The sequence below is a fragment of the Daphnia pulex genome, chromosome 10, assembly GCF_021134715.1.
Source record: "Daphnia pulex isolate KAP4 chromosome 10, ASM2113471v1".
Lineage (NCBI taxonomy): Eukaryota > Metazoa > Arthropoda > Branchiopoda > Diplostraca > Daphniidae > Daphnia > Daphnia pulex.
In genome coordinates, this window is record NC_060026.1 from 4,354,333 (window position 1) to 4,496,676 (window position 142,344).

Below are 142,344 nucleotides of genomic sequence, written 5' to 3' on the forward strand. Positions count from 1 at the left end.
TGAGGCTATTCCAGCAAATTCAAATCATTAGTCATTAGTAAGTAGACAATAAAAAGAATTTCGTCAGATCAGACATGTAAAAACCACGTAAAAACGATGAATATACGACAAGCTTGCTGCGATGCAATTGCAACCTTGCTCCTTCGTTAGCGCCGAGAAACTTCCTTCTTAAGCGGGCAAGCGCTTAAGGTACTCTAGGTCCCCCTGTATTCTTTTCTGAGGGCTCCTGCTTCATTCCCGACGGGCCCCTCTATCGTACACGTCTCACTGGGGTGTCATGTGAATTCACAACACTAGATCGACCATACGCAAATCAAGGGAAAGCGATTTGACTTTATCACTGAAACCATTCATCCATGTATCGTTAATAACCGGACGCGCTAACCACTAGACCATACGCGTTCACATATGCTTCTATGTTTTCAAATAATCTTTTTCGGTTATTAATTTGTATCTAATGGGTTTAATTTGACTAAGTTAATTTAAAAAAAATGATAAACACTTTTTATTCAATGAAATATTGACAAATTAAAATTCTGAAAATATCGATAGCAACGTCAAATGAAAAACAAACAAAAATTGCCGCCATCTAACAATCAGATTTAGAACTTGGGATTCCTAACTACAGCACTACAGCAGCAAATACATTGGATTCAAATAAAGTAAAATAATAAAAAATATTATTTGAGCGACATTTTTATTTCGGGATCAAGAATCACGCTCTACACAGAACGGATCACTAAAATAATAAAGAAACCGTGGAATATGGCGAATTAACTTCACCCCTTTCAAGGGCGGAGTTGAGTGTTACCACGATTTCCGGGTACACGATACGCGTTCCCACTTCCAAAAATGAATTTACAAGTGTAGAATAATAATTTACATTCTCTTCGTGAGATGAATGAGTTTAAACAAGGAGATTGGCTTTGTCTTTTACACGAGACACGGATTCCAAAGTCTAGACAGAATCACCTTCAGACGCCGATAGGTAATCAGGATCTCTCTCTCGAACATGGCATTTTCTGGCAGTTACCCGACGAGGTTTTGATTGACCATCGCCTGGTTTCATTTGCAAAGATATCCCAACATTTTCAACATCAAAAGCTGCGCTAGCATCACCCAGCGAGTTTCCTTTGGCAACCGCTTTTTTGGGTTTACTATTTTGCTTTGCAGAATTAACGGCAGTAGGTCGCAAAGTTTTTTCTTTCAAAGTCTTTTTCGATTTTTTAGAAGTTGATGGTTTCTCCTCGGACATCAGGGTCTCTTTTAACACACGATCCAGCAATGCCAATTGCCAATCGCTCGATTCGGAGACTCCGGGTTCACTCTTCTTCTTTCTTCTGGATGAACGGCTGTCCGACGCTGATGGGTGGTTGGTTTCGTTTCGAGTGGCGTTTCGTAAAGGCACTTTTTTCGATTTGACATCAATTTTTTTCTCTTCTTTCTTCTTGCGTACGGTTTTGGAAGCGATGGGATCGGGATCGGATGTCGAAACAGAAGCAGACGGCAAGTTGATGTCTTTTTTGGTTTTATTTTGACCTTTTTTCTTTGTAGATGTAACGGCGATAGGTGGAACAGTTTCATTTGTCGTAGGCTGTTTCGAATTAGAAGTTGATGGTTGATCTTCGGATAACAGGGACTCAGACTCTTTTAGCACACGATCCAACAATGCCAATTGCCAATCGCTAGACTCGGAAACTCCTGATTTACTCTTTTTCTTTCTTACGGATGAACGGCTGTCCGAGGCAGGTTGTTGGTTGGTTTCGTTCTTGGTGGCGTTTTCCAACCGCGCTTTTTTCGATTTGACATCAACTTTCTTTTCCTCTTTCCTCTTGCGTACGATTTTAGGAGAAGAAACGGCTAAGGGAGCGGTGACATGATCAGATGCCCATACAGAACTGGACGGCAAGTATATCGAACTAATCCTTTTGGCTTTGGGCGGACTTGATTTCACTGTAGAAGGTCCTGCAATCGGGAGCAAAGTTTCTTCTACTATTCCATGATTGTAGGTACCAGGCTGGTTACATGCTTCTTCTTCCGTGGCTGTTTCAGTCTCCACTGTTGGCAGCTGGGCGAAATTGGAAGTTGACGATGATTTATCTTGAGATAGCAGAGACTCTTTCAGCGATTCTTTCAACACTCGATCCACCAACGAAATATCCCATCGATACGATTTCGAAACTCGGCGTTTGCTCTTTTTCTTCCTTCCTGGTGTAGAACGTTTACTCGAATGGGACTGTTCATTTGTTTTATTCTGGGAGGCGTTTCGTAGCCGCTTGGTTTTCGACTTAAGGATTTTCATTTTGTTTTTATTTGTGCCTACTGTTATAGGAGTAGAAACGGCTAAAGGCGTGGAGACGACATATGGCGTAGATGCGACAGGAGAAGATGTTTCCTGGTGAATCGTTGAATTCATTTTCTCCCTGTGGTTGTCATCGTTATTTCGATTGCCTTCTTGATCTTCACCGAAGATATCTTTGTCTAAAATTTAAACAAACAAGCTATAAAAATAATCTGAAATTCTAATCTACATGTGATTAGTGTACCTTCGTCTTCGCTAAAAAATGCGAACATGTCTGGACTTGAAACCTCAAAATCCCGGGAAAAACCTTGAAACAGACACACAAGAAATTAAATTTTAATCCTAGAAAGCAGATGGATGTAGTTGAATTACTTCTATTGTTAAAGTTCGATGCACTTCGGTTAGGTGATTGGACCAACGCTTCTTGGGGTATCACAATCTCTGCTTCAACCACATATTCATCTCCATGATCAATCTCGGCTGGCTCTGCTAGATAAGTGGACGCGTGGATGTCCATATCAAGTTTTCTTATAGCTTGAGCGACACTAGTATCAATTTCTCCTTTCATACCGTTGCTACAAACGCTAAAACCTGCAAAAACAAAAAAATTAAAAAGGAAACGGCACATGTTATATAATAAAATGTTATGTTTACTGTCAAATTCCACAAAACGACAGTGATCTCCATTGGGGATAACGTCTCGTGGTGGATTCGGAAAATCGGAAAACTGCAGGACGGGTGTGAAACAGCCGGAAACAGACGAAGCTGGTGATACCGATGGATAAGAAGCTATAGATAATAAATACACACAGATTGTTATTATTCAATGAAAAAGTTGTTTTTGCCACACTATAGAAAAGCATTAACTTACAAGGTATTGATGCAGGATAATTGTTAGAAATTACTTCTGGCGTATCTCCTTGGCCATCGCTATCTTCATCACTATCTTGGAACTCGTCATCAAATTCATCGGAATACGAATCCTCATCATCTGATGATGGAGGAGTGTACTCATCACTTTCATCATCATCTACGGTGAATGATCCCCATCTTCCGTGTTCGACAAACGTTGTCCAGCGTTTTTTCGCCAACATACTTACAGTCGGCTGACAAGGATTTGGTTCACACCATTTTGAAGTGCTGTCATTTCCACCGTCCTGCGAAAGTGACTCATCGGTCATTACGTTGTTGTCGCCATGCTCCCATTCATCCAGGGAAGAATCCAGTGATCCAAAAGATTTCACAGAGCCAGTTGATATTGTAGCCGATCTCCACGCACGGGTCATGCGGAGCGCTTTGTTTTGGACGCGGATTGTCCTCCTCTTCTTATATCGCTTGGCTATCATATTGCTAATATCAAGTTTTAACAGCTTTCTCGTATTTAGATGAATTTTGCCAGTTCGGATGTAATCGGTTTTCCCCATTTTTGAAGTTGCCATCATTTTCGGATACTCTACCGCTATTGCATCGGCGTCTATGGCGTTAAACTTGGAAAGAGAAGGAGTCATCTGAGTTTGAGGACTGTTTACGGTCATCTGCGGGACAATTGGCTTTGATACCAATGGTACTGGAATAACTGGTTCCATAGCTGTTTGCAGGGCTTCAATGTGAGAGTCAAATTTGATCTTGGCATGATGTAGTTGTTCCATCAGAGACTTCAACAAATGACATCCCTGATGTTCCATGAGACTCACGACAAATGGGTGGTACTGGGACTCCAAGACGTAGCAGACAAAACCCTTGTTGGAATAAAACTCTGCATCATCAGGTGGTAGAGTAGAAGGTAAACCATAGCGAGGAAGGCGAAAGCAGGGCCACCACTTTTTTCTTTCATTATGCCAGAGATTTATGATTGACTGAAAACAGTCTTCCGCCTCTGTAAATAGTATCAACAGTTCGTATAACATGGACATTAAAAAAAAAAAAGTTATTTTAGCTGACCTTGCAAGCAAATCCTTTCCAGGATTTCGGCCATAATACTCCATCCTTCTTTGATGACAGCCGAAGGTACGTGTTTTACGTAAACGTCTAGAAAGCACATAATCAATTCTAGACATTTGTTCAGACCGTTGGGTTCAGGGGCAAATGAAATGAGGCCTGCATCCGAACCGCAATCGGATTCATTGTCAGAGATACTGCAAGTCGCAGAATTAAGAGTATGCAAGTAGTGTTTACATAGGTCTAATATCTAAAAAAGGAAGAAAAAAAATGGGAGGTTTCCTTTAAGAAATTTAAAAATATTTATGTGACATTAAATAAAAACACCTTTGAATTTCCAATATCTCTGTTTGCAATCATTTCAAGGAAGGAGATGGTAAGCTTTGGACTGGCTTTTGGAATATGTAACTTGATTATATTCAAAGCATGAAGGGCACCAGAGACTCCGAAATTTCCTTTGGACTCTTTTTCAACATACCTATGACAAAATCACCATTTTTCAATTAGCAATGTATGTTGTATTTAAAAGTATATCATAATATACTTCTCAAGAAATGCTTCGGCTTCTTCTTGTAATTTCAACTTCATCAAAATGTAAGTGTAGGGTTCAACAAACAAAGGCTCAAAGGTTTTCTTTGTAAACAGCAGTTGGAATGACTCCTTAATAACATGGAGCATCTCATCATCACCAGTATCCATAGTCCGGTAGTCCAAAATGGTCTTGTATCCCATGAGTAAAGCTGATGAAGCAGCTTTAGCAGTTTCACAATAACTGGTTTCAATTGATAATTCCCTGGCTACAAAAAAAAGTAAAAATTCAGAAATTATTAAGAAAAATAAATGCAGAAGAAAAAGCAAGTAAATAAATATATACCAGTAAAATTGCAAGCTTCTTGGTAAGCTTTATCATACATTTCCTTGTTTAAAAGGAGAACTGTGTGGAATAGAAGCAACTCGTCATGATGGACTTTTTGCGACTTGAAGAATACTTTTTTAAACTCTGATACCAAGGGCAAAAAAAAAGCACAATCTTTCTGTAGAAAATTTACAAACATTTTCCACAAAAATTGTTTTCCAACTTGCTGATTTTCAATCTGTCGATGAACACACATTAGTTAAGCAAACATATGCAAACTTATTACCGCTTACCAAGTATCTCAAGATTTTAAAGCTCATGTCATAAATGCAATGTTGTTGGCAATGTTTTAGCGCAGAAAACAATTGTGATGGTATGTGCATTGGTTCCTGTAATTCTATTACATAAAAGAAAACATGGTTTTGTTTAAGATACAAATTTAAAAGTGTAAAAGCTATTACCTGCTTCAGGATTGAAGTCGGTAAGTTTAAAATCATCATTTTCAAATCTTGCGAGAAGGTCGTACTACAAAAGTTTGTGAAGGTATCAAATTTACCGTAAAATAACCTATGTGCGACATTTTAACAGTTAAGAATACGTACCACTCTTCGCTTTGCCACGATTCTTTCTTCATCTTCCATTATGAACAACACAAATAATGTTCCTCTTCCTCATATGATTCAATTTTCAGAAAATCTCGAACGAGAACCATGAAGCACATGTGATTTTTGCTTTTCAGCTGTTGCACGAAGAGCAGACTATTTTAAATGGCGGGTAAATTCGAATTCGAACGTGTTATGCGACATAAATGCCATCTAGAGATGAATTTATAATTATATAAGATAGAAAAGCAAGCTTATCAGCTCGCCGCGAAGGGATAGTCGTAAGCCAGTTGAAAACTGTCTTAAATGACAAATTCAGGGCCTATGATTAAGTCGGACTTATTCACAATTCACACTTTCCTTCACAGACTTTTTGGTCTTAAAAGGGGATTTTTCCGTCACAGTTCAATATCCTCTTGCAAGTCATTTATGTTTAGTTTGCTCAACTCATATTTTCCAATTTTAACAAATAAAGTTCAATAATTGAATTTAAAAATAACCATCTTTTAGTTTAAAAACTGCAAAACTTAAATACAAATCTGCTTATTGCGTCATGGTTGGGTCATCAAAGATTGCGCCATCACGGCGATGCTATGGACATCTGGTGGGGATTTATTTGGTCGGAATATATTCGTAATATTATTTTACTCATGTTTAACCATACATTACGAATATATTTCAATAAAAAATATTCGACGAAAAGGATTCATTATAAACTTAACACGTTTAGTAAATTACCCGAAGGGTTACTGGTCAAAGTTTCGTTTGCAGTATGGTACTATGGTTTACATGGGCACCCTCAGTTCTGGTAACACTACACAGATGGCTTTTTGCAGTTATCGTAACACTACATAGATGGATGCACTAGTTTTTGGCAATTATTGATTGTAATCAACAATTTTATTGCATTTCAATGGCAGTAATCGGTAGCTTACAATTTTTTACATCTATTCTGAAAATTTGGATGCAATCGATTCAGGCATTTGATCAAACGGAGTTCTGGTTACTTTTTGACAGAATTTCAATAGCTGTTACAGCAGACGATAATACAGAGACATGTGACAGGGATATAAACGTAACGTGACAATCGACTACTATTGTATGATAGAATAGAAGTCACTGTATGTTATCACTGAACGCTATCAATCTCCAGTAAAAGAAGTGCTGATAGGTAGTTACTTACATTTAATTTTAACAAGATCCGGTGTGACGTGGGGTGGCGGGGCGAAGCCTCCGCCGCACCAAAGTCACGCCTTACCCTTACGCCGCGCCATATCATATTAGGTTTTTTGGAATTGAATTTTTATTTAATGTTTGGATAGAAACATGCGGAAATATTCTTTTAATATCTTTCTCGATTTCTGCTTATTACAATCTTCCGGAAACTAAGGGCATAAATTTTTTTTAAATGTTATTAATTAATCTTAATAATAGGCCTACCTTTCTAACGGAATATTATTATTATTCTATAACTATTCTATAGCTCTGCCTTTATAAAACTATACCAATACTACTATACCAACTAGAATACCCTTAACATTCCCTTCGGGTACCTTGCGGCGTACGTACGCTGCCTACAGTGACAAGCTTACACATGTAGTGGAAACTGGAATTTAAACCTAAGGTGAAAAAGTTGTAGTCGCCACCGCCAGATGTCACTAGCTGTAAAACAATTATTTTAGCAGTTTTTCATTAATTATGGAAAAACTGATTAAGTAAATGAAATTATTTTTTCCTGGTCGCACCGCATATTTTTTGTCTAATTTTTAAGACCAAAAAGTCCGAAATCTGTCTTGAAACACCCGAGCTATGGTGCGGGACATACATACATACAGACAAAGTGACATGGTTTTTATTTTTCTGCGTATGCAATTATTAGCTTCGCCCTTCGGGCTCGCAATTATGGAACGAAAATTCAATCTATTACAACATGATTGGGCATGAATTGGGTTGTGTAAACAGCTAAAACGACCGTATGAATTAAATATGAAACCACAGTGCATCAGGAGTGGTGTTAATGTGTCATTTCTACAAAATTTGACGTGTGGAAATTTGTATCCCTTAAGGCCTTAACTTGATCTTAAACGAATATATATCTATGAAAAGCTATAAGAACTTAAAAGCCTATAGATAAGGAAAATTCGTTGGTCACGCGCTAGGACTTGATAAATGGACACCGACGTGATGGGGTGTTACGTAATTAGTACGTGATACCATGGGTATGGAGAGATGGTTGCCAATTGCCATGTTAAATTTCCCATATGGGGATTAGACGGGAAGCTACTTTTTTACTTGCGACATTTTACTTCTGGCGGGTCAATTAACCGAATCGGCAGGTCATGCCCTCATATCGTTTTGTGAGGCATGTTTTATCAACAAGCGTACCACTGCTTGCGCCTTTTTAGACGTTAAAGCGCTTTTGAAGCTGCCTGGCACCCCGCAATTCTTGCGGCTCTTGCCCGGCGCGACTGTCCGACTTACTTGGTCAAACTTGTGTCTTTCTTCCTATCGAACCGACTGGCGCTCCTCACCCATAATGATTCCTCAACCAGCTTTACTATTAATTTAGGCTGCCGGCTCCTATGGTGAGTCCCATGAGTCAAACGAGCACTTCCTCTTTTATTGCAACTTATTCAGCCAGCCTGGACTCAGCTTCTCCGCAGCGTGTAATGAATGTGCGGTACCCAGGCCTCCCTCACTTGACATCATCCCTACGCACCGGATCGTTTGGACAGCAATGGTGCGATACATCTCTGCTACTAAGAGACTCAGGAGGACTTAGCTCGGCCACATTTATCTTGTATTTCTGTTGCATGGATCTCACCTTGATACTGTGGCCCTATGTATGGTACGCCGTGTCGGCAGGAGATCGACCGCACCATGTGATGACGGATGAAACTTTTCCCAGCTTCGGCTGTCGTGAGGCCAGTGACCTTATTGCTGTATGGACTTTTCCTACTCTGCATCCGTTTCCCTGTCGTCAGACCTGGTTTGTTTCGACCTCGCCTTTTGCGACGGATGAGATTCCACCGGTTTCTGATCCTGCTCAAGGTTTGTTATCTTATGATATCATGACTTCATGAGAAATCATATGAGGGTAAGAGAATTTTGAAACTTCCTTATCTCATGGGGGTGCTTGTGAGTTCTCATTACATGAGAAATCATATGAGGATATGCGAATTTATTCATTCATCCTCCTTAAATGAGTTATGGTTTATGATAAATCATATGAGGGTAACAGATTCTGGCAACTTACTTATCTCAAGTGAACGTTTGCGAGTCCTCATTACATGCATACTAGGATATGCGAATTTTTTTCATTCAGCCTCCTCACATGAGTTTTGGTTGATGAGAAATCATTTGAGGATAAGAGATTTTTATATCCTCGCTCTACATGAGAAAGCATAACATTTTCTTAACGTGTATGAAAAATTAGTTAGTCATCAGTATTTCAGTACATATTATGAAAAATTATGACCACAGCTTTTTTGGATCTGCTAAGATTCGATCCTCTTTTACTCAAACCTTTTTTTTTAATAATGAAAAAAATATGCAAAAAAACTTGTAAACATTGCACATCAATCAATTCGCCTCACAATTCTGCGTCGATTGATGTACAAACATATGAAATCAAAGAAAATAAAAATTTATTCACAATTTTCTGTTCGGAATTTGCGTAAGCTGTCTGAAATTCTCATTTTGGCCTGTTTTTCTATTTTCATTGATATTTAAGAAAATTTTTAAAAATAACAAGAAACCCTTGTATAATATTGTAGATCTTTCAATTCTCTATCGATTGATATAATTAGTTAAGGGATCTTTCTAGTTTAAACTTTAAAAATTCCTTACCCTGTAAAATTTTTTACTAACTGAGTAACTGACATCAAAGAGTCAAAATTTTCAGCCGTAAGCAAAATTGAGAAATTTCAAAAAAAAAATTTCAAAAGAAAAATTGACAAATTCAGTAATCAGTAATTTCCCCATTTTCAATGGGATTCACTTTCATTTCATATTAGGGCGTTTAAATGAACTTGACTTGTTATATTTACAAGGAAAAGCAAAGGATTTGCATTATAGCTTTACTTTTCTGTCACCCTGGAGAGTATGATTACCAATTCTTTACACTGTGTTCTATAAAATAAACAGTAGATTACACAATGGTATTGTCTTCATGAAAAGCACAAATTGCCCTTGAAATGAGCTGCTGTACAAAACAATGATCAAATTTTCATATTACCGTAAGAAAATGGCTGATACGCACGAAGAATTAGGATCCTGGCCCTGTGATAGGTAAAGTTTTTACTCATGCAGGTGCACGTTTGTTAACAAACCTGAAGACTCGGAATGCGCCCTGTGTGAACCCACTATACGTAAGGTTTTTTTATTTTAAGTTAATCTTACTAAATATATATGGAATTTTACTGTTTTTTTCTTAGTTGTAATCCAGGATAATTTAACGCACCCCGAGAGTCCCGACTGGGACAACATTGATTATGAAGGGGTTGGTGAGGATGGGCAAAGCGAGGATGATCAAGACGAAGTTGGAGACCAAACCGAAAAGGATGAGCCTAAAATAGAGAAAGCAACAGCGGCAACGGAAATTCCAGACAAACAGTGTGAGACAAGCGTTGCAGGTCCTAGCAATTGGAAAAAGAGGCAAACTAGAAAGAGAGATAGGAAGAATGCGAAGAAGCCCAGAGCTGAACCATCTTCTTCATCTGATGAAGTCAATACCACCTTGTATGTATGTATGTATGTATATTAAAATTTCTATACCGCATTTTCTCATATACTAAAATACGTTCAAATGACGGTTATACAAGGGGAGCTATGAATCAGTGACGTGCAGTTAAAGCAGGATATGACAAAGTAAAAAGGTGTGTCTTGAGGAGTTTCTTGAATTCAAGTCTGATGTTTGTGGAGCGAATCACCGGTGGCAGTTTGTTCCAGTGGTGCGGGGCGAAAGTTGTGAAAGACCTCTTCTGGTAGGTCGGTTTAGGTGTGGTGCTCTTCTTCTTCCTCCTTCTCGTGGTTGAAGACATAACTCCAAGGCTTCTGGCCCCGTTGCGAATGCCGGAATGGTCAGGGACGTGGAGTTGAATGCACTTCCGTAGGTAGACTGGTGCAGTTCCTTGCAGGCAGTCGAAGACGAGGAGTAGGATCTTGAAGAGGACCCTGAATTTAATGGGGAGCCAATGCAGGAGGAATCTTGATACCTCTGTGGATATTGCGCCACGGTAGATAAGACGGGCAGCAGAGTCCTGTACTGATTGGAGTGGTCTCAGTTTCATCTGTGGAAGGCCGGCTAACAAGGAATTGGCATAGTCCAGGTGTGTGATGACAAGGGAGTGAACGAGGAACTTAGTGGCTTCGGTTGTCAGGTGACCTCTTATCTTGCCCAACCGATAGAGATTGAAGTTGGCGGCCCTCACAATGGCGGAAATCTGTCGATCCATTGTCAGGTCAGAGCTAAGCTGAACGCCTAGGACTCTGGCTGATGTTAAAGGTTCGAGGAGGTTAACACCGACACGTAGGGGAAGCGAGATTAGCCTGTTGGCGAGTTCAGAGGGAGCGAAGTAGAGAAATTCGCTCTTTTGTGGGTTAAGTTTGACCCAGTTGTATTAAAACCAGTCGATTAAGTCGCCAGCACACATTGACAAGATCCTGAGTGCGTCGAATTGGTCGAGACAGTCTCGTGAGAATCCAAATTCGAGGTAAATAGCAGTGTCGTCCGAGTACTGCTCGATGCTAACGCCGTACAGTACCTTTGGCAGATAAATTTAAGGAGAAATGCGACTCGAGCAGTGGTAAGAATTTGATTTTACTTTTATCATTTGAAGAGAAAGAAGAAGATAAGATAAGAATTTAGCATTTGTTCAGTTTTACCTAATTGGATTTTTGATTACCGTAAGGAAATGGCTGATAAGAACGAAGAATTAGGATCCTGGCCCTGTGATAGGTAAAGTCAAATAGTAATATTTATTTCCTTTAGTTATTAACTTATTTTTTACTCATGCAGGTGCACGTTTCTTGACAAACCCGAAAACTCGGAATGTGCTGTTTGTGATCCAATCACTCGTAAGGTTTTTTATTGTAAGTTAATCCTACTAAATATATATTTCTTTTTTCTTTCTTTTTCTTAGTTCCTATGGAGGACAATTTGACGCACCCAGAAAGTCCAGACTATGACAAGATCATTAATGACTATCTAGCGGATGGTGAGGATGGGTCAAGTGAGGATGATGAAGTTGGAGCAAAAAAGGATGAGCAAAAAATTCAGAAAAATTCTCAAATTGGAAACCAAAAACGATCAGAATAATGAAAACAGAAGATGGATCGTGGGCCTGTGAAAGGTATGGTTTGGTTTTGTTTACTTTTTAATTTGTTTTCTCTAAAATATTAATTCTAATAACAAATTTTTTTGTTCGTGCAGGTGCTCTTTTGTAAATAAGTCAACCGACTCTAAATGCACCATGTGTGAGGAATCCGTAGGTAAGACTCCAACCAATTTAATCTTTTTTAAATTTTACTTTAATTATTGAAGTAATATTTGCAGAGCTCTTGGATGACAAGTCTATTGATGTTTATGCCTACCATTACTGTGACGAGGCTTATGACGAATGTAACGACCACTATGATGTAGGAGAGGGCGACGATGAAGGAGATGAAAATGTGAAGCAAGATCAAGGAGGAGTAGGAGGAAAAGAGGAAAAGGAGGATAATAAGACCAAGGAGAAAGCAGATGAGCAAGACGAAGAAATTGCAGGGCCAAGTCAAGCACAAGAAGAACTGAAATTACCAGACATGGCAGAACCCAGCAAAGAAAGAAAGAAATTTCTTCGTAAAAAGGAACTGAAGAAATCGGCTAAGGGAGCCAAAACAGCTACAACCCTGGACGAAGAAATAAATGGGAAACAAACCCGAAAACTCGGAATGTGCTGTTTGTGATCCAATCACTCGTAAGGTTTTTTATTGTAAGTTAATCTTACTAAATATATATATATTTCTTCTTTATTTTTCTTAGTTCTTATGGAGGACTTCTTCTGCTAGTCATTCATTCTAAGAATTCTGAAATCTGAATTTAGAATTTGTTCAATTTGTTCTTATTTGATTTTTGATTACCGTAAGGAAATGGCTGAAATGGGTGAAAAGCGAGAAGAATAGGAAGCCTGGCCCTGTGAAAGGTAAAGTAAAATAGTTAAATTAATTTCTTTTAGTTATTAACTTATTTTTTACTCATGCAGGTGCACTTTTCTTAACAAGACCGAAAACAAGGAATGTGCTGTTTGTCATCCAATGCATCGTAAGGTTTTTTATTGTAAGTTAATCTTATTAAACATATATTTATTTTTCTTTATTTTTCTTAGTTGTTCTGGAGGATAATTTGACTCACTCAGAAAGTCCAGATTATGAAAAGATTATCAATGACTATCTAGCGGATGGTGAGGAGGATGGGTCAAGTGAGGGTGATGAAGAGGTAGCTGGAGCCAAAAAGGATGAGCCTCAAGAGAAAACAACATCGGCAAATGAAAAGCAAGAAAAGGATGAGACCAATACTGCCGGCACAAGCAATTGGAAAAAGAGGAAGATTAGAAAGAGAGAGAGGGAACAAGCAAAGAAGGCCAGAGCCGAGTCATCTTCCTCCTCTTCTGATGACTTTGTTAACACTACTTTGGCGGACCAGTTCAATGAGAAATGTGACTCCAGCAGTGGTAAGAATTTGTTTCTACTTTTATCTCAACAATTCCTAATTATCCCTAATTTTTAATTATAGATGACAGCGAGTAAAATCATCTGCTACTGCTACTGCTACTGAGCTGAGGACTTCTAACTTTTTCATTTTTTCTATTTGTGTCTGTAGTCTTGTCTTTCTTTTTCCAATAAAATTTCTTTCTTTTTCCAATAAAATTGTCAAACTCAATTATTATATCTCTATGCTTAAAAAGATGTGCAAGTGGGCTAAGTCATGTTGATAAGAAAAATAGGCTTTCCTTAACGACCTTAACGAATAAGACCAAGGAGAAAGCAGATGAGCAAGACGAAGAAATTGCAGGGCCAAGTCAAGCACAAGAAGAATTGAAATTACCAGACATGGCAGAACCCAGCAAAGGAAGAAAGAAATTTCTTCGTAAAAAGGAACTGAAGAAATCGGCTAAGGGAGCCAAAACAGTTACAACCCTGGACGAAGAAATAAATGGGAAACAAACCCGAAAACTCGGAATGTGCTGTTTGTGATCCAATCACTCGTAAGGTTTTTTATTGTAAGTTAATCTTACTAAATATATATTTCTTTTTTCTTTCTTTTTCTTAGTTCTTATGGAGGACAATTTGACGCACCCAGAAAGTCCAGACTATGACAAGATCATTAATGACTATCTAGCGGATGGTGAGGATGGGTCAAGTGAGGATGATGAAGTTGGAGCAAAAAAGGATGAGCCAAAAATAGAGAACACAACAGCGGCAAAAGAAAAACCAGACCAACAAAATGACAAGACCAGTGTTGCAGGCCCAAGCAATTAGAAAGGAAGTAAAAAGGAACTGAAGAAATCGGCTAAGGGAGCCAAAACAGCTACAACCCTGGACGAAGAAATAAATGGGAAACAAACCCGAAAACTCGGAATGTGTTTGTGATCCAATCACTCGTAAGGTTTTTTAATGTAAGTTAATCTTACTAAATATATATATTTATTTTTTCTTTCTTTTTCTTAGTTCTTATGGAGGATAATTTGAAGCACCCAGAAAGTCCAGACTATGATAAAATCATTAATGAGTATCTAGCGGATGGTGAGGATGGGTCAAGTGAGGGAGATGAAGAGGAAGCTGGAGCAAAAAAGGATGAGCCTCAAGAGAAAACAACAGCGGCAAAAGAAATGCAACAAAAGGATGAGACCAATACTGCAGGCCCAAGCAATTGGAAAAAGAGGAAGACTAGAAAGAGAGAGAGGGAACAAGCGAAGAAGGCCAGAGCTGAGTTATCTTCCTCTTCTGATGAATTTGTCAATACTACTTTGGCTGACGAGTTCAAGGAGAAATGCGACTCGAGCAGTGGTAAGAATTTAATTTTATATTTATCTCAACAATTCCTAATTAGCCCTAATTTTAAATTATAGATGACAGCGAGTAAAATCATTTGGGCATGAGCTCAGGACTACCCACTTATTCCTTTTTTTAACTTTTCGAAGCGAGTGTCTGTAGTCCCTTTTGTCTTTTTTTTTCAAATAAAATTCTCAAACTAAATTATTTTGTCTGAGAAAGAGAAAAGTGCGACCTTCCATGGCGCAGGCATAGTCAGTTGTAAGTTCTAACCTTTTGTGGATTAAAGAGAGGGGTGTTGGAAATAGGGGGGTGAGAGAGGGTTGCGAAACTTTGCGAGTACGGCATTGCAACATAAATAATTTTGCCGCGAAACAGAGTTTTGCCCCACAGCGCCATTAGCGACACAGCGGGTGTATTGGGAAACGGAGGGGGGGCTGCTGAAGGTTTGCCTTGGTGGAACCGCAAAAGGCGCTGACAAAAGACGATTCGAACATAATCGATTCCTAAAGTTAGTTTTCAATATCATGTCGCAGAACCACTGTCGTTTTATTCGCTGCATTTTTTTGCGAAATTTTTGAGAGGAGGAGCTAAACGACGTAACATACATTCACTGTTTTTAACATCACATATAATCTTGTCCATCATATGATATTTTTCTTCAGTGTTTCCGCAAATAGAATCAATCATTAATTTAACATTTTCATGTTTTTCACAAACACATACGTTGTGGGATCCTGAAGCTCCAACTTCTATGACGTTCACAGGTCGAAGAGCGAAACATTTTGATATCCCGCATGACTTCATACATAGTTTTTTCACACAGTATTCTTTATACTTGTAATATAATTCGTCAATGTTTATGAGGAGCAGTTGTTTTTTCACTTTCACCTTTTTTTCACCGGGATTTTCCCGAATGGAGACAAAATCATTCATCCCTGGCTGAACACGGGAATTTTCATCCGACAAATAAAAATCCTTCCCAATTTCTTCTTCTTCTGGAGATAATTTTCTCCCTTTTTTATTATCAGGAATCGCCAAAATACCCTTTTCTTTTTTTAGAATACGGGATCTTTTCACTTGGGAGATTGAAACGTAGAAAAAGTGTGAGGTTTGCTGTTGAGTCCATGATACAGGAGCTAATGTAAGTAGTGATAAAATTCCCTTGAAGTCTCAAATTTTCTTTAATTTATCACATCGTTGTTGTTATTCATACATTAGCACTTCACAGTCGTTAGGCAAAACAGAATTTGTTTTGTCATTAATCTTATTATCAAAAACTTCATCAACAATATTTGCGATAGGTTCGTGCAACTTGAGAAATGCTTCTTGTAGGGGAGACCGGGGCTATGTGGGACATTTTTTTTCTTTACGCTGCCATTTATATAAAAATTCAAATTCCGAAAAAAATTAAAGTATAGGGGTGATTCCCTGGCATTTATTTACATAATTTTTGGTAATTTTTTAAATTTTTTTCGTTGATTCGTTTAAGAGTTATGTGATGAAATGCCAACATGAAAAAATGCCGAAAAACAAAAAAATTTGGGTTAAATGGAACAGAGCCAGGGGTAAAATTGAACATCGTTTTTCTCTGCAACGGCTTAATTATATTTATTAAATAATGCACTGGTGAAAAGGAAATTCATTTCCCTTTCAGAAAAGCTGAATTTTTATTTATTTTATAAAGTAGAAGTGGAGATACTACCAAAAAAGTTTTCCGATCATTTTTCCTTTGTTTTTGTTGACAGGGGGCGTTTTTCTGGAAATAACGTTGATCTGGCAATACCTGTTTTACCCCGTTTTCCATGTCCCGTTTAACCCGAACCCAAACAACATTAAATAAACTAAATTATTAAATACTTAGGAACCCATTACAAAAACAAAATACACCAACTTAAACTAGAATAAAATTGCTATCAGATAGCTATTTGGGTTTTACAAAAATATTGATTTAAGTATCAATAAAATAAAAAACTAAACGTCTTAAATATTTTTTCAGATTAGAAACATGTATAGTTTACTTGTAATTTTTAACATTTATTCACTGAAACACTTGGTAATGGATTTTTCCTTATTATTTAGATTGCCATGTGTGACGAGGTATTGGTGGAAAATGCTATAATCCAATTATTCGACCTCTCCAACTATTCTGATAGTTTGCAAACCGAGGCAAAAGAGAACGCTATCTTTCGAAGTTGGTAATTTAAAACATAATTTATACTTTCTGTAAAATTTTCCCGTATACTTGCTTATGTGATGTATTTTTATGTTTTACAGACAAGCATCTAATGCCAGAATGATCGGTCAAATTTCCCAATGTGAATTTGCTGCCACAAAATCCTTGAGGTGCTGTGAAATGAACACTGCAGAGCATTAGCACTATATGATGACCTTTACAACCAGATCGAAGAAGGAATTGTGTCAGCTCAAAAAGACATTGAAGCAACCAAGAAGTAGTTGCAAGAAGCAAGACAGATTCGTAGGAATAAAATCGAATATGATGCTTTGGCTGCCATTATTCAAACACAGCCTGATCGAAAGAGCACCCAAGAGAAATTATCTCTATTGCGACAGGTACTGGAAGCCTCAGAATGTGAATGTCAGAAATTGGAAGCTAGATTAAAACAAAGACGCAAACAATTTCACTTACTCATTTCAACTATCCAAGGATTACAGCATCTTCTCAACGATGATGAAGCATCCTAATTGTTTTTTTGTATGCATCCATATTCTCTATTTTTAATAATGCTAACAAATACAAATCATTTGAAACACAAAAAAATCTATGTATGAATAAACTATCCAAACGATACATATCCAACAAGGAATCCAATACAATATACAATACAATAATACAATACAATAATACAACACCAGCAGTTCTTCTTGAGAGGTCGAATAGATGGATTACAGCACTTTCCACCAATACCTCGTCAAACATGACAATCTTAATAATAAGGAAAAATCAATTACCAAGTGTTTCAGTGGGAAAATTTTAGTATTTTATATTCCATCAACGAAATTGGCCAAGCTTGAACAATCGACGACAACTCACTAACAACTATTTCTTGGATGTCAATAGATGTTAAGGGGTAAACAAACAGGTTTTGTTGCTTGCAATATTTTTTTCCAATCAGATATACATCTCCAATATGATCCCGAATAATATTGTGGATTAGAATTACAGTATGATCGCATAGAATTGCGCAATTATTAGGAACTTTTGTAGTCGCGCTCCATTTCCCCCATGAAAACCTTTCCTATTGGGATTCGACAATGATAATGAACTTTTATGGGACTGGTCAGGGCTGAAATGAACATTCATTTCTATTTCGTGTAAGTGTCGAACTAATTGTTTCAATGGCTTTTCGCTGTGTCTCAGTAGATGCTTCATGGTTTGGAGTTTGTTTTCAAAAGGAAAGGCGCTAAACCTGTCAATATTTCCATAAAGAAGGATAAGGTAGGTGGATAAGGTAGGTGGATAAGGTTGTGAACATTGTAAGTGATAAAAGCTTTCTTAAAAATCATATTATACTTTCGGACATATGCGCGTAAAAGTCCTCTTGCATACTCCGAAAAAAGAATGCATTTAACTGGGTGTACTAAAAGTTTGATTGCTACGTGTAATAAGAGAAAATGTTGCAATCCAATACCCATTCAGAAAGACTCCGTCTCACAGCTTCTTCATGAGAAACATCAATGTTCTCATCATTAAAATTGACAAGCCAATCATTTAAGTCTGGGATGGATGGATGATTCACTAACAGATTTGTGATAGGAATCATCGTTCTCCAAAAGTTCCTCCCAGTCATGATTTTCATCGTTCATGAAATGTTGGTAATCGGTGGTATAACCTGAAGCACCTGAAGCCTTACTGTCATCATCAAGAAAATTGGGATGGCCTGGGAAAAAACATAAATGAATAAGGATTGTGATTCATAATGTCTACTGTGTTACCATTAAACTCATTGCTCATTGATGTTGTACCAACACTTGCTAGAGGAAGATGTAAGTGTTCATCAGTGTTGATATTCTTGCTTGATGTAGTTTCACTATTGACAACTTCAGCTGCGAGTACATTTTCATCACCTAACATTAAACAGAAATTTATTAGGATGTCAATATACACCACATTATTATTCTATAGAAGTAGTATTACCAATCAACTCTATCCTCAATGCTGGTGTAACACTTGTTGGTGATGGAGGCAAGTCATTGCTGATGTTCACAGTCCCGTCAGTTGCCTCACAATGAGTTCCAACATCATCTGTTAGTAAATTCTGACTTCCTATAATGAAAGTCATAAAGTTAATGAAGATTACAACACACCTCAGCCGTGGAGTAACATTCAACATTGCATTTACTAAACATGGTTTACTAGAACGGAGTTTTCAATCAAATTTACTTACAAAGCAATCCATCAATGTATTTGTTTGTGTATTCTTTTTTACGTCTTAGTGTTTAACGGTTTCCCACTTCTATTTTCTTGGTCCTAACAGCATTAGGGTCATCCTGTTTTCCATCAGCCATCAGAACTAAAAAGCACACCTTTCCCCCTTTTTAGATTTCTTTTACTTTTTTCCATTCTCTTCTTCCCTCCCTTTCCCTCTTTCAACTTTCTCACCAGAATGAACAAAATTAGAGGAACATTGAGCTTCCTCAGCTATACCTTCCGTCAATTTAAAATAAAAATATAAAGAGCAATTTGCCTGCTCAAGAAATTAACAAGCGTGACTGTATACCAGCAAACTAATACTTAATGATGGGAATTTCGATTATTAAAGATTAACTGTAGACACATAAAGTGGCTTTAAAAGATCCAAAACATGTTTGTGTTGCTCCAGCTCAAAATCAGAAAGTCTAAATTTTTCCATCGAGTTATCACCCGACTGGCCGACGCGATTTAAAAACATTGTCACGGCAAACTGCAAATCGGGAAATCTCTGAAGCATCGAATAAGATGAATTCCATCTAGTTTTAACGTCAAGTAGCCCCACGGCTTTAACTCTTTGAAGCGACTGCGTGCTGCTTGTTTGGAATACACTATTGATACCTAAACCTCCGTCGGATAAAGACGAGTTTTCATTTTGTCCACTAGGTCGACCTTTCTCGCCTGGAGGATTAGTTTTCCTGGTCGTCGCTGGCGGAGTGGCCGTTGACAACAAGAATATTTTAGTTTAAGACAAGAGTCATTATACCTTACGCTCTTGCGAACTGGTTGTGCTAAAGCAGAGGCCGTTAACGGCTAGCCCGGTCTTTTTCCATTCGCTGATGTTGTAACCGTTACTGGCGAAACAATTTGTACAGGAGTCACAGGTGGAGAAGGATCCGACTCACGAAATGAAGCCGAATAACATACTTTTACGCATTCTTTGAATTGCTTTCTTTGCTGGGGAGAAGCACGAACGAACTTGCATACTTCCCTAACGCGATCGACGATAGAGGAAGGGTCAAAGTTGTCATCGCTGTCATCCTCCTGTTCCTTGCCACAGTTAAAGTAAAAAACATCCGTCTCTCGTTCCTCATCTTCCTCAATTGAAACAAGGTCATCTCTTGCATCATATCCAAGAATTTTTAATCCTGCCACGGCTAAGTTAAAAACGTGACCGGTGCATCCAAGTAAATTGTCGCCTGATTTGAATGTAGATACATGCTTTTCTATTTCTCGTGCCATTGTTTTGTTGTTTGAGGCGTTATCGCCCATGATACAAAACAGCTTGTCTTTAATAGCAAATTCTTCTAAGCTTTTTAACAAATAACTAGCAATATTTAACCCAGAATGAGCTCCGTTGACCTCTACAACATCAAGAAGAATTTAATTGAGATCAAAGTCATTGTAAATCCAGTGAGCTGTGATAGCAAGAATGGTCTTTGCGTTAGGGGACGTCCACAAGTCGCAAGTTAAGTTAATAGAAGAGACAGACTCAAGCAGCGCTTTAATCTTACCCCTTGAAAGCCAGAATTGTTGTAGCACAAAATCACTAAAGGAATCTGCTTTTACTAGCAAAGTAGCAAAGACTCTGCATGAGGTTGGCATAAATGCAACAAATCAAAAAATGAATCAGACTCAACGATTTTAAAACTTAAATTTTTAGTCAAAATAAGTTTAGCGATCGCCTCTTTCAAGAATTTCCTGTTAAGACCCTAAAAGCCCCAAAAGAATAAATTTATTACGAAGATGCAGAACTGGATTTTACAGAAACTACCTAGAATAGCGAAAGGCCGTGTATTATAATCTCGTCTCTAACGGCTTGCACGGAGTCATGCTTAGAAATAACATGGCGTTGAAGAGATTTTGTCCCATTTCTCAAATGATGCTTACAAACTTTTCCACACTGTATACCCGTGTCCAAGATAACGCAGCACACATCACACGGAATTTTTTTTCTGTATCAGTCGATTTATCTACTAATGAACGATTTTAAACTCCAAAAAATGCCCGAACCCAACTGGGTTTTTTACATGCTGCAATAAGTTGCCCTGCCATCGTACTGAGTAACTGAGCTTTAAATGAAATTAAAATTGTCCCTAACCCGCACTTTAGTTTATCTTTTTCGCATTTTGCCTTGAAATACAAAAATAAAACACCTCGGGTTCTTTCATTAAAATACGCCCTGTAGTATTCGAACTCAAAGGTAATGAAAAATAAAATTTTGCGCTTTTTTACGGATTGTCAAAAATCTTTATATTTACACCCAACCCGTCTTTAAACCCGCCAAAAACTACAACGGGTCGGACATCTATAAAAAAGTAGGCTGTAAATGACTCGCCTTTTTTAAATTTTATCTCGTTTGCGCAAACACACATAACCTGAATCAACGAACATAATTTTCAGTTGACGATTTAACGAAAAACAACATGAATCTCAAAAGGGCTTCGTTTCCACAATGAAGGACAAAACCAAAACAAGTAAATGATAAACAAAATACAATGTGTTCTGAAAAAGTTATAAAGAGCAATAAATGAGACCTAGGATCTTTCGCCAAAATCAATAAGGATGTTTTAATGGTATCATTAAAAATAATCAGACGATACAGAACAGAGCTTTCGAGACAAAAATTTTGAAAAAAGTACTTAACTGTACTTAATTACAGTTTGCGTTTTCTGACGGCCCTTAATAAACTACACGACTTATAACTTTTAATTTGCTTGAAAATTAAGCTAGTATTTTTACGACCGGAATTTTTTATTCTGGTAATTTCCAAGTTCCGCAGTCGATCGCCAAGGGCGATTCCCTCCCGTTTACAAAATTGAAGCATCCTTCGGTTCCCCCTCGACGTTCTTTCTCTTTCGGCCATTTCGTTTAGTCATTTTCGATCTCGTGACGCCATCAATGAAGTGCAACAAAGTTAAAATGTTTCCGTTCGTCGATTTTTACTAGATTAGTGAGTGTCATGAGCTGGATTCTAATGGCTTCATTTGGTCAAAGTGTTCACCAGCAGAAGCTATCAGTAATGCTTACCCTGTGAGAGGGGTTTGTACTTTTACTCGTGTTCTTGTTCATTCCCTCCGTTCGACGAAAGATGATTTTGGTCTCCAACATGTACGATAAAGTTTATCCAGTGTTCAGTTTCGGTAATGTGCTCAAATTTTACTTGAGAACGAAACTATCAATACGTTTTCGACATTTTGCCATCTTTGAACATTTACGCTGTGCACCTGTTTGTCGTCATTTCAATATGTTCAAATTTCGTTCCGGCAGATCGATTTCCACCCAAGATTCTCGACGACGATCGTGTGTGCAGTTTGTATGTTGCCCCACGTCAATCCATCGCGTCCCACTTGGGCCATACCTTTTCTTATGATTATCGATAATGAATGCAAGATTGTGAACTGAGTCGGAAGGAAAATTTTTTGCATCACCCATGGGGAGTGGTAGTGCGGCAGGCTTACGACTGGACTTGGATTAAACTATTACCGCGTCGGATATGGACTCATTGAACTTAATAATTCTCGGTCATCCATGACTTCATCTCGCCAACGCAGGAGGAGAGGGCAGAGAAGCTGCGCCTTTGGTCAGCATGATCCACGTCGAGTGAGAAAGTGACGTATTTTTTATCATCATCGGCGTGGTAGTGGTCAGTTGCCTTTTCGAGATTGAGTGAATGGGGCTGCTGAAAAGTTTAAATAAAATAGGTCCTAGTACAGAGCAAGCTGTTGAACACAAAGTTGAAGATGGACTTCAGCGGAGGAGATGCCGTTATTGCATACAGACTGTCGACGGCCAGATAAGTACGAAATGAACCAAGATAAAATGGTTCCGGAGAGGCAAAAAAGTGAGCTTATGCGGTTGATGAGGATAGAATGGTCAACCGTGTCAAAATCAGCACTTTGATCGAGGAGGGCCAGCATCGCGGCATTGCCGTTGTCAACTACCAGCAGAATATCAGCAACTTTAAGAAGTGCCGTTTTGGTGGAGTGGTTTGGTCGGTAAGCCGATTGAACTATGACATAAAGATTGTGTGTGGCAAAATGTGCTGTGAGCTGCTTACACAACACTCTCTCGACGAGCTTTGAAAAGAAAGTACAGGAAAATCGCGGGAAGATAGTTATTTAGGTCATCAGGGCAGAGTGAAGACTTTTTCAGGAGAGGAGTAATTAGAGAGTGATACACCACAATATGACTGGGACAACCTTAATTATGATGGAGAATTTGAGGACGATCAAGACGAGGACGATCAAGACGAGGATCAAGACGAACCAGAGAGAAAAGAAAAAGATGCAAAATCCAAAAAAGAAAATGTTGAAGAAGAAGCAAGAGCAGAAGAAAAATTAGTCGAAGAAAAAAGCAGAGCATGAAAAAAAGAAAGATTAAATATTGGATGAAAGGTTATGAAACCAGAGTCTTAACTGTAATGGGAATATGTGTTTGCTGTTTCAGCCTCTTCATGTCAGGCTTCCCACTCGCCAAGAAAAGATTCCATTCTGTTTCTTCATCAAACCGTTCTTCAGGCATATTGCAGGTTATGTTTCAACTTCTGCTATGGATTTTATCGTTGATTACTGGAGGCGTTTTCGTCTGGCTATGGGTGAACAACGGTCCCACTGAAACTCTGGCTCCAAACTTTCTAGCCGCCTGCAAACCTAACGGACTTGATCTGCTTTGCAGTCCCGACAGTCATCTCGATGGGAATCCGGTTGTTTGGGTCACATGTTCAACAATTCCTGAAATGTGGATCCCCGCCCTATCCAATGCCCTGCCCACACTAGCGGCAATTCAAGCTTACCTTATGTTTGCAACGTTACTGCAAATAATTTACTACTGTAAGTGGGAGGAGGAACTGAAAGTATTTATAGAAACCCAAATGGAATTCGGTATAGCGGGTACAGTCTTCACCTTGCTAATTGGATACTTTGACGTCATCTCAATTAATGTTGCGAATTTCGACCAAGAACTGGTTTCCGGCTACCATGATTTTTTATTAGTCGAAGAAAAAGCAGAGCATGAAAAAAAAGAAAGATGAAGAAAAGGATTCAGGAAATGTTCTGGGCTAAGCCATTGGAAAAAAAGCAGAACAGAAAAAGAGCATAAGAATGCAAAAAAGGAAAAAACTGAAACTACCAACGAGGTCAACACAACTCTGGCTACTACGATTCTAACTAATCATGTAGAAGAATTAGAAGATTCATAGAAGAATTTCTAAGAATCATTGTAGAAGTAGAAAAAAAAGTCAAATCGCAAAAAGGAGCGTGGAAGATCAAAAAGACCAAAAACTCAAACTTTGCTGAGGAATTAACGACTTTGACTTGTAATTTTAATTCAATTAATGTATTGAATACAAGTTTAGTTTGAAACACTACGTTGTGAGAGTAAGCGAAGGGAAAGATGTCGAGAGAGAGAGAGACATGTGTGGTTATGTATGAGAGAGAGAGAAAAGTGCGACCTTCCATGGCACAGGCATAGTCAGTTGTAAGTTCTATTCTTTTGTGAATTAAAGAGAGGGGTGTTGGAAATAGGGGGGTGAGAGAGGGTTGCGAAACTTTGCGAGTACGGCATTGCAACATAAATAATTTTGCCGCGAAACAGAGTTTTGCCCCACAGCGCCATTAGCGACACAGCGGGTGTATTGGGAAACGGAGGGGGGGGGGCTGCTGAAGGTTTGCCTTGGTGGAACCGCAAAAGGCGCTGACAAAAGACGATTCGAACATAATCGATTCCTAAAGTTAGTTTTCACTATCATGTCGCAGAACCACTGTCGTTTTATTCGCTGCATTTTTTTGCGAAATTTTTGAGAGGAGGAGCTAAACGACGTAACATACATTCACTGTTTTTAACATCACATATAATCTTGTCCATCATATGATATTTTTCTTCAGTGTTTCCGCAAATAGAATCAATCATTAATTTAACATTTTCATGTTTTTCACAAACACATACGTTGTGGGATCCTGAAGCTCCAACTTCTATGACGTTCACAGGTCGAAGAGCGAAACATTTTGATATCCCGCATGACTTCATACATAGTTTTTTCACACAGTATTCTTTATACTTGTAATATAATTCGTCAATGTTTATGAGGAGCAGTTGTTTTTTCACTTTCACCTTTTTTTCACCGGGATTTTCCCGAATGGAGACAAAATCATTCATCCCTGGCTGAACACGGGAATTTTCATCCGACAAATAAAAATCCTTCATAATTTCTTCTTCTTCTGGAGATAATTTTCTCCCTTTTTTATTATCAGGAATCGCCAAAATACCCTTTTCTTTTTTTAGAATACGGGATCTTTTCACTTGGGAGATTGAAACGTAGAAAAAGTGTGAGGTTTGCTGTTGAGTCCATGATACAGGAGCTAATGTAAGTAGTGATAAAATTCCCTTGAAGTCTCAAATTTTCTTTAATTTATCACATCGTTGTTGTTATTCATACATTAGCACTTCACAGTCGTTAGGCAAAACAGAATTTGTTTTGTCATTAATCGTATTATCAAAAACTTCATCAACAATATTTGCGATAGGTTCGTGCAACTTGAGAAATGCTTCTTGTAGGGGAGACCGGGGCTATGTGGGACATCTTTTTCTTTACGCTGCCATTTATATAAAAATTCAAATTCCGAAAAAATTAAAGTATAGGGGTGATTCCCTGGCATTTATTTACATAATTTTTGGTAATTTTTTAAATTTTTTTCGTTGATTCGTTTAAGAGTTATGTGATGAAATGCCAACATGAAAAAATGCCGAAAAACAAAAAAATTTGGGTTAAATGGAACAGAGCCAGGGGTAAAATTGAACATCGTTTTTCTCTGCAACGGCTTAATTATATTTATTAAATAATGCACTGGTGAAAAGGAAATTCATTTCCCTTTCAGAAAAGCTGAATTTTTATTTATTTTATAAAGTAGAAGTGGAGATACTACCAAAAAAGTTTTCCGATCATTTTTCCTTTGTTTTTGTTGACAGGGGGCGTTTTTCTGGAAATAACGTTGATCTGGCAATACCTGTTTTACCCCGTTTTCCATGTCCCGTTTAACCCGAACCCAAACAACATTAAATAAACTAAATTATTAAATACTTAGGAACCCATTACAAAAACAAAATACACCAACTTAAACTAGAATAAAATTGCTATCAGATAGCTATTTGGGTTTTACAAAAATATTGATTTAAGTATCAATAAAATAAAAAACTAAACGTCTTAAATATTTTTTCAGATTAGAAACATGTATAGTTTACTTGTAATTTTTAACATTTATTCACTGAAACACTTGGTAATGGATTTTTCCTTATTATTTAGATTGCCATGTGTGACGAGGTATTGGTGGAAAATGCTATAATCCAATTATTCGACCTCTCCAACTATTCTGATAGTTTGCAAACCGAGGCAAAAGAGAACGCTATCTTTCGAAGTTGGTAATTTAAAACATAATTTATACTTTCTGTAAAATTTTCCCGTATACTTGCTTATGTGATGTATTTTTATGTTTTACAGACAAGCATCTAATGCCAGAATGATCGGTCAAATTTCCCAATGTGAATTTGCTGCCACAAAATCCTTGAGGTGCTGTGAAATGAACACTGCAGAGCATTAGCACTATATGATGACCTTTACAACCAGATCGAAGAAGGAATTGTGTCAGCTCAAAAAGACATTGAAGCAACCAAGAAGTAGTTGCAAGAAGCAAGACAGATTCGTAGGAATAAAATCGAATATGATGCTTTGGCTGCCATTATTCAAACACAGCCTGATCGAAAGAGCACCCAAGAGAAATTATCTCTATTGCGACAGGTACTGGAAGCCTCAGAATGTGAATGTCAGAAATTGGAAGCTAGATTAAAACAAAGACGCAAACAATTTCACTTACTCATTTCAACTATCCAAGGATTACAGCAACTTCTCAACGATGATGAAGCATCCTAATTGTTTTTTTTGTATGCATCCATATTCTCTATTTTTAATAATGCTAACAAATACAAATCATTTGAAACACAAAAAAATCTATGTATGAATAAACTATCCAAACGATACATATCCAACAAGGAATGCCACAGAATCTTGCTTTAAATAACACCACCAGTTCTTCTTGAGAGGTCGAATAGATGGATTACAGCACTTTCCACCAATACCTCGTCAAACATGACAATCTAAATAATAAGGAAAAATCAATTACCAAGTGTTTCAGTGGAAAAATTTTAAGTAAACTATACATGTTTGGATCCTACATAATAATGTAATAATAATAATGTACGTATTTATATGGCGCCTTTCCATTATATGCTCAAAGCGCCTTCAGTTTCCAATTTAGATGTGATTGAACACACCACAGTATATTTAACGTCATATCCTTGAAAGCAATCAAGAATCCATATGTAAACAATGCCCATATGCCCTGTACAAAACATTTAATTAATATGACTTCCACTACTTCAATAGTGGAAAACTTACATGCTACGGATTACCTGAATGATGTAGTATTTTTCAATATTTTTCTTTGGTCGAAGTTGTTATCCAGTTAAGAGAAAAAACACTTTGAAAAAATACTTCCATAAGAGACAGTGTTAAAAAAGAGTGAGGTTTTCCCAATATGGCGGATTGCAGCGTTGTCGGACTACAAGAATCCTGCTATCCGCACGGTGCAAGAGGTCTATTGAATGTTTCTGTTGGATCAGGCACGCAGAAGAAAATATACAAAAAACGACCTCCGAGTAGATCAGCCACGATGGCCAATTATTTTTGGTCGATAATTCTTATTTTTCAAATTAATTTTTTCAAATTTTTATTTTATTATCTATTCGTTTGATTGCGAGCCCGAAGGACGAAGCTAATAACCGCATACGCAGAAAAAAAAAGCCATGTCACTTTGTATGTATGTATGTATGTGTGTATGTAACGCTCCATAACTCGTGTGTTTTACGACAGATTTCGGACAATTTGGTCTTAAAAATTACACAAAAAATATGCGGTGCGACCAGAACAAAAATAATTTCATTTACTTAATTAGTTTTCCCGTAATTAATGAACAACTGTTAAAATAATTGCTTAATGACTGGTGACATCTTGCGGTGGCGACTACAACTTTTTCACTTAATGACTGGTGACATCTTGCGGTGGCGACTACAACTTTTTCACCTTAGGTTTAAATTCCACTTTCCATTCTTAACGTGCTTGTCATTTACTTAACGTTTTAAGTTTAAAATAACGTGTTAAGTTTAAAATTAATTCTTTCTTGTCGAATATTTTTTATTGAAATATACCAAAAAGTATGTGAAGAAAAGTGTGAATTGTGAATAAGTCCGACTTAATCATAGGCCCTGAATTTGTCATTTAAGACAGTTTTCAACTGGCTTACGACTATCCCTTCGCGGCGAGCTGATAAGCTTGCTTTTCTATCTTATACCAATAATTCTAGGCTTGAATGAAGGATATAATAATGACAATAATAACTTAGGTAAGCACCTAATTAGAAAATTTAAAAAATATAAATTTAAAAAAATTTCGTGGCAATAGACAAACGCTTATAAAACGTAACGAAAGATGGAAGAAAAGCAAACTTAAAAGAAAGAAAGATATAATTGCGAGCCCGAAGGGCGAAGCTAATAATTGCATACGCAGAAAAATAAAAACCATGTCACTTTGTCTGTATGTATGTATGTCCCGCACCATAGCTCGGGTGTTTCAAGACAGATTTCGGACTTTTTGGTCTTAAAAATTAGACAAAAAATATGTGGTGCGACCAGGAAAAAATAATTTCATTTACTTAATGAGTTTTTCCATAATTAATGAAAAACTGCTAAAATAATTGTTTTACAGCTAGTGACATCTGGCGGTGGCGACTACAACTTTTTCACCTTAGGTTTAAAATCCAGTTTCCACTACATGTGTAAGCTTGTCATTTACTAAACGTGTTAAGTTTATAATGAATCCTTTTCGTCGAATATTTTTTATTGAAATATATTCGTAATGTATGGTTAAACATGAGTAAAATAATATTACGAATATATTCCGACCAAATAAATCCCCACCAGATGTCCATAGCATCGCCGTGATGGCGCAATCTTTGATGACCCAACCATGACGCAATAAGCAGATTTGTATTTAAGTTTTGCAGTTTTTAAACTAAAAGATGGTTATTTTTAAATTCAATTATTGAACTTTATTTGTTAAAATTGGAAAATATGAGTTGAGCAAACTAAACATAAATGACTTGCAAGGATATTGAACTGTGACGGAAAAATCCCCTTTTAAGACCAAAAAGTCTGTGAAGGAAAGTGTGAATTGTAAATAAGTCCGACTTAATCATAGGCCCTGAATTTGTCATTTAAGACAGTTTTCAACTGGCTTACGACTATCCCTTCGCGGCGAGCTGATAAGCTTGCTTTTCTATCTTATACCAATAATGCTAGGCTTGAATGAAGGATATAATAATGACAATAATAACTTAGGTAAGCACCTAATTAGAAAATTTAAAAAATATAAATTTAAAAAAATTTCGTGGCAATAGACAAACGCTTATAAAACGTAACGAAAGATGTCGGAGCATGTCGTATTGTCGTAGCAAAAGACAAAACTAAAACAATTACCAAGAAAAGAGAGGGACGCTAGGTTTTCGTGGCAATAGACAATCTGTTAATCTGTTGTTTATTGACAAGAAAACTATTTCGTGGTAATAGACAAGTTCGGGATGCTGAGTTGCACAACCGCAAAATTAGGATCGTGCGCCAACGAGTTTTTGTAACGTTGTGGGGATAGTAGAAAGCGGGTTTTTTATTATTTAAGCATAGAATTACTTATCTAATCTTAGAAATGTTCAGGATTATCGTTGTTTAGAACATTCTGCTTTTTATAGAGTAATTTGAAATGTATAATTCAGCTTAGTTTACCCATTAAAATTAAAGAAAGTCCAAGCCTGGGATGCTGTTTAGTCTTTTCTTGTGTGTTTAAGCTTGTCACTTGTCAGCAGATCTGTCAAAAAACACAAGAAAAGACTAAACAGCATCCCAGGCTTGGACTTTCTTTAATTTTAATGGGTAAACTAAGCTGAATTATACATTTCAAATTACTCTATAAAAAGCAGAATGTTCTAAACAACGATAATCCTGAACATTTCTAAGATTAGATAAGTAATTCTATGCTTAAATAATAAAAAACCCGCTTTCTACTATCCCCACAACGTTACAAAAACTCGTTGGCGCACGATCCTAATTTTGCGGTTGTGCAACTCAGCATCCCGAACTTGTCTATAGACTGTGAGGTCCCGTGAAATCTATTGCCATGCCGGTCCGACAGGGCAATAGCCATAGAGGGCTATTGCCCTGTCAGTGCTGAAACCCCCATCTAGTGACGGCTTTTGGTAGCCTGTTTGAATCCAAACGAATGCTAACTAGAATTCAGCTCACCCGCGTTAGCAAGGGGAAGGGATGTTTGCGATTTTTTTTCATAAAAGAAAAATAAAAATACCATGATATGAAGAACAAAAGTCTAAAAAAATGGTAGCCTTTCTGAATCCATCCATATGAATGCTATGTAGAATTAAGTTAACGACCTTGTAAGTTATAATATGGGACGTTATATTGTAAACTGCAAAGCTATCACAGAATTTATTTTAAAATTTGTTTTCGTAATAACATAAACCTCAATTTGAAATTTGTGTTTAATTAAAGTAAGCTAGGGAATATTATTAATTCAGGAGGATATTTTATAAAATTTTGTATCATTATGGGTGAATAGCAGAGCAATCTATTGCTCTGATGAATAGTTTTAAAAACTTGTTTATATAGTAAAACATATTCTTGAAAAAGGAAACGCATTTATTGTGTTTTGTTTTTTGTAAACAAAACAAATGCGTTATCATTTAAAGCATGTAAATTACATGGTTTCATTTACAACAACAGACTGAGTCACCCTCAATCTCCCCCCTTGACCTTGTTTGGCTGAAGGTTGAGCCGGAGTTCTCAGAAGTCAGAATGGGGTGCGGGGGGTTGTTTACGACCTTGAATAAACATCGACCAGCAACGTGAGTCACCATTTCCCCCTTTTCTGCTGATTGATTCCCACGTTACGCGTGAATCGAACAAGAAAGATGGGACCAACGGGACTCCCGTTTCATGCAGAACTGGCTGCGCATGGTTCACCGTTCACCCTCTTACGTCTGAGAGAATTAACGGAAATTCATTAGGATAACAAAACAAAAAATCATGAACATAGGAAATATTGCCATCATGATAGGCTGATACTTAAAAAAATAAAACTGGTTCACGCCCGTTGCACTCAATCGTTTCACTTTTTGAATGCTTCTCTTCCACCGGGTCGATAATTTTTTAAACAGCCTAATGTAATGATAAACAAATAAAGTTTTTAAGTTAAACTTTTTTACCAAAACGGAAAGCCCACTGAATTTTTAAGGATCGGTCTTATACCGTGACATCACGTGACATTGAAATCTACCTTTGTATCATGCGTCATTAAAAATTTTTAGTTTATAAAGTTTAATTTATAGAATTTTAATTATAAAGTTCTATCGTCCTATACATTGCTTCTAATTTAACCAAAGAGTGTGTTTACCGTCACTCGTGGCTGTGTACTATCTCTCTCTATTCGATTTTTATAAGTTAAGAGCCACCGAAAATGTTTTTATCTTACGAACAAGAAGAGCAAAAACAAGATTACTTATATGCACTGAACGAGATGAAAAAAACGCTTACAATTACTATGGTTATCTAACCTGAGAATTCAATAACAGTCATAGATATAAGAATCATCATATCCATAATAGTTTGTAACAAAGAATTTTGCACATAATTTTACTCATACATGATAACACTAACACGATTCGTTAGTCGTGACGGAGTTAATTTTAAAAAAGAACTCCGCGGGGTGCAATAGGCCTAGAGCCTAGACCAAGGTAAAATTGTACATACGTAATGTGAAATGCAATAGCCGTCGCTAGATGGGGTTATTAACACTGACAGGGCAATAGCCCCCTATGGCTATTGCCCTGTCGGACCGGCATGGCAATAGGTCCGACCGTGAGGTCCGTCGCGTAACGAAAAAGCAGACGGAAAGTCGTGGCAATAGACTCAACCATTAAAAAAACTTGGGATTAAAAAATTGATATTCGTATAAAAATGTAACAGATTGTAAGAATTATTATACATACATTTGTAAAATTTATTGTGTGCTTACATTGTGTTCTTGATTTCTTTTTGTTCTAGACTGAGTCAAATAGACTTATGAGAAAAATATTTGTATTTTCTGAAGAATATGTCAATATATCAAGTTCTTTAACTCTGAAAAATCAATGCTGTTGAAAAATGGAGGCTCATTGCCATAAATGAACTTGGCTCCACGTAAAGCTACTGTACACACACGATCTAATCCAAACTTTACACTCTCTTCATCCTGTATAGAAAATATAGATGTTAAAAGAAAATAGTAAATAGGAAGAGTGACTTTATAATATTTTCCATTCAATTAACTTACTTCATAATGAATGTGGATAACATGAGTATTGTAGGTTATGGACAGCTTCGTTACAGTATCAGCCACAGTCTGATGTATAACTGGCAATGGATGGACAAGGTTAAGGACGTACATTGAAGTGGATATTATATTATAATCCAAATATCTTAAATTTTCTCGAACATGTGACTTTGTCATTAAATTTGAGGGATCTATACACAGCACAGCAGCATGAAGACCAGTACTACTTAGTTTCAAAGCAATTTCTTCAGTGAGTGAAACAGCATGGTGAATTTTCAAGTTAGTGATTTTATGTTTTTCATTAAAGCACTTCTTCATGTGTCTTGCCAGGACTGGTATGACATCTCCAGGGCCAGTAAGCTTAAAACCCAAAACATAATTTTTTAGCAAATAAGCATTTCAAAGCATCTTAGTTTTATTACCAATATTCTGAAAGTTGTTTGATTAATGCCAGCACGAGGTATCAACGGTGGTTCTCCTTTCTTTCTCTTGGCGTTGGTGCTTCGCTCCATTTTCAAAACTGAACAAAAACGACCAAAACATAAACCTTATGGCTGCTCTATTTCTCGTATTTCGTGAAGAATCACCATGACAGCGCTGCCAGAATTACCAGAATCAAATAGACGGCAAATTTAATGTTTTTTTTACATACACCGCATACACTGGAATCTGGATTACTGGAACAGACTAAGCACTAAAGTCCAGGATTCGAATTTAATTTGATTAAATTATTTTTTAAAATATTTTTCGTTTTTTTTTTTTTTAATTCAGTTTAGGTTTGAATCTTCTTTACAAATATTCGTGTCAAAATTGTTGATTTCTGTGAATAATTTCCTGAACAAAGTTTGTAAAGCCTTAAATTTAAAACTGGTGCTTGATGTCATTGAATCTATTAATTGGATTCAACCCAATCATGCGATACATAAAGAATTACAAAAGTGCGTAATATCTTGCAATGGCATAACCGGATAAGACAAACACCAGAAGAGCAATCAGATTTGAAAACACTATTAGGAAAAGCAGCATTTGTAATTACAATAATTTTTAAATTTTCACCGATGAGCTGTACAGAGACGCCTTTACAGTAGGAGGAAAAAATTAAAAGGTGTTCCACTAAATCGGTAAGAAATACCATTTTTCTGTTTGAATTAAATATAAAGGGACACACGTTAACGGTTGGTTTTCATATCATGGAATTGTCACAATAGTGCCTGTAATTCTGGCAAATCATTGAGACACGGCAATCGATTCACAGTAGCTTGAGTTATTCTAAGCTCTGACCACTTGATTTTCCATTTGAAATCCTGATGAGGATCCTGCACCAACCCAAAGACCTGTTCGAAAATCCCACTACAATTGTCGTATTGATGAGCTGTTCCGCAAACTCCTATGATGACCATTCCATGTGGGTCCTTTCTTTCTCGAACTCCGTTCGAACTGAGGTTTGGATTAAGAAGAAATCCATGTTGGCACAACAGCATTTGAAGTAGATTGGCAGCCTATCAAAGAAATAATGCTTACAGATTCTGTACCAACAACTAAATTGATCAAAAGTTGGGCACAAGTGGCTGATGATATCAAACATATACCTCATCTGAGCCTATCATTTCTTGACAGTCAGTTGCAGCAGAAGAATTCAAAGTGATTTTCAGTCTAGCATCTCTCCAAAACTGCTCAGATAATTGTGTACCAATGGCAGACTGCTTGTGAACTGCAAAGAGCAATTCATAAAACCATTTGGTGAATTGGAGACCCATTTCTGGTGTCGAAGGTGTAGGTTCTTGATGACTGGTGGAAACAGTTGTGGGTGACACAACAGCAGCAATCTGTTGTGGTTCAGAATTCCAAAGCTCTAGTGTTCGAGTGATGAGAGCAGCTTTCTCAGCTTGTCCACTGATGGGTATTTTCCTCGCATTGAGATACTCAAACAGAATAGCTCTGGTTAACTTTTTGCGATTCAAGAACCAGAAGGCAGACTCTGAATGAAGTATAATTGCATCGATGGCATCTGCAATGGAAAATAGATTCATATGACTAAAAATAGATTTCCTTGTAGTAAAAAAAAAAAAGGATGCCAACCATTGACTGAAGTGAAAGCGAGTGCTCGTTTCGTGGCTGTGTCGGCCAAGGCGTACACGACATCATTTTCCAATCTCGAAAGCAAATCCCTAATTCCAGTGATTTCACCAGGCAGCATTTTCTTCACGCCACTCGAAGTGAACCCCAGGAAACCATAATAGTAAACAACAGGTACCAACAGAGAAGCCTCTTCTGGCCGGCTTTGCAATTTCCAAGCGCATCAATTGAAGATGCGTTTGGTTTGCGGCGTGCCATAAAAATTCGCCTCGCCAGGCCTCGCTGAAAAAAAAAAAAAAGGGAATTGCCTGTATATATAACTCAGTCGCCAAAAGTACTATCTCTCTTTTATTTTGATTACAGTCGGAAAAAGAACGTATAGCCTACAGTAAAATGGCGTGCCGTTTTCTTTCCATCAATTTTTACGATGCGAGCAAAACAAGACCGCCGAATTTACTCGTTTCATCCGCGAGCCTATGTGGACGACGGTAGGCTTTCTTTTATATTCTCATCGTCTCGCCAATGAATGTGCCATCTCTCCCATTGGAAAAATATTCCTATCGAAGCGTTGAATAATATCTGCCCGTCTTTTATGTATTTATAACCCATTTTAAGACGGACTGCGCTGGCCTCTCCACCAAAAAGGGTGTACACACACCGGACATGTATAAATATGTCGGTCGACAGAACCAATATAAGTCACGGCCAAACATCCATACAACCCAGAAAAACAATTTTTCTAAATATCAGTGACTAAAATAAGATAACCACACCGACAAGGAATTAAACAACACTTTTTTCTATTTGGCATAAAATAATTTTTTTTTTTTTGTCAAATTGGGGCTGTTGTCACAAAAAGGAAATTGGCGGCAAGAACCTGCAAAAAAAAATGGGGAAATTTCTCTTCAGGTGTAGGTTGGGATTCGTGAAATACATAATAAAAAAAGAGGGGGAAAAATAAAGAAGAAGAACTGAAATTGAATTTAAAAAAAGAAAAGAAAAGAAAAGAAGAAGAAAAAGAGCGCGTCAAGTTCTGGGTCGGTCATTCACCCTGGCCGTTCAACAGTGTTGGTATATATACACGCGCACAGGGCATGTAGATATATAAAGTATATACACGGGCCAGTAGATCCGATTCGATCTGAATGGGGTTTTCTATTTCCCTGCTGATGCACAGCCGTTGCTGCTGCTGCTGCTGTTGCTTCTGCTCCTTCTCTTCATATTTCGTTTCTCTTCATGGCGTTTGTTACGTGCTCACCGACCGACGGAATCGAAAAAAAAAAAAAAATATTTGGGCACCTGTCCGGAAAAGAAATTCTATAGGCGTAAATAAATCAAATTTTATACATTATAACTAAAGAAAAATTAAAAATAATAAAACGGTGAAAGAATGAAATCGAAAAAAATGTTTCATATTGTCTACTACAAAAAAAATGTGTATAATATAACTAGATAGGTATATATTCTTTGATGCATTGTGTACATAATACGTATGTACACTGTACAGCTAGATAATCATTGGAGGGGGGACCCACCTTATTGTGCTCGGTTCTACAGTTAACGGGCGCGGGTTGAATGAACTCGGGGACGCGGCTGTCGTTTTTGTCTACATTTCCGCGCCCTGGTCAATCAGTCGATCCATTTTCTTTCCTTTTCCTTTAACGAAATTGCTTTCGTCGTCGGACTGACGAGCGAAATCCACCCCATATCCTTGGCCAGCGCCAAAAAAAACAAAACAAACCCTAAACAATTTTAAAAAATAATTGACAAATAATGTTCAGCCAAACTCAAAGAAAAAACAAACAAACCAAAAGAAAATGGCAGGATGAAAAAGAAGAATTGCGGCTTGTTATGTTAGATGGGCGTGATGAGGGAGGGGGGAATTTAAACACACACGTATACACTATACACTCATCTCGCCGATATTATTTCTCCGGGTTCACATCATAAGAGTCGAAGCGCGGTAACAACCCGAAATGACTTTTTTACCTTTGGTCGAGGTAGGGGGGAGAATATAGGGGTGGACTTGGGTGGTGTCTATCCAAGAGGTCAATCGCCCAAGTTTGTCTCTCTCAACAGCAGGTGTGATTATACTGGCTGACCAAGGGGACGAAGGTCAGTCCAAGTTGAAATAGAAGACGAAACAAATGAGTTGTATAGTTATCTTTACCCCACCAAACCATCCCAATTTGCTGGGGGATGTATCTGTTTACACAGATACATCGATTCGACTCTATTATTTATATCCACAAACGTTTGGTGGAATATACATATATGTACCTGTGTGAGTGTGAGTCTGTGGCAGCAGCATTAAAGCCAATCACATTTGAAAAATTAACATATGTGATATAAATCTAATGTATATGTATAAAATATTGGAGCGAGAGTGAGAAGAGAGGGGATTTTTCGTGGGGGGGGGGGGGGGAAATCAGACGAGGGGAAGAAAAGTAAAAAAGAACAAGACCATGGAAAAAAGGAAAAAAAGAAAAAGAAAAGAAAAAAAAGGACTCGGTTGTGTCGGTCATTCACCTTATCCATGGGTTCTGAAATACTCCAACGTATAGGTAGGTATATATATATATATATTATATGTAACCGTTGTGCTGCTGCTGCTGCTGCTGTGCACGGGGAAAATTGTGTGAGGACTCCCGGATAACAATGTCAGGTATTTTCTCCACGTTTTTTTTTCTTCTCTCTCCTTCTTCCTTATTTCTTTTTTCTTCTTCTTCTTTTTTTCCCCTGGCCGTTCAAGTGTTTTTTGATTCGTCTATAATGGAAATGGTGGAAAAAAGAAGATGGGGTGGCCAGAGATTTGCATTTTTCTCTTGTCTATAGTTCATTTTTCTTTTTGTTCTGTCGGATTGTGAAGAGACCCCCACCGCCCAACTGCTGGAAAGTGAAAACTAGACGACGGAGCACACAGACACGAGCAAACGGCTATAAAAGAGAAAGAGACAATAACTTGAGGGTGGGTGGTAATTCTTCTTCTTCTTCTTCTTCAAAAAAGAAGAAGAACTATATAGTCGTCTACCCTATATAAATATGTATATTTCTAGGTGAAACAGACTAAACCCATACAAGCTGAGAGAGGGCAAAAAAAGGGGGGCGACCAGCACACAGCAGACCGACAGGGGGGAGGTAGAAAAGGAGGATTGAGGGGGAGTACTACAAGAGTCGACTCTCTTTGATGACACTTTTTACTTCTATATGGACATGCTGTTGCTTCCGGGGTAGGATAGACTTGGAAGATGGGCTGTACACAGCACACACATGGTGGTGAATGTAAACCAGACTATATAGACAACACCGTCAAATATGAAATGGGTGGGAGTTCAAGAGACACACAAGGAAGGAGGTGGACGAAAATAAAAAATGCCAACGGAGAAAAGAAGAGGGAAGAAGAAGAGGCGGCCCAATCGGATTGGATTGTCTCCTCTGCTCCGTTTCACTTTCATTTCCTCGAGTGAACTGATTTGCTCTCTCTTTAATATAGGCGCACTGCTTTCTCGGCATTAGAGGCTCTTTCCTTTCACCTCCAACTCAAAGAAGCTCAAAAATATGAAAGAAAAAAAAAACCTTTTTTTAATTTTTCGTCGTCTGGTGACCGGAGAAGAAGAAAAGAGACAACCCACCTACAAGTCTTTTGTGTAGCGCTATACATCGTGGTGGCGGATAGCCCATGAGAATATCAATACATGGAGAAAAGACACTTTCATTTCATGTCGACCCAAAGTATTTACGTGTATCAAAAGCGGGGGTGAAAGGGAATGAAATAGGAGCGGGCCAATCCAACAGCCTAGAATGTAGCCACTTTGCAGCTTGGCGGTGAAAGAAAAAAGAAGAAGACGACAAAAATCCAACAAAGACTTTTTCTTCGCTACATTTCTTTTGGCCACCAAAAAACATCAAAAGAAATGAAATCCCTCCGGTAGAAAAAAAGAAAAGACAAAATTGAGCGTTCAATCAATTCTCATTGTAAAATATGATATAGCTATGTTCGATTTATTGTATATGCTGTACAATGGGATTTAGATGGATATCCTAAGTCCCCAAGCGTTGATGACCCTCCACGGACCCGGGTCAAACCTTCCATTCATTTCCTTTTCCGGGGTCTTGGAAATCCGGAAAAAAAGAGTAGGATATAACTGGAGTAGACCCATATAATTGAACCGGCGAATAGAGTTGAATAGTTTGACACGAAGCTGACTCAATGCCTATCAATAATTCTTGATTACACACAAGTCAGGAGGTGGGACTGTCAATATACATAAGGCGCGGAAGGAATCGCGATTAGCTTTTTCTTTAAAAAAAATAGAAAATTAATAATAAAATAACTCTAGTGTAGAGAAAGAATACACCACACAAATATTAAGGACGAAAAAAAAAAGAAATATACAAGAAGAAAAAAAGCAAGGTACGTCCTAGTTCGCTGGAGGCGTTCGCACGTGGGGGTCACAGTCGGTCATTGCCACAATTTTTACCTTTTCCTTTTATTTTATTTTTTATTTTTTCTTCCTTTCTTCTTCCTGTAGCAGCGACGCGGATACCCTCCTGGTTTTCTCGGGGTTCTATTTCTCCCTCTTTTTCTTTTTCTTCTTCTTTTTCTTATTATTCGACAGCATATATAATACTATAAAAGGGCAAGAATATAATAAGTCTAGAGGGGGGAATGTAATACACTGTTGTACAAGACTGTGACTATACAAGACCCGCCGTCCGTCCGTCCATTCGTTCGTCATTATCTTTTATTTTATCTTTTATTTTATATTTTCTCCTGGCCGGTTTGATTCTATTTCGAGTTAAGTCACTTTTGAGGTTTACCCCGTCCGTTTTGTTGTCTTCTACTCCCACCGACTGATCGATCGAATTCCTTCACGTACATATAGTAAATAATAATCACGGAAATGAATTTCAGACTCCAACGCCACATTATCTTCACACTGTATGCAGAGGGCCCCTCCATTGGCTGGCGCCGATTGCCATCGTCCGTAACATCCAGGGAGGACCTCTGCTGCGAGGAATTTCTTTGCCAAAAATAAATAACAAAAAATAAAAAGGGGGGAACTTTCTTATCTTTTTTAGCCTCTCTCAGCCGATGGCTTACGTGCATTACAAGTTTTATTATATATACGTTTGTGCTGTGTGTGTTGGTGGGACCGCCCGTTGCGTGGAGCGACGATTTGTATCCGCATTGGATGATGGCCCACGACCCCCTCAATGCGGAGGTCTTCGACCCCTCGGCAGGAGAAAGTGTCACTCGGCTCTTTCCTCATTCAACGTAATTTAACAAAAAGAAGAAAAAGAAAACTTGTTACGCGTTCGACCAGGGAAACTTGTGACACTCGTCCTTCATTCACGACGTTTTTTTGTGTTTTTTTTCGCGTCTACAATTTTAGCACCGCGCAATAATAGTAAAAAAGCAACGAAGAAGAAATTAGAAATCCACCCGGGGAAATGTCTACCATAAAGACTATATAGAACTTGTTACAGTTTCCCTAAATGGTAACGCAGTCGTATATTTATACGTCCCACACGTCTACATACTATATCCTTAAAAAGAAGCAGGCCAAAAAATAATCCTAGAATGTCAAACTTTCTTTTAATTGCGACACACAGAGCGCGCAACCGGTGGTCGCGTGAGTGTCGAAACAGTTGGTGGTGGCCTTTTATAAATTCTACTATAGTCCGTACTTAGGTATATCAGGCGTGACTCATTTCCAGATCGCATTGATGGTTGCAAGCGGAGTTATAGTGCCGATAATATTCAGCGGAAACATATCCAATTATTTGTAGGAGCTATGCCAACCTACTGGCACAGATCGGGAAATTGCGAAAAAACTTTCGCGATAGGCCAGGGGGCAGAATGACGAGATCCCGCGCGATGACGTCGGTTTTTGTTCCCCACTTTTGCATCGCGGGGAAGAATGGTCTATTATATTGGCACACAGTATGCCGCGGCTACATCTGCGTCTCTCCTGACCTCGATAGCGACCAACTCGACACATACGAAATGCGTCCGAAAAAAAAAGTTTTTTCCCAATTTCATTTTGACGTCCAGAAAACAAAAAATGACGAGCGGGTTTTTTTCTAGCGCGAGCCGCCCAGCACGCGGAAATGTCACCTTTTTATGTACCTGTAAATGCTGTGTACCCACTGGTAATACTGTAAATACAACAACATATTATAAACATGCGACATTTCAAACCAAAAAAAGAAAAAAACAAAAAACAACATTTTTATTTCTTTCCTTTTATTAATTTTTTTGTTTCTTTCGTGTGCGGCTTCGGGACTCCGGGTGGCCGCCGATGGTTTTTCTTGGTCGTGCGCTTCCAGGAGAAAAGAGCAGCTCACAGCATTGCGGTCGGCACGGAAAAAAAAGCGACTCAAAAGAAATGCGAGTCTCGAGAGTCGTCGAGAGAGAAGAAGAAGAAGAGAAGGAAAAAGAAACGGGGTAATAGCAATAATGGGCAAATAAAGAATCAAAAGGAAAGAGAAGAGAGAGAAAGAAGAAAAAGGAGGAATATCAAATAAAAAAAAAACAGCACAAAAGGCAGAAGGCAGAGCGAAAATTGCATCACGACTGTGACCTACAGAGAACAAGCGCAACGTCCCGGGATAGCCGCGAGCACATCGCGCGGCGAACGAACGAACGTAACCGACTGAAACAGCAAAAAAAGGAAAAAAATATAAAAATAAAACAAGTGCCCTGATGCACGCAACAACCTGCCGGCTTTTTGGCTGTCTAGGCTGTTGGAAATTTTTGTTTTTTCGTCTGTATATGTAAGCAGGAAAGAGCTAAGAAAAAGAAAAAGAAAAAGAAGAAAAAAAGCGGACGCCATTGACCTGAAGCGAGCGAACGAAGCGGCGGCTATATAGCAGAGCATCCACTTCCGCGTTATACTTTGGCACGTTCGCTTCGCCTAGAGAACATTCATTCAACTCTTTTTTTCTTCTTTACTTCTTTCCAGCGCCGACTTTAATTCTATTTTCCCTTTTTTTAAAAAAAACATATTTTCCAGATCGCGGATGCTCACTCCTGTACCTCAAAAGAAATTCATCGAATTCGTCAGTTCATTCTGGACGAGTTGAAATTGAATGAGAAAGATCCAACGGTATCCAATAAACAGAAATGGATCAAAAGTGTTTGATAAATTATACATTTCCAGACGAATGACGATGGAACAAAATGGAGTGAACGAAAAAATAGGCAGAGCTCTATTGAAGCTTCTGCTGCCTGTTTAAGCTTGATTTTGTCGGGATTTTGTGCCCGAGTGTATGTATATTATAGCTATAGGAGATATATCTGATAGCTGAGTAGTATGACGGTGCCCAAAAACTCGTCGGGCATTGCCCCAGTGAACCCGCCCGAGAACCCGGAGAGTTTTTGGTGCCGCCAACAGGGAGAAGAAGAAGAAGAAGGAGAAGAGAAAGACGAGTCCCACACCATTGAGTGAGTGAGCGAATGGTGGAGAAAAGAAGGAATAAGGAAGAGAAAATATCAAAAAAAAGAATAGATTCTTTCGGAAAAAAAAAGAAGAAGTTGTGGGGGGCGATGGGTATTCGGTGCTGGTCGTGTGGAGAAAAGGGAGAAAGAAGAGGAATGAATCAAAAAGGAGAAGAAAACCCAAAGTGGAAGACAAATCAAAGAAGAAGAAGAGATAGAACAGCGACATTATAAGAGCCTTAGATTCTTATTCTACATTCGTTTGTCATAATATTCTTTATCTGCAGTGCATCTGCTGTGAAGCCTGTGATGTCACGAATGACGTCCATCGCGGGTCTCCTCTCTCTATATCACTCTTTGCCGGTAATTCCCGTTCAAAATGGGGGGGGGGGAAGAGTTCAATACACCTGAATCGATGCAGCCAGCAGCAAGACAATCACGAGAAGACCTGTCGATGCTCGAGAGCTGTCACAAAATGGTCGTTCGTGATCTTATATTTTCTACGGACGATTTTCACGCTCAATTTATTTCAGTTACTCTCGATTGTTTCTCCCGATAAAAAGACAAAAGCCACGACTTTCCGCTGAGCTGTCGCCCGATGTTTAGAGTCAACAAAATAAAGGGACGCCGGGCAAGAAACTAAAAAAAAAAAACTAAAACTAAAACGAGTCCTCATTTATTCGTTTGTCTATTCTTTTTTTCCATAAAAAGTTTGGGTTATTATTAGCCAAAGGGAATATCGATGCGAAGACAGGCTATACATGTCCAATGGCTTGGGGTTCTCGTGTGTATATTTTGCTGGATGCGCAGCAAGGGCGGACGATGCCGTGTTATTAGCGCTAGCTAGCCGGTCGTTTGTTACACGGGAGCAAAGCCAGAATATATGTAGAGAATCAAGTTCGCTGCCCCGGCTCGTCGTCGCTCCTATACTGCTGCGCACACACCGGTTCTCGGCCAGCAACAGTCTGTCTGTCTGTCTGCTGATGGCCAGCATCAGCAAATCGACACAAGGAGAGAAGCCACCAGCTTTACAGAGGATGAGCAACCAACCAACCTGATGGTGTCTTGGCCAATCTTGCTCGTAGGCTTTGTCTTATAATAAAATAAAGAAGAAGAAGAAGAAGCTATATTTCTCGTTTCTTAGCTGGAGAACATGGCGGAGAGATCATCTGCTGTCGGTTGGGGTCCATCATCAACGTCCGTCCAAGAAAAGCCATTATACTAAACGTAGACTTATTTCGGTGTAATGAAATAAAGTGCGTCATTATATGCCGTAGATGTCGAACGGAGAGGAAACCGGCTGGGATGAGGATGATGCGCATCGCCAAAAAGTTTGTTAAGGTGAGAGCGAGCGAACGCATCGGTCAGCATCAAATTGAGTTGCGGCAACAGGTTGGGCCAAGAGCTCGTTGACCGTGACATTCTTGGCTGCATAAATCATCTAGTCTAGATCATTCAATTCGGGCACCGTATCAACAATGTCCACTAAACAACTAGACATTTGGCAGCTGAAAAAGTCTTCGGTTGTACTTCATTTTTAGATGCGCCAAAATTGAGATCCATCCGACATCTAATATAACAATCGGCTGCATGCGCTACTTATTTTTCTGCTAGGTTATTATTATTATTAGTCTGATTACATCCGCGTACTCGATTACCTTTGATGATGCAGGACATTGGGGGGGCATTTGTGTGCGTGTCGAGCAACGGTAGAAGATATTAACCAACCCCGTCCAAGCGGGTCTCTCACTGTCTATTACAAGGTGGAATAATACAAGATGGATAGACAACCTCTCTCTTGTCTTTTCGTTCTTATGTTCGAAGTACAGTAAATTTAATTTGGTTCGAAAATAGATGAGACTCATCGTAGAGCAGCCGAGAGCAGCGCTCGACTGTCCGGACCGACCGATAACGGGATCGCGTTCCTCTGCGCCGTGAACTGAAACTCCAATGGAAACTCCTTGGTTCTCCGCTGGTGTTATTTCCTTTTTCATTTTTTTTTTTCATTTGTTTGTTTTTTCTCACTTCTTTTATTACAGTCAACGGTCCGGTGTCTTTTCTTAACCAGAAATGTAATCATTTCCGTTTGGCTGTGACGATCTTTTAATTGAAATTTTTGTAATTGCAAAAATTCCATCAAGTACTCTACTATAGTTTCTCTTCCTATAAAGTACGAAAAAAAATGTCGTGATGCTGTTCAACAGGCGAAAAAAAATGTTGTCTGATGAGCCGATTGAGGACGACGGCCGACCAGAAGGAAATGAAAAAAAAAAAAAAAGAAATATAGTAGGAAAAAAAAAGGCGGTTGAACGCGTGAGCAACCGTCTTTCTGCTGGCGGTGCAAGTCCATAAGAGAAATATCTATAACAGCTGCCTTTTTTAAAATTTTATTTTATTTTATTTTTCCTTCTGGGTTACTGCCGGCCTGTGTCCGACAATGAATGATGACGTACGTATACGTATCGCGGCCACACTCAACATCGGTGACGTCACGTGGCCGAGCGGCGTGACTCGAACGCCTTGGCCCCCAACGTCCGTCTCATCATCACCACTTCCAGCAGCAGTGGGGGTGTGCAAGCGACAGAGCGAGCCCAGCTATTCCAGCTCTATACAAAAACATTCACATAGGACAGCAGCAGCAGCAGCAGCAGTAGAGAAATAAAGACAAATGTCTAGTTCCTCCCTCTGTGGAGTGGGTAGCTCCGCCCAGCTGGTCTTTAAGCCCCGCCCTCACCTGCCCCAACTCATCCGCACTCGGGCGCTGACGGATCTGTGTGTGTGAGCCCAAGCAGTCGACATCCTTACGGCAGCAGCAGCTATATACCTGGCTGCGCTGGTGGCTGCAGCAGGACATTCAGCCACTCGGCTCCGTACCAGACGCACCTACCAAAACCTCCATTTTTCCCTTTTTTTTCTCTCTCCTTCTTGGTTCGGTAGTGGCAGTCCGGCCATCCGTTTCCCCTCCTTTTTCTCTCCAAACACGGCCATCAGTTGAATTTGCTATTCACCCCCCCCCCCCCCCCCCCACTCCCGTTCACTTCTTGTCATTTCATTTCCATTTCCGACCGGAATTCCTCGTTTTTCTTCTTCTTTTGAAAGGAAAGGCCATCGCCTCGATCCGAATTGATTGAAATCCAATTTCTCAGGATGTCTCCGAAACTAGATCCCACCGGCCTTTACTAACGAGCCACATCTCTCGTCCCGCCAATTTTTCAAAAAAAGAAAAAGAGAGCTACTTCCTTTTTTGGACTTGCAATCCATTTCCCCCCTCTAAACTCACAAACACAAACACACAAACAGAATTACACGATGACGAATACAATGGTCCAGCAATCCAGCAATGTCCCACTCGACCCAACCGGCCTCTACTAATCCGTGTCGCACTCGAAGAGCCGAGAAGATCGAGAGAATGCGGAACGCTTCCGTCGTGCGGAAGCCATCCGGCCGAAGCAGCCGGCGGATCAGGCTGCTGCTGCCATCATCATCGCTGCTGGCCGTCGTCTTGTTGGGAACCTTTCTTGGACTGTGCTGCGATGTGACGGTGCTGGCTGCTGCTGCTGCTGCTGGCGACGGTTACTCGATTCCGGCTGACGCCATCCGAATCGAAGCGGAGGAGCTGACGGCCGCCCAGCTGACTCGACATCTGGCTGGATTGATCGGAAACGACAGCAGCGCCAACCGTTTGGACGGGCGCCCAGCCATTGACGAGCGAGTCAATGGCAAGGACTCGGAAGACTTGGAGGAACGTGGTGAACTTGAAGAACAAGAAGAACGAGTCGGCAACCAGCGTGAAGCAGCAGTAGACGACGACGGCGACGACGGCCGTCATCATCTTCCCACGGCTCTGGCCCGGCTCAACGCTCTTCTATGGGCGGCCAAGGAGCGCAAGGAAAAACTCGAGTCAAATGCCGCCGTGTCTCGTCTACTCTCCATCAACCGCGGAGGATTCTTCCGTGGATGTAAGTCTCATTTCTTTTTCTTGATTTTGAAAAATTTCTTTGGTGTCTATCGTTTTGGATTCGCATAAAGTAGACCGTGGCTGAATAGTTTGACCATTTCCGCACGCAAAATAGTCGCCAATTATTTCGTAGGAAATTTATTTCGGCATTTGTTATTCAATTTTTGTTTTGATATCTCACGTCCTTAAATTCCTATTGTGGTAAAACGCCAACGCACAAGTAATAAAAAGGAAAAGAAATCATTTGTCATCATCAAATTGCTTGACCGCGATCGAAAATTGAAACGGCCAAAGTGAAAGGCATCCGGTCTATAGTTGCGCAGAGTTTCAACTTTCACGTTCGCCCTTTTAGTTTATATTTCGACGTCGTCGTCGAGTATGGGCCACTTGTTTTTTATTTGGTAAAAATAATTATCTCTTTTTTTCCCTGGACCTGTTGATCCTATGCATAAATTTAAAAATTGAGCCGTCATGACTTTGATTTTTTCTGGTTGTCATTGATCGTTGAAATTCTCGGATCTGGGCTGCGGCCGCACAGTGCCAATTCTGATGTCATCATTCGTGACCTACTTATGAAACAAGAAATGGTAAAACGGTGTCGGCAGCACATATAATCACTGCTGCGGTCCGTAACAGACAGCGAGCAAACAAACAAAAATTTAGAACTAAAAAAAAACAACTAAAGTTTTCCACACAAGAAACGGCAATGGGAAATGCCAGCAGTCGAGAGTTGTTTGTATATTGTTGAGGTCGTTGAATTGTTTTCTTCAGTCACTCCGCCGTCGAATTATTAGAGATATAAAAACACATTTCCCTGGAAATCTCATTCCCAGACGTTGTGTTGTTGTTGCGCTCCAATTTCTTATTTCCATATCGCCGGAATTTCGATTACGTCCAATCATTGTGTGCGATCTCTCTCCTGTTACACTCGTATTCGTTTAAAACTCTTTTTAATTTTGTTTTTCAATCTCCATATACGCCGGCGTTGCGGAGAGACAGGAACAGCGGAGCAACAGGGTTAAATTGGAAAGAAACAAAACAAAACCAAAACCAAACAATTGACCGAATCAAACCGGTCCGCTTTTCTTTCCCCTTTAAGTGTTTCGAAAAAAATAATGCGAAGGTTTGGGCGTTGTCAATGACAGCACGCAATCGACTTCGAGATATTCGGTTGATAATATACAACCTATACGCACACACAGGAGAGAGATATGAGTACAAATAGAAATCGATCATTTACATAGACGACTGTGTCTTCCAGGTATTATTCCCGTGCCCTGTTACAGAATAGATATTAGGCCTATACGAACAAGTCGCGTTATGCAAATCGCCATCATTGGGTATACGTGCGATGGATTAGATATTATGCAGCCATTAGGAAATAAGTCCTTGCCACTTGGCAAATTCCTAGAATGTTGACGTTTATATCTAATTCGCTTCTTTTTTTCTTTTGCTTGCCCCCATGGTGTGCAGTGCTGGTCGTGTGGGTGCCGGTCAGCTTCCTGTTGCCCACGCTCGCCCATCGTCCTCCGACTTACTACCGAGGTCGGGCCAGTCGCGAAAGGCACCATCCAGCATTGGAAAGGGACGACAACAACATCGACGTTCATGACGGGTCACCCGCCAGCAGCAGACCCGCCAAATCCGCCGGCCGCTACAACCCTCAGTCGTCCGACTACAAGTTCGAGTCGCACTATGGGCCGCTGCTGTCGCGGCTGGAGGCTTACTTCACTCTCATGAAGATCGACAACCTCGACTGCCGCTGGAAGCTCACCTGCTACGCCAGCCAGCAGCCGGATGCCTATCAGCCGCTGTCCAATTTGTTGCGGCGCCTTTTCGACCGGAGCAGCAAACCGGAAGCGGCCAAAGCCAAGCAAGACTATCATCCGGCGCTCAAGAGATTCTTCACCTACGTCTGGGCCGACAAGAAGGGCTCGCGCTTCAAATCGGCCCAGCAGTGCGACGCCGAGTACAAACTCTGCCCGGCTCCCGTCCACCGACTCATCCGGATGGACATGATCCGCTTCTGGCAGAAATTGTCGAAACGCTTCGCCATTCAGCTGCAGGACGAGTGATGAGGACGGCGACCAGCAATTTGTTTTTTCCATCCCACCAGCCCATTCACCGCATCAACAGTTCAACACATATCCACGCCGCCTTAATTTTCTTTTCCCATCCATTTTCTCCCATTTCTATTCGTAACGCCTTCTTGAGATTACTTTTGATAATTTTATTTAGCGATTTAATGGCTTCTAAACGTGATAATACTAGGTGAGGACGATTTATTTTGGGCAGGAGAATTTTTTTTTTGTTTGGAAAGTAGTAGATATTTTTTTTAAAATTATTATTATTTTTCTTAAGAAGTGGGAAAGATAGCGACATCTAGCGAATACGGATGTCGTCGTACATGTGAATAGAATCTATTTCCGGGAGTGGTCGAAAGCATCCGCAAAGGATTGCTCCCTCCCAAAAATAATTATAAATCGAGCGAAAGAAATAAAGAGAAAAAGAAAAAAAGAAGGGGAAGAAAAATAGGAAAACGCTAAAAAATTAATAAAAAAAAATATTGATTCAAATAATAATTAAAAAAAAACACATTAAAAAAACGAAAAAAAAATCAAGCACAAAGACAGAGAGAAATTATTATTTTTCTATTTATATTTAAATTTAAATGAAGATCAGGGTTAGTAATTTGACGATTGCGTCCATGCCAAGATTCCTAAAAAAAAAATGCATGTATAAATTGTAGCGCTCTCATTTATTCACCAGCCGCATTTCTGACTGAAGCAGCATGGAGATTATATAACGTTGTACGAAAGAGACGACTAAAATAAAATAAAAAACAGCCACAAGAGACGTATACCCATGTATCATGTAGCCCTGAAACCTGTTGGGTAACAGCAAAAACAAAAAATATATGCAAATCGACATCGCGATACACAAATCTGACTCTGATGTTATTTCATTATTTTTCTTTAAATTCCAATGAATTGGTGCCAATTCCGGATGCCACCACCCCTTTTTAGAAAAATTCACGCTTGGACAGACCCCCCAAAAAACAGATTGACGTTTATTCTCACGATTGGTAACCCCCGTCCCTCCAAAAAATAAAATAAAACTCGAATAAAAAGAAAGTCAAATCTAAATTCACGAAAGCCCTTGAATAAATGAAATCAGGCTGCTGTCGGAGAATTGAATGCGGAACTTATGCGCTTGTAAGGATCTGCACGAATGCGTGAAACGTGCTGGCGTTTTGTGAGACGGTGTCAAAGTCTATGCCGTTCGGATATTCGTCTGAAAAATTGTTTGGTTCATAGAGCTGAGAGCTGGGGTCATCATCCGACGATCGTTGAGCGCCGCCGATCATTCGACTTCCATCAGAGAATTTTTTTTATCAAATAAAATTGGCTTGATTTATTCATACTAGATAAATTTCGGCGCTTCGAATAACAAATGATTAAATTACTATTAAATGAAAATGATTATAGAATAATTCAAATGCAATGAATTATGAATATGGAAGAGTTGAGTTCCTGGAATGGGCATAATATGCTTAAATTCAGCCGACTGATGGTATATTATGCAAATCTCTACTCTGCCACTCTGGTAGCGTGTTTGACTTGGTACATAGTCCCTATCGTGGTACTCCTTTCGAGAGTCTTTATGCTACAGTGAAACAGGACTGATGGTTCAATGAACTTGGAGCATGCAGCCCAGAGCTCAACATTGAAATCGGTGCCATCGTCTCAAAAGTAAATCGCCCGAAACTTCATGTAATAATAACAAAGAGCGTGATAGGTACACGAATGTGGCGCGGTGATGTGGAAGTAAACGATCGACGAAAAACGTGCGTGCGGCTCATTTCCGCGATGCAGTGACAGCACTTGGTGGGCATTTCAGGTAAACGCGTCGAGTGGTTCAAACGAGTTGTCGCTTGAAATCGACGAGAAAGTGGGCGATTCGCGCAACGAAAAGAGGTGGGAGAAATAAACAGAAGAGGGCTGGTGGGAGGCGTGACTGCCGATGAAGAAGGAGGGAAACAGGGGCGGTACCGGTACGTCACCGATGACGTCACTCTTTTCACCGCCTTGCTGGCTCGCACGGTACGACGAACAGGGCAAGGGCAAAGACCGGCAGTAACCCACTGAAAAAATAAATGGAAAAGGAAAAAATAAATAAATAAAATTGCCGGCGTGAAGACATCCCAATAACATTAGAGGAGAACCAGAACAACAAGAGGCGAATAAGAGCGGCCAGCCAGCGGCAGCTACAGCACGTCTCTATAATATCACGAATGCTGGCTGCTGCTGCTATTACATACACACATTTTGGCTATAATACACAGAAAACACGTTCGCCCTGTTGTTCGTTCTTTGCCAACTCCTATAGACACACACACACACACACACACACAGCTTGCCCCATTGTTTGTTACTGCCCGAAAAAGAAAGAGGAATTTTTTATGAGAAAAACAAAAGGCCGGCAAAAGGCAGAGTCACGTGAAAAGCAATCCTTATAGCGTGGTACAGTACGCGAACCCCTCAAAAGGACGAGCAAAGAAAAACAAATTCAGAAGAAAAAGAAGAGACGAAGATTTAGTGTAAAAAACTCAAAACCCACCATTCTAGCTGGTTGAACCGGTCACCGCGAGCTGAAGTTGTTGCTCAGTTGGACATGTATACAACGCCAAACAACATATCAACTACCGAAACAAAGCTCAAAAGAAGAGAAGGACAATAAGACAAAAGGAATAAGAAGAAGGAGAAACAAAACAAAAACAAAAAAAAGAATGAGAAATAAACATGGGACAAGGACGGAGGAGCTTATAATTATCACATCTCCCAGAGTTCCAGTTCAATTCGGACGTGTATGAATGTAACACACACTGTTCGGTGTGTTACATACCTCAGCTGTTTTCCGAACATGATGCACACTATGTAGCTGTGCATGTGTGTGTATATGTGTACAGGGGAGAAATATAAGTAGTCGGCGACGACTTCGCAGAGGAGGAAATGCTGTCGACACATGTCATCCGGAATCTGACCCCCCGCAATCATCAAAATATAGACGAACTAAAAAATGTGTAGACGACCAGACGAGTTTGTATAAAAGGAATTACGTGTGTACACATTCAGAAGAAGTTTTTAACAAGGAAAAAATAGCGAATAAATATATGTGAAATGAGAAATACCTTAACTTGATTCAATGTAAGGAGCGTTTAAATATTTTTTAAAGCGATACCGCTTGATAATCATTTAAATTTTCAAATAATTCAAAAATGGTTAAATGTTACTAAAAGGATATTTCAAGTGTCGAAATTATAATAATAAAAAAGAAAATACCGGATTTGAGTACAAAAAGAGATTAATGCAGTAGAACCACTAACGTAATTGTATTTGGAAATATGGTAATATGACCAGATATGACCATAAGAATCAACATCATATGTGGATAACGACTCCTCCTCCTAAAAGAATAAGGAGGGGGAGGCTTATTATATGTGTAGCAGGTATATACATGTATAATAATATAATAAGAGCAAGACTCAGTAAGGCTATGGGTGTGTGTGTATACGTGCGTTGGGAAAAAAAAGGGAACTTTAGTTTATGTCTATATACGCATACACATATAGACACACACAAGAGAGCCATGAAGGTGAATGACCGACAGTGACCCCCCTTCTTTTTCTTCTTCTTTCCTATGTATTTTTTTTTCTTCTTCTTCTTTTTCTATGTGAGTGTGTCTGTGTGCGTATATATATATACTATGTGTGTGTGTGTGAGTTCGGGGGCTGCGGCTGCTTGCCCCCATCAGAACACAATCCCTCTCTTTGAGGATGGCTAATGGTGACCGCCCGCTCGCTCACCTGAACGGCCCAAACATATGTCCATGCAAGTTCTATAATATCAACCCACCTATCCGTGGCTGCTGCTGGTTGATTCTTTTCCACCATCAACCTCTCCCCTCCATCATCATCATCCCTTTTCTCGTCCTGTTCGAAATCCTTTGCGAACACAATGTGTATATGTAGACGCGAAGTCGAGAAAACCCCCCACCCGCAAGAAAATAAGGATAAAAGAAAGAAAAGGAGCATAAATTTGTCGGTCACGACACGCCGACAACGCGGAAGTCGTGCGGTTTTTGGCACTAGAAACGGGAGGAGGAGCAGCAGCAGCAACAGCGGCAACGAAGAACTAGCATATTATAGGCGTGTGTAATACCAATATAGACAGGGCGGCCAGCGTCCCATATGCTCACGCAGCCATCACTGCTGGATAACCATGACACCAGCTGCTTCTCTTGGGGCTTTATTCGGACATGACATACAAGTTTACATGCCTACTAAATTATACAACGCGCAACGTCCAAGACTTTGATACCTTTCGTTAATAAAAATTTCCGACAATTCGTTACTTTTGCTGAAGAAGGCGATGCTATAAGCAACTAGATAATTTTCTTCAACGAGAAGCGGCTCACATAGTTGACTTTGCTTTTCAATTTGAGAAACCAAATCGAATCCTGTAAATATTCAATCAACGTCAGGCTATGACTATAACCGAAATCCAGTTTTTCATCATAGACGAGTCATTTGATTACTGTAGCTTCTTAGGAAACCATCGCTTCCATATTAGGATATTTTGTTTTTCCTATGGAGAAATACACGGGGTTGAGATTGCCAAATAAAACTTACTCTATCTGAGAAACTGTAATGCTTCTTCTTTTTTTCTTCAAAATATCCATTTAATGACACTCAGGTGGGAAACGATTCAATTACAGTTGCGAACAACAAGACGTATATCTACGGTGGCCGGTGGATGACCTCCCGTGCCCATCCGCTTTTGTTTCTCCTTTTCCCTTGCGTGTACAAATAATTGTAATGTGAGTCGATAGCCTTTTGTCATTTATTTTGAAACTTGTTATAATTGGTTTCAGTCCAACGTTGCTGATGTGAAGTTCTACAAGAGATTATAACAAATCACAAGTGCATATGTAGTGATACCCAAGTTCTAGTATAATATACCTAAGCAATAAGAAGAACTGAAAATAAATATACAAACGCCCATATATGGGAAGGGGTTTCAAATCTCCCATGACCTAAGCAGGTAAGATGACCTAGATCATGACCCATTTTTTTTGTCAATCGATTTGCTTCCGTTTGTTCTTCTGTTTACATTTAATAGCTTATAATGAGGATCTATACTGAGGATTTTCCCCCTTTCCTCTCCTCTTCTTGTATTGTGTTAAACTTTGACGGTGGTTCAACTTTGACCCGATTGGAAAATTCCAGAGAAAAAGGGCCAGACCTGCTATTATTCATTTGAGCTGCTATTTTTCTTTCAAGATTACTTCCGTTTTACGGTTCACTTATAGCAAGAAACAATAACTCTTAAGTAAAGGAAAAGGAAAAACAGACATAAAATGAGGTCAAGTCAGGTCATGCCGCGACAATCCAAAGGTCAATATTCTGCAGCTGCCCGACTACTCTGTATACAATGGATGGATCGTCTTGGGCAAAGGATTTCGGTATATACCGTTATCGTCGTTAAAGTAGAATGCTAACCCTGCTTGCCGGGTCCCGCCGATAGTGTGCCCTTCAATTTTAATTAATCATGGTTTTTTTTTTAAATAAAATAAAAATTGCAAATAGTAATTTAAACCTGAATAATAATAGAGTAATTAAAACTGAATTTAAAATAACTTAAAAAATAATTCCACAAACCACAAATATTAAACTAAAAGTTTTATAATGGTACTACCAGCAGATGATTTTATTTTTATTTATTATATATATATATATACATTTTTTAAAATAATCTATTACTCTGGTCTGGTACTTCAAATGTTCTGTATGCAAAAGCATGCAAAAGGAGTCTGGCAACATGGAATTTATATTCAAACTCCTTTTTGAGCACTTTTGAAAAAAGGGGGAGGGGAAATGCAGAAAAGATTTAATAAGTCTTGCGCGGTTTTTTACAAACCTACATCCGATTTACGCAGTGTAAGTTAATGTGAAATAATTCCACTCGTGAAGACTTACATTTTTTTCTTCATCCCCTTCCCCCGAAAAAATTTAAGGATTTCATAAGAAATAGTTTACTAAAAAAAAGCAGATTTACGTCAGATAAGATCATTAAAGTAAAGGTGTAAAATGAATTCTTTTTTATCATAAATATACCTAGATAAAGGGAAGAATACTATACTTGAAATTTAGTTTAGTGCAATTTTTTCTGCTTGTTCGTTCTTGAAATTACAATAAGAGCATGAAAAAACAGTAAGAAACACATTGTCCTATCCCTGACTGTGTATGTGTGTGTGTGTGTGTGTGTGAGGGAGGGGGGGGGGGAGGAGAGGCGAGTGTTTACTAAGGGGTGCTGAGACTCCCCACCAGGTTCTCTGAAGTCTGAACTGGAGGTCTGTAAAAAACATGTTTTAAGATTTAATTGGTATTTTCGAATAATAATAAAAAAATTGGGTTCCTCGCAACATTGCCCATAGTTATTAACAGCATGTTTGCATGATTCGACAAGTGTGATTCGCCCGACGTGACGTGTTCATGTTACCCGTAATTCGTAATTGCTTGCATGGCGAGTGGCGACTTATGGAGTTTCGCGGGTATAATTGTCTTTTCCATATCAGTCATCTCCAGTTCCCGTTCATAATTAGATAACTACATTCCTTCGTTATCAGTTGAGATTTTCGTGTTTGTTTCACCTCAATACTCATTGTAGTTTATTTGTTGTTAATTTTTTTTAAACGTCCCTACCGTGTGACCGTGTCCACAAAAAATATCGCCATTTCCTGCTCCAAGGGAAGAATGGAAAGAAGAGATGAAGAAGAAACTAAGAGGAGACAAAGTGGTGCGCGGGGTTTTTAAAAATTAATAATTCTAAGTCAAGCGTGATTGCTTGGTGAGTGTGCCATCCTTCCATTCGTTGGTGGTTCGAACCTCAAAAAGAAGTTTGAAAGTTAAAAAAAATTATGTTTTGTTTTGAAATATTGTATTAATTTTGAAATATGAGAATACCTGTTGCATGAAAACTGACCAAATTTTAGGAGGCCAAAGCAAGCTATCAATCCAAGTGTTCTCCAAATATTCAAATAGTTTCCGGTTCATGATGCGGTGCTCTCTTAGATTAGATATAAAAAATGGCCTAATCTAAATGAATTAGTTATTTAAGGACAGGGAATTAAATAGCTTAAGCTTAAATGGAATCAATTTCTGGACCCATTGATTCATAATTTTATATATTACGAACGAAAAACCACTATTTTTGCTATACCCCCGAGAGGCGAGGGGCCTCCTAACCTAGGGAACCTGGCGGGGAATTTTAGGACCCTTTACTAAACACCTGCCGGTCTTTGGGATAGCCGAGAGTGTGCCTTTCCTAATGGTTACGGTATGCTCTCGTTAGCCCTATTGCAAAGTTTAGTAAAAGTTTATTTTTCTCTGTTACTTATTTACTGTCAACCTGTTTATTACTAAATTTACTTATTATATATGCTTAGATTATTAATATATTTTTTATTTAACTAATGATTTTATGTGGTGAAAAAGACACTGCTGTGTCTAATGAAACCCACACAGCCAAAACTTTGACACCGACATCAAATTCTTTTTCAATGACAATCCATAATGCCTTCTTAAAATCTATAACGCAATCTACAACGTTTAACCTGTAGATAATTCAGTAAGTAAATTTAAATACTTTATTTTGGCAACATAAAGGGTACCTATTTCCGAGGATAACTGTTTTGATGTGTTTAGTCCTTTTGTATCTAGTGTATCTATTCCTTTTGCGTTCTGCTAGGCACGATGACGTATATTAAATGAACCGTTTTTTTCATTGTGCCAACTTACGAAGACGTGTATAGTCCACATCTGCATAAACGGTTTTTTCACAATGCTAAACCAATAAGCTTGTTTGGAATAATAAACGTGTCTAATTACTATACCGAGATTATGATGGAATCAAAGATGCAGCTGACACTAGTAAGTTTGATTGTGACCCGCTTGTATTTCTGACTTGGTTGTATAGAGATGTAAATTGCCACTAAGGGCCCGACAGCCCCCAATATCTTAAGTTAACACAGAGGGGGAAAGGGCCCATAGAGATAGTTACAGTTAAGCGGGTGTGACAAGGGGCAGCCTATCGGGGGGCCCGAAGATCATACTCCTGTAGGTGAGCCGGAATTCTGGTGGTGCGGCCGGATCTCGTCGTCGGCCGTTGCGGACGAGTTTCGTTCCCAACATACTCCCCACAAGAGCCCATACCTTGGGCCTCGACCACCGGCGTCGGTTGCGGCTGGATCATATTCAGGATAATTTTCTTCAATGTTAGCTGGACCAATCGGAGGCAATGGGAGTGGAGCCGGATTGGATGGATTTGAAATTGGTGGAGCAGTTTCTTCAACTGGCTCTGGATTCAGCGCACCATCTAGCTGCTATCTCCACATCTTCTAGTTGGTCTTCTCTCAATTCTATGGGATACAAACATTGAACAGCTCTTGATAATAAGTTACCATTAGGAAATTCGACGATGACGGATCAGACCAGGCCGTCGCAACTATGGAGTAATTCTTTAACTACTCCCGTCTCCCACACAAGCCGTTTCGAATATTTGTCGTGAATTACGACCACTTCTTCTACGCGGATTTTTCGGCCCGACGCGCCCTTTGCATGAAAGTTGTCCAACTGCATCAGGTAATAGGACACAAAACACGAGCACAATTTACTGAAGAATTGACGCCTGTTTTGATTCTTTTTCTTGATTAGTTTACTTGTTGAGTTTGGAGCCAATAGATTCACTGCTGGTTCCGATGTTGCACAAGTTTAGCGACGATTGTTAAGGAATTGATTTGAAATTATTGAGAGCGAATCGTCCACTCCTTATCTCCAATGTAGTTCAACGGTCTCGCGTTGATCACACTTTCCGTCTCGATTAAGCTCACTTCCAGTTCGTCGTACTCGAGACAGGCTCGCCCGTTGGATCGTCTCAATAGATCTTTCGTGATCCTTACCATCCTCTCCCAGAATCCGCCCCACCATGGAGTGAGGCTGACGGAGAAAATCCAGTTGGTTCTTCTCATGGCGAGGAGATCGTGAACTGATGGGTCAGATCGAATGTTTTTGATGTATCGAATCGAGTAATTTTGTCTCCTATCTCCACTGCTGCTTGCATGATAGATGTTGGGGCAAATTTGAATGAGTCGGAGCTCGTGTCCCATCTAAAACCCAGCGCTTTTTGTTAGCCATCTATCCTGGGTGAGAGGATTCCGACAACTTGATTTGACATTTTTTTTGGGTGAGAAAGTCACGGAGCTGCTTGTTGTTCGTTGCCCAGCTCCCCGTGTTGAGTTTGGCTTCTGAGAATAGCGTGACAGTTTCTCCCACCATTGTTATGGCCGCTGTCGCATCGTCTGCGCCTCCAAGGTAGTTGCCTACGTAGAACTGCTGCTCTATCTGCTTGACAGTTTCGTGAAATCTAGATTTTACTGAGAGAAAATGTTTATTAATAATAGGGACTCTTAAAAGTTATGGACTGGAGCTTAGTCCAAATGGAACTCTTTTCGATTTGTATGCGATTAGATCGGAGTTGGGATTTCCCCTGGTAGCACGCCTCTATCTATAGGATATACGTCGCCCATCTTTTCAGCCGAGTGAGATATCTTAACCCGACGTCCATAGGATTGCCTATGTCTATACTAATGTCGCGCTGTAAGACATCCAAATGGGTACGGCTTACAGCCGTCTTCAAAATACTTAAATTTAAGCAAAAAGAAAAGAAAGAAACGTTCCTCGATGGGCGCGAAACCACGTTCTTTGAATTGGTACTCTAGTGCTCTACCCACTACACCACTCTCTATTACTTTTCAATCGTATTTGGTTCAACGGCTCTAAATTAATATAAGCAGTTAAAATTATGAAAATTTAAAGTCCTTGTCGTCCTCATCTATCCTGTGGACAGATAATTTGGACATCTCACAGACGTCATGTTACGTCTGTCTGTTAAGCGTCTGATTTCTAGTACAAATGGATGTCCGTCATCGTATGAGTAACATACATCTATAGTAAATCTATACGAAGATAGCATAAGGCCGTAGTAAATTGAGTATCCATGTGATATCCAATTTAGGTTGTAGCTAGATAAGATTTGATTTAGACATTAAGACATCTATATGATAGACGATGGATGTGAGTGTGCTACCAGGGCCGGCTCCCTTGGCCATAAAAATCTGACTGCTTTGGCGTCTTCGGGTTGCTGCGCGATGTTGAGAAATGCTTTCTCAATGTCAGCGATCCAGGCGATCCTGTTCATTCGGAATCGCATTAAGACCAGAGGAGATCAGGATTAAGATTTGGTCCGGTCTCCAAAACGTCGTTGAGACTCGGTCCATATTTGGATTTGGCGGCGCCGTCGAAGGCTGGTCTGATTTTTGTGGTGGCTTTTTCCGTTCGGTAGACTGGATGATGAGGTAGATAAGTGTGGAGGCCATCGTAGTCAACATCATCCTCCTCTACACATTCGTTTGTCTTCAATTGTTCAATTTCTTTGGTGTAGTTGGCCAGATCACTCGGATATTTTCGCAGCTTGCTCAGCATGCCCCACAATCTTCCTGCTGCCATCTGGTGGTTGATTTCTAGTTTTCATCTGTCAGTTGTCCAAGGTATTGGCGTGCAATATTTAACATCAGCAAATCATGTGATATCTTCACAGAAGGAGCGGAATTGGTCGTCAATCTCCACAGCATTACAGTCGTTTAAATTCGCGAAGTTTTCTAGACGCCAAAATAACGAAATATCAAAATTTAGTTTTTCGCTTTCAAACTTTTTGTTCTCTTTTGGCAAGTTGGAGAAGCAGATTTGTTCAGAATTATCTGGTAGTGGAAGGAGACTGTGAAATCTCCTGTTTTCCTGTGTGATGTTTTTACGGTAGTCGCCATAAGTAAGGTTAGATGTCGCAACGGTCGCGACAAGCGAGAATAGAGAAGAACGCTTAGAGGCGGGCATTCGGACTCGACGAGCAAAGGTCCCCCTTTCATGTCCGTTTCTCCCTTGTGTGTAATCTTCGTTGTTAAACCCCGTTATGGGATTTTAATAAAGTCGCGGTTTGACGACTGCTACACAGACACAACATGGCACAGTTGGTTTCATCTTTCACCTCTATTTAGTGCTGTGACCCACGAATTACTCTATACCAAGGTGCTCTTTATCGTCACTTGGGCTGTGGGCGCAGCCACAGGACTGGCAGTTACTCTTTGTATTGTATTCGGTATCGGACCGTAGCTGTGTTTCATATTATTTGTGTATATTTTGCTGTGCATTCATCCTGAAAATTTCAATTATTCCGGCCTTTCCGTTGATGCGTGTGTATATCCAGTGACGTCATTTGTCGTCGCTTGGCCTGTGGTTGCCGCCATATTGGATATCTTCTTTTAACTTCGCTCTCCCATAGACGTGCGTCGCAGTGCTTTGCAACATCCGTCTTACTGCACACTTGGGTGACGATCGTTTTTCCCCCAGTCGTGCTTTCGATTTTAACTCTTCACGTGTGCAACGAGGTGCGTTACTCGGATATTCTGATCCTTATTGTGCGGTGGTGTAGTACATGGACGACCCATACTCTTTCCGTCACCATCGTCACCCACGCTTCCTCTTCCAGTTCATCCCGAGTGTCCCAACCACATAGAATGGCGTCGGCAGTGGACGCGTTGGCAGCAGCTAACGCAGCAACTGCTGCTATCGCAGCAACCGACGCACGGATTGACGCCATTAAAGTCGGTAAGACGGCCATTGCTACCCAATTGGCTCAACTTTTGGCCATCGTTCAAGGTGGTGGCGCTGGTGGAGGCGGTGGCGCTGGTGGCGGTGGAGGTGGACCTTTGTTGCATCCATTACCTCCACAACGACGGCGGCTGGATCCATCCGGGGTTGTTAAGCTCGACAGCGACATCTCTATTTCCCTCCTGAAATCATGGAGAAAGACTAATCATTTTAGTTTTTCCGAAAGTTTATGAAGTGAAGGAAGGTCTCTTCTTCTTTAAATGGAAGGAGTGGTGAGTGAGAGCCTCCAAAATGTACGTCTAATACACTGTTGGGACACTTCTTTTCTTGGTGGTAGCCAATCAGACATTTAAAAGCCATGGTTCCCGTTTGGAACATGCCCTTCCGGAATGGGAATCGGCTTAAGAGAGAGATAAATTCACACTTCATCCGACACAATTTACAGATGGAAAACCAGTCTATGTACGAAATAAAATCATAAAATTTCCTCTTCTTTCCGGCAAAGGCGCTACATACGAACGGTACTTGCTAATGGTGCTAAATCACATGGAAAAACACACTGATAACATGCACTTACGTATAACATTTTGCGCTGATGAATGGCAATCGGCGTTATTAGTATTACCTGTTTCGTGTGATTCGGGTCAGGTGCAAAGAATTTCCGTAAGGGTGTTTTGTTCAAGTACAGATTGACCGCGCACCTGTTAGCTTTTGGTATGATTGCGCCCCACCTGCACGCAACAGCAGCGGGAGCAGACTCCAACGTCACAACGTCACAACAGTGGGTTGCAAGGCTTCAGCGACGTAAACTTTGTTCACAGCCAATTAGTTTTTAGATGCAACGGTTTTAAACATTTTGGTGGCTTGGTCGTAGTTAACCACGTCAGCATTGAACTTGCTGATGTCGACATTTGATCGGAGAAAGCTGTGCTTTTTTTTGTTCCTCAAACGCATATTTATTACGAAATTCAACTTGAAATGTGTTATTAAGAATTTGTGTTATTACGAAATGGTTATTACGAAATGGGAGAATAAAAGGTGTCACTGGTTTGAAAAATTAAGAGTAAGACGGGTAGTAAGACGGGAAGGGAACCTCACTTATGAGGAACATATTTTCGGAGAAGGCAAGTACAGTATCCTACAATAAATTGGAAAAGCAATTTGTTTCAAAAATCCCCCTATCCATATTGCTTTTAACTTGGCTTTAAACCCGAATTTAGGGACTTTATTTGCTGGAACATTCCTTTTTTAAAATTTTTTTCTAAAAACTATTCTTTTATTAAAACTCTGTAACATACATCGGCAGTTTCTGCCATATTTTTACTACTGCTATTGCAAAACTACCGGGTCCCATCCTGACCCGTTTTTGGGACCAATCTCCCTCTCCTTTCTCGACTTTGTTTGCCCCTTTTTCCCCAAGACATGTGAAACAGCTGATTAGGTCCACGCTATGGAACATCTGGAGTAAAGAGTGGGCCTCCATATCGATTAATTTAAGTGCCAAAGTCTTCTTACCAGCTGTGCGGTCTGCCAATGTGCTGCTAGAACGTAGAACTAATGCCACCTCCACCCAGTTCATCACCAGCCACTGCTTCCTAAATTCATATCAACACCGTTTCGGCCTCTCTCCTTCCGCTTCCTGCCTATGTGGTGCCCCCTCCGAGACTATTCTACATTTCATTCTTCACTGCCCTATCTTCTCATCTCTCAGATCAATTTTAGGCCTAGTCGATGTCGTCTCTTCCAGTGGTCACCCCTGGCCACCTCCTCTTCATATCTTTCCTCAGTGCAACCTTCTATGGAACGCCCTTGCCGTTTTTGTTTCTCGCACCAAACGCCTCACCCGCAAAAAAACGCGAGTGTTGAGCGCCGACTATATATTTTTCCTATAGGCCACCTGCACTTCTCAGCTTTTTATCTGCCCGGTTTGTTGTGGTTTGGGTCCACTGACTCCTGTCACTGGTAACCTCAGTCCGCCGACGGGCCAACTCCAAATCCTCGCCACTCTTGCGGAACGGCTCCCTTCACAGACTGGTGCTGTGCAAACGGGATGCCGTCGCCGGCAATTTTGTGGGCGGAATCTTACTTTTCTTAGTCCGTTTTTAGCCTGTCACCAATCCTTCGTTGTCCGAGTTTTCGTTTTCCTTTTTATATATTACTTTCTTGGCTTGTTCATCCACCCTCCAACAATCATCTTCTCTCATAAACTCGTCTCTACATTTACTCTGGCCTCTTCTCTACCCTCTATTCTACACCTATAAACGGTGGTATATCTTGAGGGGCTGTTTCCCGCTGCCACGGGCGGCCGCACCAAAACATGAGGCTCCGAGCCGGCAAGGACAGCAAGAGGGAAGGCGCGTTCCGTTTCCGTTATGCCACTCCCCGCCTCCTCTCTACTTTTGATTCTGCACCTATAAACGGTGGTATGTTTTGAAAAGGTCTTCTTTGCCGTTTTCTTTAGGCCGCACCAAAACATGCGGCTCCGTGCCTGGCGGGGAGGACAAGAGGAGAGGCCGGTCAGATTTTTGCCAATACCTGAAGTTAAAGAGAGATGATGCCAAAGTTTCCGTCCGTTAGGCCCAAAATCCCCTCTGGTCGCTCTGTTTATATGTCTAATGCACATCGTCCCTCCCCCTGTCAGAGCAAGCCCCACCCTATGCCCGCACCAGTGTTCCGTCAGGCCGAGTTCCTCTATCATATTGTATATGCGCTAATTTATGTCTCTTCCAACCCCCTTGTACATATGTAAACAGTTAATCTTGGTCGTAATAAACTTGGGTAACACTCAGCCTCCAAGTCTCTGCCCAATTTAACGAATAAAAAAAAACATGTAAAAACATCTGTATTAAGGCATCTAAAAATGGCTAAGTATAAATAAGAAATTTTTTTTGCAGAAATTCTAAGTTCTTTTTACTAACAAGTTTAACTTTCTTAGTTCAACCTAATCTAATTGCAAAGACTTCTTTACTTAAGTCAAGTAGCTCAAATTCCACTGAAAAACTGGATGTTCAGAACACTCGTTATGTATAATATACAGTCGCGGCTGAAAGTTTCTTTACGTGTAGCTCCAAAACCCGCCTTTTTACTGTGTATTGGCGGATGGTATTAGCCTATGGTAGAGGTTGAGTTACCTTATTTATAAAAACAAAATACTTATCCTTTTTTTTAATTTGGGCAATTGAAAGAGAAATAAATAGATGGCAACGAGTTCGCTGGGGCTCGTTCCAGCATGAGCTTGTCGAGTTTGCTACAGATTGAATTCGAAAGAATCATTTTGGACGAAGCCTATATCGTGCAAAATTCCTATGCTGCAATTTCGTTGGCAGTTTCTTAAATTCCTACTAGAAAACGTTGGGCGGATACTTGCACTCCAATTAAAAAAAAGCTATCCAATTTCTACTCCCTTCTACGTTTTCATGGTTTCTCGCCTTTGAATGAGCTGTCAGTATGAAGCATTATTGTTTTGTTTTTCCAAGATCGAGAAGGGACTTGACTGAAAGGGAGTGGGGTTTCAGACGGCCTGTATCGAATAAAGGGACAATTTAAGAGAGAGAGAATAGACGGATGCCAGCTGACCAGGTCAGAAAGAAGACGAAAACGAAACCTGCTACCTTTGATACTGGTGGGTCAAAACTGGTTACCCCTACACTGGCTACCCCGACACTGGCTACCCCACACTGGCTCCGCTAAATTTTAGGCCATGAGCGTAGAGCTTGAGCTAAGCTAGTTTCAATGAGTTCGGTGGGCTAGTTTCAACTCTAGTTTCTTATTTAATTGCTAATTCAGCGTTTAAATAAAAAATTAAAAGCTGTGATGATAAATGATCTTCTAAAAAGAAATGTATGACCAAGGAGGAGGAATACGAAATGTGTTAAAACATTGTGGAAAGGCTTGTATTTAAATGGATTGGCTACCCGACACTGACTACCCAAAAATTAGCGACACTGGCTACCTCCAAATTTGCTACCCATGAAAACGGTACTTAAACACAAGACTCCTCTGGCATTGTGCTGTTCCCAGCTGCTGATTATTGACCGTGAACAAGCAGTCTAGGGCTTCTTGCATACTGTCAATTTTTTAAATGCAATTTACTTCTTTTATAAGATGATTTGAAGCAATCAAGAAAGTTAACATTCAGTACCTCCCCGTCATTAATTAAAAGTTTGCAAAAAAGCAAAATCAAGAGTTTAATGACACCGAATACATAAGCCATTTTCTTACAACCATTTCTCATTTGACATACGTCGCACAAAAACCTTTCATTGAGCCTTCTCTTCTTTTCATATCAAAATTAATATCTTTTTTTACAGTTGTTGTCATCGCAGCAACGCAGCATTTGAGTAAAGCTGATGTCTGCTACAATTTTTCTTGGCCTTGTCTGGCTTTGTCTAACCAACTGAAGTAGGACGCATGACGTCAGATTTTGTTTGACGTCATCGTTCTATTTTACGCCACACCCGCAGTGAGCGCTGTGGCGTTCTGTTTTTTTTTTACATTCTTGGAAAAGCCTTTTGCTATAAGTCACAGCGCTCACTGCGGGTGTGGCGGAAAATAGAACGTGTAGTAAGAAAATTTGGACAAAAATTGGGTTTATATTTCATGAAATAACTTAAAAAGTAAAACTAGTTCCCGAGAATCATTTATTGGGGTAGTAAAGGATAAACCGCCGATTAAAATGAGACCTTAACGGATGAGGAGCGAACTCTAGTTTACTATCGGCAACGATTTTTGTTTTCATGATTTTCCCATAAGAGCCGTGCAAAACACGGACGCGTTTTTAAGGGGGAAAAAAAGAGGCGACCGGCTAAAAGTGGCTGTAAATTTAAAATTTTTTAAGTTAGGTGAACCAAATTTATCCTGAATATAAATGAGGGAATAAATAACAAAGTTCATTTTTCAAAATTAATATTTTCTTTTATTTTAATACCTTTAATCAAATTACAAAAACACACATATTTTCAAAATTAAAATAAGTACACTAAATATTAATATTTTTCGGGAGCTTTTTAACAGGGCATACAAAAAAGGCAAATAAACAAATAGTATAGTCAAATTGTCGATTTTACCCCAAACAAATTATTTTGGTGGTGATTAGCACAGCCGCTATCGGCTAGAAGGGGCTGCACTCCAAGCGGGTGTGTTACTAACTAATGCAAAACACTTGGAAAATATGCAAAATTAGGGCCTAGAATATCGGTTATAACTTCTAAATGAATGTCCCCTTTGGAGAAATACGAATGATTGTGATAGAATGATTATTTATCAATCGAATGAACCCAAGGGGGGATTTTTATGTGCAAAGATGTCATGAAAATACTGTTTTTTAAAAAACCCATTTTCCCATAAGTGGCTGTGTTAAATAGGGAAACCCTTTTTCGCGCGGAAAAAATGGGTTTTACGTTTAATTTTTTTAAATACTAAATCTCTTTATAACTGCACCAAAAATTGGGTACTTATAGAATGAAAGATTTTGTAACATTTAATATTTTTTAAAATTGTTTATTTCAACAAAAAAGTATATTTACACGGGAAATAAAATTTTAAATCACGATTTAAACATGTTCTACACGATATTTTTAACTAGTATTTTAAAAATAACTACATTTTTATAGTAAAAACAGTGCTCACGAAAAAAGTACTGTTAAAAATTTGTTTGAGGTTAACCCACTTTTTGGGCACAATTTGACTTTACTAAAAGCTCAAGAAAAAAACAAGAAATGACAATTTGTTTGGGGTTAAAACCTAGCCCGACTGGACTAATGTCACTGCGTAACGCAACTAACCAATACTAAAAAAAACGTACAAACTTACACAATCGTCATAAGCAATGACTAAACGTTTCTACAACGTCACAGACACTTAACTCCATACATGTGTGTCTATAAAATTAGGTATTACGAGACAACACGGTAACCAACCGAGCCGCCATCGACAAGTGGGACAAAGACGACAACTTGGCCCTCGGCTACCTGTTCAATACCTGCAGTGAGGAGCAGCAGAACTCCCTACTCACACCTGATATGGCTCACTCCGTCTGGAATTCCCTCACGAGCAGATACCAGCAGAACACCGTCGAGAGGAGACAATCTCTACAGCAGGACTTCCTGAACTATCGTTTTAAGTCGGAGCACACCGTGAGGTACCACATCGAAGCGATCAAGCTACTACTCCAGCAATTTAAGGACGCCGGGGGCCTCGCCAACGACGACGGAACGTGCAACACAATAATCACGTCTCTTCCGCCCAGCTACAACAACTACCTCACCGCCTAGGAGAGCTCACCCATTCTAGAGAGGACCCTCGCCAACCTAGTGACTAAACTCGACAGAGAAGAGCGTAGGAAGTCCAACTGCAACGGTGGAGAGCTAAGTGCTGACGACAAGGCCTACTTCGGATTCTCACCCATATCCACTGGAGCTGGAAGGTCGATCCCACCGACGTATCAAAGATCCGAAAACAGGCCGAGTCCCTATCCTAAGACGGGCAGAGGACGAGGCAGAGGCGGACGCAACGTCAGGTTTGCCGCATCAAACGGGAGGCCTCGAACAACCACAAGCTGCACCTTCTGCAACATAATCGGCCATTATGAGGAGACATGTAACCACAAGACCAATGGGGCACCTCTCTGCAGCTACTGCAATATTGTCGGACATGACGTGGAGGTGAGCTACCGCAAAACTCAAGATGGCGAAAAGGCAATCGTCGCCGAACCACAAATTGACTCAGAGAATCAAAACTCTGCCTACGCAGTGGTACTTCCATCATCTGGATCACGATCAAGCACCGACTTCTTCCTAGGCTCTGGCACGACTCAGTACATCTCGGACCAAAAATGGCTGTTTAAAAACCTCAGGACCTTCCCAATCGGATCAAGATGGATCGCAGGAATCGTTCAAACGAAGGTACACGTACTAGGCGAAGGTTACATGCATGTACTGACATCTGTTAACGGGCTAACCAAAAGCCGCACGATCCATGGTGTCCTGTACGCCCCAAACATCGGCATAAACTTGGTATCCATCGGTGCCATTACCAACAACGGCGCAGAAATCCACTTCACCGGCTCCCAAGCCCTCATTGTTCGAAACGGAGCCATAGAGATGACCGCAGAACGCGTTGGAAGGACTTTATACCTCCTGAACATCTTCGTCGTGACAAACGATGTCGCATCAATCGCCCGACCTATCGAGAGCTCAATTCAGGAGTGGCACCAACGCCTGGCTCTCACATCAGCTATCGAACCATTATTAAGATGGCAGAAAGCGGGGCTGTGGACGACCTCAATCTGCAACCGGGGACTCAACCTCCGCTGGCACGTTGGCATGAGTGCGCGGTCGGAAAAATGAAACGTCTCGTCTTCCTCACCAGCTCCACTCCACAAGCCACCCGCATCGGCTCCCTCATCCACAGCGACGTCTGCGTACCAATGCAGGTATTTAGCATAGGCGGCGCACTTTACTATGCGCTTTTACAAGACGACTCCAGTGGATTCCGCGTTGTACGCTTTATCAATCAAAAGTCCGAGGTCGCCGCCTGCTTCAAAGACTTTGTCAGCCTACTGCACGCTCAAACGGGCCAACTGGTTTCCGTGCTCCGCTCTGACAATGAAGGGGAGTACGAGGATCACGAACTTCAGGCCTGGCTAAGAAAGAAGGGAATCCGCCACGAAACATCCTTCCGACATACACCTCAACAGAACGGCGTCGCGGAGAGAGATAACAGAACCCTGATGGAAGGCGCGCGGACTCTCATCCACTCCAACCGAAATCTCCCGCTGACTCTTTGGGCAGAAGCAGTCAGCTGCTTTACACACACGCTAACCGTACCCTCTCCAGCACACACTCCAACAAAACCCCGTACGAGGCCTGGTATGGCAAGAAACCCAACCTCTCTAATCTCCGTATATTCGGCTCCGAGTTCTACACTCTGATACCGAAAGAGATCAGAAGGAAACTTGATCCGAAGGGCCTACTGTGCTACTTCTTTGGCAACTCGGACACTCAAAAGAGCGACCGCTACTGGAACGCACTCACTGGAAAGGTGAATACCAGCCGCGACGTCACTCCGAGCCGCCACCACTACGAAAGGGGCCTTCCTCAAGAGGACCGGCAGAACGGCCTCGATGTCTTCCCAACAAATGAACCACCGGCACCTTCGACGCCGGAAGTACCGACACGACAAAGCAAATCAACGGACTTCAGAGAAGACCGAATCGTTATCGAGAAACACCCGAACTTCCCCTCTCTGCAGCCAATACCGTTAGTCAACGAAATTCGGCGATCCGCTCGAGTCAAGGCTCGTATCGAGAAAGAACTCAACAGCGACACGGCCGCCTCAGCACTCACCTACAACGAACCGGATCAGTACCGCGATGCAATGGCAAGCGACGACGCCCCATTTTGGTCGGCAGCTGTAGACAGGGAGATCAATTCTCTAATCAAAAATTGAACCTGGACAATAGTGAGACTTCCCCCGAATCACTCCGTCATCAGAAGCCGATAGACATTTAAGTTCAAACCAGGATACGGTCAGCAAGAGGACATTTACAAAGCCCGCTTTGTTGCGAAAGGCTTCTCCAAGGTACCTGGACTGGACTTCAACGAGGATGAGATCTACTCTCCGGTCATCAAACATGACTCGCTCAGGATCATTCTCTCCATCGCAGCGACCCTGGACCTTGAGCTTCATCAGCTAGACATGAAAACCGCATTCCTCTACGGTGATCTGGAGGAAGAGTTGTATGTGCAGCAGCCAGAAGACTTTGTTAAGCCAAGGGAAGAAAATCTGGTCTTCCGCCTCCACAAGCCGCTGTACGGCCTACGGCAGTCACCACGGAAGTGGAACGAGAAATTCGATTCATTCCTTACTAAGTTCGGCATGGTCCGCTCAGACGTGGACCCCTGCATCTACTACAGTCGCAGCGACGACCCGAACGACTTCATCGTAATAGGGATCTGGGTCGATGACGGCCTGATCGCAAGCAGGTCGACGACAAAAGTACGTGCCATTATTGAATTTCTCAAAACACACTTCGAGATGACTTCCGGCCCAGCCAACAGCTTCATCGGCCTCGAAGTCTCAAGAGACCGACCCAACAAGACGATCTACGTGACTCAATCCCGCTACATCCAGGTCCTTCTGAAAAGTTTCAGGATGACAAACTGCAATCCATCAAGGATCCCAGCTGACCCTTTCTCACGCCTCACCAGGACACCAGCTACAGACAGTCCCAAAGGCAACACCGAGTCAACGCAATATCGAGCACTTATCGGTGGTTTGCTGTACGCAATGGGTATTACCCGCCCCAACATCGCCTTTGCTGTCATTGCAGCATCTCGCCACTGTCAGATCCCTTCCCTGTCAGACTTTTTGGTCGAAAAAATTGGTTCTTTCAAGAATGAAATTCTTGATATTTCCATCAATTTTCCTTCAATGACAATTGATGGAGCTGCGAATTGCTTCCATTTTGCAGAAACAAAAGTCCTGGAACCCAAATTTATTTGTAGAAAACCAGGATTTTACTTATAGGACCACGACGACACGACACGTTTTCCACATGGCAGCACCAACCACTGGTAAGTTGAAATATTTTGACTTGTCCACGGCCCTGGAAACTACAACTGATCATATTGTACAGCTCCAGTTGGTGTCTGTCCCTGCCCACCCGGGCCCGTAACCCGATTTAAAATTTTATGGTAATTGAATAAAAATTACCGCGTCCTCTTCTTCCAAGTAGTTCCAAGTTTGAGTAATTTTCTTGAGTAAAATGGCGTCATCCAGTTTGAGGTAAGAAAGCATGACCTCTTCAGCCAAAGCTTCCGGGATAAAGTAGGAGAGCAGCTTCCTGTGCAGACCCTGTTGCATTTTCTGGCATTCTTGGATGTTGTCAAGTTGGGATCGGCAAGTCATCTGGATTCCCTCGATGACGAAGAAGAGCATAGACAGAGGAAGCAACTCGAGGCCATCGCCGAATGTAATCAATGTATGCAGCTTAACCAAGCCTCTGACCAGGGGATTCTCCTCGTACATGCGGAAGACCATGGCGGCACAGGTGACGAGGGTGGAGACGGACTGGCTGGGCATCAAATTTTTAGAATTGGAGTAAAAAAAAGTGACATATTTGCTGCCGATGTTTTCGGCAATGTCTTTAAAGTCGACGTTATAAAGTTCCATGACCAAGTGGGCGAAATTTTCAATTTGCTCAAAGGCCCGATGCTCACAGACGAGATCGCTCATAAAATCCGAAACGGTCACTCCAACCTTTTTAATCAGACGGGCCACTCCGATGGCAATCGCTTTGCTCCTCAACCCTTCGTACTGGATAGGATGTCCGGGGAAGTTGTCGGACAGCAAATGTAGTAACTTCAGATTGTTGTATTCGGCATCGAGTTGAAGGCAAATGGATACCAGACGCCGTGTTCTCTCTTCTCGGTCGACTGCCTCCAGCCAAACTTTGTCTGGAAAATCCTGGCAGAATGTTATCACTCGATTCAAGGCTTTGGTGTTCGGGTTGACCTCCAGTTGCTCCAGCGCAGCAGTGAAATTGCAACTGAGCATCAGCTCCAAGGAATTTTTGGGGCTAATCACAAGCACAGATCGAGGATGGAAAACATAGCAAAAGTTACTCTTGTCGAAACACTCGCCATCCATTTTCAAGCAATCATGTTCGAACGTGTAGAGAAAGCTATTAAAGGGAATTACATCTGTATCGATATCGACCTTTAAGGGTGCTCTGCATTCGACGATTCGACCATCGTGACAGGTCAGGCTTGAAATCTCGAGATTAACTCCATTTTCGAGCTGGGCGCAGTCAGAGATTGTCTTGTGGCGTAGACGTTTGCAACGTTTTTGTACGCAGCACAAACAGTTGGCAATGGGACGCTCCGTCTCCGAATTCTCCTCGTCGGTTTCCACGTTCTCCTCTTCCGAGAGAGTCTCGTTAAACGGTCCGAAGACAGATTCTCGCAAGTGCGACAGATACATGTCGACAGTGCCAACGGAGAGAAGGAGCCGAGCCAGAAGGCGATCTTTACCTTTCAGGCGGCCAAAATTAAGTTCAGACGGGGCGTAGCGATGCTCGAGGAGTAGGACCAGCATATTAGGCTGATTATTCTCCGTTGGGATCCAGTGGGCAAGAGACTTTTGAACGTAGTTGACGGCTAGAAAGGTTTTGAGATCCGCAGACGGCGACAGGGAGGACAGGAGAGGGGCCGTTTCGAGTTCCAACTTGAATTGCATGGTCAATCGGTAGCCAAATTTGACCTCTTCGAACGTGTGATCGCAATCCGAGTAAAAAGTAGTCAGGTGGTAATCATGATCACTTCCATCGCAAACGTTGAACAAACGAATTTGATCATGGAGTTCCACTTTACAACGACCTCCTTCGTGGCCACCTTCAACAGGGATTTGTAATACCATTTTCATGAATGGTGCTTTAGCTAAAGAGAAAATTAATTATTCGTATTGGACAGTAAATTATGGAAAGATTTAAAAAATTGTACCTTCGTCTTCAACAAAGTCCCACTTTAGAGTGCCTGACCAGTAGTCTTGTGAGTGACCAGTTCCACAAATGATGTCACTAACAAGGGTTGATTTCACTTTGAACGCAAAAGGGTCCAGACCCATTAGACGTAACAATTTGTTGGATAATGCTTCAGCTTCTATTAAGTACAAATAGTTTTGTTGAAATTTACCTTTGAAAATGTCAATAGAATCACTTACTTCAAGGGAGACTGGTACAGGCATGTCTTCACAGTTGTTTGGGAACTCGTTGATATCCAGCCTCAAACTCGCTGCAAACTGACAATCCGTTGACAGTGAATCAAGTTTGGAGTGTATGGTCACCTCAAAACTATCTTAAAAACTCTCACCCATTGTCTTGAAATGAGAGAAGAAAAACGCAAATATGGTCAAGGAGAGAAAAACGAAATTTACGTGAGGCCACGCCGACTTAAGGTGGGCATTCAGTTCCACGCAGATTAAAACTTAACTGTTTCATTGAGATACAGTTTTATGACTCACCTAACACTGCTAACAGTGTAAAGAAACAGATTGTTACTCAATGTTCAAAATTAACCGATTTTTTTAAAAATATTATTTGTCGAGCTGCTGTTGTCGAGTCCACGTCACGTTATCGATATCCAGACAGACAAACCCCCTTGCCCGCTGCCGATTGTCGTTTCCAGTTTAATGGCCGCGCACGATGACTCGATGAGTCTGCCTTTTGTACTACTACAGCGCCGCTGACGAGGAACATCACAATCAATTTTCCCGCTTTATTCAATTTTTTTATAATTAGAAGATTAAGTAAATACAAAACACACTGCAGTGACTGCACCATGAATATACTAATGAATTAAATCTTGCTATTACTTATTCTTTTAAATAAATTAGGGAAAAAAAAAAATAATTCCGAGATACAAGAGAAGCAATCATGTAAAACATTCACTTGTTTTATTTGTTTCTGGATCAGTAATTACACTTTTTGTACTCACTCTGGCCAGCTGTGTTTGAAGGGATGGCCGTGTTAATAATATAAAAATAAATTCAGAAAACGAAAATAATTATAAGACAAGAATCACAACGACAAACGACATTATGAATGCGAGAGGAAAAAAATATAAATGTGAAAGGGTAGGGATGGGTGAGGAAAAATACAAGTTGAGTTGCAAAATGACTTGTAACAACAGAAAAGGGAAAAAAACGCAAGGAAAGAAGAAGTTCAGTTTACAGCACGATGGATATGGAACCGAAGGCAGCGGCCAACACGAAGGCCAAGTCGGACTGAACAGCGACGGAAATTAACACCTGTCCAACATCAACAATAAAAGAGTAGCATGTGCGATCAGTATAGCATTATTCCATTTTTGGTAGATGATTGATCTTCTCATGGCTGAATACAGACAATAATAACACGTTGGAAGAAGGGGAATTCATTCGCACCAAACAATTTCTTAATTCCTACCACTGAAATGCCAACGAAAGAAACCCCAACGACTGAAGGTTCCGACCACTGAAGCCCTGACGACAACTACTCCAACTAAAACAATTTCGACGACTAATAACGACACAAACACTAAACTTTTGTTGTACATTAACTGTAGTCTTGTTGCTCTGATCGTGATGATCCTGATCATCGGATGCATCTACATGGTCATCGCCAAGAATTCACGCAAGTCAGTCAATTAACAGCGTCCATTAACTTCAATATCTCAACAAGTTCAATTACCTTATGTCTGATGTTCCTGAATAATGCAGGCGTAGTAGAGAATCTTTGGCGTACGTAAGAAAGATGTTGTTTGTTAACATAACACATGATTTCCAATTCCAATGTTAATATCTAAAATCTAAAATCATATATAGAATTCGATACTTACATTTAAGCAAACCAATCGACAATATTAAGTGTTTTGAAAAAAATTTAAAAAAAGAAAGAAATTAGTTGACTTATCGAAAAGCTGATTAGCCCATTAACATCAGTGGCTCGGTATGCACAAGATCCAGATAACATCCTTTTGCCGCAATGAAACTTCTCATCATCCCAGATAATCTCGGCGTTTGTAAACACACCGCGGAGTAGTGATTGACACATAGTAGCCAACAGAGCAATCACGTTCCTACTGTGTGAGTGATGTCCATTTGTCCACACCCTTAAGCGCTCAGCTGGTTTTCCTATTGACAAAAAAGAGTCCGGAAAAAGATTATCATATAACTTTGGTCTCGGTCCTACTTGACATTTCATCTTGTATATCGCTACATCCAACAACCAAACTCGGCGACATAGACCTGAAATAAATGTCAAACTTTAAAAAAAAACCGTATAAATGAAATGTAGAAAAGTTTTCTGTATTCCCGAAAAAAAGAAAAATGTAGAAAAATTTCCGCTACGGCGCGATAAAAAAGCCAATGATTCCCGACTTTTCAAACCAAGGATCGCAACTGGGTTCTCATTAACACACCAAATTAAACGGAATGAAACATAAGACACAAGAAACACAAGATATTTTTCAACCAACTTTCCGAATAGAAAAAAAAAGTTAAAAATTCAAACATGAAATGTTAATTCATACTGAAAAGTTTTTACCGATTCGAATTGAAGAGATAAGATCACACCTGATATGGCTCACTCCGTCTGGAATCCCCTCACGAGCAGATACCAGCAGAACACCGTCGAGAGGAGACAATCTCTACAGCAGGACTTCCTGAACTATCGTTTTAAGTCGGAGCACACCGTGAGGTACCACATCGAAGCGATCAAGCTACTAGTCCAGCAATTTAAGGACGCCGGGGGCCTCGCCAACGACGACGGAACGTGCAACACAATAATCACGTCTCTTCCGCCCAGCTACAACAACTACCTCACCGCCTAGGAGAGCTCACCCATTCTAGAGAGGACCCTCGCCAACCTAGTGACTAAACTCGACAGAGAAGAGCGTAGGAAGTCCAACTGCAACGGTGGAGAGCTAAGTGCTGACGACAAGGCCTACTTCGGATTCTCACCCATATCCACTGGAGCTGGAAGGTCGATCCCACCGACGTATCAAAGATCCGAAAACAGACCGAGTCCCTATCCTAAGACGGGCAGAGGACGCGGACGCAACGTCAGGTTTGCCGCATCAAACGGGAGGCCTCGAACAACCACACGCTGCACCTTCTGCAACATAATCGGCCATGATGAGGAGACATGTAACCACAAGACCAATGGGGCACCTCTCTGCAGCTACTGCAATATTGTCGGACATGACGTGGAGGTGAGCTACCGCAAAACTCAAGATGGCGAAAAGGCAATCGTCGCCGAACCACAAATTGACTCAGAGAATCAAAACTCTGCCTACGCAGCGGTACTTCCATCATCTGGATCACGATCAAGCACCGACTTCTTCCTAGGCTCTGGCACGACTCAGTACATCTCGGACCAAAAATGGCTGTTTAAAAACCTCAGGACCTTCCCAATCGGATCAAGATGGATCGCAGGAATCGTTCAAACGAAGGTACACGTACTAGGCGAAGGTTACATGCATGTACTGACATCTGTTAACGGGCTAACCAAAAGCCGCACGATCCATGGTGTCCTGTACGCCCCAAACATCGGCATAAACTTGGTATCCATCGGTGCCATTACCAACAACGGCGCAGAAATCCACTTCACCGGCTCCCAAGCCCTCATTGTTCGAAACGGAGCCATAGAGATGACCGCAGAACGCGTTGGAAGGACTTTATACCTCCTGAACATCTTCGTCGTGACAAACGATGTCGCATCAATCGCCCGACCTATCGAGAGCTCAATTCAGGAGTGGCACCAACGCCTGGCTCTCACATCAGCTATCGAACCATTATTAAGATGGCAGAAAGCGGGGCTGTGGACGACCTCAATCTGCAACCGGGGACTCAACCTCCGCTGGCACGTTGGCATGAGTGCGCGGTCGGAAAAATGAAACGTCTCGTCTTCCTCACCAGCTCCACTCCACAAGCCACCCGCATCGGCTCCCTCATCCACAGCGACGTCTGCGTACCAATGCAGGTATTTAGCATAGGCGGCGCACTTTACTATGCGCTTTTACAAGACGACTCCAGTGGATTCCGCGTTGTACGCTTAATCAATCAAAAGTCCGAGGTCGCCGCCTGCTTCAAAGACTTTGACAGCCTACTGCACGCTCAAACGGGCCAACTGGTTTCCGTGCTCCGCTCTGACAATGAAGGGGAGTACGAGGATCACGAACTTCAGGCCTGGCTAAGAAAGAAGGGAATCCGCCACGAAACATCCTTCCGACATACACCTCAACAGAACGGCGTCGCGGAGAGAGATAACAGAACCCTGATGGAAGGCGCGCGGACTCTCATCCACTCCAACCGAAATCTCCCGCTGACTCTTTGGGCAGAAGCAGTCAGCTGCTTTACACACACGCTAACCGTACCCTCTCCAGCACACACTCCAACAAAACCCCGTACGAGGCCTTGTATGGCAAGAAACCCAACCTCTCTAATCTCCGTATATTCGGCTCCGAGTTCTACACTCTGATACCGAAAGAGATCAGAAGGAAACTTGATCCGAAGGGCCTACTGTGCTACTTCGTTGGCAACTCGGACACTCAAAAGAGCGACCGCTACTGGAACGCACTCACTGGAAAGGTGAATACCAGCCGCGACGTCACTCCGAGCCGCCACCACTACGAAAGGGGCCTTCCTCAAGAGGACCGGCAGAACGGCCTCGATGTCTTCCCAACAAATGAACCACCGGCACCTTCGACGCCGGAAGTACCGACACGACAAAGCAAATCAACGGACTTCAGAGAAAACCGAATCGTTATCGAGAAACACCCGAACTTCCCCTCTCTGCAGCCAATACCGTTAGTCAACGAAATTCGGCGATCCGCTCGAGTCAAGGCTCGTATCGAGAAAGAACTCAACAGCGACACGGCCGCCTCAGCACTCACCTTCAACGAACCGGATCAGTACCGCGATGCAATGGCAAGCGACGACGCCCCATTTTGGTCTGCAGCTGTAGACAGGGAGATCAATTCTCTAATCAAAAATCGAACCTGGACAATAGTGAGACTTCCCCCGAATCACTCCGTCATCAGAAGCCGATAGACATTTAAGTTCAAACCAGGATACGGTCAGCAAGAGGACATTTACAAAGCCCGCTTTGTTGCGAAAGGCTTCTCCAAGGTACCTGGACTGGACTTCAACGAGGATGAGATCTACTCTCCGGTCATCAAACATGACTCGCTCAGGATCATTCTCTCCATCGCAGCGTCCCTGGACCTTGAGCTTCATCAGCTAGACATGAAAACCGCATTCCTCTACGGTGATCTGGAGGAAGAGTTGTATGTGCAGCAGCCAGAAGACTTTGTTAAGCCAAGGGAAGAAAATCTGGTCTTCCGCCTCCACAAGCCGCTGTACGGCCTACGGCAGTCACCACGGAAGTGGAACGAGAAATTCGATTCATTCCTTACTAAGTTCGGCCTGGTCCGCTCAGACGTGGACCCCTGCATCTACTACAGTCGCAGCGACGACCCGAACGACTTCATCGTAATAGGGATCTGGGTCGATGACGGCCTGATCGCAAGCAGGTCGACGACAAAGGTACGAGCCATTATTGAATTTCTCAAAACACACTTCGAGATGACTTCCGGCCCAGCCAACAGCTTCATCGGCCTCGAAGTCTCAAGAGACCGACCCAACAAGACGATCTACGTGACTCAATCCCGCTACATCCAGGTCCTTCTGAAAAGTTTCAGGATGACAAACTGCAATCCATCAAGGATCCCAGCTGACCCTTTCTCACGCCTCACCAGGACACCAGCTACAGACAGTCCCAAAGGCAACACCGAGTCAACGCAATATCGAGCACTTATCGGTGGTTTGCTGTACGCAATGGGTATTACCCGCCCCAACATCGCCTTTGCTGTCATTGCAGCATCTCGCCACTGTCAGATCCCTTCCCTGTCAGACTTTTTGGTCTAAAAAATTGGTTCTTTCAAGAATGAAATTCTTGATATTTCCATCAATTTTCCTTCAATGACAATTGATGGAGCTGCGAATTGCTTCCATTTTGCAGAAACAAAAGTCCTGGAACCCAAATTTATTTGTAGAAAACCAGGATTTTACTTATAGGACCACGACGACACGACACGTTTTCCACATGGCAGCACCAACCACTGGTAAGTTGAAATATTTTGACTTGTCCACGGCCCTGGAAACTACAACTGATCATATTGTACAGCTCCAGTTGGTGTCTGTCCCTGCCCACCCGGGCCCGTAACCCGACACCAGAAACCAGATTATGATCCCCATTTATCCAGTTGAAATACCGGGGCATTAACCCAAGATGTACGGAAACTGGTAGAGAAGCAGCCTCAGAACTGGCTGGCTGGCTGGCTGCTGTTGTCCCACCGGGTTAACCGCCATTGGAAGAGGTCATTTGACATGACATTTTTCTACGTGGTTGCTCAGCGAATGGACACTCTTCGCCGTCAAGTATTTTTTATTTAGGCCAGCCAAGATTGGTTGAGGTTGACCTTGACGGTTTTGCTGCTGAGGTGGGGGCCATAGTTCTCGAAGGGGAATCCAAATTCCTTAAAGCAACGTTCGGCCTCATATGTGTTGTCGCGGTCAGGTATTTGGGGTGGCCCCTGCTTAAGCCCGCTTTACATAAATTGTGGGGTTGGGTAAATGGTTTGTGCTGCAATGCCCCTCCCAAACTCTCTTCGCAGAAGCTGCTCATAGAGCAAGTGACGCAAATAAACAAGTCGTTGAAAAAACCTAGATCGTAAAAGAGGCTCAGAACATCATATTAGCTGGAGTGCCTGTAAATCACGTTCATAGTTTCAAGTTTTACATGGCTGACTCGTAGTCAGTGAAGGTGGGTACTCTGCTAGAGTAGTGAATGAAGACGCGCTGGGTTGCGCAAAAACTCGAAAGGAAAAGGATAAAGTTAAAACGGCAGAAATGAAGCCAGAGGAAAAAATTGCTGGACCTAGTCAGACTGAATATTAATCTGAAAGTGAAAAAAGGAAGAATCTTAAAGCTAGATCTAAAAAAGGAGCTCAAAAGATCAAATGAGCAAGACTGCCCAGAAAACGCGTCCAAAATTTTTAGTTTTATGTGGCTGACTCGAAGACTAAGCCGGCTAGACAGGGGGACTGCGCAGTACGCATACCCACGGGAGAGTGGTCAGTGTTCAGTGAAAGTCTGCTAGAATATGGAATGAAAACGTGCAGGGTTGCCGCAAAAACTCAAAAGCCCTATTTTTATTTTGCACTCTAAATATGTCCAGTAGAGGGCATCAGAGATATTTCAAAAATTGCGACATAAATGCCATATAGAGATGAATATGTTATTATAAATATATATATATACATAAGACAGAAAAGCAAGCTTATCAGCTCGCCGAAGGGATAGTCGTAAGCCAAATGAAAACTGTCTTAAATGAAAAATTCAGGGCCTGTTGTTAAGTCAGACTTATTCAAAATTCAAACTTTTCTTCACAGACTGTTTGGTCTTAAAACGGGATTTTAAATTCACAGTTCGATATCCTTGCAAGTTATTTACGGTTATTTTGCTCAAGTCATATTTTCCTATTTTTACACATAAAGTTCAATGATTCAAAAAAACATCTTTTAGTTTAAAAACTGCAAAACTTAAATACAAATCTGGTTGCGTCATGGTTGGGTCATCAAAGATTGCGCCATCACGGTGATGCTATAGACATCTGGTGGTGATTTATTTTGACCTAAAGTGAAAAAGTTGTAGTCGCAACCACCAGATGTCACTAGTCGTAAAACAATTATTTTATAAGTTTTTCATTAATTACCGGAAAACTAATTCAGTAAATAAAATGATTTTTGTTCTGGTCGCACCGCATATTTTTCGTCTAATTTTCAAGACCAAAAAGTAAAAAAAGTAAAGGTAACCCAAAACATGGGAAGCTATAATGGAAAGTGGAATTTAGACCTAAGGGGAAAGAGATGTAGTCGCAACCGCAAGATGTCACTAGTCGTAAAAAAATTATTTTTGCAGTTTTTCATTAATTACGGGAAAACTAATTAAGTAAATGAAATTATTTTTGTTCTGGTCGCACCGCAGATTTTTTTTGTAATTTTTGGACCAAAAAGTCCGAAATCTGTCGTGAAACACCCGAGCTATGGAGCGTTACATACACACAGACATACAAAAAGACATGGTTTTTTTTCTGCGTATGCGATTATTAGCTTCGCCCTTCGGGCTCGCAAAAAACCTGGGAAATGTGGCAAGAACAAAAAATGGTTAATAGAAATGGTTAATGATCGTCCTTATGTACAGTACCTACCTAAAGTTTGGGAACAGGCGAGAGAACATTATGGAAAAAGGCGTTTTTCACGGCGTTCCCAAAAATCCATTTGTCTTTGGATTTCGTTGAATTTTTTTTTGTCGTAGCCATTATAGGTAGCATTACGCTGATTTTTTTAATTTTACATTTACGCTGAAGTTTGGGGCACTTTGAACTTTTTTTGAACTCTTTCTACCATCACATCTCTCATTTCACACAGCAGCGTCTGCCGCTGCACGAGCACCTGCTCAACTATTGAGATATTGGGTTGAGCAGCTGCAGCAGCTGAACTTGAGTCATCGGGTTTTTTAGAGTCTGGAAAAACAGAAAAAAAGTTATTTAAATATAAATAAATATTTACAGTGTTCTTAAATAATACCCAGATAGGAATTTTTGTCCCAAGGCGGGACCAAAGCCGTGCGGCTGGTGCGGTGGGCACAGGGGAATCTCTAAGATGTCCCATTGCGAGCCCTTATTTGAATACGTTACTCATTTTTCATCTTGTCGGATACGTCATTTTTTACTCCCTCTCGTATAAGTCTCTGATGCGTCCCGTTTTTATTTTTTGGCTCCTTCTCGACACTTAGAAAATTTCGGAGAAACTGTCTTTGTCTTTTCGCGGCAAAGTTTGATTCTAAAATCTTATAATAACCTTTATCTTCACGCTTGAAAACATGAATTCGTGGCCCATCTGTATAGTACTGGCTTCTCACCACGACGATCCGGGTTCGATTCCCGGTTCAAGCTACGTATTTCTTCAAAATTTCTGTTAGTACGCAGTCGGATTGTGCCCGGTAACCCTTTGCATACTTTGACAAATAAACTTGTCGTTTTTCATTACTTCTTTAATTAAATGATGGGATAGGAAAAAAATAGGAAATGATTAATAATCGCCAATGAAATGATTTCATTGACGTCACGACATTCGGTCAAAATTGACTTGCATGAAACGTGATTCAAAGCAACATTACGATAACTTTGAATTTTTCCCGCTTTATGGTGCAGGATTTGGACAGCTTTTTCCTTTTCTTGTCACTTGTCGAAATATTGACGGTGAGCCTAGGGCCTAAGGCCTAAGGCTATTGCAATGCGGTTATTCGTTTTTACCCGCAAAGGAAATTTCAGACAGCCTGTCTGGTTTCATTCATGATTTTTTTTGGGGGAAAGGCATGACCGGTGGCTAAATGAGCTTATTACTCCTATTTCTTTCTTCCCACCTTTCGCTTTGTTCCTAGCCCCCCAAAATTAGTACCAAAAGTGAAACATAGTTTCCCGCAATGTGGGTAGGTGGCTTTCAAAATAAAATCGGTGTTCGGATTTTTTTGGACCATACTGTATGTATGGTATGGTACATGTACATGTAGTGGGCACATGTACACATACGTGAATCACAAAAAAATTATTACCAGTCGTTGAAGAGTCACAGAAGTCACAGAGGTTTCTCACAAGAGAAACAAATTCAATTCAGTGATGAGAGAGAAAAAGCGAATTGATTCTGAGAGAGAAAAAGCGAATTATGAAAGAACTGAAAATTAATCTCCTGTAGTGCTCGGAGAAACAGTGGTTACAGCGTACACCAGTTGCTGGCCCACCAGCTTCGTCCGAAGAACTGTAATCACGTGCCCCTTCCTCATCATGCGGATGTTTCGAAGACTTCTTGTTACCTGCACGAGACAAGATTTTAATAAGGAAATTTGAATAAGGAGGCCTACCCTTGGATTGACTAGGCCAGTCCCACTCCTCACGTAAGTTGTATTGAAGTGGTGGCCAAAGGGTAATTTTGGCTACCGCAACAGTTGCCAATCCAAAAACCCCTTCAGCCATGTACAGGCCCCAGTTTGAAATTTGGTGATAAAAATCATCACCTTCCGATAGCTGGGACACTTGATAAATCGGGATCAATAAATTTGTATTCCATCCTAAATCTATAAATATCTCAATCTTGGTACACATAATAGAAAAGGTGAAAAGAAACAAGAGAGTGGAAATTTTTGTATTAATAGTAAACCACTAATGTAATAAAAACTTAATGTTCAATCTTGATTACTCTTTGTTCCCAGAGGATGGAGCTAGAGCATCCAACTTCTTATTCAAAGATAGCATAATTGTTCTATATAAAACAGGAAAATGTTAAAAAAACATATTGTTGACTGACTGTGTTGAAGAACTTACCTAGCCACCTGTTACGACAACACATCTGCCATTTCCATTTGACTTTCAGAAAGTTGCGGTTTCTTTTTTATTTTGTTGTGCCATTCCGTTGCCTTTTTCATACAATAGTAAAAGATCCTGGGCCCAAACTTATTCCCCATCCAAAGAAGGCCGAAGAAAAACATCCCATACGATGTCCAGTGAGGATTATCCTTTATAAGCGCACTGGTAATGGGCTTCATGACATCTTGAATAATTACATTATGAATTGGGTCGGACGTTGTGGTTAAGGGATCGAAAATTTCGCGAATTGGTGGCATATTCTAAAATGTTTAAAATGTAGATTAACATTTACAAATTTGGACAAATTTTAAATTTAACTTACAAAAGGTGAGTTAGTTGCTGAATGGTGGAAACAGTTAATTAAGAAGCAATTTTTGCAATCACGTTTTTTGCAACAAAAGCACGGTATGCGTAGTTTCCATGCAAAATTGAATATACCCTCATGCTTACCACATGGTAGAAGAGGGGATGGTATTACCGTTTACCAGTCTGCGCTGATGAGTTCCGTACGCTTTGATTAAGAGTGGTTTCCACGGAAATAAGATGTTGCAGAGACAACTCTCAGAGATAAGCAATTAGCTTAATTAACGGTATAAAAGCCAGCAAAAAAATTCTTTGTTTAACATGTACTCTATGGCTGTTATTCTGTGGGTGGATGATGCGAAGAGTTTCCAATCAAGTAAAGACGAAGAAAATATTGTTGAAAACATGTTTTATTATCCCACCTGCACCCAATTCCCACAGTTTGCCAAAAATTCTTAAGAGAAGAATATCATTTTTTAACAACTTTTGAGAAAACCACTCAAAGACCAATAATTTTTTTATTGTGATGCTCTTCTAAAGCTCAGCCGAAATTCCTTTCGGCACTTTTTGTAGGAATTAACCAGCAAAAATTAAAAATTAGCACCAAATTGGCATATATTCAAAAAATAAAACCAATTTACCTAGAATATCCTCGGTATGATGGGATCCTTATAAACGGGCGACAAAAGAACCGTTTCTATTTTTGCGGAATTTAAGATATCACAAATCATAAATCAGGATATGTAATTTCCTCTACCAAAATAACTGCTAAGTAATTTTCAATTCTAAAATACAACAAGTAAAGTAAAATTGGATCCTCAATAATGAAACTGCAACAAAGAATCTTACCAATGCTACCGTGTAATGCTCCGTTTGATATTTCAAAAATTTCCCAAGGTTGACATTAAAATTTCAAATCATTGTTTTTGATAAATTAGCTCGCTATCGATGGATGCAGACTAAGGACTAACCGATTAAGGTAAAATTGAAATAAGAAAAAATATTTTGAATCTGCTAAAATGCATTTTAATTTACAAAATAAGGAAAAAAGTTACAAAATCGTTCGTAATCAAAGATGCAAATCACAACGTGTATATGTTTATAGAGCGAAACCATTTTTGAAATTTTTCTCTGATATTTGTGGGAATTCTAAAAACTTGAACAATTTTCTTATCCGATTGCGTTTAATTAAAAAATATTCTAAAATTAGCTTGAACATGAACAAGGTAAGTGTTGTTTAATTTTCTAATGAATCAAATCCCAAATACTAAATTTTTTTTTTGTAGGTTGATATGGAGCCGTTTTTAAATTAGGTAACGAAAATTGTTGAGTTTTTTTACCGCTCCCTCGTAACACCTTGTCACCAAAGACAACAACCCACCCCCCTTAAAACAATTTTTTGTTATTTAGTGATGTGGTGTAAGCAATATTTCTACTGAATGGGTAAAATAGTAACACTAGACTAATTTCCCTATTACAGAAGAGTGTAATTTTCATAAGGTTAAGATAAGCGTAACGTTTAAAAGTTACTTTTCTTCGTGAAACTGTATTTTTTTGCTTTCTTTCTTAAGCTGTCTTAGAACATAAGGTTATCGTAGCGATAGTAGCCATCCTTGGAAAGTGCCCTTTCCATCTAAAGTGCACAAATTATGATCAGTGTTAGTTTCAGTTTAGTGAACGAAGTTACGGCAGCCGACTTTCAAATGTAAGTACTTCGTTGCATGATGAACAAAATCCATGGTTTTTAAGAGTATCTTAATTTAAGCTCTTGAAGCATGTAGTAATACTGCAAGAACAATTTATTGTAGGATGAAATTTAAATAATTTAAATTTGTTTTAAATAGATATGATTACTTGTAATGGTGCTATAATTTTCTTTGGATACGCAAACTGCATTATTGCTTGAGCAAATGATGGAATTTTAGATTGATTACTTTTCGCAGTAATTATTTTCAAGAAAATATTTAGTTATATACAAGCACACAGGCTAGAGTTTTCTAAACTTGAAAGTTCGATTTCAAGTTTAGAGATCATTATAATTGATTAGTTTTGCTGCAGCACAAATTATTCAAATTTTTTCTTCTTCGGCAGACTACAATTAATTTTTTTCTGATTTGAAGTAGCTGTAAACAAATAAGGTCATCAATCCGTCGTTACTAAAAATATGGATATCACAACCAAAATGGTCAATCAACTTTGACTTAATGGATTTAGAAGAAATGTCGCGCCGTAGTAAATCCAAATGTCAACAGAGTTTGGCCGTCCCAAAACGGACATTATAGTGATATGAAAATTTTGCGGAAAGAGAAAAAAGGAAAATCGTATCACTTATCCTAATACTACATCTACTACTGATGCTTCACTAATTCCGCTTTGTCACAACCTAGTCTGTTGGGAAATTTTTGATTGCAAATTCAAACAAAAATGTAAATTTAATTATAAAAATTCTTGTTTTAGCAGTTAGTAACTATGTACAGATTTATTAATTGCAACAATTTTATTGTGATAGTCAAGGTTAAGTATAAAATATTCTATATATATGTATTTTTTAGTTGCAGAGGCGTTATCATTTATCAATAATGATATTTTCCTCTTTATTGTATTTCGATGGGAAAAAGAAAAAGAAAAAAAAACAAAGAAAAGATACGGCATAGAGAGTAGACTAGGGTACAGTGATGGTCATATTTGGAGTAAAACAAAAGAAAAACAAAATTAGATAGGATAAATGTGAGAGGCGTGAAACGGAATATCAAATCGTGCATTCGTCATAGGTTACTTAAGGCGCTGAGTTTTTTTCGTGAAAAAGTTTTGACGGGCTTGAAGAAGAAGTTTGGATTGAGTGAAGACGTAGAGTTTAAGGGGCCAAGTAAGCTTTAGTTGGAGGATTGCGCGGATAAGAGGCTAGCGATGTATGGAAAAATTGGGGCATCTGAGTACAAAGTGTTCAACCGTTTCATCTTAAGACAAGAGCAAAGCGACGAAGAAACATGTTTGAAGCGATAGCCGTTTAAACGACAGTAGCCAGTAAGGAGTTAATTAGTCTGGTAGGAAAGGGAATTGGTGTTGAGAATTATTGCACTGGCTGCTGTGGGGAAAAAAGGCCCACACCGACTTTCCAGCTTTCATGGACTTCAACTCATCTCCCCATAGAGTGTTGATGTAGTTGAGAATCACATCTTTTGCATATGATTTTGTCATCGGAAGGGATGGGTGATGAGAGGACCAGCTTCGGGTGGCACTTTTAGCAATAGAGTCTGCCATATAATTCCCAGGAAGACCAGAGTGGCTCGGGATAAAAAAAATTATATTTGTGCAGTGTGTAGCCAAGATTTTTACTATAGAAGAGAATGGTTGGGAGGATTTAGTGGACGCGGATGGAGTAGAAGCAGCAAGTGCGGATTTGGAGTCGGAAGAGATTTCGTAGTTTTGAGAGGGAAGTGGGCGTGTTGAGAAGATCCAGTCTAGGGCGGCAAGGATTGCAAGGCCTTTGGCTTGAAAGATTGTAGTGTGGCGAGGTAAGGAACCAGAGAGCGAATTGCTTTATTTCGGAGGTAAAGCAGATAAGGACAGAATAGCCAGCCCCCTTTTTGCGTATGGAGCCATCTGTGACTGTGAAGATTCGGGTTGTCGAAGGATCGGCAGAGGTGAGTGTTGTCGAGGAAGCCGATTGAATTTCCTGCGGGTCGTTTCTATTCCAAGGAAGTATCTCTGGAAGGTGGATACATTTAGGTCGGTCGTAAGGGATGTCCAGCTTAGTTGCAGAAATAGCATTGGCAGCTATTATAGAGGCTGATTTGGAGAAATTTTTTTTCCAAGGAAGTATCTCTGGAAGGAGGATACATTTAGCTCGGTCGTAAGAGATACCCAGCTTAAGTTGCAGAAATAGCATTGGCAGCTATAATAGAGGCTGGTTTGGAGAACTTTTTTGTTTTTAAATTCAAGATATCTGATGGTGATGAGCTCTAAGACTCTGTAACCAAGTGGCATGATTCCTGACATGATTAGCAAGGATTCAGTTTGAGATGTGCGAAAGGCGCGTAGCATTTGAATTGCATATCTTCTTTGAGCACTACGTAGGATTTGTTTGGTAGATTTCAAAGTAGCTCTTTTAGCCCATATTGAGCAGCCATACAGGATGGTGGGTTCAACTATAAGTTTGTAAAGGATTTGTAATCGGGCACGATTTAGGCCCCAGGTGAGGGATCAGCAGTGGCGCATTGAGTAGAATAAGCGAGTTGCAGAGGTACATTTTAGCTCAATGTGCCTTTTCCAACTGAGAAGATTGTCAATAAGAAAACCGAGAAACGTAGTGCTGGTGGAAGGGAACATGGTTGTTCCTTGTAGAGGTAAAGAGAGATTATCTGGGAACAGACGATTGCTCCGACGAAAATCGAAAATCATAAAAAAGATGGTTTTAAGGGAATTGATCAGAAATTTTATGGAGAAAAGCCAGTCTATGACTGCACTGCATGCGATATTTAGTCTGAATATTGCCGTGGTTGGATCAGAGTGGCTGCAGGCGATATTTAAATCATCGGCGTAGGCAGATATAAAAACCGGGAAAGGAAGAAGGATGTAAAAGACATCATCAATTAGAGTAATCCAAAGAAACGCTGAGAGGATTCCATCACCTTGGGAGCAACCTGTGGTAAAGTCTGTTTCACGTCCCTCGATGTCGATCTGAGCTTTACCATTAGCAAGATAGTCTCCGATGATGCGAACAAGGTATAGCGGGCAGTTCTTTTTTATGAGTGCGGCTATTATTGCAGGGTGCCATGCTGAGTCGAACGCTGCCTTTATGTCGACAAAAGCGCTTGCAGTAAATTCTTTTTTTCGAAAAGTGGGTCTCGGTGTGATGAACCAAATCGTAAGCGGCTGTTTCGGTGGAGCAAACTTCTCTGAAACCGTGTTGCCCTTGGTTGAACCAATTTCCTTCAGTAGCGATCCATTTCAGTCTAGAGAGGATGATACGTTCAAAGATTTTTGAGAAAGAAGAGAGCACGCTAATTGGACGATAGTTTCTAAGTAGCTCATAGTTGGATTTGTTCGGTTTCTGAATTATGGTGATTTTAGCGATTTTCCAGGATAAAGGGAACCAACCGTTTGAGAGGGAAACGTTAAGCATCTTCAGAAGAATATCATCATAACATGGGTGGGAAGCAAGAACATGCGAAGATGATAATTGGTCAATTCCGGCGGAATTTGTAGGTTTTAGGGTGGAGATGGCGGACTTGATCTCGTACAATGTTGATGGACGAGTATGACATATGGGATGAGAAAGAATAATGTTTTTTTTTTTTTAATTAGGGATGTATGGCAGTCGGAGGAGGGTAGAGCGGGTTTAAAAAAGTGGCAGACGAAAGCTTTAGCAATGTTGACCGGAAAATTAATGATGTTGCCGTCTACTTACAGAGAGGAGGAATTGCTGCTGTGATTATCTTTTCTCGCTAGGTAGTGGGGTGATGTTTGAAGACCGTTGTTCATATCGTTTGTGCAGAAACTTCCCACGTTTCCTTTTTTCGGGTCCTAATGAGACGTTGAAATTTGGCAGCTTCACCCTTGAAGAGCATTTTTGATTCGTTGATCTGGAAAGTAAAAGACGCAGCTTTTTTTTTGTTTTTACGCCATCTCATATAGGCTTGTCTCATCCGCTGTCTGAGGCGCTGCATGCCTTACTTGGCAATGAAAATCATGGCGGTGTTACTGAAAATGAGTTGCAAAAGGAACCTTTGGCCTGGTTGCTACGGAATACTCGATTATTTCAATCGAACTAGATCCGGATAACCTTACGGCAAGTCCCTAGCCTTAGCAGCATCAATATCAACCCCTGAGAAAACAGCCAATACTGTCGCTGCGACTGAAGAATATAGATGCCAAATAGATAAAAAGTCTTGGGAACTTGTCTTTCCTTCAGAACTGCCAGCTAGCGCTAGCTACGTTCTAATTTGATAAAAATGAATTGGGAATTATAAACCTTGGCAAAGAGAAGTACTACCTCGCTTTAAATGACGTCTGATGCCTGTTGGCTGCGCTCAACAACCTGGCGTTGATTTTGAAGACACATTTTCCCAAGTTCCCGAATCGAGTTTTTTCTTATATTTATGTCAATCGTGGCTATCGAATATAGGGTGATGCCGTACTTCTCAAAAGGGCTCCACGGTACTAAAAAACCACCAATTTTATGGAACAAAACCCATAATGGAAAACTGGAAGCAGCAGACTTCCAGCCGTTGATGGATACAGTGTCTATATTCGTTTTTTAAGGAGACGAGGTTTCACTACCTATTATAGACAACATGGCAAGTGAATTCAAAATTCGCAACCTTCCACCTACCCAGTTTCTCCCCGTTACATGGAACGTGAAATACCAAATAATCAGATCTTCATTTCGTAAAGATACACCATTCTAACTCTACTCAAGAAACATAAAATGAGAAGTCCTAACGACCACTGACCCAAACTCCCGCCTCAATGCGTCATAATGTTTCCAACTAGTGAGAGGCTATGGAACTATAGAACGAAAGTCCCATAAAAAATCAGTAGTTGAAGCCCTTTTGTATCTCACAAATGCTACACGCCAGGAAATAACACATTCCGTTGGCCAAGTAGCGAAGTACTGTTCAAATCCGCAACCAGCGCAACGGAGAGCAGTTAAAAGATTATTGGTCTATCTAAAGGGAACCTGTTATCAGGGAATACAGTAATGGCTATTGACGAAAAAGGACTACATGTTTTCGTTTGTGGGATCTCTGTAACAATAAAATCAAGAGAAAATGCACTTTTAGTTTGCTAAATGCAAATCGCACTTGTTAAGCAATTCCTGATTGTTTTGTGTTTTAGTTTAGTGCATGGTAATGAAAGTCGACGAACATCGTTTCCCATTCATACGATGAATCTTAATTATCCCACGATTCACTTGGCCAAAGAAAACAAAAATGTTTACTGCTTCTTTCATCCCACGAAATCCCGGACCAAATTTACAGATTTGTAGCATATTTGCCACATATTATTTCACAAAATATATTGCAATATGAACACTCTTGCAACTCTTAGTCTTTTGAACTTATTAAAAAATCACTTTCGATTCCATTGAACATTAAAAAATGAAAACCCGAATTTTAGAAGAAACGGCACGTCTACTCTTTAACGTAAAAAAAATCTTGATTATTATTGATCTTTGTAATTTTTTTACAGCTCAGTGCTTCCATTTTAAGAAAATAACTGTAAGTAATAAAACAAATCTCATATTTATAATTGGTCATAATGAATTTTTTTACAGCTCGATGTTCCCACAAAAAGAAAACTTTTGAACCATCGAATTTATTTGGGCTGAAGAAGAAACCACAGGTGAAACTGATGAAACATAGAAAAATTGAATTTAGAAAACGGCTGTTTATTATCTGATTAATTGAAGAAAAGTCGTATCATAATGTTATTATTTGTTGCACCTGTAAAGAATGCCTGAGAGATAAAAAAACGCTTGACTCCAGCAAGCTGCTGGAGCGAGAGCGAGGCGATGTCTGCTGTTGTGTAGAACAGAGATAGCTGCTGGGTGAGAGAGGGGTGCAGGGAGAGGGGTGCAACATTGAACAATACAAAAATATATGTGAGTGAAAAAAGTAAGCCAATTATTGCGATGGGTTCTGTTTATATATAGTCATTACTATGGCAAAAACTCTTTTGGGGTATTCTTTGGATGTCCGAACATCCCAATTTGGTCACGTCAAGATGATGAAACGAACGAAAGAAAGATAAAAAACTGATTTCCTATGGGCATTCCATATTCGCAAATTTTGGGCCAACTGTCTTGTACCATGAATTATCAATTAGGACGTCCTTTGGATAATAAATCGGACATAATTTGGTACTTAAAACGCGTGTGTCCCCAAAATATGTTATTGGAAAATCCTATAGATGTCATATTGTTACACTTTCGAGACCAACCTTTCTCACTTAGATTAGAGGGCAATAATTGTAAATCCGATGGATGACTAAACAGGCCAGGTAAGGATATAACATTATGAACGTATCGAAAATGTTTCGAAAAGGTCTAACCTTGTACCTGGCAGGAATGTGGTTTTATAGAATATATTCATCCGCCATCAATAAAAGTATAGACAAAACAGCAAAGAAGTTTGCAATAGATTTTATTAAAGATATCACTTTGAACATCAATAAAGGAGAAACGTATCAAAATCCATTAATTGGAATTTTTAAGAGAATTCGAAAAGCGGGATATTCAGCAAGTTTCTTTGTTTTTCTTTGAAATTCTAACGGTATATACAGCAAGCAATCTAAACAAGTTTACAAGCGTGTTACAGCCACAGCTTGTGCTCCGCAAATCCACTTCTTTACCATTTTTTCTACTTCTAGGCGTGTATGTAGTGTAGTGAATGTATTATTATGTATTATATATGATTACGTTTGTATTATTATATGATTACCCCTTTTGATCAATAAAACATGCAAGACGTTTCTACTAAAACAACCATGGGAAAAAAAGAACGTGATGTTTGTCTCAACAAGAGATGCAACCATGTTAATGTTTTGGTGACCATCATCAATCATCCTTCTATAAACAAGAACATTTTGGAGGCTGGTGGTGTGTCTAAAATTGCTCATTAGAAATCACAGAGTGTAATTGTGTAATTGTTTTTTTTTGTAGTATTTCCGCCTGTTCCTGTGGAAAAAGAAATTGAATTCTCATATGGTGATGTTCGCTATAAAAATAAGGAAGTTGGTGGATATCCGGCAAAAATCCGGCACCGATAGACATGTTGTCTAAAAGATCTCCAAGTAGCTTCTAAAAATTAAAAAATTTTATATTGTTGTTTTGAAATTTTAAGTTATTCTACTTCTTGCCTTATAGTCATCTTTAAGAAATACAAAGTCTTCATCTTCGCCAATCATTGTAGTTTCATCATGTCAATTGTAAATCTTATTTTTTCGTCCGTCAATGAATCGACGCACTCAAAATATTTCTGAGATGATTTTGCAAAGTGAGATTCATGTTCTTTGACATTATGGTTATGTAATGTTGCATTGGAATTGAACAATTTCGGATTTGAGCAAAATTCACAAAAAAATTTTGAAAGTTAATTTTTTCCAGGGGTTTATTTTGAAATTGGATGATTGACCAAGAAGTCTAATGGTAGTTTAACAGTTTTATCCAATTTGTATATGCCATCTACACAAAAAATAATCAGCTGGAGTTCATAAATGAAAAATAAAACAAAAATAGTAACCTAGATGTTTAGCCATAAGGTTTTCTCTATTAGAGTATTTGCTATTTTATTCCTGCGAAAGTAAGCGTCCATAGCGGAAGCCAAAGACATTCTTTGTACCATGGCTTTCGTTTCATCGTTAGTTTGCTGCAATTTAAGAGAAATGTCTAGATAAAGTTTCCGTGCTTAAAAGATAATTTTCTATAATTGCATAAAACAAACCGTGAATATCCTTATTTATTGTGATTTGATTATCTCCTCAACTCCTCAATCTTGCCCATTCCCCGGTTTTTGAAAAACAACCAATTGGTGTATAAAACGTAACGAATCCATTTTTTATGAGATACATTTCACTCTCAGCTTTCAATTTTTTAATTGCATTGAAATGTTTATTAATCTAAAAATAAAATTTGATTATAAATATTTACTTTATAACATAGCGTGTCATAGTGTATGCTATTCAAGTGAATTTGCAAACATCCTCTCACACGGTTTCTTTGGTTTGGTTTTCTTTTCAAATTGATTTTTCTTTCGTCTGGGCTCCAAAAAAAACACAAAGTCTTTCGATTTTGTCTTTGTCCGTGTGCAAATTCTTTCTTCCTTCAGTCGATTCTTCATTAAATGACTCGTCTTAAAGTCTAAAACAATTGGTATAAGTATATAAATAAAAAATGTTCATGAAAGAATATTACTATCTTCGGTGGCTTTCTGTTAAGTCGCTGAATTCAATTGTCTCTTCTTCGTGAGAAATATTGCTGCCAATTGCTGGGTATCCATTGGCAACTGCGCTTGAACAAGGTCTCCCGATAATATGTTGCATAATTACAAGTTGATTGTTCTCATTACTTATAAGTGCATCATCAGTGTCCACTGCTCCCTGTAGTTGAAGTTGGATGTAAAAATAAACTTTTATGCTATAAAAAAAAATTTATACGGGAATAACAGTGGCAGCAACAGATGGATTGTCAAGGCCTAAAATTTGCTCGTAGTATTTGTAGTATAGTGGGGATTAAACCCCATTGCTTTCTAACGGTCTACCTCCTAAGAGAGGGGTGTAAATTAAGAATGTTAAAGTGCGTAATTTCCATCGAACTTCATTACCTGTTTCTGTCAAGCCAGAATTGTAGTTCCTGATAGCTGTCCTAGCTGCCGTTGTGAAGTTCTGAAATTTTTTTTAACTGCGTCAAGAGATTTTTCAGAACACTCTGGGTGTTCCTTCCAAATATTCTGCTTGTCTATTTGGCTTACATTATTACGTAACTACGTAACGTATTTACGTAACTCAATAAAGCTTTTGCTCAGAATCAAACAAATTATCCAACTGAAAAACATGGAGCAGTATATTACTTTGTTTATAATTATTTGAACAGATTCTCTAATTCCGACTGTAACCAATGATCTCGTTTTCCTTTCCTAGCAGCAGCAACAGAGGTTATTCGATTATCCCGTCCGCTCATTTTATTTTCACAGAAACTATTTGTGATTCATTGTATTGTTGTGTGAGAGCTTCGGTTTTTCAACGTTTACATTTGACTGTAGAGTTGTCTATTAGTTTTCTCTATTCTCTTCAGTAAGAGCCACCCTCATTGGTTCTTATCTTCTAAAGGTTATTCAAAAACCAAAGTAATGATGAGTCAAGTTTCTTTGAGTTAAACAAAATATTCTTAACTGTTTTGTTCGGAATGAGAACTGATAGGTAGTTCAAACTTTTAGTCGCTATAAGTCAAAACTTACAGTTAACTAAACTTACTCTAGGTTAAGTTTTAGACTAATCTAAGTCAATAGTTCGGAATTCTACCCCTGAACATGTGTGATGTTCCTAATTATGCTGTCTATAAAGTCCTAATTTGGTACAAATCAACTTACTTCTGAGCTTCACCGCTTTTCTTCTTTTGCGAAATGATGAGTGTTTTACTGGATGTTTTTTTTTCGGATTGTTATGGGGGTAAAGAGTTTTTTACAGACAGCAATAAAAGATTCACAAAAAAAAACAATCCAGTCACTTACAATTTGTATTGAAGAAATAAATCAGGTAAAAGTAAACACAATTCAAATGGGAATCCCTCGCGAGGATCGAGTAGCTAGTGGAATAACAGGGTTCCCAATTGTATCGTTCCTGGGGTCGATCGTGGCATTGCGTGAGGCCAATCCGCAACAATGTCACAAAATAAAAATTCGAAAATTACGACTGTTGGCCATGAAAGGTATCGACAACGATGTAATAAGAGAAAAAACGTTGAATTCTCTTCGAATATAACGATCAGTCTAAATGAAGTTAAAGTCGACGGACTTATAAAAGTATCGATGAAGTTTTGAAACGAGGTGAAGACTGAAAAAGGGCGCAAAACAAAAATTAAAATCGTAATTGACGGCCCCATAAAAGTATTGACGAAGCCATAAGTGCGAAACGAAGATGACGGTCCAATAAAGTATCGACTAAAAAATGAAATTGTAAGTTGAAATTCCCTGTTTGGTATCAACGATTGAAAATATACACGATGGTAAAGGAAAAAATTCGAATTGACCACTCTGTATGAAGGAATCGACGATTGAACATAACAGTATGCAAAACTGACCATGGTGGGACCATTTTCTTTGTGAGAAAACACACAAGCTGATGGGAATTGACCAACCACCATAAGTCGGACAAAATCTACTAAAGTAATTTACGTCTTTTCAAAGAGTTCAAATGAGAAGCCGAGACGAACCAGGGATTACGTGCGATGAGGATGGACGGAAAGTACAATTGCCGATTTGGTCTGCCGTAAAGACGATGAGAATGACGATGAGCCATTTAGGAGGACGCTGAACGATGGCGAAGATGATGAGCGATAACGATACCACGCAAACAATTTCAAATTCATGGTGGATGCACCAAAATGTTTTCAAAACTATCAAATGAAGAAAAGTAAATTTTTTAACCTTTTTTTAACCGAAGGCACGCGTTTGTTCATACCAATCCTGGGTGTGACGTTGCGCTGTCGGGCCTAATTTCATTTAACACTAACTTCTTCTGGGGCTTACTTTTTAGGAAATTCGGATGTTTGAAAAAAAAGTTGTGGATGATTGCATCAATTAATAACAACGGGTTCACGTATCTTCTAGGGACTAAATTTGATCTTCTATAATCAATACAAAAACGATGACTCGCATATTTTTTTCTTACCAACATAACTGAAGCTGCCCAAGGGTCTTCCAGTCTAGGTGAAATGTGCACACATGTCGCAACCCTACTGCATGCAGTGATATCAGCTCATGAAGTTAAGACAAACACTAGTTTCACAGAAGAAAAATGTGCTTGGATAGACAACACTTCAAAGAAAGTAATAAAGACATTTGGCAGCATCATTATGTCCTTACTTAATAAACATTGTATTTCATATGAATGTTTCAGTAGATTTGGCATATTCGGTACTCAACTAAATCAAATAACGTCACGGTCATCGTTTAAAAATCCAACAGAAGAACACATAGAAAGTGTTCGAAAGATCTTGTTGAAATGAAGAAACCTGCTGCCATAGGTGCTCTCGATCCAGACAATTATAGTGATTACATACACTGATTACATGTTCACCTAGACTGGAAGACAATTTAAGTATTATGTAGACTAATAATATTGTTAAAATAACAAAACGGTTAGATGAAATATTACTCTGCTGGACATGTGCAATGAGCAAATTGAACCATACCGTCCTTGGCCGGTCAGGCTACCCAAGGATAGTATGTTGTACTTAATGTTTGTGACGCTGTAACCTAATGTATAAATGAAATATAAAATGTGATTCACATTACACGAAGAAATAGTTTGATGAATATACCTTGGCTGTCAGCACGACTGTGTTGCTTGTCAGCTCTAACCAGCTAAAGTCCCTAAACCATTAGTTATCCAGATTCTGCTCCATGGCAACAATAACTTCTTTTTGAACTTGCAGTTGATCTCCAGTATTTAGACTTTTTTCATTTTGGAAATGGTGAATTAGCTTAGGCCACGTTACTGCAGGAACCATTGGAATGACATCACGATAGTTTTTCCAAAGATTATCGTCAATCCAGTTTGGATCATCAATTTTCAACGACGACAACAGCTCTAACAACCGATTCTTTGCTATCGGTTCTAGATTTTTAGAAAATATTGAAAGTTCAGGCATTGTTAACTACACCCATTACAAAAATTGTTCACTTTCATTCGTTTTCCTACCAAAAAATTAAACAAGCCAATGCTTTTTTGTTTGAGGTTGCACCAAACTGGGAAAAAACCCATCCAAGATGGCAACCTCGAACCACTCAGGGTTGTGACGATCGCGATTGTTTGATCGCGCGATCACGACCGCGGTCACTTTTCCGCGATCGCGACAGCGATCGCGATGATTTTACAAAAACGCGACCGGGATCGGGATCGCATGATAAAAATCTTGCGATCAAATTTGCGATCAATTAGCGCCATCTTATGTTGATTTTTAAAAACTTACAAATTATTAGTGCAACTGCAAATTACTTAACTGTAATGACTGACAGTTTGACAGCTAATAGTAAGAGTAACTGTTTGTTCAATCGTGCACGATAGCTTTAATTTTACTTCAATCTACTGCAATGTCGAATGGAAATGGGTAATATGTTTATTTCCTTTGGTTTTTTTATTTTCTAAAATCTAAGTTTTTGTGTGTAGAATTAAAAGGCATTTCAGAGGTGTGCCTAAAACACCTGCTACCGTGCAATCTGATGAAGAATCAAGTTCAAATGATTCGTCCACAGTTATGTGTGTTTTTTTCAATTATATGGTATAATTAGTTGTTCGAAGTTCTTAAACGTAATATATTGCTATGTAGGGAAAATGATTCATCAACCACTCCCAAGAAGCACATTAGTGCACCAGTTTCAATGTTTGAATTTCAAGGCCCTGTTACAGGAAAAAACATGGTGCAGTTCAAGTGTCTTCTTGGTTGTATTCCACCAAAGGCTATATCAACTGCAATTAATTCTAGAGGCAATTTGAAGAGACATGTTAAAGTATATTTCATTCGTTACAACTTACAAAGTTTTTCAAATTGAAATTTTAAATCTGAATCTTATTTTAGCAAAAGCACAGGAGTAGGCTTAATGAGTTTATTCAAGAATGTAAAAACTTAGACTGCTTAAAAGGATTACCAAATAACACATTGACTGTGTCATCTGAAAAATCAAAATCATTTATTCAGCCAGAAATTTCTTTTGATGGAAACTACAATCACAACAGACATTTGCCACAGTCTGTTATAGACAGTGCAATCTTGGTTCGTTACGAATGCTATGTAGAATGTAGTAAACAGTATTTTAATTACAGTTCATAATCCTTTAGGATTATTTGATTGAAGATGTTTTGCCAATGTACACAGTTGAAAAAAAAGGTTTCCGAAAATTTGTACAAAGACTAGGAAACAGAATTAAGATAAGGTGTAGGAGATTTTTCACCAAAAAAGTAAATTCTCTTTTCGTCGAAGGCAAAAAGAAACTCATAGAAGCTTTGTCAAACGCCAAATATGCCTGTACAACAGCCGACTGTTGGACAAGTCGACGGAAAAGCTTCATAGGGGTTACTGTACATTGGCTTGATTTTAAAATGAAGGTGAATATTTTATTAAATATCAGCAGTGCCCATATTAATAAACTATTGACTATTTCCCCTATAGAGGAAGAGTGCTTGCCTTGCAGTTCGTAGGATAAAAGGTTCACACACGTATGATGTTATTGCCAGAGAATTGGAGGCGATTCACGATGAGTTTCAACTAACTTCAAAACTAACTGCTACTGTAACTGACAGTGGAAGCAATTTCGTAAAAGCATTTCGCTTGTTTGGGAAAGAAATCGCTACATCAAGAACGACATTCGAAGAAGCAAATGAAGCCCATGAAATTTCAAGTTCATCTAGTAACAGCTCTTATTCTGGAGATGTTGAGGAGTCATTCAACGAGACCGAGAACCTCAATGATTCAGACGATGAAGACGATATCGTCTTTTTCCCAATAACCAAGATCCTGAATTCCAATTCTGATGCTTCTGCGTATAGTCTACCTCCTCATAGACGATGCGTTTGCCATTCTCTCAATTTACTCGCGACTGCTGATATCAGTAAAATTACAGACAGAGGTTTCTTGAACATTTTTGAATCTGTTGATTCGAAACTGAGATCCATTTGGAACAAGCAGTCAAGAAGTAGCAAATCATCAGATACAATAAAAAAAGAACTTGGTAAACTTTTTGTGACACCAAATGACACCCGATGGAATTCATACTTTTGTGCAATGAAAAGGGTGAAGTATTTCATCTTGAAAAAACCTCTTAAGCTTACTGATATTTTCAAGCACTTTAATATTGCACCTTTAAGACCAGTAGAAGAAGCATTTATTATGGAATATGTCAAAGTTATGGCACCTGTGGCCGCTGCACTTGACATTCTACAAGGAGATAAAAACATATCCATTGGATATCTTCTTCCTACTCTAACTGTTCTGCAAACTCAGCTCGAAAAGTTAAAAAGAGACAGTGGAATCAAGCACTGTAAAGCATTAATTAATGCTCTTTGTAATGGACTCACAAAACGGTTTAGTCATATGTTCCTAGATCGTGAACTGCGTTTAGCAGCTATGTTGCATCCCCGCTTTAAATTATTTTGGATCCAAGAAGATAAAGACGATGCAATCGAAATGCTTAAAGAAGAATTTCAAGATGAGTGTGAACGTAGCGGACCGCCTCTTTTAAAGTATATTATTTTATAAGTGCAATTTAATATCATTAGAGGTTAGATTTCTGATTTTTGTTTTGATTTTTTCTTTTTTTAAGTTCAAAAGCAACTACACCAGAAAGTGAAAGTGAGGAAAGTGATGATGCCCAACCACCAAGAAAGAAGGCAAAGAAAGATTTTTTTAAGTCTTTAAATCCCAGAAAGGCCCTTGAAACAGAAGAGCTTGATAGATTTTTAAGTGATGGATCGGCGGCATCTGAATCTATTTTAAATTTTCCAATTTTAAGTCGGTTGTTCTTACGATACAACACTGCTCTTCCTTCATCAGCATCCGTCGAAAGACTGTTTAGTGTTGCTGGAAGTATTTTTAAGCCAACTCGATCAAGGCTGAAGGACAAAAACTTTGAAATGCTACTTTTTCTTAAAGTGAATGGGGATTCTAATTTCTTGTAAATGTGTAATTAATCAGATATGAAATAAATTTTTGCATGTATTTCCATTTTGAAAAGGTCAATGCCATCTAGTGGCGATCGCAAAAAAGATCGCGACCGTGACCGCGATCTTAAGCTGAAATTGCGATCGCGACAGCGATCGCTTTCTTTTTTTTTGTTTTGACCGCGACCGTGATTGCGATAAAAAAAAAGAAGATCGGTCACAACCCTGGAACCACTTTATAGCCCTATCCGGCCATTCCCTATCCTTTAAATGAACAAAAACTTTGTATGGTTACGATAAGGTGTTTTGTTGGGGGACTTTGGGTGGAAAGGAACGTGATAGCCATCAAAGGCGCATAATACCCCTGGGAACATCACTTTTCTGCGGAATTGTCTTGAAATAGCTGGGATTTCATTCATGTGTGGCAACTTAATGAAATCTCCTCGTTAAAAAAAAATTGCAAAACTGCCCAATAACATTGATTTTCTGCCTAAAACTGTTGTATTGCAATTAAAAATTGGTTCTGGTCAATCTAAAATATCTGAAGAAGTCTGCATCAAAATATAAAAATATGTCATTAAGAAACTTGGGTGACGTTCTATCTCAACTGAAGTAATAAGGACAAACTTTCTGCATCTATCTCTTCGTCAATCGAACTATTTTCTTTCTTCGCAAGAAGAATCAAACAAATTCGCAGAATGATAGGACAGAAATAAAAACAAGACTCTTTCATCAGTAGTCATTGACTCATTGTACCTTTAATTAAATAGACATAAAAAGAAATAATTTACTGTATAATTTAAAATATAATCTTACAAGTTGATAACCGTTTTATAAAAGATGACACAAAGTTTTTTTTTTCAGTTCTGTTAAACTTCACAATTATTATTCGTCTGCAAAAAGAGGATGGGCGCTGAAAATTTCGCCATCGATAATTTGCATTTTACCGTCAATACTGGTTGAATTTCAAAGTTCAATTCCGTAGTACAATTGTCGCAAAAAATCACTCTTTTGTTAATTTTTCAGTTGAAGTTGAACAGAAAAATGAAACCAAAAGTAGACATCAAAAACGTTTTTAGTTTGCCTTTTGCCATCTGTACTACTTCTGGCGGCTCCATCCACTCTCTCCCTGTGTCAATTTTATTTACTGCTTCCTTTCTGGTAAATTCTCTCGGTATTTTAACCGTAACAAACATCATAAAATCGCTGGAATACTCACTGAATCAATTGAAACTGAGAGTCCACCAGAAGAACACTTCGGTGGGGACTCTCCTATTTCATACATCTAAATAAGTTCATCTGACACACTTAAACTTTCTGTGTGTCAGTGTTATAGTCAATCCACACAATTCTTAAAATTTTAGGCTTGTTGGAACATGGAAAGTGAAGGGAATTGTTGTATGAGATTATCTACACATCTACACGATACCATGTATAGGTGTTTCACATTTGACTTTATTTTGTTAATTTTTACAAACTTTTGATTAGGGTGTTTAATATTCTAAGAAAAGCGTATACCAAGTTTGAGCTCTTAAATTTGTTTTCCCTTTTCTTGATAAAAATCCGAAAAAAACTGCCAAAAATAGGCAAACAATTTTTTTTCTCGTGATCCGTTAATAACTCCGTAGCGAACCGAAGGCATATGATAAAACACCATTTCTTCTATTTGGTCACCAAGTTTCAGTTCTCTAACCTTATTTTGCTTTGCCTATCTTGCTTTGCTTAGTTCACTTTCAATAGTCTCTCTCTCTCTACATAAAAAGGGACGGATGAAACACTAAATCCATCCCCAAAAAGGAGGAGAATTTGAATCTTTTATAAATGTGTACATCTTTGGTTTATCTCAAGGAAAGCTGAGGCACTGGAACACGACGGCGGCGGCGCAATGCTCCGATTGAAACGTTTTCATTTGCGTTGGCGCAATCTGCACGGACAGATATTGTAATTGCGCCAATGTGGGTCGCCAAACGATTCGACGAGATATGCGGCCGTTCTGGCGCACTTTTCCTTCTTCTTCTTCTTCTCTGCGCCAAAATGGAATTTATTTTCCATGTTTGTTGTTGTTGTTGTTGTCTCCTTTTTTTCCCGTTTTGGCCAAGACGTTGCGGGTTTGGCCGCTTAAGCCAAAGGCAAAAGTTTTCCTATCGAGGATGAGGGGGGGGGGCTTCGTTGGCTCGTTGCTTCCGGAGGCCCAGTGACATTTTTACGACTGGGGATGGAGTCAAAGAAGATTCTGCAGGAGAGAATTTTGGTTTTTATTAGTGATGTTACGTTATGCGATTTCGACTACGTTTACGTTATCCGTTAAAATAACGTGACTTTGAAATTGATACGTTAAGTTAGTACGTTAATTACCGCGTCGTTTGAAACAGTACGTTAACGCAAATTCAACGTTATTTTTTACGTTACGTTAAAAAAAATTGTGTTTCTTTTGAGTAATAATATCCCTTAAGGCAAAACAAAATAAACGGGTCCGTTAACGCATGTGTTACGTTATCCGTTAAGTTAAACGTAACATCACTACAGTCCTCCTCCTACTCTTCTAAAAAAGAAATAAAAACTCTCGTGTATACGACAGTATAGTGATTGTATAATTTTTGAAACGATTTCTGTTTGACGTTGAGTGACGGTGCTGCATCCACTGTTCGCCGCTCCTGAGAACGTCAACAATGGACCACACTTGTCCGCCGCACTTGACATGCCGCTGTCAGATGTTGATGGACATTGTGTTTCATTTCTGCAACGATGTAGCACCGTGTGGTGCCAATATTATGATTTCCAGTTTTGTGTCGACGGACTTGCTTCACCGTCATCGGAGATTACTGACCCGTGCGGGTGAGTTATTTGAATACCTGACCAAGTGAAGAATGTGGAAACAGACTAAAGTTCAATTGTTTTTTTTTCTCTATTTCCGTCTGTTAATGTTTCTCTCTCTCTTCCTTTTTTTCAACATATTTCGGCTAATTTAAGGTACCGCAACATTAATAATTGCTGCTACGTAAACTCTACTCTAATGTCTAAGAAACGCTGTGTTCTAAAAGGAAACTAATGTTTTGCTATATCTAAACATGACTTGTTTGTCACCTCCTCCGACACACGATGTTTAGAAATTTTTTTCGAAACAAAAAGGATTCCCCCGAACCAAACACATTTGTTTTCTTTTTGTTTTTAACCAAACGGCACCGAAAGAACCCCAGGGCCCAGGCTATGCTGGAAGCCATGGGCTTGTTATCCCTCCCCTTATTTGCATATTTCTCGAAATTCTTAAAAAATTTTATTTACATAAATAAATGAATAAACTTTAAAGTTGAATACATTAATTTGCAGCTAATGCATTTATACCTAATTTGGTAAAAATCTTATCCTCTGCATCCTCTTATTCTGTTCCCTAGATTTTGCTATAGATTTATCGTATCTAGATGTATCAGATGCTGTTTCTCAGCATTTATATGTATCTATAGCCAAAATGCAATCCGAATCTCTATATATTCATTTAATTAGATAAAAAAAATATTCTATACTTTCAACAGCTATTATATGTCACTTTATTTTAGACAAAAGTACATATACTTCAATTGAAAACAAAGGAACACAAATGTTTCATTTTTTTGGATGGATTCATTGAGGGGACAATTTCAAACATAGTTTCAAGAAATCCATTAACAAATTTTAATTTTTAAGGATAATTGATGTCTAGGATGTGATAGTAGATTAGCAAATAACCCACTGATTGTTCAAAAGATTTAGTTTCAGTAAGAGCTACAGCCGAATTGTCAATCTTGATGTAATATGCCCCATTTATGTCCAAGACACCAGGCAACTCCATGTCGCTAGCACGATTTGCAGCCTCCTCCGGAAGAAGAATTTCCTATAGTTATTAGAAATCGTTAGACTGGGAAACAAACATTAAAAATGTACTTAATGATGTAACTTACATTGAATGACTGGTACAAAAGATTCCATCCGTCAGCAGTTGATCCTTTTTTGTTTTGGGACGGTTGCGTATTGGCTGCTGCATGCAGTGTCAACTTTAAGACACATTTCATGCGTCCAGGAATATCTAAATGATAAAATAGTTTATTAATTTAAACTGAATTATGACAGGATACATTGAAATACAAACCAAAGTTTTCTTCAGCTTCCTCTGCCTTCCTTAAGATATCTAAGACGGCTAAACTCTTCGTAAATTTTCAAGATCAAATGAATCGAACTCGGTTTTCAGCGCCTCACCAAAGTTATCTACAATTATTTCAAAGAAATCTTTAAATTATTCTAATACGTCAATTGTTACATTGAATGGGACGTTTCCTCTCCCTCTTAAATCTATCACCACGTTTGTTACCACTCCCTGCAAGGCCATTCTTGTTGCAATCATTTTGTCTTTCAATAGGGGCGGTTATTAGGTCTATTGTCTATGATTTCATTTTCCGCCTGAACATTGTCATTATCGTGCAAACCAAGGTCATCAATTTCTTCACTTTCAGACATAACAACGACCCCACCCTCTGTATTAAAGGAATGGAATTTTTCGAAGTGCCTACCGTAATTGTAAATGTAGTCGCATGTAGCTTGGCAATATGGTTCACAACAAGGAATGGGAAAGTCTAGTTCTCCATACTGCTTATGATGGCCTAAATTAATCTAAATATCCTTTATGGACTTCACTGCAACACATTTTTTACACGAAGGACAATTAAACATTTTCACTACAGTAAAATAAACAGAATTATCAACGCACAAAATCAAAACACACTTCTTTACTGCAAGAGTGATGTTTCAAACTGTGTCTTGGTGTTAGTTCATATTCCCGCCATTCTTTATTTGCTGATTATGTACCGTTCCCTTTACATTTTTGAACAAAAATTGATATAATTGACAACGCCTTTCTTCGTTTCATTATTCACAAATATTCTCAGTCTTTGTTCTTTGAATCGAAATTATATTTAGTCATAAGCTAATTGAATCAGTATGTATCCATTTTTTGTGATAGACGATTACATGCACGATTACTCGTGTAAAATCTGGGCTCTTGTGTTTTGGGAACCCGTCCCATTTATATTCCCATTTTATGGGGACACCTTTAATTTTATTGATGTTAATAAAATTTCCGACAAACGTATGTTAACGGACCCTTCTGTAACTGGCGAGATTTCAGTGAATCTCTTTGGTATCATGGAGCATTCCATCGCACGAGGGAACTTTATTGCAATAGCAAGTATAGTCGTATATATTAGTAATTCATTCCTGTTTAGGCTATTTTATAGCATGTATATTTTTTTTAGCTGTCCACCGTGAACTGGAAATTCTAGCACAAGAAGAGATCAGAAAAAAAGCAGAACGTTTTATCGGTGATCAAAAGGCATACCAATCCCGGCAAGGCAGTTGAACTGATTGTTTATGCTTTTGCTGTTTCACGTTCTATTAGATTGCTAAATAAAAATTTGGAAGTATGTTATTTGTCGTGTTTTTCGCTCCTTTTTTTGTGCATAGTCTTTGAAGCGCGCACAAAATAATTTTTGAAGTTTTCTATTAGTTCAAAGACGGATTCGAACACACTGATGAAAATGACAGTACTGATTTAACTGCCTGATACTCTATCTATGAGCTATTTGTTCTTATATATCAATATTAGTTAAAATAGAAGTTTATTTTGTAATGAGAAAGTTGGGACTTAGTGAAATTTGGAAGAAACAAGCCGTTGATAATTTTCTGCTAGGATGTATACAAACTAAAGATAAGGTTTGCAATAAACTTGATTATCAAACCAATTCACGCGATATATACTTTTTATTTCATTTGTTGATGTTTCAAAATGTTTGTTTTTTACATCCCGCCAAAGAGATGCAAAAAGTTAACATTTTTACGTTTTCTGAACGCAATGTTTAGTTAAATCATGTGTCGTTGAATGAGGGGCGTTTATTAGGTTTAATGTCCAAAGTGGCGCGAAGGTAAAAATGAGAAAAAGAAATTTACTCCATTTTTTAAACCTTGTGTTTCCGTTTTGAAAACATAGAATTTAGAATATTTTCAAAGCATGGTCATGTTTCCCTTTTTCAACACAGCGTTTCTTAGAGAGTACGATCTCTGTATTCACTGGAAGACTTTTGTTTCGATCTTGAAACAAGTTTCGTTGACGTACAAGCGCCACTGCCCATTCTATTTGAATTGTTAGTCAAATTGATGCGGGTTAGTGAAGACGAAGATGAGGAATAGTTGGTGGACGATCTTCATTGGTATGTTTTGTTCGTAGTTTAAAGGTCGTGAATGTTGTCGATCAAAATTTTAAACGAATTCCCTCCTCAACTTCAACCGCCAACATTTCTTTCCTCTTATATGTAGTCGGTTCATAAAAAATCTGCATCTTTTGGACGTGACTTTCGGAGAGGTCGGGCAGTGGGACGCCAGTGAATTTTGCGTCATTTTGTCAGTGCCCGCTGTTATTGCAACTGTTCTGCGGACTTACTTTGAAGGCTCCATTCTTCAGACATTGATTTGTCAGGAGTAAGTCATCAATTCTGCTTGATTTATATTAGCTAAGAGTTATACTTGTAGATTTCTGTTATTTATGATTTTAAAGATGTGGTCACTCGTCAGATAGCTATCAGACTTGTTGTTGTTCGCTTGGGATTTGCCCCTTCCGCTGAACAGCTACACTATTGGTGACTGTTTGAAATCTTATATGGCTCAGGAGGAGTGCGAATGGGATTGTTCCGCTTGTGATTGTAAGAAAGCAATCATGGTGAAGTCGATTGAAAAAATCCCGTGGTAAATAAGTTTCAGTTTTTCCGGGTTTTTTTCCCGTAAGTGGCATTTAATGTGTTTTTTTTTGTCCTAGTGTGCTGATGATTTCCTTGAAACGTTTTTTGAATGGCATAAAAAATCAAGCGCTAATTGTTTTTCCAAATGTTTGGTAGCCGTTCAAGATTTCAGGCGGCACCTCCAGCAACTTTTCTCTTCAGTCGCATGTGACTCACCTTGGTGACACTGTCGATTCCGGTAATTTGTTATAAAATGTCATTTATTACTGGAAATTAAAAAAAATTGTTTTAGAAGAAACTGTTACCAATAGGCTATTGGTAAAAGTTTGTGACCTGTTATTAGTGATTTCGCGTTAACCTTATGTGATTTGTTTTTTTCTGGGTTTTCTTGGGGTGGGGAATTTTCCAGGTCATTACGTTTGCCAAAGCAAAGGTAGCGATGGAGTGATACGGCTATTTGACGACGACTGAGTTAACCAGTAACCGTGGGGCGAAGTGCGAACACTCGGAAGCCGCTTATATAATTTTTTATGTTCGAATTTAAATTATCGTCCTTTTTTAAAAAATGCATGTTTCTTGTGGTTTATTCAATTCAGAGATGTAAGATGTAATCTAGATTGTATCAAACGAAGCTTTCTGGTTATTGCGGAAGCCCTCCGTTTTCATCCATCTGATGGTTGTTTGTCTTCGATTGCTTTCTCTTCACGTAAAAAGCCACCAGTTGCCATTGAATTGCTGCATCGGATTTTCCGTTTTACTTCCAGTCCTTGTCGTCACATTTCTGTAAAATTGTATATGCTCCTACGGAATGATTATTATGCCTTCCTCCGCCTCCTTCGTGTAATAAAACAACATTCAAGACAACGCCTAGAGACAATTGTTTGGGGTACATCTCAAAAGAAGCACAACATGCGAGCTTTTCATCGTGTATCTTTGATTGCCCATTGCAGCAGCAGCAGGCCGGCTCTTTGATATTTATTCGCCCGTCACCCCTGTAAGCATCACTAAGAGTAGGATCGCTGTTAGAGTCGTCCTAGTCCGGTATTGTTTGTTTTTTTCATAGAAATGTTTTCGTCCCTTTTTCTATTCATTATTCCGCAGGATATATACTTGGGTTTAGGGTAACAGAAAAGTCGGATAGAGTTACGGGCTCTCCCGCGTATTTTCGACCGAGAAATTGGAGATTTTTTTTCTTTACTGCTCGAGTGCTCCTATTTTCGATGTATTAAGCAAGTAGCACGTGACCAGTTGGGGTATTGGAGTCTCTCTCGAGTAGTCGAACGTATGTCGAGAAAGCGACCAAATTAATGATATTCTTTTGGAGAGAAGATAGATTGACCGCGGGATCAAAAAATAATATACGGAATCATCATCGCTCATGATATAGCCAACACCGCTCATCCAGGCAGCATAATAAGGCAGAACCATGGTCTATGAGGAGGTGGTGCCGTCACCATGTTGGAATTGGCCGTAAGTCGCCGTGAGATCCCCCGGGTGGGTCGAAGAGGGAGAGGGGGAGGAGGGAAAGTGCGGATGTCCAGAGTACAGCATACATTTCGTCCTAAGGAATTGCACCTTGTTTTCTTCAGTCCGGCATAGTTTGCCAGAAAAACTTGTGTAACACTTTTCTAATCAACAGTCTGAAATCAAAATAATTTTTATTTTTGTGATTGGAGAGTGTGGTTTTGTCTGATTCATCGCCGCCGTTTACGGTAGGAATTTGTAGTTGTTTGATGGCTGTTGCACTGGCCGAAGATATGCCATTTGGATGCCTGGTGTGGCACTCCCCGCAGTATTCCACTCCAATTCCTTTGAGGTGAATTATTTTTTGCTCTTATATATGTTGTATGTGACAATTTTTTGATGTTCTATAATTGATTGCATGTTTAATGTGCCAATTTTTGCGTGTGTGTGTGCGTAACTGGTACGCTGACTAATGTGTTGTTTTTTGGTTGTATCTTTAATGACATGTTATAGGCCAGTCGAGGGTGTTACAACGTTCACGGTTGGACGCAGTTATTTGTGCGTCGTGACTGTTCCGCCTGAGATTGCGGTACGGTCCGTTTACAAGCGGATCGCAGAGAGAAAACACTTCAAGCTGACAAGGCTTGAGAATGGGAAAATTGGGCTGACGGGTTACACGATGGCGGGCACGTTTGTCAATGGCGTGAAAGTCAAGTTTCTATACACGGCAACTCTTAAAGACGGCGATGTGGTATCGTTGATATCTTTCGAGAAAGGGCCATCGTTCAGCTTTCAAACTGGCGTCTCTACCATTTCTTCAAACAATGTCGGTGATGTTGTTAATTGGTAAGACTGGGTTTTTTTCGATTATCTTTTCTATATTTGTTTATATGTTTGCCAATTTTTGCCTAGCTTTCAATTTCACGGTTTTTTTATGTGTGTGTGTGCTTATTTTCTTTTTTGTTATTTATTTTAAGTGTTGGCGATGGAGAGCGACTGGTTGGTGTTTGGCAGTTGGGCAACACTGGCGAGCCATCAAATGCTGGCTGTGATCAGCAAGGTTAGTGTTTCATTTGCAAGATATTTTGTTGAGCCCGAAGATAAATAAATGGTGGTTTTATTTGCAGTTTGTTACTGATTGATGTGACCGTTGGTGTGGACTGCTGCGAGGAAGAAGAAGACCAAGGTCGGCGATTAACTGTTTATTACAAAATGCTCAGTTACTTTCTTATTGACTCTGTCTCAATAAACACACATTTGTTAGAAAATACGCCCTCCTAACGCAAATAAATCATATCATGTGATATTAGAAAGTACAAACAGAACAAAATTGAGCATACCAGAAGTACGCAATCCAAATACCCTTAAGAACGAAGTAAAACAAACAAAAAAAAGTTGGGTTTTTAGTTTTCCTTTTGCTGCCATGAATCTATTTGAAAGAATAATAATTTATTTCCCTGATTTATTTATTTTTCTATGTCTAACAAATCGTTGCTGATTTCAAAATTGATATTATTTATTTTAGAAATGTTTGAATTAAAGAATCATTTGAGAATATTCAGTTTGGGGTAATATAATTTTTTTTTATTGTTGGAAGCAGTGTTAATCACCTCACTTCCCAAAGGGCGAACTAGGAAAAAGGACTTAAAAAAGCGTCTACTGAGTTTTGGTCTACTTTATTTGCGTTTCCATGGTTACCGAATTTTCTCTGCTAAGCCAGAGGCCTTCACACTCAGATTCTTTAATGAAATCTAGAAGACAGCGTTAGTTCTCTGAACGCCCGTAACCTTCAACTGTAGTCTAGTACGTTCACTGTTTCATGGTCTACGTAATGGTTAAGGCCTGTAAACTTGAATGTAGTCATTTGACGGCGAGAAGATCGCAGAATTCTTTATAGATGTTATTCCAATGAAAAAGTAGTAGACGAGCAAAAAGTCGTTCGCAGTTTACGCCGATGCGCACCACAGCGGCCGATAGCAGAAATAAGATTGTTATTACGCTTGACACCTTATCTAGGCCAAATACTTTGTTCTACAAGCAGACGGTTCTCTTTTTCTTACTATCATTTTTGAGCAAACAAGAAAGGATGTTGCGCACTGGTTTTATGAAGCCTTGAACCATACGGTTGGATTTTATCTCTTAATGAGATAAAGGCCAGCAACAGATATTAACCTTAACCCTAGAGGATATAAGATAGTAACTAATGGTTGCCGTTCTAGACCGGAAATTTACTAAACATTTCTCCTTATTCTAGTGATCCTATAATAAGGACAATTAAAATTAATTTTAAACTATTTTCTGGTTTCAAATACGTCAGAATCTTATTTGCATTACGTGGAAATTATGAACGCGGGAGTGGACCGTGGCGGCAAAATCGTTTTGGCTCTGGAGAACGTCGGAGTGGCTCCGCAAATGGATAAGTTCCGAGTTGAAGGATTGGCTTACAACGGCATTAATCGACGTCCAGTTGTGATGCGCGGAGCCACTCTTACGGGCAACATCGGATACGGAATTTACGTCAACACGTCCAGCGGTTCCGTCCTGTTGGACGCTTGCATAGTGTCCGACAACGGCCAGGAAGGTGTCAAGTACGTCTTTCACGACGCGAGTCGAGATCGTGCTTCTTCCTTGCCCTCACATAATTCGGGGCGCTTATGAATGGAAACCCCAGTGCTGGAATTGCTGGCCTCATCAAAACCAACAGTGGCATTTGGACTTTATGGCTTTACTAAAAAATTTGAATTTGTATTTAATAAATGCAAACAGTCGAGAAAAATATTGTTAATTACTTACATGCAAGGCCAGTTTTAGCTTTCAGCTCGTTGAATACTGTTCTGAACACATTCAAGTAGAACTCTTTAAACTCGGACGATTGCTTGTATACAGACGCAGGTTGGTCAGTTGCCGAAATCTTATGTTCCAAAAACATTTGCTCTAGTATGACGTGAGCCTTGTTTGAAGAATCTCGTTTCCATATCTTTTGTCTAGGCTTTCAATTGAAAAAAGAAAAAAACGGGACTCACGCGTTCTGTTACTGAAAAAATCAACGGGAGATTAATTCGTCTGTAATTACTTCTTAAGTGTTGCCAGACTGATATTTGAAAATCTTATTTATTCCTTATTAATTAAAAAACAGTTGATTTCTCCCTAATTTGTGCAAAAGTTTTATTTCCAAATTTATTTCCACCAAGTTATACCATTGAAAACAAAGGTTTCGCTGAAAATTTTTTAAATGCCGAAAGTAAGGTTTCGATTCGAAAGTAAACTTTCGCTGAAAACATAAATTTCAAGGAGCATATTGTCAGTCAATATGGGCCCTTATGCCATAAATTTTGCATAACTAGAGTCTCAAGCCCACCTTACGCCAGATTTCGAGCATAAGTTTCATAAACGTTATGCAAAGCAAAATCTTTTGGCAATCATAAGGGCGAAACTTCGGCCAAAAATCAAAACTTCGCCCTTATTATTGCCAAAAGATTAAAAAGGATAAGATGCTGAGCTGATTTTAGAATTCTATTGAAAAGAAACGGGAAACTTTTAAATGGCACGCACTCTCCAAGGAAGGAATCCATCAAGTGCTGCATCGAGGATATTCACGGAACCACGGCCAAGAATTTCTTTTGAAATTTGGGGAAGGTCCAACACAGAAATGCAGGAAAAAAGGAACGGAACATCGTTCGAGCAATCTCAGAAACATTATGAAAACAAAAATCCGGCGTAGTTCATAACTGTCAAATTTTTCGTCCATTAGGGAAAGTTTTTTTTCCAAGCGAATATTTTTTCCAAAACTGTTTTAATTTTTCCTTTTTTGTGTTGTTGTTGCATACGACCCACTCCTATCACGTTATAATGTTCAGTGAGATTGTGTCGAATGAAATCATCTTGAGTAAACCGACGAGAAGATTATACAGCTGATTCTATGATTGGGCAACTCTGAAAATGTTTGCCTATTCTCCTGTGAAATTTTGAAAAAAAAACGTTAAGAGACATCCATTAGGATTTAGAGAAACTATTGCGCATTTTAATTCCATGCAGAGATTCTGCTGGCTGGTCAACTTCTCTATCCCATGCAATAGTAATTTGTTTCCTTCTTTTCCCTGCACAGTGCACATGCCCAAACATGTTTCAATATTTTGGTCTTATTTCTGTGAAATGTCCCTTAATGCGTTGAGGTCCAAACATGATTCCATCCTACACATGACAAAATGTCGAAGAAAATGTCGATGCAACAAACGACACCGGTGGAATTTAAAGTTTACTTTCGAACGTTCTTTAGTACTCAGACAGACAAAGTAATGCGATATTAGAATAACAAACGAAAAAACAACTTGCAGATGAAAGTCTTGTGTTGTTATCATTTATTTACTTTGATATTGTAGGCGTGTAAGTGCAAAACTCAACTGGGAGGGACAAAAAGGCGTTTTAACTAAAAGATGAGCACAAGAATTGTTAAATTTTGTTTGACACGTGACGTGACGTCTAACACTGCTGACTCTTAAATTCCTCTTTTAATTTTTGGCGATTTTATTTGGCTTCAATATCGCCTGTTTTCTCTACTCCAGCAACATCCATTTCAGTACTAGGCTCTTCTTTCTTATCAATTTCATTCAAATATTTTAAAACTTTATTCCGGGCTCGCTGTAATCGTTCTGGGCTGCATTTCACTGAGGGTTTTACTGGTTCTATCGGTGCACACATTTTGCAAGGCCACTATTGATGTACAAAGGTCCTGGCATAGATGACCAACCTGGTGACCCCAGTAGACAATCTGGGGGTTGCCGGCCCTGTTGGACAACACGGTGGCCCTGGCAAGGATGGATTCTCCGATGGACCAGGAGCCCCAAACAAAGATGGACTGGTTTCCCAGGTGAATTAATTTTCCCTGAAACTCCCCCTTTTAGTTTTCCATTATCACTGTAATGTCTGAGCTTAAAAAATCATTTTGTATTTAAGGCGCTACCGGACAACCCGGCAAATCAGGCAAATGTGGTCTTAACGGAGGCCCCGGCGCTGAGAAGGATGCCCTAGAGACCATGCATGGGTTTTACAAACAAAGGTGGTTGGCTTGCCACACTATTGGGAGTTAAAGGCGAAGACATTGAACATCATGTAAATTGCTCTTCTACACCAAGAATTACGAAAAGAACATGTTTTGAACTTGAACACTGCACTGATTGGTTAGTAAATATGTATCCCCATTTTTCCATAGGATGCCTTTGAGAAAAAGGAGGAAACAAAGGACTATCCTATATGCGTTAGTTGACCACGACGACAAGACACGTTTTTCACATGACAGCACTAACGACTGGTAAGTTGAAATATTTTAACTTGTCCGCAGCCCTGGCAACTACAACTGATCAGATTGTACAGCTCCAATTGGTGTCTGTCCCTGCCCACCCGGGCCCGTAATCCGACACCAGAAACCAGATTATGATCCCCATTTATCCGGTTGAAATACCGGATCGATTATTAAAAAAACAGCTAAAACTGACTCAACAGCTGTTCGTCTGCATTGTTTGGGGCCTTAATTAGGCTCCTCCCACCAAAGATGGCTGAACAGCCAAATTTGGGAAGGAGGAGCCTAATACAACTTTGCACTTAAATATCTCGCGAAATAAATGTTTTCGAGGTAACAAACTTTTCGAAAAAATTATCTCCGTGAAAAATTACTTCAGGCTAAATAAAATAAAATTTTTTTATTTTACCTGCGTGTACCCTATTGCTGTAAACCAAGGGAGCGGCCATTGATGGAAGAGATTAATGGCGGGGTAATATGGTTTGTAGGTTTTCGCTGATTTATATCTGTTTTCGTTGTTGGATGATATGGCAAGCCGTTCTTGCCACATTTCTCAGGTTTTAAATGGGTAATGATTGTCCTTATGTTAATCAGCTGTTAAAGCCACCATTGTTACATATATGCTGATAAACAGTTACAATTATAATCCTATGAAAACAAATATTTGAAACTGTAAAATTTAAACAATTATTAAAATTACGATATGACTTGCAAGATGTTTACTGATTCCTTCATTCTGGTTATTGCTGACACACACCTACTCATATGAGAATTGAAAAGCATTCGTACAAAACTTAGGTGAATCGCAGACGACCGACGCTAGCGATGCTCCCGCTCGGCAGCAATAGATTCTCTTATTGTGTGAATAAACAATAACTCTACAAAAATTCCATCAGAAAGTAAATCGTTCTGGGTTCCAATTCAACTTCATAATCTAAAGGTTTTGTATGTTCACAACCTGTGGTTGTATACCTTCAGTATGCAGTAAATATGATTTAATCTCGATTGCCCCTGTGGGGGACTAATACTATATTGTCCACAATTTTTACATTAATTTTTTGGTCTCAAGCTAACAAATTTAAGATTTTTTATTCTACTTAGCTTTTAAAAGCTAATTCGTCTATAATTATCATTGAAATGTCGAGAAAATACGATGTGAAGAGTCTCTTTGGATTAATCTGGCAACTCTGACATGTGTGCTTAACATTGTTTGTGTTAAGGGACGCGTAGAAATGTCCGGTAGAGGGCCGCTAAAGGCGAAGGAAGAAACTTTTATTCCGGCTAGCACCGGCATTCTGAGAGGTTCTCTTTCATGTTCGTGCATTTTTGATCGTATGACACCAGATATCATACTGGTTTTTAAGTCGCTCATTTTTCTGAATCTAGCGATGACCTAGATAACTTTGTTTTTTCTCCTATACGAAAACTTTTTTAACTTATAGTTTAAAATATTAAAATTGAGGCTAGGGATAAGTGAGACGAGGAAATGGTATAAAAAATAAAAATACATAAGAGTAATTTGGCTAGCGCAACAGTTGCCAATCCAAAAACACCTTCAGCCATGTACAGGCCCCATTTTGCAATTTGGTGATAAAAATCATCACCTTCCGATAGCTGGGAGCTAGCCATTAGCTGGTGGCTGATGGCCAAGGGGTTCTTGGTTTTTTAAAGCCAATTGGGGCGCTCTGGTGCTCGCAGAAACAGGGGTTACAGCGTACACCAGTTGCTGGCCCACCAGCTTCGTCCGAAGAACTGTGATCACGTGCCCCTTCCTCATCATGCGGATGTTTCGAAGACTTCTTGTTACCTGAACGAGAAAAAAAAAGATTTTAAAATTAAAAAAAAAAAAATCTGTACGTCTTATCCCAGGATGAAAAAAACACTTGAAAGCAATGAAGCTGCTTGAACCAATAAAAAAAGAAGAAAAGAAACAAGAGAGTGGAAATTTTTGTATTGGCAAATAGTAAACCACTCACTGAATGTAAAAAAAAAACTGAATGTTCAATCTTGATTACTCTTTGTTCCCTGGGATGCAGCTAGCGCATCCAACTTTTGGTTCAAAGATAGCAGAATTTTCCTATATAAAACAGGAAAATAATAATAAAACATAATGTTGAATCACTGTTTTGAAGAACTTACGATGCAACCTGATCAACTTCACCAACTCAACTGGTTCTTAGGCATTGCATTCAGAAGGGTGGAACTGAAGTTCCGAGCAACAAAGATGTAAACTACTTGCTTGTAATAAACTGCTGTCCATTTTGCCGAAATGTTGTCTATTGTTATCTGTACGTCAGCAATGAAGCTGCTTAAAACCAATCAAGAGAAGAAAAAAAAACAAGAGTGGAAATTTTTTTTATTTATAGTAAACCACTGAATGTAATACAAAACGAATGTTCAATCTTGATATTACTCCTTTTTCCCTTTGGAAGCAATTAGAGCATCCAATTTCTGGTCCAAAGATTGCAGGATTTTGCTATAAAAAAAGGAAAATGTTAAAAACACATATTGTTGAAATACTGTAATGAAAAACTTACGTTGCAATCTGATCAGCTAACTAGCTTTGGCTGTCCACCTGGTCTGCCGCTTCCAAAACACTTTGTCCATGCTCTGGTTTCTTCTTCTTGTGCCACTCATTTGCCTTTCTCATGCAGAAATAGATAATTGGGGGCCCAAATTTGTACCCCATCCAAATGAGGCAGAAGAAAAAAGTCCCATATGCTGTCCAGTGAACGTCAAGATCCTCTTTCAACAACGCACTGGTAATGGGCTTCATTACACCATGAAAAATAGCTTCCTCAATTTCGTCAATCGTTGTGGTTAAGGGAATCGGTGCCATAGTCTAAAATTTTCAAAATTTAGATAAACATTAACTTGAAAGATTTAAAATTGAACTTACGAGTGATTCTGATAGAGCAGATTGTGGAAACCCGAAACAGTTGATTAGAATCAATTTCTGCAGTTTTTCGCGCCAAAAATATGAATGACATGAATATGAAATTTTCATCTGCGCTTGGAACCCAACAACTGATTTATTGGCTTCTGGCTCTGGCGATAGTACTGCCAGAATTTGGAACATGAATGACAACTCGTCTTCACCAACTCAACTTGTTCTTAGGCATTGCATTCAGAAGGGTGGAACTGAAGTTCCGAGCAACAAAGATGTAAACTGGTTGTAAACTGCTGTCCATTATAACGAAATGTTGTCTATTGTTACTTCGTTAGCTGTACGCCAGCAATGAAGCTGCTTGAACCAATAAAAAAGAAGGAATAAAACAAGAGAGTGGAAATTTTTTTATTGGCAAATTGTAAACCACTCACTGAATGTAACAAAAGTGAATTTTCAATCTTGTTTGCTGTTAGTTCCCTGGGATGCAGCTAGCACATCCAACTTTTGGTTCAAAGATTGAAGGATCTTGCTATATAAAACAGGAAATTGTTAAAAACACATATTGTTGAATGACTGTAATGAAAAACTTACGTTGCAATCTGATCAGCTAACTGTGTCTGGCTGTCCACCTGATCTGCCAATTCCAATACACTTTGTTCAGACTGCGGTTTCTTCTTTTTCTTGTCGTGGCACTCAGTGGCCTTTTCCATGCAGAAATAGAACATCCTGGGCCCAAAGTTGTAACCCATCCACACAAAGCAGAAGAAAACAGTCCCGTAAGATGTCCAGTGCACGTGAGGATCATCCTTATACAGCGCTGTTTAAGTGTTTGGCTTTATTGGCTCTATAGCTCTAGTTTTTCAAACATTTCAAATTTTTAGAAAAAAAAATTAATTAATTACGAGCTGCTGGAATTATTCCAGCAGCGTAAAGTTGCTTGGCAAATTCAAAAAAAGCCAAGTTCCGTGCATCACGTTTTTTTGTTTCAGTTTTGTCTACGGGAATTCTATCTAAAGAAATAAAAAAAACTTAGAAATTTTTTTTTTAATTTTTAAAATCCTATTACCTCTTCCATAACGGGGATACTGCAGGCTGCAGTTGTATCTTCCCTCTTCTCCTGTTGGAGAGAAAACAAAATTTCTAGCGCCTAGATGCCGTTTCACTAGACAACGTGCATTATGCAGAGTGTAGTGCCCCCATCTCCCAGCATCCAGTCTGTCGACATAAGCCTGGAAATCTGGGCCCCTACGTCCGTTTAGGGTCACCACTCCTAAATCAATCAGGTGATTCATGAAAATAGTCGCAGCTTCTCTTTTGTTGTCATCAACGTAATTATCATTTGATAAGTATCGGGCCACAAAGGGATCACCTGAAAAAAATGGGAAATAAACAATAAATAACACGAATAATATAAAATATAAAAGTTACTAACCGGGAACGGAAACTGTTGTTCGATATCCATTTTCCGTTGCCACACTCAATACAATGGCCGATGTCCCAACTTGTTGCGTCAAGAAGTTAAACATGTCATATTTGACCTGCATATAACATGCTAATCTAGGCCCACGTTGACCAACTTGAGGTTCTCCAGGAGAAGCGGGAATCGGTACTGGCTGACTCCGACCGACAAGACGTGGCTCCATAGCAGCGGCAGCGGCAATGGGCATACTCCGCCCGACTTGAGGTGGTCCAGGAGGAGCGGGAATCGGTACTGGCCGACTCCGACCGACAAGACGTGGCTCCATTGCAGCGTCAGCGGCAATATGCATACTCCGCTCGACTTGAGGTGGTCCAGGAAGAGCGCCAGCCGGTTGTGGCCGAACGCGACCGAGAAGAGGGGGCGCTATAGCAGCAGCAGTGGCACCGACTTGAGGTGCTCCAGGAGTAGTGGCACCGGTTGTGGTCGACAACTGGTCATTGGCTTTATTACATCTTGAGAAATTGCTTCTTCTATTTCGTCGGAAATTGTGGTTAAATGAATTGGTGGCATTTTCTAAAACTAAAAAGGTTTAAACTTTAGATAAACATTAACAAATTTGAAAAATTGAAAATTTAATTTACGAAATGGTGAGTGATTGAAAAGCTGATTGTGGAAACAGTTGATTAGAAGCAATTTTTGCAAAGTTTACTAGATGGCGTTGCTTTTCCATAATAAACGCAGACGTCAGCTCCAGTTACGGGCCCGCCCTGATTCAACAGTGCTACTAGAATTAGGTTTTCCGCCCAATACTTATAATAGTTCCATTGGAACACAGATTGATATCACTCGAGATCTCCTAAATTGAATTTAGCGTTAAAGTCTGCCGATAGCATAATGCAAAATATAGGAAGCATTTCCAAGGTATTTTTTGGCAATAAATCAATCCCATAATGTCCGGAACAAAATAGTAACAATTATTTTGTTATTTCAACAGGGAATTGTTGTTCAAAAGCGAGAAAGCAGGCCAACACCTTCAGGAGAAAACCAAGAATTTTTCACTAATCAAGAGTTTCACCCTATGCTATACAAGCAACATGAATCCATCCGTTCATTGAGTTGAGTTGAGCATCCAAGTGCTTTTTCAAAGATGTCACAATTTTCCTATATAAAACAGGAAAATGTTAAAAAACATATCGTTGACTGACTGTTTTAAAAAACTTACCTATAGCAACCTGCTCCGCCAACACATCTACCATTTCCCCTAGAGTTTCAGCAGGTTGGGATTTCTTTTTGATTTTGTTATGCCATTCCGTTGCCTTTTGCATACAGTAGTAAAAAATCCTTGGCCCAAACTCTTTCCCCATCCAAAGAAGGCCAAAAAAAACCATCCCATATGATGTCCAGTGAGGATTTTTTATCAGCATCCCAGTAATGGGTTTGATGACATCTTGAATTGCAGTTTCAATCGGGTCGGACGTTGTGGTTAAGGGATCAAGAATTTCGCGAATTGGTGGCATATTCTAAAATGTTTTAACTGTAGATTAATATTTACAAATTTTGAAAAATTGAAAATTTAACTTACGAAATGGTGAGTTAGTTGCTGATTGTGGAAACAGTTGATTAAGAATCAATTTTTGCAATCACGTTTTTCGCGCCAAAAACATAGTATGCATAATTGCCATGCAAAATTGAATATACCCTCATGCTTACAACATGAGGGTATAAAACCTAACACATCACTCATTTCCTCCTGAATTTCAAGCTTAGAAAGGAGATTCTTTGGGGGTTCCTCTTTCTTCTTGTGATACATTCCCCTGACTCCCTAACCCCAAATCCCAAAACACATCCATTTCCATCCAATTCCTTACGCTGTCCCATGAGGATCGTCGGACATTACATTGGTTATTACCTTTTCAATTGCACCTCAATAGGTTCAGGTGTGGTGGATGATATGAGACTATCAATTTGACGAATTTGCCGATTTTATGGAATGTTCAAAAATGTTCAAAATGTATGTTAACATTTACAAATGAATAAACTTGATAAATTTTACTTACGAAATGGTGGAGTAATTTGCTGAATTGAAAATGGGGGAAACAGTTTACGAACAATTTTTGCAATTCACTGTTTTCTGAAGCGGTGGAACGAAATATATTGAAAGTACTTATGTATCCACGAAATTTCGGATATATCCTTTACTAAGAGACTATGCAGTACGATTCAGACTAACCAAACCTTTGTGATTTAGGACTAGATTTGATATATCTTTCCCCGTTTAGATGAAAATCTATAAGCTATCAAAGGATGCAGACTAAGGACTAACCGATTAAGGTAAAATTGAAATAAGAAAAAAAATTATTATGAATCTGCTAAATTGCATTTTAATTTACGAAATAAGGAAAAAAGTCGCAAAATCTTTCGTAAGATTGATCAAAGATGCAAATCAGAACGTGTATCATATGTTTAGAGAGCAAAACCATTTTTTAAATTTTTCTCTGATATTTATGGGAATTCTAAAAACTTTAACAATTTTCTTATCCGATTGCGTTTAATAAAAAAATATTCTAAAAAAATTAGCTTGAACATGAACAAGGTAAGTGTTGTTTAATTTTCTAATGAATCATATACCAAAGAACTTGTTTTGTTGGTTGATATAAAGCCGTTTTTAAATTAGGTAACGAATATTGTCGAGTTTTTTTACCGCCCCCTTGTAACACCTTGTCACCAAAGACAACAAAAATTGTTTTAAGGGGGTGGAGTGGGTCACCCCCCCCCCCCTTAAAACAATTTTTTTTTTATTTAGTGATGTGGTGTAAGCAATATTGCTACTGAATGGGTAAAATAGTAACACTAGACTAATTTCACTATTACAGAAGAGTGTAATTTTCATAAGGTTAAGATAAGCGTAACTTTTAAAAGTTACTTTTCTTCGTGAAACTGTATTTTTTTTGCTTTCTTTCTTAAGCTTTCTTAGAACATAAGGTTATCGTAGCGATAGTAGCCATCCTTGGAAAGTGCCCTTTCAATCTAAAGTGCACAAATTATGATCAGTGTTATCGGGAATATATTAAACAAAGGCATCTTGCGCGATGTTCAGTTTAGTGAACGAAGTTACGGCAGCCGATTTTCAAATGTAAGTACTTCGTTGCATGATGAACAAAATCCATGGCTTTAAAGATTATCTAAATTCGCTGGATAGCGCCCTAAGAGGCAGCACCGTTACAGAGCTCCCGACAACATACTTAGTTTCTGTTTTCTTTTTGTGATAATTGTGTTTCTGTCGTGTTGTTTTGATGTTTCTAGTCTCCTGGTTCTTGTGTTTCAGTCTTGGACTTCTCTTCTTAGTTCTTTATGAATTAATGGCTACTTGTGACGTTGCGCCGGAGGGAATCTCTGATCAGCTGATGTTCTCTCAGCTGTTTTTCACATCTCGACTCTCGCCGTTGGTGTCGCCAAAGTTGCCCCAATGTTTGTTATTTACTATACGGTCGTTGGGCATTGCTTTACGCCCTCCAACAAAGCGTTGTAGACGTGGTGGCGAGTCTGCAAGGAGAGCAAGATTGAAGAAGAAGTTCCTGCACTGCTCGCTGATTAACGCGAGATCCATTCTGAGCAATAAGTCCGTCATACAACACCACATCATCTTTCATGACCTTGACTTGCTGGCTATTACAGAGTCCTGGCTCCGTGAAGACGAGGGTGATGAGATCCTACGTGAATTATGTCCAGCTGGCTATGTATCACTTCAGAAGCCACGGGTGGGCAGACGTGGTGGAGGAGTTGCAATTATCTGTCATGATTCCATTCGTATACGCCTGCTTCATCTCGACTATGCTGCTACCTCTTTTGAGTTCATGGCAGCATCACTGACAATCAACTCCACTTGCTTTGTCCTACTCATCATTTATCGCCCTCCTTCATCGAAGCCAAGTCAGTTCATTGATGAATTTGCGAGTTTGCTTGAAGTACTGGTGCCTGCGCCGGGTCTTCTACTTATCGTGGGTGATTTTAACATCCATGTTGATGAAAGTTTGTCCTCTCTCAGTCAGTCCTTCACTTCGCTTATCGGTTCTTTTGATTTGCGGCAGCACGTCTCTGATGCAAGTCATGTTGGTGGTCATGTGCTCGATCTAGTTTTATCGCGTGCGGCTGACAACTTCTTGTCTAAGTGCTATGTGTCCGATCTTATCACTGATCACTATGCAGTTCATTGGTATGCCAAAGCTCATCGTCCAATGCTTCCTGTCAAGGCAGTGCAGTTTAGGAAGCTCAAGTCTATTGATTTTGCCTCTTTCTGCAATGATTTATCGAGGTCGTCACTTTTCGCCAGCCCGGTGACTGATTGCCAGGAAGCGGTGATAGAATACAATGCCACCTTGTCTAGTGTCCTGGATGATCATGCTCCGCTTATAAGAAGATGCTTTACTGTTCGTCCTGACAACCCATGGGATAGTGAGGAGATCCATTCTTCTAGAAGGTGTGTTCGGAGGTTTGAGAGACGCTGGAAGCGGACTAAGTTGACAATCGACAAGGAGATTATGCTTCGTGGACTTCAAGAGCTGCACTACATAATCAACAAAGCAAAGACAACGTTTCTCGAATCTCAGATACAAGAATCGTCTCGGAAGAAGGTGTCTCTCTTCAGGCTGATTGACTCGCTGCTTCTTCCCAAACCTGTCCTGCGCCTGCCTGCCCATTCCTCTCTCACGGAGCTTGTGGAGCGCTTCAGCGATTTCTTTGTCTCAAAAATTGTAAAAATCCGGGAGGATCTCGATGCTGCAGTTGGTCTATGGGTTCCTGAGGTACGCGTGCCTGTTGTTGCTTTTGTGTCCTTTGCTCCTGTTTCTGCTCATGATGTGGTGTCTCTAATTATGAATTGTCCCACGAAGTCTTCTCCTCTTGATCCACTCCCGACATTTGTCCTTAAAGAATGTTTGTCAACTTTGGCTCCTTGGATTGCTGAATTTGTCAATCTGTCTCTTAACACCGCGACTTTCCCCCATGAAATGAAACTTGCTCATGTCATCCCTCTGTTGAAGAAAAATGGTCTGGATCCTGATGTTCTTTCCAATTATCGGCCTGTGTCCCTACTCTCCTTTCTATCCAAACTTCTTGAACGTGTCGTTGCTAAGCAGTTAGTGAACCATCTGGAATCGCAGTCTCTTTTTGCTGCTGTACAGTCTGCTTATCGTCCTGGCCACTCAACGGAGACCGCTCTGCTTAGAGTTGTGAATGATCTTCTTTCCTCTGCTGACAATGGTGATGCTGTGATTCTGGCTTTACTGGATCAAAGTGCTGCCTTTGACACGGTCGACCATGCTATCCTGCTGGATCGTCTTGAAGCTCGCTTCGGAATCTCTGGCTCGGCTCTCGCGTGGCTGTCCTCGTACTTGAATGGAAGAAGGCAATCAGTCAGTATTGGTGGAATCTCTTCTGTCCCAACTCCTGTCATCTACGGTGTCCCCCAAGGTTCAGTGCTGGGTCCTATCCTGTACATCTTGTACAATACCCCAATGCATGATATTTCAGTAGCATCGGGAATCATGGATCACTATTTTGCTGATGATGCCCAGGGATACAAGTCTTTTCGGCCATCCCCTTCTGCTGCCGACCAACGTCTAGCTTTCGCAACTCTCTCATCGGCTATTACTGAGCAAAGGAAGTGGTTGTCACTGAATCGTCTCAAACTCAACGAGGACAAGACGGATGCGCTATTAGTCTCTTCTAAAGATGCTGTAAGGAAGAAAAACATCTCATCGATGCCGCTCATGGTAGGTGATGTACCTATTTCTCCTTCGCCAGTTGTGCTGAATCTTGGTGTGCGCCTGGACTCCCATCTTACTATGGAATCGCAGATAACATCGTCTTGCAGGAAGGCTTATTTTCATCTAAGAAGAATTGCCAGAATCCGGAGATTCCTCTCACGCTCTGCGCTATGTCAGCTCGTCCATGCCCTTGTTCTATCTCAACTTGACTATGGAAACTGCTTGCTTGTTGGCCTACCAGCAACAAGTCTGGTCAGACTACAACGTGTGCAGAACTCGGCGGCTAGACTTATCTCTGGTGTTCGTCTTCGTGAATCTATCACCCCGACTCTTCGTTCTTTTCACTGGCTTCCTACTTATCAACGAATTGAGTTTAAGATAGCTGTGCTTGTGTTTCGCTGTCTCATTGGTCTTGCTCCTCTGTATCTTACTGCATTGATTAGTATTCGTGATTCTGGTCGTGAGACACGTTCATCTTCTAAACTCCTTCTTCACTCTCCCCGAACCCGTACGAAAGGCTTTGGTGATCGTGCCTTCTCTGCTGCTGCACCTCGAATATGGAATTCTTTACCCCTTGAGTTGCGCTTGCTAGCCCTTTTTCCCTATTCTTCTCGTTTCTCTCTCACACAATTCCGATGTCATCTAAAAACATTCTTGTTCCGAAATGCTTATGGAAACTAAGTGTCACATGTTTTCTGTTGGGAGCAATAGCGCCTTTGATCAGTCTATGGAAAAGGCGCTATACAATATCAAATTAAATACATTATTATTATAAATTAAAGCTCTTGAAGCATGTAGTAATACTGCAAGAACAATTTGTTGTAGGATGAAATTTAAATAATTTTAAAAATTATAAAAATAGATATGATTACTTGTAATGGTGCCATAATTTTCTTTGGATACGCAAAATGCATTATTGATTGAGCAAATGATGGCATTTTAGATTGATTACTTTTCGCAGTAATTATTTTCAAGAAAATATTAAGTTATATACAAGCACACAGGCCAGAGTTTTCTAAACTTGAAAGTTCAATTTCAAGTTTAGAGACAATAATTTATCATTCTAATTGATTAGTTTTGCTGGAGTACAAGTTATTCAAATTTTTTCTTCTTCGGCAGACTACAATTAATTTTTTTTCTTATTTGAAGTTGCTGTCAACAAATAAGGTCATAAATCCGTCGTTTCTAAAAATATGGATATCACAACCAAAATGGTCAATCAACTTTGACTTAAGGGATTTAGAAGAAATGTTGCGCCGTAGTCCAAATGTCGACAGAGTTTGGCCGTCCCAACGTCCAACGTCCCAACGGACATTATAGTGATATGAAATTTTTGGGGAAAGAGAAAAGGGGAAAATTGGATCACTTATCCTAATACTACATCTACTACTGATGCTTCACTAATTCCGCTTTGTCAAAACCTGGTTTGTTGTGAAATTTTTGATTGCAAATTCAAACAAAAATGTAAATGTAATTATAAAAATTCTTGTTTTAGCAGTTAGTTACTATGTACAGATTTATTAATTGCAAAAATTTTATTGTGATAGTGTAGGATAAGTATAAAATACTCTCTCTCTATATATATATATAAAGGGAATTGGTGTTGAGAATTATTGCACTGGCTGCTGTGGGGAACAAAGGCCCGCACATAGTTTCCAGCTTTCATGGACTTCCACTCATCTCTCCATAGAGTGTTGTTGTAGTTGAGAATCACATCTTTTGCATATGATTTTGTCATCGGCAGGGATGGGTGATGAAAGGACCAGCATTGGGTGGCACTTTTAGCAATAGAGTCTGCCATATCATTCCCAGGGTGGCCAGAGTGGCTCGGGATAAAAAAAAATATATTTGTGCAGTGTGTAGCCAAGATTTTTACTATAGAAGAGAATGGTTGGGAGGATTTAGTGGACGCGGATGGAGTAGAAGCAGCAAGTGCGGATTTGGAGTCGGAAGAGATTTCGTAGTTTTGAGAGGGAAGTGGGCGTGTTGAGACAATCCAGTCTAGGGCGGCAAGGATTGCAAGGCCTTTGGCTTAAAAGATTGTATTGTGGCGAGGTAGGGACCCAGAGAGCGAATGCTTTAGTTTGGATGTAAAGCAGATAAGGGCAGAATAGCCAGAACCATTTTTGCGTATGGAGCCATCTGTGACTGTGAACATTCGGGTTGTCGAAGGATCGGCAGAGGTGAGTGTTGTCGAGGAAGCCGATTGAATTTCCTTCGGATGGTTTCTATTCCAAGGAAGTATCTCTGGAAGGTGGATACATTTAGCTCGGTCGTAAGGGATGTCCAGCTTAGTTGCAGAAATAGCATTGGCAGCTATTAAAGAGGCTGATTTGGAGAACATAGAATTTTTTTGGTAGATTTCAATGTTGCTCGTTTAGCCCATATTGAGCAACCATACAGAATAGTGGGTTCAACTATAAGTTTGTTAAGGATTTGTAATCGGACACGATTTAGGCCCCAGGTGAGGAATAAGCAGTGGCGCATTGAGTAGAATAAGCGAGTTGCAGAGGTACATTTTAGCTCAATGTGCCTTTTCCAACTAAGAAGATTGTCAATAAGAAAGCCGAGAAAGGTAGTGCTGGTGGAAGGGAAGATGGTTGTTCCTTGTAGAGTTAGAAGAGATTATCTGGGAGCAGACGATTGCTCCGACGAAAATCAAAACTCATAAAGATGGTTTTAGGGGGATTGATCAGAATATTTATGGAGAAAAACCAGTCTATGACTGCACTGCATATGATATTTAGTCTAGATGTGGCCGTGGTTGGATCAGAGTGGCTGCAGGCGATATTTAAATCATCGGCGTAGGCAGATATAAAAACAGGGAAAGGAAGAAAGGATGTAGAAGACATCATCAATTAGAGTAATCCAAAGAAACGCTGAGAGGATTCCATCACCTTGGGGGCAACCAGTGGAAATGTCTGTTTCACGGCCCTCAATGTTGATCTGAGCTTTCCGATTAGCAAGATAGTCTCCGATGATGCGAACAAGGTATAGCGGGCAGTTTTTTTTAATGAGTGTGGCTATTATTGAAGGGTGCCATGCTGAGTCGAACGCTGACTTTATGTCGACAAAAGCGCTTGCAGTAAATTCTTTTTTCGAAAAGTGGGTCTCGCTGTGATGAACCAAATTGTTAGCGGTTGTTTCGGTGGAGCAAACTTCTCTGAAACCGTGTTGCCCTTGGTTGAACCAATTTCCTTCAGTAGCGATCCATTTCAGTCTAGAGAGGATGATACGTTCACAGATTTTTGAGAAAGAAGGGATCACGCTGATTGGACGATAGTTTTCAAGTAGCCCTTAGTTGGATTTGTTCGGTTTCTGAATTATGGTTATTTTAGCGATTTTCCGGGATGAAGGAAACCAACCGTTTGAGAGGGAAACGTTAAGCATCTTCAGAAGAATATTATCATAACATGGGTGGGTAGCAAGAATTAGCGAAGATGATAATTGGTCAATTCCGGCGGAATTTGTAGGTTTTAGGGTGGAGATGGCGGACTCTAGCTCGTACATTGTGATTGGACGAGTATGTATAGGCTGGTGTGCTTCAGGATTTTGTGTGAATTTCTTTATAAAACAAAAATTAACACAAATTCATAATATAATGAATTTAATGTAATTACTTCTTTAGTTTTATGGAATTTTTGTGGCTGAATTTTAAACATGCTAGCTTGAAGTTGAAAAACAACACGAAATACAAATTTGCAGTCAGCAGAATAAACTTTTTGATTAGGACGTTTTCCTTGAGCTCTGGAATTTTGATTTCCATAGTGCGAACAAGTAAAAAAAAAAATTTCCTTCCACTTCAAGTCAATCACTTTAACGTTTACAACGAGCACCTTAACGGCTTTGGCATTTTTTGCTTGTTGGTTGCTTTGGTTTTAATCAAGGTGCTTTGTGTGCGTACCCTTTTGCAGGATTTCACCGAAGAAAATTGAAGGAGACTTTTGAGGCTCATGGACCCATCCATCGCGTTAAGAAGATAAAGGATTAAGCCTTTGTGCATTTCGGGAAGAGGAACGATGCTGTGCGGGCAAAGGATCCTTATATTCTTTCAGTTTCTTTGTTGGGACTCAGTTTCTTTATTGTTTCAGTCATCTTTGTTGGGAAAAAAGAGTCTTACTCTTACTAAGGGGTAAGGTTCGTATAATCGGGGTAACATTCGCCTTCCGCGAATACACGACTCATTAAAAAAAAGGGGGTAAGGTAGCTATTATTGTCAAACTGGCAAAATTTTTATTTTATCAAGATGTATTCGTCATTCTTACAGTTTGTCCATTGTTTTGTTAAAGGATTGACAAAAAAAGTAAATGCCTCAAATAAAAAAATACCGCAAAAAAAATTCTGCCATCAATCAGGTAACATTGCAATTGTTTTTCTGTTGACAAAAAACTTCAGAAATTTCTTTAACGGCGAATTTGTTTCATTTGTTGCACAAATATACTCTGAATGTTTTTAGTTGTTATTTTTTAATTGTTTATTTTAGAATGTGTTACCCAGAACAGCAGATATAAAAAATAACCATCTAAGAAAAGTGTATGTTTTGGTCAAGCCATCGGGTTGGACAGCTGCCACCCTTTTACACCTTCACGACTCTTTTCCAGTGAGGTGGTGGTTGTATAGCAACTCCAGAAGCTAATAATAATTTTGAGGTAAGTTTGCCCAACTACACAAAAAATGTTTCATTTCTAGTTTCCAATTGATTCTCTTGCCAAGTGTTTTGTGACTTGTGAGTAAAGTTTTCTTGAAAGTGTTTAGGTCAAGATGCTTTGTGTGTGAAACCTTAAGCAGGATTTCACCGGCTTGGGCCAATCCAGCTTGTGAAGAAGATCAAAGATAGTAAAAAAATACTTTTTCATTTTACGATTCTTGTTTTCATGGAATGAACTTATGTATTAGTTTGTGCGCAATATTTCTTGCCTATAATTTTTTGAAAGTGATAAATCGTGCAACAAAAAAAAATACAAGCGTGCGGCTTGTTGTTGTCGATAAGGTTCATACGTTTTTATACATAAATACGGCTCCAATAAGTAAAAAAAACGACATGCTACTGACCTGTTTAAACAAGATTATTTCAAACTACTGCATTATAGCGTTTATTTGCCAGATATCAACGAAAAAGGAAGAAACCTAACAAAAGTCAGTTTTTTAATTAAAAAACATATGTCATTCTCAATGACTTTATAAAGAAGACTAAGGTGATAAAAGAAAACAAGGCCATTTGCGGTGTGACTTCGAAGTACTTTCGATGAGGTGATACTCCTGAGTATCACCTCACCATTTACTGTCTAAAAATCTAACTGTTGCACTTCGTCGACACAATTTCTAGCTATGTTGGAATAGAAACTTCTACATTTCAAAAAATTAGAAAGCATATGACACCGGAGAAATTCCTGGTGACGCACTGACGCTAATCTATTATTTAACTTGAGTACTTAACGCAGGCTTTAGGAAGTTGGATAATTTGATAATAGGCCTAGCCATAAGCAATCAAACAATTAAATATTTAAACAGCATAAAAGGGTCAATAATAAAACTAAGCGGATAAATTTAATCTATGTTATAATATCCCTGATAGCCTCCATCTTATATAAAATGCAACAAATAATTCATTGTGACATCATGGAAAAGAATAAAACAAATTCCGATAATGAGTTTGATTAAAACCTAACTAATAAAGTAGAGTGATAGTCTGATAGACAATGAAGCACATTGTCTCTGGGGCAATGCACTGCCTGGGCTAACTCATGCACACCACACTGGGCTGTGATTTATTCCAACCAAGGTTCTCAGATTATTCCTTTAGATTATGGAACTGATCTTGTACAATTAGGTGGTATCTCAGCCTTTTACACTGATTTCAACATTCCACTCACTAGCGTGTTTCTTCGATACTGATCATTTTTACCTCCCTACTAACACAGCGATGTACCATGGATATGACTGCAGCGTACTCCCAAGGATAAGGGAGAAACAAACAGCATATCCATGGAATGCTTCATGTTGATCCTTATTTCCCCTTCCCCGCACGTACCATTTGTATGTCCCTTGAATATACCGGTTTGTGTATACACAGTATTCTTAAATAACATCCATCTTTGGATATGATTTCTGTCAGAAATTAAAAGATAAAAGTCTACCCCGAGACTTGAACTACTGACCTTCAATTCCGTAGCTCACCTCTCTAACCATTTGACCAACTGTTCATACATTTGAGGAACAAATGTTTGTGTGTACTGGAAATAGAGATATTCTTTAGCTTTTTCGTCCACTGTGTACCTTATATGGTTATACTGTGATGCACATTCTGTGTATGTACCAAATGGTATCACAACAAAATCATACCCCCGGGTATATTACTTTGACGTACAATCAGTATATTAATTAATATACGCTGGTGGATCTACGATGAATATTCTTTATTTCATCCCATCCTAGATCCGAATAAATTTATACCTACGCTATACTACCGCCCCCCAATTGCGACCTGGATCTATTCATCCCATATTAACCTACATCTTACATAAAGTGGATGGGCCGTGTTAGTAGGGCTGCTATACAGTGGGTACCGAAAGTATCCGTACGGCTGAGATGATCAGTAGGGAAACGCGTTTTTTAAAACACTCCAATTTCACTTTCAGCGTTAATAGATCTAAAATCGAAAGCAGGTGGAATAATCCACACATTGTTGGTTAACATTTCGGTTAACTGAGGGAATCACAATTGGACAATCAAGAACCTTAGATGGAAGCACTTGTTATCTCTTTTGTCAAATGCCTATATTACTTAAACAGTTCAATGAGTAATCCTTTTCACAGAAAACCACGCAAACTTACGCTCCAACCTCCGTTCACTTTTTATTCCGAGTTCTGCTGGATTCACAGTTCACACAAACTGGATCTCATGAGTTCTCTCTGCTGAGAGTAGATGGGGATAGGAAACGGTGGTTGCGTTGCCAATTTATTAGTTGTGTTATTCACTTCCTCCAAATTTTGGAATCAACGAACCGCAAGCCCAAAACACAATCAATGAATGAAGTTTCAAAAAAGTTTTATACTTCGGTCACTTTTCTAAACAGCTTTAGACACCAGGGTCAAGTGGATGCATCGTCAATTTGGGTGCAAGTCCTCTACTGATGATCAACGTATATAAAAAGATGGCTGGAGTCTAAACTTTTCGTTAAACCTTGGTCAAACTTGATGAACAAGATCTATTGAAAATGTAGAGATAAGCCAAATTCAACAAATTTTTTACATGCACACGAAGGCTAACGGCAGCCTTCAGATTGCAACATTGCAAAGTCAAGAGATTTTACAAGCATTATGGTCACAATTGAATATTTACAATTATCCAACTGATGCTATAAAATAAATTTTCTTCAGATTGGATTCGCCTACGTATTTTTACTTTGTTTAAAAGTCTTAATCATGAATTAACACACACACAGTGGAGTGAGTTGACCGAAAACTGTTGAATGGGCATCAAAAAGAATTTATCATAGTTCTTTTCGTAAAAACAAGTCAGATAAAGTATTATTAATATTTATTGCACACATTGTAAAGCCAAGAGAGCTCGAACATTGAGAGTGACTTAAGAATTTCCTCTTGTAACATCCATTCCTCTTGTTACATTCATTCATCTTGTAACATCCGGTAAAATGAGTCGAGTGGCCATCTCGTCCCGGACCTGCATCGTCAAATAGAAATGAAATCATCTATTTGAGAATCGAATATCTTTTTAAGCATACAAAATCTTGGAAATAAAAATAAAAATAAATAGAAATCTTGGGGTTAAGTGGTTGGCTGATTATGGAGCAGGATATGGCATGGACATGGAGCAGGATATGGTGGCAACGGAGATGAGCACAATCTCACCTCTTTTAACACCAATTCTCATGCTCACGGACACGCCCACGGACACAACCATGGACATGTACACGGATACGGACACGGCTACGGTCACCACGGACTCGCACACGATTTCAACCCAATTTCAACACAATCACTCCACAGATTTCAATTGATAGATATGATTTTCAGGTTTCAGCATTTCAGTCGTTCCGTCTTGGAGGTTTAGACACTTTTAGATTTTTCGATTGTTGATTTAAGAGTGAAACGTGTGTTATTCTGATAAGAATTACTGAAACTAAACCTGTCTGTCAGCATATTGAAGATTACGAACCAGAAGATTGTATTTTTCTAACAGTCAAATGTGGTAGTTGCGGGAAATTGTTTCAAGATTATGACGCTGGGGGGTAAGTAATCATTTAATTTTTAGTCTTAAAATGTCCCATTCAAGTTTTTTGTTGTTCTAGAAAGCTTATCCCTAAGCCAGCAATTGAAAAAATAGATCCCTTCAAGACTTTTTACACGGTCAGCATTGAGACTGCCCAACACATCCTTAGTGGTGAGCCTGTGAAAAATGACCCTTCTTCAGGAAGATCACCAAAGAGGTGCAACAGATGTGATGTAAGTTGGCCCAACATAATTTTCTAGAGATAACAATTTTCTTACATTTTCTCTTTTTTTTCAGATCTTTATTTGCAACATTCCTCAGAATGTCTGCAAAGATGACCTAATGGAATTGTTCAAAACATGCGGGACAATTTTGGCTATTCAGCTAAATCTTCACCTTGGATACGGGTAATTCAATTCTTAAAGAGCGAAGCAGCCCTAGAGGCAATCGTGAGTTCGATTATCGCGTTCAGATACGCCATTCTGTTGTGATGTATCAGCTGCAGATGTTTGGTGAAGAATACCTTTGGTGGAGAGCCATTTCCGGAAAGAGTTACTTGTATACTCGCCCCCATTATCTGAGCGAAGTATGCGAAGCGCTGTCAAGTATCCGTAAACATCTTTTCGACGTATTGTTTAAAACCTTCTTCGGTCTCGGACTTGTTCTTCATAAAGTATTCCACTTTGTATCCACTGTAGTCATCTTTGAATATGACATAGTACAGTTTTTCGTTTTGAGTCGCTACTTGAAATGGACCAACTAGGTCTGAGTGAACGATTCCTCCAACTTGTCAAGCTCTGGTTCTTCCTTTTGGGAACGGGAGACGCGAAATCTTGCCGATTATGCAGGCTGTGAAGTCCTCTTTGTGTGAGGTGCTTCCCAGGACATTAAGGACTGTGACCAAATTTAGTTTGATTATTCGTTGTATGGTTGCGTAATTCATCTGAGCGAATCGTTCATGCCATATGGCGAATGTTGTTGCATTTGTACTGGAGAACACGTGTCTGGGCTCATAACCTGATAGAAATGTACAAGACAGACTGACTTCTATCTCTATGTATTGATCAATTTTCGTCTTTCGCATTTAGGCCCTAAGGACAAAAGTGGGGGTATAGGCAGCACGAAAAAGGGTGAAAAGGTGGGGGGGAGAGCAAAATTCATCACATTTTTAGGACCGCCCACAAAAAACGGCGTGGGGTCCGTTTTTAAATGGGAGGAGCTAATCTCAACTTTGAAGTGAGATAACGGGGGGAAATTATTATTTTAAAAATAAAAAATACCATGAGAATCAGCGGGAAAAACTTATTCTAATGATATTTTTTTTAAAGGAATCCCTTTTTCATTCACCAACCCTATTCGACCGGCCCCCGTGCTCCTTCCATATAAAGTAGATTTTCCCTCACTATTTTAAAACAGAAAACTGACACAACATCTTCAAATTTTGTCATTTTTTCAGGTGTTCACCGACAATTTGCCACATGATGCGTACGAGGACAAACGTATTTCATTGTTTGTCTCAACCATTTAAGAATTTAGACCGATGATGAATTCGATGTTGATCGGTCTGCAACCGTCGATTTATTTACATGACCATGCATTCTGGAATTACAAAAAAAATGAAATAGAAAAAGCAAGGTAAGTTTCACTAATTTTGTTTTCACTAATATTTTCAAATAAATTTCATGAGTATCATTAGATTTGAACAGCGAATGAAAGAAGAAGAATGGGAAACTAAGGCAATTAGTTCCTCGGCAGAAATTATACTCCGCCAAAATTCTCGTATCTTGCATTACACAATGCAAGAGCGGGATAGATTGCTGAAGGAAAAAAAAGTTTTCGACCGGAAAAGGATCGCCCAAGAAATTAAGGGGGTTGTTTGAAGAAAGGGATAAGAGTAGAAAGCTGGAAGAGAAACTCCAGGAATAAGAAATTCAGTTACGGGAAAAACAAAACCGAGGAAGACATCCAAATAATCAGTCTTCTTCCAACAAAAACCAAATTGATAGAAAAAAAAAGAATCCTCGATGCCATCAACAAGTGATCTCCCACTCAATCGCACCGAAATACCCACTTTTTTCGGAGGTAGTTTTCGGATCGTAATCCGGAAAAGGACTCTAAAAATCTGGACTAGGTCTATTCTGCTCAGAATCACACGTTGATATTAACTGAATAAAGTCAGGATTTTTATCTTTTTTCGTTCACGAGGTAATCACGGTTGAAAATCGTGAAATATCACGAAAACCTAAAGTCTCCCCCTCCTTCTACATCGCTTTTCGCCATATATTTGGCCATAAATCAAAATAATTTATGGAAAATGTAGCACGTTCATCCTTCTTTCTGAATCCAAGAGGATTTTTCATAATATTCAGAGATGTCGGAGATATCACGATTTTCGTGATACCCCCATTTCGACACATTTTTCAGGCATTTTATTCGGCGTTGCCGATTGCCGTATATGTGCTTCCCCCACTTCTTCGCTTTATTAATTGTTTCTTATGTATCAAGTCCTGGCATCTGTATCGATATACAAGTCCTTGATACATAGGAAACAGGGAAAAAGCGAAGGAGTGGATAGAAAAGGGGGAGAAAAGCACATATACGAGACCGAGATAGCTACGAATACGCTGCTGCCTCTTGTGTGTGTGTTGTGAACTACCATATACGAATGGGTAACTCAGTCTTTCTAGTCTAAGTATTTGTAGATTATCGCTCTAGTGTTTTAAGAATAAGGTTACTGCAGGTACGTAAAAGAAGCGTAAATCACGTATTATTTTTATTAAGTTTTATTTTACAGCTACAGCAAGTGTATTAGTCAAGACTCGAACCTCTGTACTCAAGAATTATAGTCTGGTTCTCTAACCACTACGAAACCCGATTGATGACAAGCATTGCAAATGTTTAATACATACAATGTTTTACAGACGTTTCAATCGACTCTTTCCATCTCTTCACATCTTAAGCGCGAGATGGCATGAATTTCTCGTAGCTGTAGGAGGATGGAATAGACGTTCCGGCGAGTTAAAAACAGAGCTGTTACGGCTGCTGATCACCGTTGGTAAGATCACATGAAGGTTCCGTATAGGCTTTTAGAAACTGGTGGCCTTGTATATGCTGTGTGCCCTCAGCCCATCACAGTCCGAACTAGGTAGCTAAGCAAAGGGGTACAAGTTTCGCCATCTGTGGGTAGCCGGTGTCACTTTATATAGGTAGCCACTGTCGGGGTAGCAAGTGTACCTCATCAGTAGCCAGTGGAAAAGGTAGCCACGGACACTGGCTACCTTTTCTTTTGGTAAAACTTAAATTGCCCCAACAAAAAATTCAATTTAAAAGAAATTAAAGCATTGTGCTACGATTAAATGTCTTCATACCCTTATTCAGTTTATTAGTAGAATTATCAAAGGAAGTGAAGAGTTGTGTAATCAAGAATATGTTTCCTATAGACGGGCCATAAGTTTGTTGGTGAAGAACTTGAGAAGAGATGACTCTGTGTTGGGCTTGTTGAAATCGTCTGTTGCCAATTTGAGATTAGCTAACATCTAAATATTGTCTATAGATTGAATAGGAGCTTTATTTCACCCTGCTTCATACCAGCACTTTAAAAGTTTTGATATGGTTGCTAACTCTTATCTTTTATTGCAAACATGTAGTAGTGATGTCAACATTTTCTTATTGGCATAATTCCACCAACTTTCTAATCAATAGTGTTATGTTGAATAAAACTTCTTTTTTTTTTTTTTTTTTTTGTATTTGAGGGGCTGCTCATGCTATGGAGTTTTGCCCCAGATGACGCTGATTACATGTTAAACCATGTTGGGTGTACAATTTCCTTTTGGTTGGGGATAGACGTTTTTAGCGGATGATGAAGGTGCACATTGCATTAAAAACGTTTTTGGATTTGTGGAACGTAGGGAGTGGGGGAGGCCAACGGCCAAATTCTGAGGTACACAGAGAGACCAGTGCAGTTCGAGTAAGAGAATATATGGGAAATCGAATTTAAAATGCTGGTCGGATTCTGAGGGAAATGTACATTTACAAGCTTATACTTTTAAGAAGATATTGGTGGGCATTTAAAAGACTGTGACCCGTTAGCATTTGTATGACTTGGTGAGGGAGGTTGTGGATTTTAAGCTGAATGAAACATTCCAGGAAAGGAAAAAAGGAGCGAGTTGTGTCGCCTTGAAGATATTCGTGCCACTCCCTCCTCCGTGCTTGTTCTAGCGTGTTTCTTATTGTGTGTTTTATTTGCAACGGGAGTCTACTTTTCGGTGGTTCAACTGAAGCTAGTTTGAGCTTTACTGCCTGGATATGGGTCGAGATAGATTGTAGAGCGCTTGTTGAGAAGAGTTGTAGTTTAGAAAGGAGGTGCCGTCTCAGATTTCTGTTACTTTTAGGTCGGCCGGCATAGCTCCGGCTAGGATGGAGAGTGCTCCGGTGTCGGCCGTCCGGAACGATCTCGAGATGATGACGTTGAAATTGTGGCTCAATCGATCTTAATTTTTTTCGGCCTTGTTTCGTCCTGATCACGGACTCCCAGACAGAACAACAAAATAGAAGGCTCGGCTCTACCAATTAAAGATGAGTACATTTCTCTCAGGCGACTTCGGCATGTATAACTATAGAGGTTTGACTGATAAAATTGTTAGTTTGATTATCTCATTAGTGCTAATAAACAACGAATCTGAATCTGAATTCCAATACAGTAGTGGCAATGATGCAAAATCGAAAATTTTTCATTCCCAAGAATTAAAAAAAATTACCCTGAAAATCGCACGAAGGAAAAAAATAATGGTGGATTACAAAATGAAGGTGCACTAACCATTATTCAATTGTTAGTGCAAGTATAATTTCCTACAAAATATTTGTTGTCTTTCAAGGCACAGAAAATTTTCCTGTAATTTGTCGAACTTAAAGGTCAAAAATGGTAAAATTATAGATCTATGTAGAGAAAGTAAAGTTTATATCAAGCTTACTCTTGAATAGCGAAGCTCTGTTGAAATAGTCCATAACAGGTTGATGTATTCCGATGGCACAGTGGGTTTCCGACAGCCCTAAGGTGTTTTCAGAAATAATTTCAAAAATGCCTTTCCTGGGATTTCAAACAATAATCAAAAGTATAACGTGGTTCCCAGCCAGCGACTTGCCATCGTTGGAATACATCAACCTGTTATGAACTCTTCGTCAGATGATGAAAACCAAAAGGAAGAGGCCGCGGAATTAATTTTACGGGTATCCTTACTGTGTTTAAACCGGGACATCCCTGAGGCAATTTTCAAAATAATTTTAAAAATGCCGTTCCTGGGATTTGAAACATGAGCAAAAAAGGATAACCCACTCCTTTTTCTGTCTCTCAATCCACCCGTGCCATGAGACACTGCCAAAGATGAACTCTTCGACCTTTTAAAATAGTCGTGCAATTTGGAATAAGAGGGATGCTGACTGTTTTTAATTTTGGTTAACGATTATCCAAATAATGATACTAATTGGTGTGAAGGGAATCGAACCCAGACCATAGTGCATATTAGTATGAGAGCTCAACATGATTTTTGATTTTTGATTTTATTTATTTGTAACGCGCACTATCCAAGTAAAGTTCTAATGACGCGAATTTAACGTCATATCCTTGAAAGCAATCAAGGATCCTGTCTAATAACATGCTATCAATTAGACCAATCATGTGTGTTAGTTTCTCTTTTCATTACTGACAAGCTGTGATTGGTACTACACAACCAAAGGTAGATGGCGCTGGCGACTGTCCCGCATTTGGTTTCATTTCCTCATACTTTTTATCGGTTTCCCGACTTAGGAAGGTGTTCGGCCTATACTAAAGCATGCGAAACGGCAATAGCCAAAAGTGTCCCGAATCAGGAACAATATCCTATAGGAGGACAGCACTCCTTACCAGGACACAGCCAAACAGACAAATTTTTATTCGTGCTGTTAGTCATTGGATCCATTGTAACAACAGAAATCCGAATTGATTCCAAATAGCTTTCATGTTCTTCTAAACGAACACGAGCATGGCTAATTTAAATAACAATTTTAAATATTTTAATTGCATTAACATTAGTAAATGTAATCCAAAATAATTATTTCATTATTTGGTTTTTTGAATTATTTCAATCTGAATTGTAAATATACTTATAACATAATTTGACCAATAATTTGTTTATAGTATGTAAATAATTTTTTTTGTCTTCAATACAAAAACAAAAATTGAGAATTCCTCGTTTGTTTTTTGAAAAAATATTTCACTAGTTGTTGTTTTGTTAATACTAGTTGCGATTGTTTTGAAGGATTGCTTAAATTCCTGGGAATTGACCATTGTCACGGGAAAATCTGTTTGGAAGACTTGTTGTCTGGAACACAATCAATAAAAGCTCCGAAATTTTTGTTTTACTGATGTGGTTGGTGTGGGTAACTAGATTTTCAAAAAATATTAACTAAATAACAAATTAAATGTTCTTTATGGTACTGTGTCATTATTTTGTGGCTATATCTTTAATTTAATTCCTATTAACAAATTGGAAAAATTGGTGGAGTTTTTCTATTCAACTAGTTGTGAAGTAGTTTCTATGACGTACAGCACAAATATAACCACCCATAAACTGATAACATGTAACTTTAATGTAACTTAAATGTAATTTTGATCCAACAATTGCTAGGTTTATGAAATCGAAATAAACATCAGAAAATGTAACATTAAATTCAAGTTGGTCTAGATTTAACATAGATTTATGGAATAAGAACACCACAAAAAAAAATTTTAATAGTAAAAATTAAACCGTTATCGTAAATCTTTCTTAAGCTGTAATCTAACAAGAAGTAAGCTTTAGCTGTAATCTAAACAATAGTTTAACAATTCCCCAAATTCGAAATCCTTTTGAAGTTTAAAAGCAATGATTTTTTGTGAATTTTTACAAATTTTCTACCTATTTTATCTTATTTTATGTATTTATAAATTCTCATAATGTTGGAAATATAATCTAAAAATTATGCATAATTAGAAAGGGTTTTGATCTTGCAATCCAAGTTAAAGTAAATAAAGCCATTAACTGATGTTGTAGTAATGATTTGTGCAAGGAGTTTTAGCTCTAAAAACCGAAGTTGGTTTTAGCAGCAACTTTAATTTTGATTATTCTTGGTATGGAATATACGGTTGTTTGAAGAATCTGGTTGTAGAAGGTTTTTGGTGCTCAAAGGTGACTCCAATGACCAGCAATGACAAGTTTAAAAAACGTGTAGGTTTCTTCTTATTTTCTGTTTTCGCACCAGATAGCCATGCAGAGATCTCGTTACTGTTAACCTTAAATAAACATATATACTATAGATTCAGTCACATAAAATTGTTATTCAAGGGGTTCTCACTTTTTTCTTGAGTTAAATCATTATTTTGCATAATATGAAGAGTGCAACAGGGAAGTACATCCTAGATCAGCTTAAATTTTGAAGACCTGGTGCCAAAGTGACCCTTTTTAATAAAATGGTAAGCATTTCGTTCGAGCGAGTCTGGCAAAGGTAGTATCTAATCCAACTATTATACTTAGACATTTATACAACCTATTTATGTAGCAGTAGAAATATTAGCTTTACTCTCACAAATATCGTACAGTATCTTTCAAAAAATTCCGAATGAAAAATAGCCATCTAGCGTTCAGATTTGGGAAATATTTGGATAGACAGAGTTTGAAGGAGTATCTTGGTCAAGTCAAATAGTTTTATAAATGAGAAACCGATAAGAGCAGTATAAGCATAGTGAGAAACTTCTTCGAAAATTGTTAATTGACAATGGACAGCAGTACATTTTTACTGATTGTTATTCTGATACCAGCAGAAAATTGTTGAAAAACATTCAAAGGAGTGAAAGTTAGTTTCGTGGTGAATCTGTTTATTCTTAGTTTCTTACTATATTCCTGTATTGAATAATTCCTTTTGTCATGTAACAGTTTGGCATGCTTCATGTGTGAGGAGTAGAGACGATTAAACGATGGGATTTTCCCCAATAAATTGGCAATCAACCATCACACTCGTAGAATAATATGTTACATTATTTTTAACAGAACATGTTACATTTCATAATCTTTTTTTTTCTTGCTGCAAATAGTGTGGTGTTCATTCCTGCTGTTAATGGAATAAATCATAGTTGTGAATGCAATTGTCATCGGAATTTATTTCTTTCCAAATAATTCATAACAGTTTAATCTTAACATTTTCTTTTCTTTGCACACAGTCTATCCCGAAGAAAAATCTTCAATTGGCTTAAGATGAAGGACGATTCTCAACCTTTCCTGAACAAGTTCATGCTGTTTTGACATGGATCGAGCCTGACAGTGACAAGGCTACATGGGCTAGTGAATTCCGTGTTATTCCTACTCACTTCAAGGCAGTAAAACACTTTGCCTGAAATTTAAGGGGCGTGACTACATCTCGTCTGGCATGGTCATTATGATCCGTGCTGGTTTACCTTCACCTAAGATCTTGCCTATTCGTTGCAGTAATAGTTAACGTTTGTTTGTTAAATTGAACTCAAACTGAAGCTAGATTGAGTTTTCTATTTGTTTGCAGACAAAGTCCCTTTCGAGTAAATAATTTTTTGAAACTTTAGAATTTAAACCAATAAAAATTAAATTAAGGAGTCGAATGGATGTAATCGATTGCAGTGCATTCAGGTAAAATTTAAAAACCTCCCAATCACATTTTGCATTTTGATTTTAGTTAATTTATTTGTTTTAAAGGTGGGAACGGTATTTTCTCCTTTGACTTGGATATGTCAACTAAACCATTTTAAGCTCTCCGTAACCACGGTAAAGATTTTCCTACAGTGGCCAGGACACTGTAGCCCACGATAACGATATTCTCTCTACGCTTTAGGATCTGACCATTGCTCTGCCGTTGTATCACATGGAACGTCGTTTTGTAAAAGCAATACGTCGTGGTGTATCTTTGTGTTATTTCTAACTGATAATATGTGAAATAAATTGTAATTATTGAGCCGATTCGTTTGAGATTTCTTTATTTAATACTTTTTCCAATTGCCTTCGTTTTCGATAACTAGACGAAGTCTATTAATCATTGATATAGCGAGTTTTCGCCAGTAATTGTGGTTACCCCTATACCCTTCCCAAATTGAACGAATTTTTTGTAAGACTTCGTCGTCAGTGCGAGGTCGGAGAATTTCCGAATTCTTCACAATATCCCCCCCCACTCATTCTCTATTGGATTCATGTCTGCTCCCTTGGCCGGCCAAGGAAGCAACTCAATATCAGGATTATTTGCGAAACAATTTTTGATGATATTTGCGCCATGAATAGGGGACTTGTCTTGAATGAAATTAACGCAAATCCCGGGAAATCTGACGTGAAGAGATGGCTGCAGAGTATCACCGAGGATTTCTAAATGTTTCTCGGTGGTTAGTTTCCATGAATTCGGACGAAGTCGCCAGGACCACTGGCCGAAAACCAAGCCCATACGGACACAGATTTCTTCCCACTCCTGTATTTTATTTGCACAAGATTTGGATCAAATCTGGTTCCGTTTTTCTGATAAACAATATTTCTGCCACATTCGTCGCATCTTAAAAATGAATTAAACATCTTAATAATAGCTAGATATTTACGTATAATGTTATTCTTTTTTCATACCCAAATGTTTTTTCATTGAAAAAAAAACAGCATTTTCCCAAAATTCTGTGGGTCTATTGGCAAACGTTAGTGCAAATTCCAGCCGTAAATTAGCATGCGCTGCGGACAGAAATAATTTACGCACAGCTCTTCGGGGATGAATGTCTCATTTTTTTTAATACGCTTATGATTGTCAGGGGACCAACATTGAGTTGTGTTACATCTAACAATCATTACAGATGTTAAAAGATATTAAAAAATACGCGATTTTTGTCATAAATTACCGACTATCTCCTGAGCTGTTGTTATTGATTTTGCCGTTACAGCAAGCACAATATCCTCTTCATTTGCAGGGGTCAATTTGGTCGGTCTACCTGATCCCCGTTTCCTCATAATGTTGCCGGTCTTGCGGAACCGAAGTTGCCATAAAGATACGGTAGCAGCTTCAATATCTAAGCGTTTACCAATAAAAGCCACAGTTTGACCAGCTTCAGTGAATGCAACGATAGCTGCACGCTCTTGATCATTTAAATGTTTCCAACCCCGGTCTGCTCGAAACATCTTGAATGTTTGAGAACTTAGGAATACTGTTCTTTTATTTTTGCACTCCCTAACCATTCCCTCCCCATATAGTATCATTTCCTTACCTCTACGTTTCGGGAAAAGTCCTTGAAATCTGGTAAGATCTGGTCTAACTGTCTGGGTCATGGATTCCATAACATTTAATATAAGAATTAAATTGCGCGAGAATATGGTTTCCTCATTTCATTTGTTATTGCATAAGAGACCCAGACAGTTTGACCAATAATTCAAGGATTTCTCCCATCCCTAAAAGCAAATAAGGTGCCTATTAAAGTGGTCCTTGGTTCCTGCCACCCTTCTAAACAGAAACATTAAAAAAACTGTATAATTTTTTTTCTTCAAAAAATCAACTTAGAATGACGCAAAGAGAACTCTTCGCTAAGAAATTTAGCGGTTAGTCCTATTCATTTTGGAGAAACACGATATTCGTCGACGAAAAGCGGTTTGGGTAAGAAAAAATTTAGTGTTGTAAAATTTCCGCTTTTTTATGCGCGCCTTTCTTTTCCAGATTGAAAGCTGACGGGGAAATATTTTCCACGTGCCATCAATGATCACGCAGGGGAACTATTTTAGCGTGCGGCGCTGTTTCTGCGGATTGTCTAAGAAGTTTACTTTACATCGCATAGAAAGCGGACATCTTAATACTGAAAATTACTTAGCAGTCATGGACTTGGTTAATTCCCCCGGAAGAACCATTTTCGCCTCAAATAACTGCGCACCGATCGCAACCGATCGCACCGATCTATGGTGGCTACCCAGTTTTTCTCTTCTCGACGGGAGTCTTCTATTCTTTGGCCTCCTAAGAGTCTTGACATAATGCCCATTACGTCAATTTGGAATAAATTTTTAGGGATCTCTGTCATTCGACAAGTATTATTTCAAATACTGTTCAACTTTGGGGGGGGGGAATGGAGAATAAGCATTTCATTGATCCTACAACTGTTGGTTACGTCTGGTTAGACCTTGGACGAATAGTCAATGATAATAGCTGATACAATACATTTCTTTTTATATATTTTTTTATTTCTTTATTTTATATTGTATCATAACTTTTTTTTCAAAGGGGATTTTTTTCAAAAGAGATTTTTTTCAAAAGGGAATTTTTTTAAAATTTATCGCTATGCGCACGTTCTTTTTTTTTAATAGTGAATTGTTATCCCGGTTTGGTGTTTTTTAAAGGTAAGGACTGTTTTTTAAATATATTCCGAGATATGCTTGGGGTGATAACCATTTCAAATCGCTAAAACTTATAAGTTCCTCAACATCATTGTCAAAATTTTCATTCCTGCAACAATGGAAACAAGGTTCCTCAGATTTACATCCCAAGCAATCATTATTTCATGGTAATAGTGACATAACCACTGAAATTTATTGACTTACTTTCCGTGTGTGATGTCTTATTTTTTTATTACAATGCATTTCTTTAAATTTTGGAAGCGCCGAAAGGCTCTAAACGGATGGCAAGGCAAAGGCTGATCTTATTTTTTTATACGCAGCGTTGGAAAAAAGTAACATTTTTTGCCATGTCATGGGTGGTATTAAACCTATTTTTACCATAAGATAACGGATGAACGAGGAGTGTCTGTGTTTTTCCATTTTCTTGCTATAATTCCAATTGTAGTTCAGAAAGAGTTGGTAAGCTGTTTCAGATTGTCTGTATTCATAATAGTGTTTTTTTCAGCTTGCTTTATTTAAATCGTGAAATTTCT

General features: G+C 39.3%; 8 protein-coding genes and 3 long non-coding RNA genes across 14 annotated transcripts; 4 read left to right on the forward strand and 7 right to left on the reverse strand.

Moving 5' to 3' along the window:
• Positions 1 to 680: 680 nt before the first annotated feature.
• On the reverse strand, positions 681 to 5,861 carry LOC124204192. 2 transcript variants are annotated; one of them, XM_046601236.1, is made up of 12 exons: positions 5,699 to 5,861; positions 5,558 to 5,621; positions 5,390 to 5,493; positions 5,115 to 5,334; positions 4,785 to 5,037; positions 4,568 to 4,718; positions 4,244 to 4,490; positions 3,174 to 4,178; positions 2,957 to 3,091; positions 2,675 to 2,893; positions 2,547 to 2,609; positions 681 to 2,481 (listed from the first exon to the last, which is right to left on the reverse strand). In XM_046601236.1, the coding sequence occupies exons 1-12, from the start codon at positions 5,735 to 5,737 to the stop codon at positions 959 to 961; spliced, it is 4,023 nt and encodes a 1,340-aa protein (XP_046457192.1). In that variant the 5' UTR covers positions 5,738 to 5,861; the 3' UTR covers positions 681 to 958. The 2 variants fall into 2 exon arrangements, with proteins under 2 accessions (XP_046457192.1, XP_046457193.1); XM_046601237.1 differs by having other exon boundaries at positions 690 to 2,481; positions 2,957 to 3,067.
• A 5,685-nt stretch (positions 5,862 to 11,546) lies between these two features.
• LOC124204788 lies at positions 11,547 to 14,334 on the forward strand. 3 transcript variants are annotated; one of them, XM_046601994.1, is made up of 3 exons: positions 11,547 to 11,657; positions 11,718 to 11,776; positions 14,010 to 14,334. In XM_046601994.1, the coding sequence occupies exons 1-3, from the start codon at positions 11,614 to 11,616 to the stop codon at positions 14,216 to 14,218; spliced, it is 312 nt and encodes a 103-aa protein (XP_046457950.1). In that variant the 5' UTR covers positions 11,547 to 11,613; the 3' UTR covers positions 14,219 to 14,334. The 3 variants fall into 3 exon arrangements, 2 of the variants coding, with proteins under 2 accessions (XP_046457950.1, XP_046457951.1); XM_046601995.1 differs by lacking the exon at positions 14,010 to 14,334 and adding an exon at positions 11,842 to 12,036; XR_006879117.1 differs by lacking the exons at positions 11,547 to 11,657; positions 11,718 to 11,776 and adding an exon at positions 13,561 to 13,944.
• A 12,129-nt stretch (positions 14,335 to 26,463) lies between these two features.
• LOC124204131 lies at positions 26,464 to 27,220 on the forward strand. The gene is made up of 2 exons (XR_006878758.1): positions 26,464 to 26,579; positions 26,659 to 27,220. It is a non-coding gene; the product is annotated as an uncharacterized LOC124204131 (long non-coding RNA).
• LOC124204132 lies at positions 27,005 to 27,732 on the reverse strand. The gene is made up of 2 exons (XR_006878759.1): positions 27,627 to 27,732; positions 27,005 to 27,311 (listed from the first exon to the last, which is right to left on the reverse strand). It is a non-coding gene; the product is annotated as an uncharacterized LOC124204132 (long non-coding RNA).
• Positions 27,733 to 32,394: 4,662 nt separating this feature from the next.
• LOC124203450 lies at positions 32,395 to 33,188 on the reverse strand. The gene is made up of 3 exons (XM_046600124.1): positions 33,069 to 33,188; positions 32,647 to 33,006; positions 32,395 to 32,565 (listed from the first exon to the last, which is right to left on the reverse strand). The coding sequence occupies exons 1-3, from the start codon at positions 33,156 to 33,158 to the stop codon at positions 32,431 to 32,433; spliced, it is 585 nt and encodes a 194-aa protein (XP_046456080.1). The 5' UTR covers positions 33,159 to 33,188; the 3' UTR covers positions 32,395 to 32,430.
• A 468-nt stretch (positions 33,189 to 33,656) lies between these two features.
• LOC124203474 (uncharacterized protein C3orf38 homolog) lies at positions 33,657 to 34,913 on the reverse strand. Its single transcript, XM_046600149.1, has 3 exons — positions 34,726 to 34,913; positions 34,236 to 34,654; positions 33,657 to 34,145 (listed from the first exon to the last, which is right to left on the reverse strand). Exons 1-3 carry the CDS (start codon positions 34,841 to 34,843, stop codon positions 33,846 to 33,848), a joined length of 837 nt encoding a protein of 278 aa, XP_046456105.1. The 5' UTR covers positions 34,844 to 34,913; the 3' UTR covers positions 33,657 to 33,845.
• Positions 34,914 to 44,713: 9,800 nt separating this feature from the next.
• Positions 44,714 to 48,976, forward strand: LOC124204080. The gene is made up of 2 exons (XM_046601090.1): positions 44,714 to 46,125; positions 47,598 to 48,976. The coding sequence occupies exons 1-2, from the start codon at positions 45,507 to 45,509 to the stop codon at positions 48,197 to 48,199; spliced, it is 1,221 nt and encodes a 406-aa protein (XP_046457046.1). The 5' UTR covers positions 44,714 to 45,506; the 3' UTR covers positions 48,200 to 48,976.
• A 10,837-nt stretch (positions 48,977 to 59,813) lies between these two features.
• On the forward strand, positions 59,814 to 69,435 carry LOC124205443. Its single transcript, XM_046602886.1, has 6 exons — positions 59,814 to 60,053; positions 65,799 to 66,046; positions 66,236 to 66,809; positions 66,872 to 67,775; positions 67,847 to 68,286; positions 68,488 to 69,435. The coding sequence occupies exons 1-6, from the start codon at positions 59,814 to 59,816 to the stop codon at positions 69,433 to 69,435; spliced, it is 3,354 nt and encodes a 1,117-aa protein (XP_046458842.1).
• Positions 69,436 to 69,597: 162 nt separating this feature from the next.
• LOC124205444 lies at positions 69,598 to 71,812 on the reverse strand. Its single transcript, XM_046602887.1, has 3 exons — positions 71,629 to 71,812; positions 71,409 to 71,567; positions 69,598 to 71,345 (listed from the first exon to the last, which is right to left on the reverse strand). Exons 2-3 carry the CDS (start codon positions 71,530 to 71,532, stop codon positions 69,598 to 69,600), a joined length of 1,872 nt encoding a protein of 623 aa, XP_046458843.1. The 5' UTR covers positions 71,533 to 71,567; positions 71,629 to 71,812.
• A 525-nt stretch (positions 71,813 to 72,337) lies between these two features.
• On the reverse strand, positions 72,338 to 73,702 carry LOC124204206. The gene is made up of 3 exons (XR_006878784.1): positions 73,637 to 73,702; positions 73,136 to 73,578; positions 72,338 to 73,052 (listed from the first exon to the last, which is right to left on the reverse strand). It is a non-coding gene; the product is annotated as an uncharacterized LOC124204206 (long non-coding RNA).
• Positions 73,703 to 102,287: 28,585 nt separating this feature from the next.
• On the reverse strand, positions 102,288 to 102,794 carry LOC124205744. The gene is made up of 3 exons (XM_046603231.1): positions 102,735 to 102,794; positions 102,547 to 102,671; positions 102,288 to 102,479 (listed from the first exon to the last, which is right to left on the reverse strand). Exons 2-3 carry the CDS (start codon positions 102,655 to 102,657, stop codon positions 102,288 to 102,290), a joined length of 303 nt encoding a protein of 100 aa, XP_046459187.1. The 5' UTR covers positions 102,658 to 102,671; positions 102,735 to 102,794.
• Between the last annotated feature and the right edge of the window lie 39,550 nt (positions 102,795 to 142,344).

Coding starts and splice junctions, on each gene's coding strand:
- LOC124204192 (XM_046601236.1), bottom strand. CDS start 5,737: ATGGAAGATGAAGAAAGAATCGTGGCAAAGCGAAGAGTG. Junction 5,335..5,389: donor TTAAAATCTTGAGATACTTG/GTAAGCGGTAAT, acceptor GTTCATCGACAG/ATTGAAAATCAGCAAGTTGG. Junction 2,482..2,546: donor ATTTTTTAGCGAAGACGAAG/GTACACTAATCA, acceptor TTTAAATTTTAG/ACAAAGATATCTTCGGTGAA.
- LOC124204788 (XM_046601994.1), top strand. CDS start 11,614: ATGGCTGATAAGAACGAAGAATTAGGATCCTGGCCCTGTGATAG. Junction 11,658..11,717: donor GGATCCTGGCCCTGTGATAG/GTAAAGTCAAAT, acceptor TTACTCATGCAG/GTGCACGTTTCTTGACAAAC. Junction 11,777..14,009: donor TGTTTGTGATCCAATCACTC/GTAAGGTTTTTT, acceptor TCTTTTTCTTAG/TTCTTATGGAGGACAATTTG.
- LOC124203450 (XM_046600124.1), bottom strand. CDS start 33,158: ATGGAGCGAAGCACCAACGCCAAGAGAAAGAAAGGAGAACCACCGTTG. Junction 33,007..33,068: donor AAACAACTTTCAGAATATTG/GTAATAAAACTA, acceptor TTGGGTTTTAAG/CTTACTGGCCCTGGAGATGT. Junction 32,566..32,646: donor TTATCCACATTCATTATGAA/GTAAGTTAATTG, acceptor TTTTCTATACAG/GATGAAGAGAGTGTAAAGTT.
- LOC124203474 (XM_046600149.1), bottom strand. CDS start 34,843: ATGCTGCCTGGTGAAATCACTGGAATTAGGGATTTGCTTTCGAGATTG. Junction 34,655..34,725: donor CGCTTTCACTTCAGTCAATG/GTTGGCATCCTT, acceptor TTTCCATTGCAG/ATGCCATCGATGCAATTATA. Junction 34,146..34,235: donor AAATGATAGGCTCAGATGAG/GTATATGTTTGA, acceptor TTTCTTTGATAG/GCTGCCAATCTACTTCAAAT.
- LOC124204080 (XM_046601090.1), top strand. CDS start 45,507: ATGTCCCACTCGACCCAACCGGCCTCTACTAATCCGTGTCGCACTCGA. Junction 46,126..47,597: donor CGGAGGATTCTTCCGTGGAT/GTAAGTCTCATT, acceptor CATGGTGTGCAG/TGCTGGTCGTGTGGGTGCCG.
- LOC124205443 (XM_046602886.1), top strand. CDS start 59,814: ATGGCGTCGGCAGTGGACGCGTTGGCAGCAGCTAACGCAGCAACTGCT. Junction 66,047..66,235: donor AAGTCGGAGCACACCGTGAG/GTACCACATCGA, acceptor TAAACTCGACAG/AGAAGAGCGTAGGAAGTCCA. Junction 68,287..68,487: donor ATCAGTACCGCGATGCAATG/GCAAGCGACGAC, acceptor GGCTTCTCCAAG/GTACCTGGACTGGACTTCAA.
- LOC124205444 (XM_046602887.1), bottom strand. CDS start 71,532: ATGGGTCTGGACCCTTTTGCGTTCAAAGTGAAATCAACCCTTGTTAGT. Junction 71,346..71,408: donor GGACTTTGTTGAAGACGAAG/GTACAATTTTTT, acceptor TTTTCTCTTTAG/CTAAAGCACCATTCATGAAA.
- LOC124205744 (XM_046603231.1), bottom strand. CDS start 102,657: ATGAAATGTGTCTTAAAGTTGACACTGCATGCAGCAGCCAATACGCAA. Junction 102,480..102,546: donor TTTTGTACCAGTCATTCAAT/GTAAGTTACATC, acceptor TAATAACTATAG/GAAATTCTTCTTCCGGAGGA.